Source organism: Asterias rubens, chromosome 2 (genome assembly GCF_902459465.1).
Source record: "Asterias rubens chromosome 2, eAstRub1.3, whole genome shotgun sequence".
NCBI lineage: Eukaryota > Metazoa > Echinodermata > Asteroidea > Forcipulatida > Asteriidae > Asterias > Asterias rubens.
Genome location: NC_047063.1, coordinates 8,469,170 through 8,576,156, shown reverse-complemented (window position 1 = coordinate 8,576,156; position 106,987 = coordinate 8,469,170). Strand labels below are relative to the sequence as shown.

Sequence of the window (106,987 nt, the reverse complement as noted above, 5' to 3'; positions counted from 1 at the left end):
ACTTACAGTGCTACTTTTGAGGACCCTCTACAACCTAGTACCAACTTTGTTAAAAAAAATCTAAACTGATTTTATATAAAACAAGGCCTAGGACGCCCCCCCCCCCTTGATACGGGACCACAGTTTATACCCTATACCCGCTCAGCCTATGTTTTGAAACAGGGATAGTAACTAGCATGCTTTGCATGTAATGCATTCCTCCGCAATACAGGAAACAGGATACCTGGCAAGAGTTATTATCCACATCTTCAATATCTCTACCTTCCATGTAATTATTTTAGATAAAGAATGACGTTGTTTCCTTTATCCATCTGACTGACACCATCTGACACCAATCTCGCTGACACAGCGATGATAACAATAGTCCACTGGCTTTCGTTTCTTGGTATCGTCAACCAGTGTGGTAAAGTGCCGGTTTTGTGGCACGCTGACTCCGCTTACAAACTAACCAGGCCCAATTTCATCACAGAAGCAGCTAAGCGCAGCAAAATAATTATGATGACCAGAATAAGGAAGGAGACAGCCAAGCGAACAACATGTCCCTTGATACGATTTGTGACTAGGTCTCGCTCATTTTGGGGGATGAACTATGACGCTTCTTTTCAAATATGGAGGTATACTTATTTTTTACATAACCACATTACTTAAAGATGCTATGTCAGATGTTTGGCCGATTTGACCCCAAAATTTTGATTTAAAATTCAATAGGTATTTTGATGGGGGTCGAGAAAGTTACAAGCTTTCATTATACCTTATTATCAAGCTTGTGCTTAGCTACTCTGTGTGCTTAAAGGGAAGGTACACGTTTGGTAATTACCCAAAACATGAATGTTTAACTTAACAACTGACTTGGTAACGAGCATTGGAGAGCTGTTGATAATATAAAACATTGTGGGAAATGACTCCCTCTGAAGTATTGTAGTTTTTGAGAAAGAGGTAATTTCTCACTAAGATAATAAAAGACTTCTAGCTAGAAAATCTTTTATTCCTATCTGAAAGCACACAAATTCGTCCAACAAGGGTGTTTTTTTCTTTCATCTTTTTCTCACAACTTCGATGATCAATTGAGCCCAAATTTTCACAGGCTTGTTATTTAATGCTTATGATGGGATACACTAAGTGAGAACAGTTGTCTTTGACAATTTACCAAACGTGTACAGTGGGTACCAGAGCTCCCGCCTTTTTCTTCTTTTTTTTCTCGATCGTAAGGCTAAGTTATTAGTCCCTGTGGCGAAAAACAAAATACAAGAAAGGTCCATTGTTTTGGCTGTACCAGAACGGTCTTAGACTTAGACCAAAAAATGGAATATTATTTAAAAACTTAATCAAGCAGTATTCTTTTATCTGTTCATGGGACACAGTTATTTTTTAATGAACAGTAGGATTTGAAGATGCAAGTAAGTTCTATGTCACAATAAACAAACTAATAATTGTTAAAATTTCCCCACTAAGTTACTCCGGTCCTTTTGCACACAACAAAAACTATTCTTCATTATTGGTTTTTCATTTAAAAGAATAGAAGGGCGCTAAATCAAATTAACGGTACCGATTTTTCCCATGATTTTATGGCATCCGATTTTGTTAAAGTAACAAATATTATTTAAAGATGGTAATTAAGTTAAAGTAAAAGTTCTATGTCCCAATAAACAAATCAATTCTTGAACTTTTTGTTTTCCCAAAGTAATAATTAAAGGGCGCAAATTAACGGTACCGATTTTTCTAATTATTTCATAGCATTCGATTATTTTAAGTGAGCAATATTATTTGAAGATGAAAGTTCAAGTTCTATGTCCCGATTCACAAATTAACTATTGTCGATTTGCTATCAATCTGTCAATTACCAATGTTATTCCGTTTCTTTTGTACAAAACCATTTTTCATAATAATTATTGGTTTATCATTTTAGTAAGTAGAGGGCGCTATACCAAATTAACGGTGTCGATTTTTGATGCGAAAAATGTACATGCAGTCTGGTGTCTGTAATCAATAATGCACTGAGCTAAGGAATGTAAAGTACAGTTAGCAACGAACCATATCATTTCTCTCCACAATTTACATTTTACCCACAAGTCATTGCGCGCCATATTACTTCGTCTTGTTTTGGTTATGGAAGAGAGGAGTGTCCTGACCGGAGAAGTGGATTAAAAACCCGAATTCCTCCTCTTTTCCCCTCAAAGGAAGCAAGAACGGTAAAGAAAAGGCCTTCATAATGACAATTCTACCCAAGAAGAAGGCGCCGCAGGAGAAAAGGGGCCCCGAATCGGGTGAAAATCACCAACATCACGGACACGGTCATCACTCATCATCGCATACTCATCCGCACGGCGCCCACGGGCACAGCGGCAATGTTGAGGGTAGGGGAGGCGCCCGGCCTAAGACCCGCAATTCCCCTCCTCGTTGGTCGTCATCTAACCCCTTAGACGACAGACTTTCGGGTGCTTCCCATGACTGTAGGAACCCCTTTGATGGGCATGAACTTGGAGGCCATGGAAGCAACAAACGAGCGAGGCATAGATCGTCGCCACACCGGCTTGATCATCAGGCTTCCGTATCGTGGCTTCAACACCGGGGAGATGTGGAGAACGATAGAAGGGAGGGGGAGGAGCGAGTGGAGGAAAATGAAGAGGGGGGTTGTAACAGTGGGGATGAATATGATACGCAGCCGTTTTACAATGAAGAGGTGATTTAAACGAGTGCTTACAAATAAATATCGGGTCTGGAATTTCATCATTGATACAATTGAACATGTTGAAAGGGCAAGGCCATTTTCATTTTGCAAACAAAAGGGGTTCCAACTTCCATAACATAATTGGAAAATCTTATTTAAAGTCAGTGTGAAATTTTTGGTGGGCACCAAGGCCAAGAACAGGGGCAATGGAGTATTTGGCCTGCGTGCAATTCATGGCCTGAAATATAAAGTTCATGTTCAAAGTGATTATAAAATCTACACAAACAAAGGGATAAGTGAAAAGGTTGTAGGGAAAGTTTCAATCGCCGACTAATTTATAATTTTGGATTCTAATGAAGTTAGATTTGGGTGGTCAGGTTGGCATAGTGATATCTTTCCTTGCCTTCTACCTCTAAGCTCTAGGACCCCGGTTCGAATCACACTAGGGGCACTACTCCTAGAACTGCTGCGACTGAAGTTTGTTCCGCTTTCTTCTCCATCCAGGAATGCTGATAGCGAAAAGAACCTCTTTCCTAGTTCTACGTGTAGGCCCTACGTCCCTACCTGACTGTGTGGGTTTTTCCCTGGAAACATTTTTCTGGGGTTTTCCGCTTGCATCTAAAACTAAAACTTATTTCCTTGTCTTCGCTACTTGGTGTTTTTGGCTAGCACAGTGATTAAGTTCACTTTGTCCATTGAGGTAGAATTTGTCTGAGAGATCTTATCTTCCCAATCATGACTGAAAACTTGAAACTTCAATGCTTCTACGACTTGAGTAGATTCAAGGAATATTTCTTCTTCAATGGCCAAACAATAAGGATTTGTTTCTTTTTAATGATCGCAGTGACAAGAAATTTCCAATGTGCTGTAGTTTTTGAGAAATGAGTAAAACAATGTCCCAAAAATCCATTGTACATGACTAACACCTCAGCAAGTAAGGGCAGCTTTCTACCAGCATTATTTTCAAACTGTTTGGGTTTAACGTAAATCTGTTGACATTGTGTTTTGTGTTCTACAAAAAGTACCCGGACCCTTTATTAACTAGCCCACCTTGTCTTATCTGGATGTTTATGATTCTCTTTTATGATTCTTACAGGGTTACCAAAAGGTATAATTGAATACATTTCAATCTTCTATACTAACTTTGGATCATGCGATTTAGGTTTTCTGACATTTTTGTGAGCAATGACTCTCACCCAATATTTTGGTAAAAAGATTTCAAACAACTTGCAAATACACCGAACACTATTGGTAATTGTCAAAGACCAGTGTTCTCACTTGCTGCATCTCAACATATGCATAAAATAACAAACCTGTGAAAATTTGAGCTCAATTGGTCATCAAAGTTGCGAGATAATAATGAAAGAAAAAACGCCCTTGTCACACGGAGTTGTGTGCTTTCAGATGCTTGATTTCGAAACCTCGAATTCTAAATCTGTGGTCTTGAAATCAAATTCATGGAAAGTGACTTCTTTCTCGAAAACTACTCCACTTCAGAGGGAGCCGTTTCTCACAATGTTTTGTACTACCAACCTCTCCCCATTACTTGTTACAAAGTAAGGTTTTGTGCTAATAATTATTTTGAGTAATTACCAATAGTGTCCACTGCCTTTAACAGTTTCTATAGGACATAGCTCAGTCACGATGTCAATATGTTATCAAAGTTGTTCATTCTTGTTTATGATGTATGTTGTAACTGATAACCATTTTTATGTTTCTTCGTTCAGAATGAAAGAATGTTTGAAAAGGCGCTTAAGGAGAAACGACACTTTATCATCAAACACATGTCACCAGATGGAGCGTGCCTCTTTAGGGCTGTCGGTATGTTGAACAATTTTCACTATAATAATTGTGTCAAGGTGGGGCCTAGCGGTTAAGACTCAGAGCATCAGACCCAAACTCTGGTGTTTGTGATCAGCAGAGTGTGGGTTCAAGTCCCTTTTGTGACGCCTGTGTCCTTTAGCAAGACAATTAACCATGATTTGCTTCATCCTTTGGATGGGACGTAAAACCTTTGGTCCTGTGTGTTGTGTAACGCAATAAAAGTACCCAGTGCACTGAGAAAGGTGAAGGGGTTCACCTGGTGTTCCTGGTTTAATTGGCAGCATATTGCGCTGCATCACCTTGTAAACCTTTAGATTGTGCTTTGCAAAAGGAGTAGGTCTCATACAGAGACGGACAACATTCAACCACTGAAAACTCAGAGTGCCTCCATAAAACTTGTCCACGCATTTTTTCTCTTCACAGCCGACCAAGTGTACGGTGACCAAGAATGGCATAACATTGTGCGAGGTCATTGCATGGATTACATGGTGAGTTAAGATAACTTATAAAGTTGTGTAGTTTTTTTTGGTAAGGGGCTGGAAAATATTTTTACCTGTTTACTTGTGCACAAAATTGCACAAACATGTAGACCTACCCAGATCTAACCTCTGATTAAGTGCAGCGAACTGTTCTTTGTAGCAGGCTTTTGCAGGCCTCCATTTAACCCAAGGCACCCACAACCAGGCAGTTGCCACGGTGTCCTGTGCTTTTGCTCTGGTGCCCTTAACAAAGTTCCAATAGAAATGTACATTTTCCTCATAGAAGTGCCCCTTACTAGAGGGAAATTGCTGTGCGCCTTCAAGAACAAAGTTCAACGGCTGCTTCAGGATGTCTCCAAAACTCCTCCCACTCCTGCCACGTTTGGCTTGCAGGGGAACACCTATTTTAATAGTGGAATCTTTCTCCGCGCGCAAAGGACAGCCATTGTCTAATCATCTGCCTCCTTTTGACCCCAGTGAGGGCGCTTTTTGGAACCCAGTGAGGGCACTTTTGGAGCGTGTGACAGCATGCATTTAAAAGATGCCATCTTACTTGAAAAGTGTCTTCATGTAACAAGCTCTTTGCTCGCTTGCGTTTCAGATGAAGAACGCAGATTACTACTCCCAGTATGTGACGGAGGATTTTGCCACCTACGTCACCCGGAAACGCATGGATGATTGCCATGGCAACCACGTAGAGATGCAAGCACTGTCGGAGATGTACAACCGCAATATTGAGGTCTTTGTGTACAGTACTGGTGAGGATGTTCACAATTCCAGAAAACTTTTTTTTACAGAAAGTTGGTTAAATCGCTAGTTCGTTACTAATTAAACAAAGCCAGTCAAAGACAACGTATAGCATGCCTTGCCAGGCATGGAATTACACAGAGGCCATGGTCTCAGTTGCCCTGTCTTGGCCTTGGTGCCCTTTCAAAAGTTTCCCATAGAAGTTTTTGAGTACAGTACTGGTGAGGATGTATACTATACTTTAAGAAAGTAGGTTTAGTCACTAGTTTGGTACTTCTTAATTGAACAAAGCCAGTCAAAGATAAAGTACTGCATGCCTTGCCAAGCCTGTAGTTACACAGAGGCCATGGTCTTCTTGGCCTTGTTGCCCCTTCAAAAGTTTTCCATTTCAAAGATTTCCAATGGAAGTGCCCTGTGCAGAAGAAAAAATGGCCTTGCCCTCTCAAACATCGAGGAGTGTTGTGGCCAAGCGGTCTTGTTCGGGGGCTGACTCAAGTTCTGTATTTTACAGAATGTGGATTTGAATCCTGTCCTGGTGAGTTGCAACATTTGTGTGCTTAGGTAAGGCACTTTATCATAATAGCTTCTCTCCACCTAGGAGTTCAAATGGGTACCGGCGAGAAGTGGGGAGTAACCTGCGATGGACTGGCATCTTGTCCGGGGGAAATATTCTCTGTTGTTTAATGCCAACAAAACTGCATATAAACACAGGCCTGATGAGCCATATTTTTTGGCTTGGGACAGACTTTTTTGGTCTGGTTTGGTGGCTCGAATGCCACCTGTGTGATTTGCCTGTGGAATATTTTTCACAGAACTCTGGGAAGTACTGAGTATACAGTGCTTAATACACTTTCAAGTGTATGGGTAAAAACAAATTAATTTCTTTATCCCCCAGCAATTTTGCATAGCAAGAAATTTAGACTGAACTTATTTTGTGCACACTGAATGCTGATATTGAATAGCAAGTCGTGATTTTTGAGTAGCAATTGAAACTTTTTGGGTAGCATTTTGCTCTGCTATACAAGGGAAATCAATCACAGTCCCCCTGTGCAAAATTACCATCTATTAATATACATCCTTTCTTTATCCAATCAGAACCAATTAACACCTTTCATACGATAAACAAGACGGATAATGAGCCAATCAGAGTGAGTTATCATCGCAGCGTTCATTATAACTCTGTCGTCAACCCTCATAAAGCCACCATCGGTGTGGGTCTCGGGATGCCATCGTTTGTACCAGGGGTGAGTACCAACCAAGATTCCCCCAGTCCGTCGTCAATTTTAAGAACTATTTTATGTGTGTATTCAATTTGCGGTGACATAAAGGTTGTCATTGACAACATTATTAGAGCTCTTAGTACACATGTTTCTAAGTGCTATAACCAAACTAATCAGATTGACAAAACAAATGGGTTTTAGTAATGATTTAAAAGTTTCCAATGAAGGTGCCGCTTGAATGTGGGTGGGTAGCTTGTTCCAAAGCTATGACCGCAAAAAAAAGCATGAACTATAGCAAGTCATGGTGCAGGGTCCCGGGAAAGCTGGAAATAAGCCGTGGAGGAAGAGTGAAGGCTAGTAAAGACAAAAGAAGGGCTTGGAGATCTTGGAGTACTCGGCCAAATTATGAACAGCTTTATACACAAGAAAAAGAATGAAGTTGATACGTTGGTGAATTGGAAGCCAATGAAACGAGCGAATGATGGGTGTTGTGTGCTCTGATGTCGTTGTATGGGTAACCAACTGTGTGGGCTGCCCACTCACATGGCTGAATCTGCATGCCAGTTCGAGGTTTCGCACCTTGATGTATTTTGTTGTTTGTGCAAAAAAGGTAAACTAAAAAAACCCTTTTCCTCATTCTGCTGACAGCTTGCTGATAAGACTCTGGTCCGAGAGGCTCTGAGACATTCAGAGAACACTGAGCTTGAGACGACCATGCTGGAGGACAAACTACGAGCCACCGACTGGGAAGCAACGAACGATGCAATAGAGGAACAGATCGCTAGAGAGTCTTACATGCAATGGCTACGTGATAACGAAGAACGAGCTAGGAAAAAGATTGTGAGTTGAAGTCAGGAACTCCACAGATTTACATTAAACTAACACGATAATGATGGTAGAAAGTTTATTACTTGCTGAGGTGCTGTAGTTTTTGAGCAATGAGTAAAACATTTTCACAAAAAACATTGCTCTGATTGCTCTGATTTTCAATTTTTTTCTCTCAAAAACTTGACTAATAATGAAGCTGGATCTTCTACAGATAAACTATATTACATTATCTTTATTCACAGTGAGTAGTGATTCATGTCATGGCCAAAAACTTAATGTGCAAAAAGGTATCGAAACCCTATTAAACTATGGAAACTTTTCTATGAGTGAGGGATATGCGCTATATAAGAAGCCACTGTTTTTATGATATTTCTACGTCCACCAGATTCAACCAGCCTCGGCCACCTGTAGCTCCGCCCCTCCCGATTCCCCCAACTGGTGGGAGGTTCCCAAAGTAGTTCCGACCAGCAGTAGTTCCTCCATGGGTAGCCACCGATCACACCACGGTGCCCCTCACCACGGTGCACCTCACCATCACCATAACCTCCCGAGCTCCGGGCCCAACAGCCCGGATCGATCCGAAGCTGGGTCGAGTCATAAGAGCGTTCTTCTACCTACGAGTCCCCAGCCGGTTGGACAGGGGGCGTCTCTGATAGGTAAGTCGTGTTTTTCATCATCATCATTAAGTGGTAGCAAGCCAGCCGTCGATTTCACCAAACTCTTCCTAGCTTAGGATTAATCTTAGGACGAGATAAGTGTCAGAACCATAGAACGCCAAACCAATTCTTAGTTAGGCATAAATCCTAGTGTTTGGTGAAATCGGCTGCAGAGGTGTACATCCCTCATCATGTTTGGAAGTCACACAATTTCAGACTCTGTATCTCTACTGATCACGTCAATGTAGCTGAAAGGTCTGCGACCTCTATTAGGGCACGACAGTCTCCAATATAACACGTCAGCTATGACCGGGTCTTTAGCATGATGGCAGTGACCTGCTAAGCAGACTCTGCGTTGAGCAACAGTAGCAGAGATTGGTGGAATGTCTCCATTAATCTGAAGACAAAGAAAAATCTCTTGTGGTATAGTGGATAACCAACACATAACACTACTCACACTTGGCCTTGGCAATGAATCAAATCAGGGCCAAGGTTTTAGGCAGGATTTTGTAAAAAGGTGTCTTAAAAAATTGTTGGTGTTTTTTATTCATTGTTTTCTTGAAACTTTGATGACCAATACGCCCAAATTTTTACGGGTTTGTTATTTTATACATAATGTTGGGATACACCAAGTGAGAAAACTGGTCTTTGACGTCTACCAAACGTGTCCAGAATTTGTTTACAGGCGTAAACAAATTCCTTAAAGCAAACACAAATCACGGTTATCTTTGTGAGCATTCAACTTCAAATAAGCTGTTCTGAAATTTTCGTTTTAGATTTCCAAGATTCAGGAAAGCTGGGATCGTCCAACCAGAGATCTGTTTCTCCATTATCAGCTTCAGCTCGCAACACCCCAAGTCCCCAAGCTGGACCATCAGGTATCTCCGCCACCTCCAACAACGTACCCATCTTGCAGGATATTCCTCCGACCGAATATGGTAAGTCGAGAAGTTTAAAGACACTGGACACTACTGGTAATTGTCAAAGACTAGTCTTCACAGTTGATGTATCTCAGTTTATGCATAAAATAACAAACCTGTGAAAAGTTGAGCTCAATCGGTCGTCGAAGTTGCGAGATAATAATGAAAGAAAAAACACCCTTGTCACACGAAGTTGTGTTCTTTCAGATGCTTGATTTCGAGACCTCAAATTCTAAACCCGAGGTCTCGAAATCAAATTCGTGGAAAATTACTTCTTTCTCGAAAACTCTGTCACTTCAGAGGGAACCGTTTCTCACAATGTTTTATACTATCAACCTCTCCCCATTACCTGTTAGCAAGTAAGGTTCTATGCGAAGTATTATTTTGAGTAATTACCATTAGTGTCCACTGCCTTTAACCCAAGGGTTGCTACTCCTCAACAATCACAAAACCATCAACAACCACATCAACAATCGCCATCCTCACAGGTACCCATTTACTCCTGAGTGATAAGAAGCAGTTAGTTGTCATGATCGGAAATCGAACCCACACTCTGAACACATTGCCATGAGATATTGTCGCTGAAGACCACTTAGCCATGCGAAACATTAAAAAACTTCACTAGTGAAATTACGCCAGTGAACTTGCACCAGTCCATTCCTCTATACCAGATGATATCATAAAGTTGCACTAGTCCTTTTCAGTGACTAGATGATCTGTAGTAAAGTTACACCAGTCCTTTGAAGTCAACAAGATGAGCTAGTAAATTTGCACATGCCACTCGCTGGAAATGGAACTCTCTCAAAATCTCTCAATTTGCCCATTTTTTTAATATTTCGATTTTTTTTCTTTTTTCTTCTCTTTCAGCTTTATCCGAATGGGGTACGGAAGAGGAGATCTTAGCGTCAGTTCTTGCTCAATCACAGCAGGAATACCTGGACAATTTAAAACACCATCATTCAGCGCACAACGCCGACAGCTAATGGTCAACGGCCATGTATATAAAACAACAAATTTACTTAATTAGTAGGAGCACTGCATTGTAACTACGGTCTTTTTTCGCTGTAAATTTGCAACAACAAAAAATGTATGGATTGGGGGATCAGACGTGAAAAGTACGTCATGTATGGATGGTGTCTTGTTCAGGTGAATATTTAGGGTGGTCAGGGTTTTGGGTTTTGTTAAGGAATTATTTTGGGATAAAATAGAGATGAGAAAGATATTACATGTGTAGGATTTGCTTGGTGACTTGTACTGATGACTAGAGCAGGCTAGTCGAAGCATTGAGACCAATTAAGATACTGAAGTGAAATAACAAGAAGTCGCCTTGATCAACTAATACTAATGTGGTAGTCCCGGCTGATTTTTTATCTTCCGCCCAGGTAGTAGTTAAAAAAGCATGACATTTACTGTTGGTGCGAGCTCAGAACACCGTCCGGATGATCGCCTGCATTTCTTACTTTTCCGCCAATATTCCACTTCCCACAAACGCTGCGTGTTGAAGATCTCACTTGAGAAGTTATACATCATCAATGTTAATCTTCAACTCTTGTTCTCAAATGTTCCCAAAACAAGTGGAAATTACTTGAAAAAAACCAGGATCCAAATGATTTGGCAAAAAAATTCTGCGAAACGAAAATAAGCAGGGAACCAACCATAAGCAATGTACCCAATGTGCTATAAATACAGGACTGATACTTCACGGAGGCACCAAAGGCGATTGCCTCCATGGCCTTTAGTCCTTGCCTTGGTGCCCTTGAAATGCTCCAGTAGAAATTTACAATTTCCTCATAGGGTGCCCTTTACCAAGGAGAAAATGCCTTGGTGCCCTTGCTCTTTCTTAAACGAAGCATACTGGCCTGCTGCTATTTTGGCCGGAAACCAGCAAGACCTTTCTTAGCTTGGGATGAAATTATCTCTGGATTGTTCTTTAACTATTTTCTTTCCCTTGGACCTATAACCTTCTGGAAGCGTTGCGAAGGAAAAGCAAACCAAAACAACTAAACAAATTTTTTCCGGGGTTAAAAAAGAACAAATAATCATTTCTGTGGAAAGGCTAAAATCGTGAACCAAGCTGCATAAACTAGATTTATGGAAAATTGTACTCTGTAGAAATTTAACGACACGTTATGGCTATATTCATGTAGCTTTTTTTATATTCTGTTGTGTTTTGGTCGGGAAGTGAGCAGATTGTTTTTTTCCTTTATACTCTAGAACCATTTAATTAATTTCCACGTAGATCAGCGCTAATTATTTCAACGTTCCATAAAGGAATGTATCTCTATTTTTTCCATATGAGCATGAAAAATGGAACTTATGTACTACCTGTACAACTCATTTTCAGATTTTTTTAATGGAAATTTCCCTTTTGAAGATGACATCTTAAATTTGTACTTGATTTGGAAAAATGAACTTGCAGTTCTAGAACCAGGAACACCACGGCCAGTGCACTGGGTTCTTTTACGTGCGTTCACAACACACAAGACCAATGGCTTTACGCCCCATCCGAAGGATGAAACATCATGGTTGAGCATATTGCTCAAGGACACAAGTGTCACGACTGGGATTCAAACCCACACTCTGCTGATCAGAAACACCAGAGCTTAAGTCCGTTGCTCTTAACCACTAAAAATTCTTATCCAACAAAATCGTCACTTTGAAAACACTACAGGGTTACTATTTCTTAACTGCATTTTCAAACACTAGTAAAATGAACTCTAATCTCAAAGTATCCTTTCATTTGAATTTATCTCATTTTCTTCAAACAAGTATTGGATTATTAACTTTTTTCCCTCACCATTTAGGTGTATATAAACGCGTATTTTGTTACTCTTTAAAAATGGAAGGAATTCGTAGTAATTTATTGAGATCCTACAATTCAGTTATCAATTGTATCTTTTTATGTACATTTCTAACAAATTTTATTAGTCATTTTAAAGCATTGTTGGTTTATTAAGTTATTTATGTTGTTTTTTTCCCTCACTGTCAATTATTTTATTTTATTTTGTTTAATTTTAAGCAAAATGCAAATGCTATCATACGCTGTTATTGCTCAATGTACAAGGGGTAAAGCAAGCTTTTTTCCTTTTTTTCACTCAATATTGGTATAAAGTCGATAATATTTACTTGAAACAAAATAAATTCCTTATCTAACCAGAGAAGAGAAGATTTTGTGTCGATATTTGAACTTGGTTTCTTTAGGATGTGTAGTCTTGAAATCAAGTCAGTAATTGTTAGAGGCAGTGGATACTATTGGTAATTACTCAAAATAATTATTAGCATAAAACCTTACTTGGTAACGAGTAATGGAGAGAGGCTGATAGTTTAAAACATTGTGAGAAACGGCTCCCTCTGAAATGACGTAGTTTTCGAGAAAGAAGTAATTTTCCATGAATTTGAGTTCGAGACCTCAAGTTAAGAATTTGTGATCTCGAAATCAAGCATCTGAAAGCACACAACTGCGTGTGACAAGGATATTTTTTCTTTCCTTTTTATCTCGCAACTTCGATGACCGATTGAGTTCAAATTTTCACTGGTTTGTTATTATATGTATATGTTGAGATACACCAAGTGAGAAGACTGGTCTTTGACAATTACAAATAGTGTCCAGTGTCTTTAAGCGCAGTGTAGCTATGGGGACGGTAAACACATCCTTGGTCCCAGTATGTGTGTTGAGTCTGTGGCAATTAAAGCTGCTGATGACGGACCTTGCCACGCGCTACCTACGACCGTTGCATGAACGATAATTGCACTGTGACTGTTGCATGAACGAGGCAGTATGTGTGTGGGGCAGCGCCAATGACTTGTCATCAAGTCTATAGGATGTGTTACATTACGCACGGACGATCGTTGTGTCCTTTTCACAACTTTGTGTTTTGTTGGTCGCTGGTCTTGACCATAGTCGGAAAAAGACCAGGGCTTATGCAAAGCAGAGGTACATTTCACATGATGTGGACTTAACAAGGTTGCCTTCTTAGGACCATGGACTCCCTGCTTATTTTCCTTGTGTAGAAAGGGCTTTATAATAGTCAATCAACTAGTTGGTGTAACAGAATCTTTCCTCGCCTAGAACCCTGGTTCGAATCCCACCGGGGGCACTACATGGATTGGGTTTTCAGTTCCTACAAGACTGCGTGGGTTTTCCCCTGAAACAATTCTTTTGGGTTATTAATTTTGTTTTTTTACCCATACACCGATGTGTATTAGCACTGTATACTCAGTGCTTTCCCGAGTCCTGTGAAAAAATATCACAGGCATGATACTCGGGTGGGATTCGAACCCACGACCCTTGCAATTCTAGAGCAGTGTCTTACAAACTAGACTACCGAGGTTGCCCGGTAGCAATTCTTTTGGGGTTTTCCTCCCACATCTTGAAGACACTGAACACTACTGGTAATTGTCAAAGACCAGTCTTCTCACTTGATGTATCTCAACATATGCATTTAAAATAGACAACCTGTGAAAATATGAGCTCAATTGGTCGTCGAAGTTGCGAGATAATAATGAAAGAAAAAACACCCTTGTCACACGAAGTTGTATGTTTTCAGATGCTTGATTTCGAGACCTCAATTTCTAAATCTGAGGTCTCGAAATCAAATTCGTGTAAAATTAATTCTTTCTCGAAAACTTCAGAGGGAGCCATTTCTCACAATGTTTTATACTACCAACCTCTCCCCATTACTCGTTACCAAGCAAGGTTTTATGCTCATAAATATTTTGAGTAACCAAGAGTGTCCACTACTTTTAAACTGAAACTTCCTTCCCAGTCTTTTCTCCATTAGCCTTTTTGAGATATGGTGGACACGGGAGGAGTGCACCGTTTGGTTTGGGTTTATAAAGACAAATTTTCTCTAAATGTTTTTTTATTGCGAGAACAGTGATTATAGTTCACTGTTCTGAGAATCCTTGGCTTTAAAACCAGAAGTAATTAAATGAAACTGCAGTTTGTCGAAAAAAGAAAATGGATAAATTGAAGAAATTAAAAATAAAAAAACCTTAGGGAAACTGAGTGGGTAAATTAGCTTCCAACTGTCACCCCTAAAGAAAGGTAATGAAAAAATAGGGAGACCCGCAACATTAGGGCTACATAGAGCCAGCACGTTAAGGGGGAGGTCAAAGGTTCAAGTCCTGCTCTAGTCCTTTTTGCTTTGCATAACCCCAAAGTTTTGGGTTTTTCTCAATTTTTGCATGTCTGATTATTGTATAGAATCAAACTCTTGAACCTTGCAAAAGGCAGTGATACAAAAAGGACAAGAAATAGGTTGCCCACGACACAGTCAAATGGAGAGAGATTGTTACTTTTTATTTTATGTATTTATTTACACACCCAACAGCATAACCAATGTCCAATAACAGAATGGATAGGAAACAAGAAATGTTCAGTTTTAGATATGGGAGGAAAACCCATAATGGGGAAAACCCACGCAGTCAGTACCACGCAGGTACTGAAAACCCAATCCACATGTGCAAGGCTCGGGTCTGAGGTGGGATTCGAACCGGGGTCCACAGAGGTGAAAGGTAGGGAAAGAAACCACTGAGCCAACCTGAACGCTCCCGTCTGAGGTGGGATTCGACCCGTGGTCCACAGAGGTGAAAGGTAGGGAAAGAAACCACTGAGCCAACCTGAACGCTCCCGTCTGAGGTGGGATTCGACCCGGGGTTAACAGAGGTGAAAGGCAGGGAAAGAAACCACAGAGCCAACCTGAACGCTCCGGTCTGAGGTGGGATTCGAACCGGGGTTCACAGAGGTGAAAGGTAGGGAAAGAAACCACAGAGCCAACCTGAACGCTCCCGTCTGAGGTGGGATTCGACCCGGGTTCACAGAGGTGAAAGGTAGGGAAAGAAACACCAGAGCCAACCTGACGGCTCCGGTCTGAGGTGGGATTCGAACCGGGGTCCACAGAGGTGAAAGGCAGGGAAAGAAACCACTGAGACTCCCCGAGTTACAGCCTCATGTCCCTCAAGCAAAGAGGTAGGTATTGGTTACACTAAAATAAAATAAAATTAGATTTTGATACCTCACAAAAACTAGGTGTTCAAAAACAAAATAATAATAACAACCGCATTTCTATAGCACCTAACACCTCCAAAAGAAAGTCACTAAGCGCTCAGAGGAAAAAAAAAAAAGAGGTCTTGTATACGAAAACAGAAGTATGAAAAGTTTGTTGACATCACAGAACAAAAATCTCCATCAAATCAATTGATTTGATCTCGCAACCCTTTTTGTATTGACCATTTAAAACACTTTTAAAATAGGGCACTTTTATTAATTTGATTAACAACACTTTGATTTAACGTATTTTGACACCTGATGACATCATCATGATGTCACAACTTCTCCTGAGTTAGTCTAAAGTGTCAAGTTGATACAGGCTTCGCAGCTACGCAATAATTTTCGGACAAAGCTCACCTTTAAGAAAAAAAACTTTGTAAAAAAAAACACCCCAAAATATTTACATTTTTAAAATATTTTAAACTCCTTCTGGGATCCTATCAATTGTAGCTACTGTACAAAGTGTATGCTTTCTAACCCCATTCATGTATTTCCACTTCACTGCTTATGTTTCACTTAGTTACCTGTTCATGTTTGTCGAGAAAGACTCTGCTAGGGTCAAAACGTCAGGCCATTAACTTTTTTTGCATTTAAAAAAACCAAACTACACTCTTATTAATTTTGGTTTTTACCAATATACATTACACCGATGTCGGCACTGCATACTCAGTACTTACCCGAGTTCTGTGAAAAAAAGTCACAGGCATACAACTCGGTGGGATGTGAATTCTCAACCATTGCAATTCTAGAGCAGTGTCAAACCAACTAGACCACTGTGATTGCCTGGTGGCTAGAGGCAGCTTGAATCATATGTTTTTAGCAGCAGGTACTGCATACGCTTGTTCGTAAATTCATACAGTACATGTATTTTTAAAAAAAATGTAGATCATCAAGATACAACTTTGTTTGTTTAAACAGCCAATAAAGGATGATCTCGGATATATAGATCATACAGTTTTCCAATAGCTGCAGTCCATAGGGAACATACAACAAATATAACGAGTCTTTTACCTCACATCAAAAAATGGTAAAAATGGGTTTCTCTCCAAAACTCTCCAGGCCAAATTTCTTAAAAACGCGGGGTCAAACAAACCTGCGCGACAAAGGAATTGTGATGTCAGTGGCGGCTATTTGATGTGGAAAATAGCGCCCTCAGTTTGCCAAAGCTGGAGAACTGTATACAAACTGTATTTAATGAACAAAACCAATGGCTCTGACCGAACCACCTAAAAAATAAAGGACAGGTTCATAAGCATAGTCTAATGCTGAAGCATAACAAGATTTTATTCATTTGAAGTTCCACATTAATGGAGACACTAAACATTAAAGTAAAAATGCAGACATAAAAACTGATCCCCAAACAAAAAGTAGGTTCAAGGTGCATTTACCAAACATTCAAGATTATTAAATCATCGTCGTGACACTTAATTGTGTCCCTGAGCAAGACACTTTATTATAATTGCTTCTCTCCACCCAGGGGTATAAATGGGTACCTGTGAGGGCAGAGATGGTTCTTGTGATTGATATAGCCAAGTAGCATATTTGTTGCACAAGCCTGGGTACTCCCCAGGGAGCTGAGAAGGCCTAGTGACCAAGGTTAGTCATGTTGGAGCGTCATGAGCGTCACTGCATGACGGACCTGAGCGCTATATAAGAAGCCATTATTATCGTGACATGTTCCCTGTATACAATAGCAAATCACAAATAATGATCGCCGAAAGGTGCCAGACTATTTGGTTTGGATTCAATGATGTAAATCATAAGACCAGACAGCTGCATTTCTAATGACTATGAACCAGCCTCGCTACCATGGGTAGTGCGCTGTATCAATGAGTGCGTTCGATTAGCTTTCCTGTGGCGACCCCGCGGTGCTCATTCGGGTGAGCCCCTGACAAGAGCTAACCGAACGATCACTCACCCTCTCTTGGTGACGTCATGCACCTCGGCCAGCCCTAAAGTGTTCCACTTCACAAGCAGGGCACTTGGGGCTTACACGGGTGAGCCCCTGGAATGACGTCAAAGCTATTCGAATGTACCAGGGGCAGACCAAGGGCAGACCCGGGGAAGCTAATCTAACGCATCCAATACCTCTCGCCACTATACCCCGGAAGGCATTATGGAAAAGTTCCGTTAAACCCTTTAGAGACCACAGCGACCACAAATGGCTTTTCTAAAATGCCCAGAGCGACCACGAATGGCTGCAAGTTCCTATCTAGTCCACTGAACTGAAAAGGTCAAGGCAAAGGTCATGACCTGAATTCATACTTTCCGATGTTTCTCATGTAAATGAGAAATTATTTAAATTTTATGTTGGTTTAATGTTTTGTATATTTCCCTTCAATGTATGTAATCTTGATGTTTTTTACCTTGTAAATTCAATTGTAATTTAGCCTTTGGCTACAAATATTTGAATAAAATACCTTGAATTGTTTTAGAATTGTTTATGTAAAACATAGTATCTATGTTTCTAGGTCAGGTTCATGTCGGTTGCACTGATTAAGGGTCAGCAAGATAAGAATCAAATCAGCAAGACCAAGTGTCAAGAAAGCAAGACTAGGGTCTAGTAAGCAAGACAAGGGTCAAGTTAGTAAGACAAGGGTCAAGTTAGTAAGACCAGGTTGAAGTTAGTAAGACCAGGGTCAAGTAAGTACGACCAAGGTCAAGTAAGAAAGACCAGAGTAAAATCAGTGAGACCAGGGTCGAGTCAGCAAACCCTGGGTCAATTTAGCAAGACCAGGCTAACTCAGGTTGGCTGCACCAGCCCATGGTCAGCATGACCAGGTTAGGATCAGCATGACTTGGTTAGGGTCAGCATGACTTGGTTAGGGTCAGCAAGATCGAGTATAGACCAGCATGAATCAGGTACAGATCAGCAGGACTCAGGTCGGGTCAGTGGTCAGATGACTGTACTACAGGTACAAACCACCATTTCCGAAGTGCAATGAGGGAACTTTTATATGTGTATCAAGACCACGATAAGGGCTTGTTCAGTCTGATTGCAATGATACTTTCTCCGCTTCATCAGCTCATAATATCTTTTAGTTTTAAACTACAATGGGTTTTCTCCATTACCGTAGAAAATATGTAAAACAAGCTTTTCAGTTTTAACAATAAACAACAAAGTAGTGATTTCCGTTTTGTTTACCCTTACTTTAAAATCTATGAGCACTATACATGCGAGAGAGACGAGAACTTCCAACTGCCGTTGTCTAAACTGTTTTGGTAATAAAATAAATTGTAATAAACTGTGAGAGACTGCAGGGTCACTTCTAAACGCTGCAGTGGGTCATTGCCCAATGCACGGCTTAAGTTGATTCACCGTAACATCAGCGCTATAACTTCCTATGTATAAACCGAATCCACCCTCTGAAAAGCCACAACGATTTTTTTCTTCAAAATGGCTGTAGGCAAACTCTACGACACCATATAACACTGTTGCTTGACAATTATCAAGAGGCCATTCTGAGGTTCTGCTTTGTTCCTCTTGTTGTTGTTGTTGTTGTTGTTGTTGTTGTTGACATTGAACATCCGTATTTCTTCGGGTTCACCATTTTCGGTTGCCATAGGAGTTGAATATTTGGTCTGCGTCCGGGGCACCCTTTGGGTGATGGAACTTGGATTTGCGTTCCTTGGTGACCACCGGAACCGGAATCGGAGGCTTCTGGATCTGTGACATCATTTCTGTAATGAAAGGATTAAACGGTTGATATTTTTACTTTGCTAGTTGGTTAAGCTGTTACTTATGCTCATTTATGCCCAGTAGAAAATTGTTAAGCAATATTTTTTTTACTAAAGCAGCTGTATGAAATTGGGCCCAGGTGTTTTGAAACATTAACAGAGTTCCAAGAGTCTGGATAAAATATCATTATTATATTATATATTTCTGATAATGAAATGTAAGGATGCCTCATAAGTGAACTTAACCACTGTAACTCGCACGCTTGAGGAAACTTGTAATTTCCCTAATTGCTAGGTGAACCAGAAACACTGGAGTTTACATGTACATGTACATGTACATCTAGTCTTCTACGTGTTCGTCCTTAACTGTTCGGGTTCTCTTAAGTGAACTCCCAATCCCTACGGCTTAATGTCCCATCCGAAGGAAAAAACAATTATGGTAGAGGATACCAACGACTGGGACTTGAACCTTCACCGAGGTCCTTAAAAGGACATGTTGCCTTGGATCAGGCGAGTTGGTTATATATAAAGTCTTGATCTATATTATGGGTAGAAAGATGTTTTAAAAGTTGGATATAACGATCCACACAAATATGCCTCGAAATTGAATGGTTTTCCTTTTACTTTGCTAACTAACACGGTCGGCCATTTTATGTAGGACAAAATTTGACCCCACAAATTGGCGTGCAGTGTTAGGTTTTTTTTTTTTTTTTTGGGGGGGGGCGTGGCCTGACCTTGATAATCTTCCTCCTCCTGTCTGTCATTGATGTTCAGAGTCAGTTCCTTCAGTCTCTTCTTCTCAGCGAGTGCCAACTTAAGACAATAGGACAAGTTACACAAGAAGACATCTCATTAGAATTGTATTGAGTTCATTGACGATATATTTTAAATTGTCCACTTAGAGTCATACTTTGGTAATGACCTCGTAAAGTACTTTGGAGTAATTTCTATCTAAAACCCTCTATATAAACATAGTTATGAAAATAAGCAAGTTTTAATTACTTTATTTATTTGGTTAATAAAAACAATAATAATAATAATAATAATAATAATAATAATAATAATAATAATAATATTAATAATAATAATAATAATAATAATAATAAAACACTTTATACTGGGCCTGGTACATACAAATGATCAAAAGCGCATAGCATATTTTAAAATGGACATAATGGAAGAAAAGATACAAGAAACAAGACTGGTCACCAGGCTAGTGCCCAAACCACAGTACGAGGATAAGTTTGTACTCCAACTGGGAACTAACTTATTACATAGGCCTATCCCTGCTTAGCATCTGCTTAGCATCTGCAATTTTTTGATAAAAAATCTAAACTAACTAGCAAGAAAACCATAAAAGTATACTTTTGAAAATAGTTATTTGCACTGGCAAAAAAACAGTTATTCAATAAAAGTTACAATACGCAAAATATGACTCTGAAAGAGAAAAACAGAAATACAGATAAATTACAAAATCACAAAACAAACTGTTAATGGCCTCTAGTTCGACCCTAGCAGAGTCTTTATCAAAGGTTTAATGACAGGAGCAGTCAAGTGGAAATAGAGAAAAATAGAAGAGATTTGGAAGCTCATAGAAGGAGACATGTGGGGGGGGGGCGAGGAGCTAGTTTTAAAAAGGGGATAGGTTTAGATTAGCTATTAAGATAACATTTATTGTCCACATTTTAATAAAATATGGAAATTTAGATTTCATAAAATGCATCAGCTGAGTTGTAAGTAAATTTACAACAAATGTGTTTAAAAAGGAGGGAAAAGCACAATGAAATAACAACAAAGATTTTACTATGGTTTGAAACAAAAAGATATACAACAAGAAATTCTTAAATTGCACAAGGAAGTAAGATTCAGCCTCCTTAAAAGTTAGCATGGTAATATTACAACAAATATAACAACTGAAAGCAAAAGACAAAATCTTGATATTTATAATAATAACAACATAAATAGACTAACATAGATATACATGTTGAGCACATATTTACCAAATGTACTCAAGGCACTTGAACAAACATAAACATTTAAAGACAGGATTTTCAATTTGTTAAACTATGAGAACAAATTATGCAGCACCTTATAAGAGCTTACAAGGTGATGTGGTGCACTTAGCAGACACTGCCAGAAACACCGGGGCAAACCCCTTCTCTCAGCGACAAGTGTAACTGGGTTCTTTTACATGCATGACATGAAACACAGGACCAACGACTACGTCACATCCGAAGGACAAAGCAGTATTGGTAAAGTGTCTTGCTAAAGACAAAAGTATCAAGATCGGGACTCCAACCCACACTCTGCTGATCAGAAAGACCAGGGTCAAATTTCATAGAGCTGTTTAAGCACAACAAAGTTGTGTTAACTGAATAAGGTTACCAGCCAAACTACCATGAAACATGTAGAATGTTTGACTGGTACCCTGTTCATTTCTGCTTAACACACAACTGTTAAGCTAATTTCAGCTTACGCAGTTCTATTAGATGGGGTCCAGAGCTTTAGTCCAGTGCTCTTAACCGCTCGGCAAAGACACATGAAAAAGGAGCAGCCTTACCTGTTCTCTGTTTCTAAGATTAGCGGCAAGTTCTGAGGATTTGGGAACCTCAAACTCGTGGTAGTGTTGCTTGTTGCCGCGACGCATCATCAGCACAAAGTTAACGGACGTCGCCTGTTCTTCTTCCTCCTCTTCCTCTTGGGAGTCTGGGTGGAAGATGTCAAAGGTCGCCTTCTTAGGGCGTGGCCGGGCGTGGGCGGGAATAGCGATGTCTTGCTGGGGCACCTTGACGGCTTCCACTGTCCGTTGCTGGAATTAGAGAAGGGGGGAAATTAAACAAATTGGTGATTACAATAAAACTTAAATTATTAATTTATGTTCCTTCGTTTCATTTATGTAATTTCTTTTATTAGTTCTGGTTGAGAAGCCAAGGACTCTCAGACAAGTATCACTATAAAGAACCCATTAATATTTAATTATAATAATTCTACCTGAACACTGTCCGATAGCATCTTGTCAAACTCCGTGGTGAAATCTTCATCTTCATCGCACTTGATGAACTTAGGACCTCCGGTTAACATGGTCACCTGTAAGAAGAGACAAGTTATCCAATGGGCCGATTTCATAAATCTGTTAAGCAGAAAATACTGCTTCGCAATCTTTTGTTGACCAAAAAATGAGTGGGGCACCAATTACACCAGCTAACTTTGAACTCTGACCTAGGTCACAGAGATAATTCAGATCAATTACGCTTTTGGGGTAAAATTTCAGTTCTTGTATGATCTCATGCTCTGTGTCTCGAAGCATCAGAATGCATAATGTACAATAATGGGGAGTTTTATACTATTGACCACGAAGGGTTATCGTCGCACATTTTCAAAATCCGCCATTAACGGCTTGGGTTAAATGCAAAAAGTATGTAATAAATTGTACTATTTTGAGACATTTTGTCTAAGATTTCAAAGCATTTTTGTAAGTACATGTATATTATTTTCTACAGTTCAAAATGTTACATATAGAGGTAATTTTAAAGCAATATTTTATTCTCAAACAAAATTTAATATGCCTTTGCAGATACATTTAAAAATATTAAGATGTGTGATTTTTACTTTACAAACTTATATCATGTTATATTACGAACTACAATTCCTTAAAAAAATGGGTAAATTTTTTTTTTTTTAAATTGGACCCGTTGTCTAGGTCTTAAACCACTGTGTACTGGTGTTTTTATTGCATTACTCGTAAATTAGCGCCAAATGAAAAGCTTACGCGCCGTGCCTATGTTTAAACACTTTTACCCATGTATATATATATATCAACCATGTAAACACCCCCATGTGACATGCTCTCCACCAGTAGGAGTAGCGAAACTGTCTTGGGGATTTATGAATAATGATTATGACGAGAGTGATTCTGATCTATTCTATCTACTCACCGTATCATCATCCTCAGTCTCACCAGCAGAATCTAAAGCCATGTGATCATCAATGTCCAATCCCTGCAAGTAGAGACACATCAAACACAACAACCCATTACAACAACATTTAACAATAATGAGAATAAACAAGTTACGTTAAGAAAAATACCAAACAATTTAAGATAAACAGATAATAAGAAGCATAGGAAAATTACAAACGTCCGATAATACTGACATAAAGTGTGATAGTCATAATATAGAATAAGTTGTTTAGGTAAGAACAAAGACAAATTGACTGACGACCTCCAGATTAACGTGCCAGTGCTCTACAAACTGAGCTATCTAGCCCTATGCTGGCGGTCTACCTATTTTGTCAATATCTTTCTTTGGGGGGGGGGGGTTGCCAGTCAGAAGCCATATAACCATTAGTAATTCCTGGCACTTCTGTGCCACAACTTCGTTCGTAGAACGTCTGGTTCGCTATTGCGCTCGTTACTGGTTTTGCGCATGCGCGATCATATCCCATGGAATTCCGTATCCGCCAGAGGGCAGTATAGAACCATTAGCTGCCGTGTGGCAAGGGATCACACCCAAGTTTACCAGGATTCGAACCCTCACCCTGATGATTCAGCCACCAGAACTCGAGTTCTATGCACTTGACGACTTGAAGCAAGTTGGAGTGTGCACAATGGTGCACTTGAACCCAGGCTGGTCGACCATTGGTGGACTACTGTGGTTGACCATTTGGAACCAGCCATGGTTTTTTTCACTGGTCCCAACAGCATGTTCCATTCTAACATGTGTAAAGTGCAGAGGGGAACCAGTGGCACTATAGCGAAAAGGCGGAAGGTTGACTAGACTTCCAAATGAGTCGATCAAGTAAGTGCGACACTGTGCATGTTCGCATGTTCGTTGCTGGTCAGTAGTCAACCACAGGTTGACTGAATGTGCCCACTCGAACTTGCTTCTGGCCACGACACGCCACAAGTATACAAATAAATTATACAAATTCAGTTTATAAATATTTCATTTGTGTGATTTGCAAGCTTACCTCTTCGTCTCCGGTGTTCTGACTCTGCCCTTGACTCTGACTGTTGTTGGTGTGTCCCTCTCCGGTATGTTGCATTCCCCTGCGACTCACGCCGTCTGCTTCTGAGTCAGAATCTGAGATCTCTTCATCTTCATTGATGCTGGTGAAATCCACGGCCGGCTCTGAAATCAGAAAACAATTCTTCATTTTTAAAAAAATGTGACCTCTTGGCACTGACCTATGACCAGACCTGTGAGTGGGTCACGAAAAAAAAAGCAGAAAACCATTGTCCTGATTTTGGGCTATCGGGAAACTTGTCTGGTTTTGGGCCAGCACTACGAACATTAAAAGGCTTTTAAAGTGCATCGTAGACAAAATGTAAATGGAACGTAAGGCTTAATGTCCCATCCGAAGGACAAAGCAATCATGGTAAAGTATCTTGCTCAAGGACACAAGTGACTTGTCCAGGACAAAAACCCACACTCTGCTGATCAGAAACACCAGAACTCGAGTCCGATGCTTTTAACTGACCGGCCACAAACAAAAAGATGAAGTACAATACATGGGGAGACTTTTGAGACACTGGCGGCGGCAGACATAACGTTTTTTTTTTCAGCTATGAGAGTGTGCGCACATGCTCAGTATTCTGGACACGCGCAGAACTGTGAAAAAGGACCATCTCCATTGCCCTCGCAGGTACCCATTTATACCCCACGGTGAAGATAAGCAAGTATAGTAAAGTATCTTGCTCAAGGACACAAGTGTCATGACCGGGGTTTGAAACCACGCTCCGCTCTTAACATCTCGACTACGACACCCTGAGTGCTTGGCCATGCTCGGCCGTGCTTGGACAGTCTTCTTCAACAAACTCTAGATATACACATCTTGATAGAGCAACCTGAGTGCTTGGCCATGCTCGGCCGTGCTTGGACAGTCTTCTTCAACAAACTCTAGATATACACATCTTGATAGAGCCACCTACCTGTTGGATTGGTGGTTTTATTCTCATCACCTTCAGTTATCATCCCAAGAGAATGTGATCCCTGCTGCTGGCCGTTAACTGAAGCTAGTGCCATCGGCAACACAGCTCCTGTTTTTGGGGTCAACAATAGCCTCAAATTAATTCAAATGTCCATAATTTGGGGTTGAGCAAAGACAAATTTACTACAGCGGGACATTAATCTGTGACTAATGTAGGATTGAAACTTTGCATGGTAGGAGTACATAACTAATATGTATAATAATATTGAAGCCTTACAATGTATATAGCACTCGTATTTACCAAAAAAGGTACTCAAGGCACTGAGTATATACAAACTTTCAGAAAAAATATATTATTGCAGTGATGGATTCTGAGACCCAATTATGTAGCACCTTATAAGGGTTTACAAGGTCCTACATTCAGCAGCCACAGCCAGGAACACCGGGGCAAACTCCTTCTCTTTTCGGTAAGTGCACTGGGTTCTTTTACATGTGTAACACAACACATGGGACCGACGGCTTTACGTCCCATCCGAAGGACAAAGCAATGGCTAAGTGTCTTGCTTAAGGACACAAATGTCACAGCTGGGGATTTGAACCCACACTCTGCTGATCAGAAACACCAGAGTTTGAATTCGGTGCTCTTAACCACTCGGCCACATTTCCGCATCATCATGCATTAAAGTATAGGACGTCCTTAGCAACACCCTTAACAACAGCAGCCATAGCCAAAACCGCCAATTTTGGTTTAGCCTAAGTCTCTATAAGCCTGTCGCAAGATCTTAAGTATGGTATCCTGACTTGACTATGGACAGTTTACCTAGTTTTTGGACTTGTTCTTTCTCCAGCTCAGTCACAGCCTCACTGGCCTCGTCCAGTGTGGAGTAGATGAGCAGTTTAGGTCTCAACGTCTCCAGGGTGTCTGCCAAGGCGTTGTCTACATCCAGAGGGAACGGGAGCTGTGGGTTCCAGATTGGGAGGCTGCGCTTGTACATGATGTATTGCTAGAAACAGAGGAAAATAATCAAATAGAATAATCTACAGTTGAGTGTAGGTTCTTTACAAACTTAAGTAAATAGTTCAACTTGAAAATTACTGTCTTTCCAAACTGAAAGATAGCATGAAGTGCAACAAAACATAGCGGAAAATATGTTATCTGTCAGTTTATAATAACATTTTCCAGCTAAGAAAAATTACTTTAGTACCACAATTTATTATTAGCTGAGCAAACTGACGCTATACTCGATAATGTTGCCTATCTATTTTGTACAACAATCATACAATGTGACCAACCGTCGTATACGAAATAAGATAGACTAACTAGTTTTGTTACAATTGAGAAATCCAACTCATTGAAACTGTGTTACATAACCAATGGGGGAAATAGTTTAAGTCAGAGAAAAGACTCTAAAGTGTAGATTCGTGAATACAATGTACTCGCCCACGAATCTACACTGTCGCGTCCATTCTCCTTAACATAATAGTGGCTTGTTAGTGCAGCCCCCCAAAAATGTGGAAAACTACAACAAGCTTATTTTAACATTTTCCTATTGATCTCGTGAAACAAACAGAAGCTAGCCATCTATTGGGCCCTTACAGCGTCTATTGTAACCCACCTGAAAGTACACCAGAAAGCAGTCCAGTTTCTTCTTGCTTGTACCCCTATCGAAGAACTGTCCGCAAGTATCCAGGAGGGTACAGACCAGCCGGAGGCGGAACAGATGCTCAGGAGGATCCAGGGGATTGTAAGCTCCTGAGATGGATAACAGAAATTCTAAATCTGAGGTCTCAAAATCAAAATTTGTGGAAAATGACTTCTTTCTCGAAAACTACTCCACTTCAGAGGGAGCCGTTTCTCACAATGTTTTATACTACCAACCTCTCCCCATTGCTCATTACCAAGTAAGGTTTTATGCTAATAATTAATTTGAGTAATTACCAATAGTGACCACTGCCTTTTAAAGCCATTGGACACTTTCGGTAAACAATGTTGTCCAAAGGTGCACACTTCGTGTATCACAACTTATATATATAAACAATTAAAAAACTGTGAAAATCTAGGCTCAATCGGTCATCGGAGTCGGGAGAAAATAACGGGAAAACTTGCCCTCTCATGACACATAAATAAATCCATAATTCTCGATATTGAGAATTGATAATTGTATTAGTGTTTTCTCAAAAAGTAAAGCATTTCATGGAATAATATTTCAAGGGGAGTCTTTGACCATTACCTTTTGTAAACCCTGTAAGTTATTTGTAAATCTGTTAACTTTTTTTCTCTTTCTGTTCTGGAAGTGTCCAATGGCTTTAAAAGAGAGTTTCTGGTGTAAATTCTATGAGCAATAATTCCTTACCATCTAAAGAGATTCCAAAGCGAATCACTGAGTACAAGGTCTTGAAGATAACCGCCGACTCTACCATACGATAGTTGTACAGCTCACCGAGGAACTTCACCATGGAAACACGACGCTGGTTGTACTTAGCATGGTTAATCTGTAACAGGAAATTTTGTTCAGAGAGTTTTTACCATTTTCGCATAATCTACAAATATTTGCTACAAGCTTGTCAAAGAAAGTTTGCTGAGGGCGTTTGAAAAAACATAAATTACATGTAAGTCATAAAATATATGAAGGCAAAAGAACATGCCTTCCTGAAAGTTAAAGGCACAGGTTGCCTTGGATCGGGCGAGTTTATCTATAAAAAGCGTTTAAAATCATTTGTTAGAAGGTAATATGGCCTGCTATTTTGTGGAGTCAAATTTTCGACTCTAGAAAATGGCCGACCGTGTTTGCAAAGTATAAGGAAAACTGTGCAATTTCGAGGCTATTTGAGTGGATCATAACATTCTACTTTTAAAACACCTTTCTAACAATGTGCATTTTATAAAAAACAGTTACAAACGCTTTCCATAGAAAACTCGCCCGATCCAAGGCAATGTGTGTCTCTAACTTGGTGTATTCAATTTGTGCCATTGCTGAGCTACACGTAATTGGTACGATATATAATTCCATAAGAAAATCTTATAAGCTCCTGACAGCAGTCTTTTAAGTCCTAAAAATATAAACTTAGAAAAGTCACCCTGCGAGGCAAATACTGTAAGTACTATATGACAATTTAAAATAACAGATGTTACATTTGCATCGTTAAAAATTTTGTTTGAAAATCCACAGTACAGTGATATCTATGAGAGCTTATAAAGATTAAAAGTCAGTACCCACCTCCATGCCGATTCTGACATCTTCCAAGACAGCATCTACAACCTGTATACCCACATCGTCATGATAGGGTACCAGACCGGCCAGTAAGCTAGCAACACAGTGGACATTATTGAACTTTACGTTCCAGACACTGCTTAGACACTTAGTGATGTACATCTTAATCTGAACGGAAAAACAAAATAATAATATTAGAATAAAAACCTAGGCACATGGGGCTATATAATGATGAAATATAATGAAATATTATACGAAAATAATATTCAGCACAGAAAATCAGCAAGTCATCAGACACACAATTTTACGTAGCAAGTGTCACGACCGGGATTCGAACCCACACTCTGCTGATCAAACACCAGAGTCTGAATCCGGTGCTCCCAACCGCTCGGCCATGACATGCCATTGGAAATAGGGGCTTTGTTTATAATGACAAAAGCAGGCTAGCAATGGACTCAATGTAAGCAGATTCGAAGAGATGAGTCTTGAGCTTGCTTATGAAGAACTGAAAGGAGTAAATAGATCTGAAAATAGATGAATAGCAGAAGCATAACTGGTTTATTACAATTTGATACACAAAGGTGAAATAGTCAAATAGCAGAAATATCAGCGATTCATTTCAATTTGTTATTCATAAATTTTCTTGCACATAGTACAAACAAGTCAAGTAGATAAATAGTGGAATTATCAAGGATAATACACACAAGTTAAGTTGGTAAATAGCAGAATGATCAGTGATTCATTGCCGTTTGTAATGCACACAATACACACAAGTTAAATTACAGAAATATCAATGATTTGCAATTTGTTATGCACAGAATACACACGTGTTAAACAAAATTGTAGACATATTAACGAATCATTGCAACTTAAAAAACAGTAGTTAAATAGCAGAAATATCAATGATATACAATTTGTTATGCACATTATACGAACAAGTTAAATAGTTAAATAGCAAAAATTTCATTGATATACAATTTGTTATGCAGATACACTGTAGAACACACAAGTCAAATAGATGAATAGCAGAAATATCAACAATATACAATTTGAAATGCACACAATAAACACAAGTAAAATAGATCAATAGCAGAAATGATGAAATACAATGCACATGTTACATGCAAGTAAAATGGATAAATAGCAAGGTATCATATACAGTAGAACTCTTCTATATCTTATTTCCACCATGCAAAGTTTTAAATCCTACTTAGCAAGGTATCAACAATTCATTATAATTTGTAATGCACATACATGTAATACACACAAAGTGAAATAAAATCTAGAGGTAGTTCTGAGATCAGAATTTGATTTGCTTTTTTATTTACCTCCACGTTGTTCCAGTCCATCTTGCGCAGTTGTTTCAGGACCTTCTCCGTGGTTGTCTTAGACAGATCACGATAGATGAGCTTACGAACGTACTCATGTAGGATCGGTCGCTCTTTCATCACTGCCTGATCATTGTGTCATTCAAAAACGAAAAAAGAAAAGTTAAAAAGGACAGAAAAGTGGAGTAATACTCTTTTCTGTTACGTTATATTTCTAATTCATAAATACCTCAGACAGTTTCGCTATTCCTATTGGTGAAGAGCGCGTCACGTGGGTGTGACACGCGAGCTTGCACCTGTGCTTATAAGACAGTTTCTTCATACCTATTGGTCAAGAGCAACGGCTGAAACAGTTGTGCCACATCACGCGATACGCGCGACGCGCACAGCATTCCCTTATGAGGAGTTGTTTACCCGAGGGCGGCGGAGGGCTTTACCATTTCATAGCTGGAGGGGTGTTGTGTTGAAAGAAATCATTGAACAATTATAGTTTTTGCATTTATATTACTTTTTGACCAAAAAGTGTTGATGTTTATGACCGAAAAGATATTTATGAATGGGAATCAAAATGTGTTTAATCGGTTTTCAACTAGTGGTTTAAACCCGCCGAGGCCTGGTTCTTATAATTTACCTCGACTTCGTCTCGGTAAAATTATCAAGAACCAGGCCTCGTTGGGATTAAACCACTAGTTGAAAACCTCTTCACCACACATTGATTCCCTTATTGATCCACTGTGCTACATGTATGAAAAACGATTATTGATCACCAGCGATGCAATCAAGGAATAATCATGGTTATCTGTGTAAATGCAGTAATTTCACATGCCTGTACTTTCATGAATTTGATCTGTTTCATCTGGTCAAATGATGAGCTATAAATATAAGTAACAACTTAAACTTAAAGGCAGTGGACACTATTGGTAATTACTCAAAATAATTATTAGCAAGAAAACCTTACTTGGTAACGAGCAATGGAGAGCTGTTGATAGTTTCAAACATTGTGGGAAACGGCTCCCTCTATAGTAACATAGCTTTTGAGAAAGAGGTCTCGAAATCAAGCATCTGAAAGCACACAACTTCGTGTGACAAGGGTGTTTTTTTCTTCCATTATTATCTTGCAACTTTGACGACCAAATTTGACGAGTTCAAATTTTCACAGGTTGTTTTTTTATGCATATGTTGAGATACACCAAGTGAGAAGACTGATCTTTGACAGTTACCAAAAGTGTCCAGTGTCTTTAAGTATGTTAAACAACTGGTTTTTGTTCTCAATCTTAAAGGCACTAGACACTATTGGTAATTGTCAAAGACAAGCCTTCACAGTTGGTGTATCTCAACGTATGCATCAAATAACAAACCTGTGAAAATTTGAGCTCAATCGGGCTTTGAACTTGCGAGATAATATTGAAAGAAAAAACACCCTTGTCACACAAAGTTGTGTGCGTTTAGATGGTTGATTTCGAGACCTCAAGTTCTGAATCTGAGGTCTCGAAATCAACTTCGTGGAAAATTACTTCTTTCTCGAAAACTATGGCACTTCAGAGGGTGCCGTTTCTCACAATGTTTTATACCACCAACCTCTCCCCATTATTCGTCACAAAGAAAGGTTTTATGCTAATAATTATTTTGAGTAATTACCAATAGTGTCCACTGCCTTTAATAGGTTAGACGTGGAACTGTGGGGGGGGGTGGGGGATTACACTTACTTGTTTTACTTCAGGAGGGTTACAATAGAAGAATGTATTCTCAACCATTGTGCTGTGTCGCTCAATCAGATGTAGCTTGTTCCTCTTCCGCATCATCAATTCCTGAAAGAGAAACCAAAATATCTTGAATTCCACGTTCTCCATCCATAAAGAGCTTAGTATACAAATATTAAGTGGCTCAGAGTGGAATGGGAGAAATATTATCGCAAGGTAAAATTTTGACTGTTCCATTTCACGAGGCGAAGCTGAGTGACATGGAACAGTCAAAATTTTACCAAGCGATAATATTCCTTCCATTCCACAAATTAAAGCCACTCACTTAAAATCAATTAAAGCCACTCATTTGTTTTATATAACTGCCATATAAATCCTTGGCATTTGATGTATTTTAAAAGTATAACATTATGAAAAATCACACAAACTACTGTTTCGGAACAAATTGTATTTGATTTCAACCAAAAACCATATAGCGCCGCGTAGCGGCAACAATGCACAAATTTAATAGCAATCGGATCACAACCTTTTGCACAGGTGCTCCTTTGTTTTAGCAGCGGCGCTGTACTGCTCAAAAACATTGGGAACAAGGATGATCCTAATCGTTGAATGGGAAATGCTATTCCCCATGGGCGAATAGGTCTTTTTGATCGCCGGTGCGGATGGAAAGTAAGTTCCACCAATCAAATGACAAGGATCTGTATGTCAGTTATATAAAACAAACTATTTCAGTACCACAACAGTATAGAGGGATACTTTATTAACAGTAGGCTTTGCTCTAATCAGCTTTTCCGATAAGGAGTTAGAGGTGCAACTATTGGAACTAGACTGTTAATTTAGAGACAGAGGCTTGAAGATACACACGAGAAATAGATAAATACGACAAACTCCACCACAGATGACACAATAAAGCCCAGTTCATACTTCCTGCGAATGTGCTGCGAATTTTGAAGTCACAACTTCGCAACGAACAATTCGGAAGAGTTGCCCTGTGTTCAACTCTTCCGAAACAATCGCAGCAAAAACAGAGCTGTGACGTCAAACTGGCTTAGCACAAAGCAATGTACCTAGCTTAATGGTGAAGGATCAAGAGAATACAAATACCTAGGCAAAACAGTAAAAAAAAATGGATAAAAACACACAGGAGAAAGTTTCAAAAAGGATAGAGACTGAATGGAGTTGCTTTGGACGCTAAGAACATACTAATACAAAAGAGTACGCGATCAGTGTGTGCTGCCATCAATGAGTGGATCAAACACAGGACTAGTTAAAAAATATCTCAAAACATGCCCTAATGGAGCAAAGCTTTTTCGGAAAAAATTTCCCGCCAAGATTGTAATGAGGTCGAGTTTGATACATACCAATAGAGCCTTGGTGAGAAGGTGCGAGTCTTGTGATCTGTAGAGGAAACGACCGCAGCTGTCTAGCAGGTTACACACCATGTCAATGTTATGGTGACGGAAATCCTGAAGAAGTATCTACAACAATAAACAACAACACCATCCATCAATATCAATTTCTGTCAAATCGATCAATTTAAAACTTCAAAAATGAACCACAAGGGAAACTGGATGGAGAAATTTTAAATAATTTTCTGTTTAACATAGTCTTTTAAAACATCCATCAAGTTATATCTTGAAACTTCTCCATATTCTTGTTTCCATTTGCCCAAATAAAGAAGTATCAAGTAATCAACCACATTTTGGACTAGTCGGCACTCAGGAATTCCAGCGCCATAGTTTCTCGCTCTTCTTGGCTGATTTATGTCTTATCGATCAACTTCAACTTTCAGTAATGAACAACAAGGGAAACTGACAGGAGAAATTTTAAAGAATTTTCGTTTGAACAAAGACAAAATTACTAGAGTGGGATTTTAAACTGCTACCTCCGGACTAATGTGTTGGCGCTTTACCAACTTAGCTGGCTGGCTCAAATAGTCTCCCTACTTCTCCAGTATCTTTGTTTTAGGGTGCCAGTCAGAAGCCATGCAACCTGTAACTGCCGTTTAGCTATTGTACCTTCTGTAGTTTTATAAAGTTTTTGCCTTGTTTTATAAATTTCTTCTGTTTTAGCTTTGTTTTGCTTTTTTTTTTTTTTAATGTTTAGTGTTTTTTGCCTTTTTAATGTACAGCGCCATTGAGCAATTTTTGGGATATATGGCGCTTTATAAATGCTGTTATTATATATAATATAGGGATCACACCCAAGTTTACGATACAACCTGGGAAGCAACAGCAAAAGGATCACCTTAAGGGGATGTGACTTTCTATTTTAAATATCAAGTAATAAAACCACAAGGGAAACTAACTAGGTCAAATTCAACTAATTTTGGGTTGAACACAGACAAAAATTACCAAAGCGGGCTCTGAACCAACGACCTCCAGATTCACACACCAGTGCTCTACCAACTGAGCTATCTAGCCCTATTTTGGCAGTCCCTATATTTTGTTAATATCTTTGTTGGAGAGGGGGGAGGGCAATCATAAGCCATTCAGAAGGTGGTTATAGGTTGAATGGCTTCTGAATGGTAACCAGAATAAAGACATTGACAAGAAAAATGCTCAGCATATTTCAAAAAAATGAGTGCGGCAACAGTTGCAAAAGTGTTAACTGATTGCTGGTAGGCTGTTTCTGCTAAGCAAAGTTTTTGTTGGTGCTTCACGAGTGTTTGTGCTTACAGGCTTTATGAAATTTGCCCTTGTTGACTTTTAGTCATACGAGAGGTGGATTCCAGGTACCAGACTTACCTTAACACACTGCAATGTATCAGACTTAGAACACATCTTGAATTTAGTCAGCTCCCCTGTTCAAAATATTAAACACACATCATTGTTACACACAGAGGTTCATAGAATGGTAAATATTCCCCCCAAATTACGACCATAACAATTTACTTGGTGAGAAGCACTGCAGATATTGATAGGATAAACTATTTTGAGAAAGTTTTTTTCTAAAATGTAATATGGTTTAGATATTTGTTCATCCACAAACATTTCAATCTGAAAAATCACGCATGAAGTGTCGTGACCGAGCGGTTAATTAAGAGTACCCAATTCAAACTCTGGTGTTTCTGATCAGCAGAGTGTGGGTTCGAATCCCCATCCGTGACACTTGTGTCCTTAAGCAAGACACTTAACCATTGCTTCGTCCTTCGCATGGGACGTGAAGCCGTTGGTCCCATGTGTTGTGTAGCGCATGTAAAAGAACCCAGTGCAGGCACTTATCGAAAAGAGAAGGGGTTCTCCCTGGTTTTCCTGGCTGTGGCTGCTGTTTGCGCCGTAGCACCTAGTAAACCATTACATGGGGTCGATTTCACAAAGAGTTAGGACTAGTCCTAAACTAGTCCCAACTTAGGACTAGTCCTAGGAGATATACAAATTGCATGGATAGACCTAAGTTAGGAAGAGTAACTGGTCCTAACTCGAGATAAGACTAGTCCTAACTCTTTGTAAAATCCACCCATGGTGTGCTAAGGATTAGGTCTAATAATTTCAAAATCTTCGTCCCACTCACCTTGAATTAAAAATAATTGGCGCTTTGTATCCTTTGGAAAAGGCGTGTTACAAGTACGTTTATTATTATTTTTATAAATCATTTCACTGACTTCTGAGGGCTGGTGTCCAGTCAAGAATGCTGTGACCAGAGATCTGCTCTCAGCTAAAACGTGGACGAGTTAAAATTTTTTTGGGGTTGAACAAAGAATTGACTAGAGTGGGATTCGAACCAACGACCTCCAGATTAACGTGCCGGCGCTCTACCAACTGAGCTATCTAGCCCTATATTGGCGGTGTCCCTATTTTGTCAATATCTTTGTTCGGGGGTGCCAGTCAGAAGCCATACAACCGTTAACTGCCGTGTAGCCAGGGATCACACCCAAATTACGATACAACCTGGGAAGCGACAGCCAGGGGATCACCTTAAGGGGATGCGACTTTTTGTTTCAGATATCAATATAAACCACAAGGGAAACTGACTGGGTAAATTTTTGAAATGATTTTGGGGTTGAACAAAGAATTGACTAGAGTCGTTGGTTCGAATCCCACTCTAGTCAATTCTTTGTTCAACCCCAAAATCATTTCAAAAATTTACCCAGTCAGTTTCCCTTGTGGTTTATATTGAATTAAAATCTTCACGTAAAAATACCGTGACAGTCTTTTGCTGGTCCTCTATGAGGAGTATTTTTACACATAAAACAACAAAAATCTAAACAAATTAATAATATGGAGTATTTCTTACCGATAAATCGGACCGTTTTGATTTTGGTCTCGATCATCATCTGGTCTTTCTTTCTCACCTTGTGGGGGAAACAAAAAATAAAAGCACATAATTCAAATATTTAATTTCTGTTAAAGGTGTTATACACAATTTGTAATGGAAAAAAAACCCACTCTGCTTAAAGGCACTGGACGCTATTGGTCATTACTCAAAATAATCGTAGCATAAAAACTTACTCAGAAACGAGCAATGGAGAGCTGTTGATAGTAAAAAATATAAGAAGTAATTTATCACTAAAATATTTTAATTGAATTACAGTCTTGAGTTCAAGCATCTGATAGCAAACAGCTTGTGCGGCAAGGGTGTTTTTTCTTCCATTATTCTCTAGCAACTTCGACAACCAGCCAATATTTTCACAGATTTGTTATTTGATGCATATGTTGAGATACACCAAGTGAGAAGACTGGTGTCCAGTTACCAAAGGTGTCCAGTGCCTTTAAAACAATCAAACGGTTAATAAAACAAAGGCATACTTAGCCTACAAACACAAATACCTTAGGTATTTATTTGTAGTTCTAGTTTTAGTTGTTATTTATTTGTTCACTGTATAAAAGACATTGCTACAAATACATTGCGGAAAAAAAAGGGAAAAAAAGAAGGACAAAAAAACGGGAAAAAAACCCAACAAGCTTTCTGACGATGAATGAGTGAGACTTACGTGCCACCTGAAGTCAGCTTTGAGTTTTTCGACAAGTTCCGTGCCGATGTCTGGCATACATGGATACAGTGTGGCAACCAGACGAGAGTAGAAGGACAGAAGATCCAATCTAAATCATTATTAAAGACAATCAAATCAAAATTATCAATGTCAGCTAGAAAGAAAATAGAATTAGCCAAAAGGGTGTCTGGTATAAATAACCAAAAAAAGTCTAAATGACCACACAACAAACATAAATAGGTGAATCAGTCTCCTGACAATGACTAGAGCAAGCTTGTCGAAACGTTGAGACCAATCTAAAGAACTGAATCTACGGTAGTGCAGTTAATTACGATCCTATAAGCTAAAGAAGTTGTCCCAGCCAATTTTCTATGCCTTCCACTCGGGTAGTAGATGAAAAGCAGGACAGTTCTTTTCAGAACTGAAAAGTCGTCGGAACATCCAATAAATCTACTCCGCGGTAGTAGCATAAAGCAAGACAGTTCTCTAAGAACAAACTCTACCTGGGAAGTAGATACACACATGGTGCCACCGCAAACCAAATATATTTGAGGTAACTAGAAAATTTACTGTAGCATACAAACAAAATAAGAAATCTAAATATTTGGTAAATTTACCTGGTTCTTGGGACATTGAATAATGCCTTGATCAGTTTACGTCTGTTGATCTTGGTGTTCAAATCCATACAGAACTCAACTGCTGCCTGTTGTTAACATCAATATATCAGGTATTAGACACACATGTATGTAATTTGATGATGTACTTCAAAAATACATGTCCAAATATTTATAGAAACCAAAGTCTATAAAGGCAGTTGACACTATTGGTAACTACTCAAATTAATTATTAGCATAAAACCTTACTTGGTAACGAGTAATGGGGAGAGGTTGATAGTATAAAACATTGTGAGAAACAGCTCCCTCTAAAGTGACGTAGTTTTCGAGAAAGAAGTAATTTTCCACGAATTTGATTTTGATAACTCAGATTTAGAATTTGAGGTCTCGAAATCAAGCATCTGAAAGCACAAAACTTCGTGTGACCATGGTGCGGTAAGGGTGTTTTTTTCTTTCATGAATATCTTACAACTTTGCCGAACGATTTTTATTTTACGCATAATGTTAAGATAGACCAACTGTGAAGACCAGTCTTTGACAATTACCAATAGTATCCAGTGTCTTTAAGGTAGGGTCATAGACTGGGACTTATCATCATCATTATCATACATTTATTTCATTGCTGTCCTTACATTTCACTTTTCAAAGCAACGTTTGTTAACGTATTAGGTTCAAGTTTTATGTAATACAAAGTAATTCGTAGTAAATGAAGATAAGTGCGTTTTGATAATTCACAATCATTTTAATTTGATCAGTAATACACATAGTTATAAATAAGCAGCACGTCAATTAGGTTTAGGTGAAGCCGAGGCTTTTGTGCCTTAACCTATTGATAGACAAACAACAGTAGATACTACAGAAGACAAAAAAACGTGTACAATACGACAGACTAGACAAACAAAACACAAACAAAACACAAACAAAACACATGAGAAAGGCTAATGCAGGAAGGTGAGTTTGTTGAACACTATACGCATCAAGAAGTTTTTTTTTGACTCACCTTGTCAATGAAGTCTCTATTAACACACTGCGGCAGCCGCTGTAGGAAGGTATCCAGGAGAATCTTTTTGCTCATGTTGGTCGTTTTATCATGCTCCTCCTCCTCTTCCTCCGTATCTATGGCAACGAGATGTAATCATCAGATGTAACTTTTCATCTTAAAAGGCAAGTCTTAAGTACATTTTAGTGGCCGAGCAGGCTTGAATCCTTAATTCTGATTGGTCGATACTTTTCATCTTAAAAGGCAAGTCTTAAGTACATTTTAGTGGCCGAGCAGGCTTGAATCCTTAATTCTGATTGGTCGATACACAGCAAACAAGGAGTGTGACATAAATTTATACTGCATGTCCCATATCACACCCTGCGCATTGTGTGTTCTAACTCTCCGTACTGCGCCTCTATAAGCCTTTGCGCAAAACGTAGGCCTACAGCTTATATAAGAAGTAAATGTAAACTCAAAAGTGGCGCGTTTGCGTGAAATGCTGATTGTCAAGTAAGTTGCTTGAGGTTTGAAGATAAATATGCTATCATATAGCACTCTTGGAAATACGAAAAAAATATAACGCGTCTGCGTGCCATATCCAACTCAGCCTCATTGGATATTGTACTAATGTGATCGTAGTACTGCTTTTTCAGAATTTTTTAAATTTCGTAGTGTGTGGTTTTAACTATTGGCTGGTCCATTTTGTGGTTTATATTTTTAGAAATCTTTTATGCTCTTTGTTTTTTTCCACCATTTTTGTTTAGCTATTTTAGTTTGTACAGCGCCTTGGGATCCAGTCATAAAAGGCGCTTTATAAGCTTTATTTATAATTATTATTAGTAGTACGCAGAAGCGTTTGGCCTCGTTGGATATGGTACGTAGAAGCGCTATAATTTTCTGTATTCCACTCGCGCTTGTGGGATAACTTATATTATTATTGCCATAACAATGTAACTAACCATCTAGATCAGGTTCTGAAGTTGACTCAACCTCTTCTACGATTATTTCATCTTCTGTGGTGACTTCTTGCTCCTCGTTGGGCGCCATCTCAGCTGCTTCCGCTTCTTCCGTTGTTACGACCTCAGTATCATCCGTTTGCTCAAGAGCTACGATATCTGTAAACAAGTTTATTATGTAGATGTTAAATTTGCATCGGGGATAAAGCATATTAATTTTGTTTTTAACCGATATGTGTAAGCACTGTATACTCAGTACTTACCCACGAACGTTGCAATTCTAGAGCAGTGTTTTACCAACTAGACTACCGAGATTGCCCGATGGCTAGAGGCAGTTCGAATCCTATATTTAGCAGCAGGCACCCAACAATATATTAGATGTTTAATTTACATCAGGATAAAGAATATTAATTTTGGTTTACCCATATACACCCATGTGTAATAGCACTGGTTACTCAGTACTTTCCCGAGTTCTGAGAACAAAAATCAAAGGCATATTACTCGGGTGGGATTCGAACCCACAACCCTTGCAATTCTAGAGCAGTGTCTTACCAGCTAGACAGCCAATATTGCCCGGTAGTTAGAGGCAGTTCAAATCCTATATTTATTAGATGTTAAATTTGCAGGGGGAATAAATCAATTTTTGTCTAGTTAACTGAATCCCAACCCGAGTAATATGCCTGTGATTTTTTTTTCTTCACAGAACTTGGGGTAAGTACTGAGTATACAGTGCTAACACACATTGGTTAAAATGTGTATAAAAACCAAAATTAATATTCTACAGAGAAGCCGTGGTACTTTACCAACAAAAAATGGCAATAAGCCTTTTTGAGATATGGCGGACACAATACTACAACGCTTTAAGGTTTGGGTAAATTTGTGTAGTATGGAGGAGAAGGGGATAGGGATTACCTTCTCCTAGTTGGGCTAACTCTTCTTGTTTCTCATCGGGGGATCCTTTCTTCTCGCTGTCCTTGAATAAAATCTACGAGAAGACAGAGAATCAACAAGTAAAACAAACAGCCATTATACAGTTGTTGCATGCTGCGATGTTTTGTACACCCGACGGGGCAGATGGCATCCGACGCAAAGCCAAGGGTGCTATATTTCTCCGAGGTTGTACAAAACCCATAGACTCCTATCATATAGTGTGCAGGCATGTATGCTTCATTTTCGAAAGGGCAAGGGCACCAAGAAATTGTTCTCTTTTATACAGGGCACACTATAAGGAAACTGTAAAATTTTACTGTAGCATTTCAAGAGCACCAAGGCAATGACCAGGGGGCATCGTGAAATATCAGGCTCGAGTGTGTAGCAACTGTTTGGTTTAATCTGTTTTCATCTTCCAAAATTTGAAGATGAGCGTTTAAGAGCACCGAATACAAAGTCTGGTGAAAAAATGCTAGTGAAAGAACACTTGAAAATACACCAGAAAGATACTGGTTCAAATCCCATGAAAAATTCTTATGGAAAAACACTTGGAACTACACCAGAATGATAATGGTACGACCCCGTGAATAAAATGCTTATGGAAAAAACACTTTGATCTACACCCACTGACATCCCTAAGTTGACATACCCCAGGCACCATCGTTCTCAGATCAATCAGATTCTCGTGGAATGTTCTTGTGTCTTCGTCCTCCCATAGAGACGTCTCGAAATCAAACTCCGCCTTGGAGTGGTCAGCAGTCATGAAATCTAGCGCCATCATTTCTCGCTCTTCTGGGCTGATTTCTGTCAAATCAATCAAATTCAAACTTCAGGTCAATTAACCACAAGGGAAACTGACTGCGGAAAATGACTAGAGCGAGATTTAAACCTGTTACCTCTGGATTAATGTGTCAGCGTTCTACCAACTGAGCTATCTAGCCATAATGGTGGTTGGTTCCCTATTTTGTCAACAATAAATTTCATTTATTTAAAAAAATGTTTTGTATACAAGTCGCCAGACACACAAGGCCTGAAGGCCACTTCAAGGTGTGGGCTAAAATCAACTAATTTTCGAGGGGCTGTTGTGACGGACTCCAGGGGCTGAAACAGCGTTACTCCCTTTACAGTCCATAGGTATGTAGGCATGGGTATCATCCACTAGGAGCCTGGGTGGCAGAGCAGAATGCACTACCTTCCCAACTTTACAAAAAAATCATGGTTAAATGTCTTGCTTGAGGACACAAGTGTCATGACCGGGACTCGAACCCACACTCTGCTGATCAGAAACACCAAAGCTTGAATCCAGTGCTCTTAACCGCTAGGCCATGACGCGCCACAATATTCATCTTTGTTTAGGGGTGCCAGTGGCCGGTCAGAAGTCATTCAACCTGTAACTGCTGAAGTAAGATTGATATATTGACAAAGTAGACTGACCGCTCACATTAGGGCTCGATAGCTCAGTTGGTAGAGCGCCAGCTGGTTAATCCGGAGGTTACAGGTTCAAATCCCTGTCTAGTCAAATTGGTTTGTTAAACCAAAAATAAAAACTTGATCACTAGCCCTCTATGTAGGTAATAAGTTGCAGGGTTGAAGACCTGATGACAACACACAAAAAGCCTGTGAGATGTGCTCAATCCTGGCCTAAAGTTTGAAGAGTAGATGATGGACTCAGATTAAGAAGCAGAGTTTTGGCCACGAGACAAAGGACCTCGCCTTCATCTCTCTTTTCTCACACAAACATGACCCTGTCGACTTTTATTTGGCTGGTTAAGACCCGACACCTCTCTTATATTCCCCTATTCAAAACAAAAGTGGATTGTATTAAATTGTCAGATGGTAGCAGGGTTAAATATCTTTGTTTTTGCAACATCTCAAACTGAATAAAACAATTTCTTACCTGCTTCAGGAAGATCTGGCATGACTTCATCAATTAAGTCCTGAAAAAGAGAAAATGACAAATGGTAACTTACAAAGTTAAATTAAAGCGCTCAGTATTTTGTCCTGCAAGGAATGTGGAGCTACGTATCGAAGTATGAGACCTATTCCTTTATAGCACCAAGTAATGGTTAACAAGGTGTTGTGTCGCAATATGCTGGCAATCAAACCAGGAACACCAGGGCGAACCCCATCTCTTTTCAATTAGTGCACCTGTAGAGTTCTTTAACGTGCGTTACACAACACACGGGACTAACTGCTTTACGTCCCATCCGAAGGATGAAGCATCATGGTTAAATGAATACATTGCCTTGGATCAGGCGAGTTGGTCTCAGAAATGGGTTTGAAACCGTTCGTTTTGAAATGCATATGGTTAGATTGATAATTTAAAAGTAGAATATTATGATCCACACAAACTTGCCTCAAAATTGCACAGTTTTCGTTTTCATCTCGAACGAACACGGTCGGCCATTTTGTGAAGTCAAAATTTTGACCAACAAAGACCAACTAGCCTGATCCAAGGCAATGTTTCCCTTTAAAAGCAGTGGACACTATTGGTAATTACTCATAATAATTATTATCATAAAACCTTTCTTGATTTAGGAGTAACGGGGAGAGGTTGATAGTATAAAACATTGTGAGAAACAGCTCCCTCTGAAGTGACGTAGGTTTTGAGAAAGAAGCAATTTTCCACGAATTTGATTTAGAGACCTCAGATTTAGAATTTGAGGTCTCAAAATCAAGCATCTGAAAGCACACAACTTCGTGTGACCATGTGTGACAAGGATGTTTTTTTCTTTCATTACTATCTCGCAACTACGACGACCGATTGAGGTAAAATTTTCACAGGTTTGTTATTTTATGCATATGTTGAGATACACCAACTGTGAAGACTAGTCTTTGCCAATTACCAATAGTGGCCAGTGTCTTTAAGTGTCTTGGTTGAGGACACAGGTGTCATGCCTGGGACTCAAACCCACACTCTGCTGATCAGAAACACCAGAGTTTGAATCCAGTGCTCTTTAACCTCCAGGCCATGACACACCACTTATAATTCCAACCAATCCTGTTTCTTACGGCATAGTGAGACGTGTTGACCAGGAGCTTCTGATACGAAGCTTGAATCTCATTGTAACGCTTCCTTCTCTCCTCGCTCAACTCTCCCTTAGTCTGAGAAAAACAAACAACGGAAATAAAGAAGTTATAATAATAATCAGTTTTTATATAACGCTTTATACACCATGTCTCAAAGCGCTTCCAACATTATTACCCCTGATCACTGGGCCTTTTCATTCCTTAAACCATCTCAGTTCCCTGGGGAGTATACAGCCTGTGCCGCCAAATATGTAGCGCGCTAAGCTAAACCAACCACAAGAACCATCTCTGCCCTCACAGGTACCCATTTACCCCTGGGTGGAGAGAAGCAATTATAGTTAAGTGTCTTGCTCAGGGACACAAGTGTCACGACCGGGATTCGAACCCACACTCTGCTGAACAGAAACACCGGAGCTTGAATTCGGTGCTCTTATCCGCTTGGCCACGACACCCCATATCAACATAACCAGCAAGCTTTTCCAAGTTTTTCTAAGTATACATCCTTTTCAGTGAGGGGGAGTGTTTGCATTGAATTACTTATGTCAATAAACTAAATGGAAAAGCAGTTAAATTGCATGGGGCACTCAGCAGCAATATCGATTTGTGCATGATTCAATTAAAACTACTGTTTTTGAAAACATGGAGATAACAGGTGTAAGTTGTCCGATGAAAAGGATGTGTCTTTTTAGCCTGTTTCTTTAAAGACAGTGGACACTATTGGTAATTACTCAAAATTATTGCTAGCATAAAAACTTACTTGGTAACAAGCAATGGAGAGCTCTTGATTGTATAAAACATTGTGAAAAATGGCTCCCTCTGAAGTAACGTAGTTTTTGAGTAAGAAGTAACTTTCCACTTAAATATTTGACTCTGATTTCGAGACCTCAAAATTTGATTTTTAGGTCCTGAAATCAAGCATCTGAAAGCACACAACTTTGTGTGACAAGGTTGTTTTTTCTTCCATCGTCAACCAAAAGACCAATCCACTAAGCTCCGCCCCATTCCGTATTGACCAATCACAACGCAACGAAGGTCCAACAAATAAGGTCCGACATGCGTGCAAGTATCTTGGCGCGCGCGGCAGAGTTGTGCAGAAAGGCATTGGAGAGCCCCACGTGTTCTTGCTCACACGTGCGTCGTGGGCGGAGCCTAATGGATCGGTCTATTGAGTTAAAATTTTCACAGGTTTGTTATTATAACCATATGTTGAGATAAACCAAGTGGGAAGACTGGTCTTTGCCAATTACCAAAGGTGTCCAGTGTCTTTAACATGATCCCATGATTAACATCCCATACGAAGGACAAAGCAATAATTGGTTCTGCCTTAACGACACAAGTGTCAAGACCAGGACTCGAGCCCACACTCTGCTGATCAGAAACATCAGAGGTTGAGTCCAGTTAGCTTTTCCCACTCCGCCACGCAACAAATGGAGTAAGGCTAAGGGGCAAGGATAAGGGGAAACGTAAATAAATGCCAGCTCTCTCTGTTTGGTAAAAATCTTACTTGTAATATTCTTCGATTCTGCTTCTCTACACTCTGAAGATCCCGATGCTCCTTCAGTAGGTGCTTGGTCAGAGACAGGTAATGCTCCTTCAGGAGTCCCTTGTAGGCGTTCTTCCGCTGGGCGGAGAAGATCTCACTCACTGGGAGAGTCAAGTTGAACTTATCAGCAAGGATTCTGAAGAACAGAACATCCACACTCCAAAAATGAATGACCGAGTAACAAACCACAAGGGAAATGGACTGGGTAAGTTTTAAGTAGCTTGGGTCTGAGCTGTGTGTAGCCCTACATGTATGTTGGCCGTTTCTGTCTCTTTCTCTCTCTAGTAGACATAATGCAGGGGCAATTCCATGGTCAGTCGCATTACACTTTTCTGTCTCATTTCTTGATCTTGGTGCTAGTAGTTCTATGTGAGATTACTTTCCACTAAGTTCCTAGGCTGATTTGTACTTGACACCCAAGGCTTTGAAGTAATGATTTTAGAAATGTTGTGGTCTTTGTGCTCTTAATGTTATAACGTTGTAAAAAGCGGTCAGTCACACTACACAAAAAGGGCATGGTAAAAAATACACTGGTCACAATTCAAAAGTTTCCTCTAACTAAAAAACTTGCAAAAGTTTTACTACATGTATCAAACAACTTTTATACATGAGTATCCAACATGATACTTATAAATGGTCAGCAACTTGAACTTTTAGGCATACATGGCAAAACGATAGTCAGTCGCATTACGGTCAGTTGCATTACAGTTTGTCCAGTCAAATTAGCAAAGCTTACATGGAGCCCCAGCTGAGTTCTCATTTGGCAAAATTGGGTTCATTTCTTGTCAACAACTAAAAATAAAATGATTTCATATGTTAGCTATAACTTCTAAGTGGAAAAAAAGTTGTGAACCCCTCTTGAACCATTGAGTGTCGCTCCCACCACAGCCTGTCTCACCAGTGCTGCTGAGTTCGGTGATATCACAACCCAACCCGACGTCGGCCCACGAATCGATGGCACGATGGTCTACCTATCAAGCCTGGTCCATACTTCCTGCGAATGCGATATGAATGTTGACGTCACAAATTCGCAACAAATAATTCCCAGGGGTTGAGTTGAGCTCAAATCTCTTGAGAGTTGTAACGTCAAATTCACGTCAAATTTGAATCGCATTTACATTCGCAGGAAGTATGAACAGGGCTTTAGTCAATGTCTTTGAAAGGGAAACTGCCAACCAAAAGCTGGAAGGTTCATTTTGTAGAGCGCTGGTACGTTAACCCGGAGAACATTGGTTCGAATCCCGCTCCAGTCAATTTATCTTTGTTCAAACCCAACCCACTTTACAAAAAATGAGTGATCATACAAATTTTGCTTGATGAGAAATTTTCACCGATGTCCTAGAGGTGGATGGCAAGAACAGATACCACTACGACAACCCGACTTACCGGTTTCTACGAGGCACTATCCCGGCGTAGTCTTCTCCGCAGTGTTTTAAGAAGCTGCTGATGATGGAGATGTGAGTGTGGTTCTCTTTATCTGCCTTCAGGACCGATGAGAGCAGCGTGTTTAGAGAAGGTAGACCTTCTTTCTCCGTGAACACTCCTCCGACAATCAACTAAAAAAAAATCAAAAAATCATTGAGGACAAAGAACTATTTTTAACAGTATTATACAGGGGTCAAGTTTGAGTAAGGACTATCCTTGACTATATAGCTCGACTGACTTGGCTCAAACTCTGACCTACATGCATAGCTGTATCCATGGCTACGCACAAAAATATTTGCAAGAACTAATTCACAACTATAAGCCTTCAAGGAACCTCCCCTCCCAATCACAATTTACCTGTTCATCGGCATCAACAAAGTCATCAGCCAACAAGCCTTTTCAACGTCTTCTTCCACTATTTGGAACAAACTCCCCCAAAACATCAAAGACGCACAAACTCTTGATCAATTAAAAATGCCTTTACAAAACTCATTTGTTAAGCTCTGATTAATTCTGTTCTCAATGGATTTTGTACAGCGCATTGGGACTTTATAAGAACGGTTTATTTTTATAATTTTTTAACTCTGTCTAGTCGACAATAATTGGACTATAATAAGGTGAGTTTTGCGGTAACACCATGTTAGTCCAGCGTTCTCTTGAAGACGACCAGAGCATACGGTTCTTTTCAAAATCAACACTACTCAAAAAGAGAGATTTTCACATGATGCTACAGCAAACCGCACTTTATCATCAAAATCATGTTACCTGGGCCCAATTTCATGGCTCTACTTACCATTAGCAAAGAGTAGCGCTTGGGGAAGCAGGGAATTCTGCACTTACATCAAGCGTATTTTGCAGCTCAGTAGGGAATTTTTGCTTGTGCGCGTGTGTACTCCATGTTACAATGTTTTTTCATTACACAGCTAGCGCAGAAGTTTTGGGCCCAATTTCATAGCGCTGCTTAACGGTAAGCAAATTTTCGTGCTTACTGTAGAAAAATTTGCTAAGGTTCAAGCGTATTTCACAGGTTAGCAGAAAAATTGGGCGGCGATATTGCAGGTTTACCATGGATTTGCAATGTGACGTCATATGTATATTCCAGTGCGGTAAGCCCGGAAGGTTAGCTTGCCTTTTCGTGTGCTTATACGGTTAGCAGCGCTTTGAAATGGAAATCAAATCAACGCTATCAAATTGGGCCAGGGCTTGCCCTGCTGCAAGAGAAGAATGGTGATCGTAAGCGCATAATTTGGCAGTTAGCAGAACCATGAAATTGGGCCCAATTTGTTTTCCCACCACACGTTACTCACCTCTGCTAAGAAACGGAGCTCTACTCGAATCCTGCTGTCAAAAAGGACCTAGAGAACAAGAAAAAAAGAAAACAAAAATGAATTCAAACAAGATTTGTTGAACTGCCAGCTTCATATGGACTATCCTTATTATATAGGCTTATAGAACTTCAGATTTTCAGAAAATTTGAATCTCCTTTCACCAAGAACAGGACGTGCTACATGTATGTTTTAGTGTTTGGAAAACCATAATAGTAGGTGTGTGCCATTGATCTCAAGAGATCAATGGTGTCTGCAAACAAGTCCCTTGCGCATGCGTGTTTTTCCTTGTAAGCCCTCTAAAGCTTGTCGCGCCGTTGATCATCAAACGTGTACAACGCGCCCGACCTTATAATAATAGTGGCTTCTTTAATAGTGCGCATATCCGCTACTCAGTGATGCTCAAGGCACTTTAACATACAGTATTTCCTGCAAGTTTGAATTATGTGATCTACTCCTTTTTTAATGGTTTACAAGGAGCTGTGGCGCAATATGCTGCCAAACAAACCAGGAACACCCGGGCAAACCCATTCTCTTTTCAATAAGTGCACTGGGTACTATTACTTAACACACGAGACCAATGGCTTTATGTCCACCTGAAGGACGAAGCATCATGGTCAAGTGTCTTGCTTAAGGACACAAGTGTCACGACTGGGACTTGAACCCACACTCTGCTAATCAGAAACACCAGAGTTTGAATTTGGTGCTCTTAACTGCTCGGCCATGACACTTCTTGTCTTGACCACGGCAATGCTCTTTTCCACAGTCTTCCTAACAACCAGATTTCCCGACTTTAACGCCTCCAAAATACCGCTGCTTGCATTGTGACTATGTCTAAGAAATCCTGTTCTATCACCCCCATTCTTAAATAACTACAATGGCTCCCTATCTCTCACTGAAACATCTTCAAGCTGATGCTCATTGTCCACAAAGCTCTTAATGGCAAGGCTCCCCACTATATTTCTAAACTGCTTCAAGTTTACACTCCATTAAGGAATCTTCGATCAAGTTCCATGCTTCTCCTCATTGAACCCATGTCTCAACAGTCATGGGGTGACAGGTCTTTTTCTTCAGCTGTCTGGCTGTGCCACGTATTTGGAACTCTCTACCACTTAATCTTAGATCTTGTCGATGTACCACAAAATTCAAATCTCTTCTCAAAACTTATCTTTTGTCACAGTTTTTCAAGGACTCATTTTGTTGTCTCTGTTTTTCTTTGTTTTTGTTTTTGATTTGTTTTTGATTTTACTGTGCCTTGCCGCCTATTTATGTTTCCCAAATGTCCTATCCAGTCAATATAATAGAGATAAAAGCTTGTATCCTTACCGGTTCTTTCTTTGTTTCCTTTGAATCTTCTTTCTTTGCCTGTGCCGGGTGACACTTCTGTATCGCCTGTTGAAGGTGGGCTGAAAACTCAGCGTACCGCTGGTGCACCAGGGAACAGATGTGCACTGCGCAGCTGATGTCGGCCATCTTGAATTTAGACTCCACGATGGCCGTGGCCACTTCGCCGACGTACTTGGTCAAGTTGAGGCTGTTAAACTCTGCGGTTAAGGAATCCCGCTGTTGCTCGGTCAAGGTTTTCTGCGGAGAAAATGATGGTTTCATTAGTGGCCATTCAGAAAAGTCAATGTTAAAAGACACTGGACACTATTGGTTATTGTCAAAGACCAGTCTTCTCATTTTTTCACTTAGTGTATCTCAACATATGCACAAAATATAACAAACTTGTGAACATTTGAACTCAATTGGTTGGTGAATTTGCAAGATAATAGTGGAATATAGTACAACCTTGTCACTTGAAGTTATGTGCTTTCAGATGCTTGATTTCGAGACCTCAAAATCTAATTCTGAAGTCTCAAAATAAAATTCTTGGAAAATTACTTCTTTCTCAAAAGCTACGTTACTTCAGAGGGAGCCGTTTCGCACAATGTTTTATACTATCAACAGCTCCCCATTGCTTGTTACCAAGTAAGTTTTTATGCTAACAATTATTTTGAGTAAAAACCAGTAGTTTTCACTGCCTTTAACAATTTTTGGCCAGCTTGTTTTCTCAGTTTATGCTCTCTTATCTCTTTGTTTTTCTACTTTCACCACTTTTGAATGAAAGGTGGTATCAACATTGGGTTTTAAGAATAATATTACAGCATAGATTATGGTCTTTTCAAATGTTTAACAGAAAATGAAAAACGACAGACAACTCATTTTGCCTGATTGCATCGCAATTTGTTAGTCTTATCAGTGCCACAACAGCCTTTCTTCTTTTACAACATTTTAGGAAATTCTACATTATATATTTGGTTTGCGGTAACACCATGTGTGTATCTACTTGCCAGGTAGAGTTTGTTCTTTAGAGAACTGTCTTTCTTTATTCTACTAACAGGGAGTAGATTTACAGGATGTTCGGGAGACTTCTCAGTTCTGAAAAGAACTGTCCTGCTTTTTAACTACTACCCTGGCGGAAGGTATAGAAAATTGCCTGGGACTACCCCTCCCGCAGAGTCAGTTCTTGGATTGGTCTCAATGTACCGACTAGCTGAAATTTTAAATGATTGATAAACAAATGTTCACCGTATATCCAGACAAAGGAAAACATTTGTGATGGAATCGTTTATTACTCGTAAAAAACTCACCAGCTTTCTGACAAATGTAGAGTTCTTTTTCATACTTGAATCAAGTTTCATGAAGAAGGATTCGTCTGGTCTCTCAGCTAATCAAAAAGACAAAGATATATTGTAGCATTTAAAGACAGTGGACACTATTGGTAATCGTCAAAGAGCTGTCTCCGCACTTGGTTTATCTCAACATATGCATAAAATAACAAACATGTGAAAATTTGAGCTCAATCGGTCATCAAAGTTGCGAGATAATAATGAAAGGAAAAAAAACCTTGTCACACGAAGTTGTGTGCTTTCAGATGCTTGATTTCGAGACCTCAAATTCTAAATCTGAGGTCTTGAAATCAAATTCGTGGAAATTTACTTCTTTCTCAAAAAAATATGTGAGTTCAGAGGGAGCCGCTTCTCACAATATTTTATACTATCAACAGCCATTACTTGTTACCAAGTTTTACGCTAACAATTATTCTGAGTAATTACCAATAGTGTCCACTGCCTTTAATTATCATATTATAAGTTATCACACAAGCGCAAGTGGAATACAGAAAAATACAGCACTTCTGCATCCCATATGGGTATGGGACGCAGACCACTAAACTTGTTTGTATTCCACGAGGGCGCGTGTTATAACGAACTTATCTTCCAGTTTCACGTAAGTCAAGGCACAAAGTTTCAAATTTCAAAACGTTATTTTGCGACGAAACCACAAAGTTTAGAATGTAATTTTTGCACTGTCTGTATACGTAGCGTGACCCATTGACATTCACATTATGCACTGTATAATAAAAACAGAGGAAGTAGTATATAAAACAGAGGAATTAGTACATGTTTTTATCCCCCTAGTAGTTTGAGCATCTGATTGGTGGATTAGCGTGTACTGGAAGATAAATCAATATAAACCACAAGGGAAACTGGCTGGGTAAATTATTGAATGATTTTCGGAGTTGAACAAAGAATTGACTAGAGTGGGATTCGAACCAACGACCTCCGGTCAGGTAAATTTTAAATGATTTGGGTTGTAACAAAGCCAAATTGTCTCAGAGTTTGAACCTTTTGCCAAATAACTTCAGTCAAGTACAAGTCCCCAAAATTGAGACTCAAGACCGAAGTCCGAGTCCTGGACTGGAGTCCTACATGTAAGGCAGGCCAGATACTTCACGGAGGCAATGTAGGAGATTGCCTCCATGCCCCCTGATCACTGCCTTGGTGCCCTTGAAATGCTCCAGTAGAAATTTACAATTTCCTCATACACTGTAGGGTGCCCTCCACGGATAAAATGCCTTGGTGCCCTTGCACTTTTAAAAACAAAGCATAAAGGCCTGACAGTGCTTATGCAAACTTGGCTCCTGTTTAATACTGTTAAAGGCAGTGGATACTATTGGTAATTGTCAAAGAATAGCCTTCACAGTTTGTGTATCTCAACATACGCATAAAATAACAAACCTGTGAAAATTTGAGCTCAATCGGTCATCAAAGTTGCAAGATAATAATGAAAGAAAAATAACCCTTGTCACAAGAAGTTGTGTGCATTTAAATGGTTGATTTCGAGACCTCAAGTTCTAAATCTGAGGTCTCGAAATCAAATTCATGGAAAATTACTTCTTTCTCGAAAACTATGGCACTTCAGAGGGAGCCGTTTCTCACACTGTTTTATACCATCAACCTCTCCCCATTACTCGTCACCAAGAAAGGTTTTATGCTAATAATTATTTTGAGTAATGACCAATAGTGTCCACTGCCTTTAAAATGAGTTCTACGTCTTCCAGAATTTCAGGTGTTTTTAATTTTTTTTTATACATTTGGATCATAGGAGTGCTCTTTACCAAGCAGAATTTGGCGTCCTTGCCCTTTAAAAAAACGAAGCATACGCAGGCCTGCGTACAGTCTTGTGGATTTTCCCTCCAATTAGGAGACCCTGTCTCGCATAAAGAATCTAATCAGTAACTTCACCTTCAGAGTTCCCATCCATCAATTTCATTACAACTAATTGGTGACCAACCAAAACATCAATTAATCTTTACCGTTCTTGTTCAACCTTCTGAAGTCATGTTTTATAAATAGCCTCCTTAAAGACACTGGACACTATTGGTAATTGTCAAAGACCAGTCATCTCACTTGGTGTATCTCAACATAGATGCATAAAATAACAAACCTGTGAAAATTTGAACTCCATTGGTCGTTGAAGGTGCACAAGATAATAATGAAAGGAAAAAACAGCCTTGCCACACCAAATTGTGTGCTTTCAGATTCTTGATTTCGAGACCACAAAATCAAATTCTGAGGTCTCAAAATCAAATTCGTGAAAAATTACTTCTTTCTCAAAAACTACGTTACTTCAGAGGGAGGCGTTTCTCACAATGTTTTATACTATCAACCTCTCCCCATTACTCGTTACTAAGTAAAGGTTTTATGCTAATAATTATTTTGAGTAATAACCAATAGTGTCCACTGCCTTTAAACCTACAGTTTTAAAGATAATGATGGGAAAAAGTCCCCTTTCAAAATTTTACTTGCTGAGTTGCTTTAGTTTTTAAGACTGCAAGGGGTTGGGTGGTACCGCTGTTATTTATAGGGAGAAGTTGCCATGAAGAAATAGCCTCTGTTTTTGATTGAGAATCCAAACAAATAAATTACATTGTTCGCTTGCTTTTGTTCCATGATTATTCACCGATGCAGGTTTTTTAAAATTATCCCTTTGATACAAGTGAGTCGGAGCATGAAAGAAGAACCCCAACACAAAGGTAAACAAAGGAAATCAAATTCAGGCATCAAATTTAATTTCAAACAAATTTTAAAAGCAGTGCATGTTCACTTTCATACTAACCTAATTAAAGGAGACAGGAATACAGAGAAACATATTGTGCTTCTTGCTTTCTGCGAGATTGGATTGGATCTACCTGTATCTAAGATACCCTTTTCTTTGCCGTGATTAAACGTATCAAATAATAAACAACAAGGGATTCAACTTCAACAACTCAAGGAAATGGATGACAACCGCAACTTGACAACTAATGGCATTTGAAGGCTAAAAAAATACAGCAGAGTGACAAAACATCTCAAGAGAAATGTAACAGCCTTTCTTCATCCGAACATTCTGGTGTCGTTTCTCTGTTGTCTTTTCTTCGTCGTCATCATCTCTCCATCATTGTCTGAGGAAATAATTCTAGAATAAGAAACGACTCGACACAATGGAGTCCGGTGGCAATGTTCTCACCGTGATCAAAACCGTCATTGCTTTTTCAGCCATTTTAGGAAACGGCGTGGTGATCGCTGTTATGACGATTAGACGTAAACAGTTCAGCTCTCTCACAAATCAACTTATCCGCCATCAATCAATAATCGACTTAGTTTCTGGTGTGGTGTTCTTCGTTTTTGAAGTGGTAGTTTTACGACTCACTCCAATGAGGATGAAAAATGATCAGACTTTCCTCTGGGAGGTGCTCTGCCGATTCGTTCTCTACGGGAATTTTCTCTTCGGTCTGACAGTCTCATCCACATACAACTTGGTGATCATTTCACTGGAGCGTTTTATGGCTACTTGCTACCCAGTCAAACATCGTAACTCCTTCACGTATTTCAGGATCAAAGTTGCTATGGGTGTGGCCTGGGTAATCGGTTTAACATACTCGGTACCCGCCGCTTTAGCGAAGTATATAAACGGTGAAGGAGAGTGTGCCGTGTACTCTCATTTAACAAATATGATATTCGTTTTGGGTATAATGCTTGAATATCTGATCCCTGTGACACTCATGACATTTGCGTATGTTCGTATATTCATCGTTCTTCGACGCAAACTGGCTGGCGCGCAACAACAACGAGACGGTATCATCGGAAAGGCGAAACGAAACGTCCAGGAGACGATGCTGATCGCTGGGATCATATTTATAATATGCTGGACACCGCTTCAGATATTCAGGTTTCTCGTCTCCACGGATATATTACACACAAAATATTATTCGTCGGACGCTCTGAAAGTTGTTACGGCCATTGTCATGTGCAACATGAGCGTCAATCCCATCATTTACTGCTTCAAGTATGAACATTTCCGCAAACAACTTCTTCAACTTCTGCGCAGTCGGTTCCGTAGGAACCGAGTTCAGACTGAAGTGGAGACTAATGCAATGTCGATATCTATTGACCCAATACAGCAAACTACACAGGCTGACTAAATGTCACAAGGGACTTGTAGCGGAGACTAAGCACAAATATAGCAACTTTGTGGAAATTTGCATTGGGATACTGAATATTCATTTTGGTTTTACCCATATAACCAATGTGTGTTAGCACTGTATTCTCAGTACTTTTCCGAGCTCTGTGAAAAAAAATCACAGGCATATTACTCGGGTGGGATTCGAACCCACAACCTCTGCAATTCTAGTCCAGTGTCTTACCAACTAGACTGCCGAGATTGCCCGATAGCTAGAGGCAGTTCAAATCCTATATTTTAGCAGCAGGTAACATAACGATATAATAATATTATATAGCGCCTTATCTACCCCGGGATGCCGTCTCAAAACGCTCAGTGTGTTTCCTCCAAGGACTGTGGAGCTTTGTGTTGAAGTAAGAGAATTATTGCCTTTTTTAGCACCAAGCAGTAATGGTTTACAAGGTGCTGTTGCTCAATATGCAGTCAATCAAACCAGGAACACAGAAGCTGACCTCTTCTCTTGTGCATTACACAACACACGGGTCCAACTGCTTTATGTCCCATATGAAGGAAGCAGCAATAACGATTAAGTGTCTTGCTTAAGGACACAAGTGTCACGACTGGGACTCGAACCCACACTCTGCTGATCAGAAACACCAGAGGTTGCTTCCAGTGCGCTTGACTGCTCAGCCATGTGACCGGCCGCAGTACTAAATATAACTAGACATGAAGTCAGCTGCAAGCTAAAGTGTAAATTGCATACAGCTTTTTTTTTTCAAAGAATCAACATACAAAACAACCCAAAAAACTTACTGAACTTGTATTTAAATCTTTTTTTAAACTGACACAATTGCACAGATGGTGTTTTTGCAGGTTTGGTTTTTGCCGACTTTTGCAAGAGCACCGATTTCCGATCGGATTTGAATTCTCGATTGATTCCCCACCCACCTCTTATGCAATTTTCCACAATCACGATCACCGAGCAAGAACACAATCCATTTTTTTTTTTCAAACATAGTGCGTTCCTGTCCAATGAAGAGTGTAAAATTTAATCAGAGTGAGTATATCAGAATGTTTCGCCCTTGCTTTGAAACAGAAAACTCACTAAATAAAAAAAGGCCTCAATTGAAATGAATAATTTGCAAATTATTCTAAACTCGTTTATCAATTATCAACACGCTGCTGACATTGTTTGAAAAGACAAGGCTAGTGACAAAGAAAACTATAGCTTAACAAATCTGCTTAGCAGAGACCGTTGTTTAAAAGGAAATGTATACCTTTGGTTTTTTGGAACCCTTCAATTGTTTAAATCCCATATGAATGTGGGCCTGATGGTTGAGTGGATAAGAGCACCGAACTCAATGCTTGAGCTCTGGTGTTTCTGTTCGGCAGAGTGTGGGTTCGAATCCCGGTCGTGACACTTGTGTCCCTGATCAAGACACTTAACCATAACCTTCTCTCTACCCAAATTCTACCCTAACACAGCTGGCGCAGAAATTCTCTCTTGGTGCGGTCTTCTCTCTTGGTGTATTTCAACATATAAAATAACAAACCTGTGAAAATTTGAACTCATTTGGTCGTCGAACTTGCGAGATAATAATGGAAGAAAGGACACCCTTGTCACACGAAGTTTTATGCTTTCAAATTCTAAATCTGAGGTCTCGAAATCAAATCCATGGAAAATTACTTCTTTCTCGGAAACTCTGCACTTCAGAGGGAGCCGTTTCTCACAATGTTTTATTCCATCAACCTGTCCCCATTACTCGTTACTAAGTAAGGTTTTATGCTAATAATTATTTTGAGTAATTACCAATAGTGTCCACTGCCTTTAACATACAGTATTTTATCAAGGCGCTTTAACATACAGTATTTTCCTTCAAGGGACTTTGTATGAATTATGAGATCTACTCCATTTGTAAATGTATGTAAACATAGAACAATGGTTTACAAGGTGCTGTGGCACAATATGCAGCCAATCAAACCAGGAACACCGGGGCATATCCATTCTCTTTTCAATAAAGTACACTAGGTTCTTTTACGTTCGTTACACATTACACAGGACCAACGGCTTTACGTCACATCTGAAAGACGCAGCAACAATGGTTTTAAAAGTGTCTTGATAAAGGACATCAGTGTCACGACTCTCAAAACCCACACTCCTGCTGATCAGAAACACCTGTGCTCTTATCCGCTCAGCCACGACATGGCACATCTTTGAACTTTCACAAGTCAGCCATCAGTTTATCATTGGAATGTCACAAAGTTTTCATCAACCACTTCAATAAATCAATTAGTATGTTGCATACTCTACCATCTCTCAAAACGGCGGTGTTGAAAATCAACAATGGTAGCAATCAATTTAACAACTGTCTCCGCTATAATTTCTACTTTAAAAACATTTAAAGTGGTTCTGGCGAACCTTCAAGGGCTCAAGGAAAACTCCACAACCATTGATTATAAAAAACAGATTGCAAATAATGAACATCTTTTAGAACGGAATGAACTTAATTCCAAACCTTGACATGAACATCTCCGCTGTAATTTCTACTTAAAAAACACTTATAGTGGTTCTGTCGAACCTTCAAGGGCTCAAGGAAAACTCCACAACCATTGATTATAAAAAACAGATTGCAAATAATGAACATCTTTTAGAACGGAATGAACTTAATTCAAAACCTTGACATGAACCTCTCCGCTGTAATTTCTACTAAAAAACACTTATAGTGGTTCTGTCGAACCTTCAAGGGCTCAAGGAAAACTCCACAACCATTGATTATAAAAAACAGATTGCAAATAATGAACATCTTTTAGAATGGAATGAACTTAATTCAAAACCTTGACATGAACATCTCCGGTGTAATTTCTACTTAAAAAACACTTATAGTGGTTCTGTAGAACCTTTCAAGGGTTCAAGAAAAACTCCACAACCATTGATTATAAAAACCAGATTGCAATAAATAAAATATGGAATGAAATAAGTTCAAAACCTTGACTGCATTTTTTATTTTTAATTTTTTTTTCAATTTATTTCAAGACTGTTATGTCCCGACTTTTTAAACAATTCTTTGCTGGGGACAATCATTTCAAGTTGAGGATTCACAGAGGACAGACGGAAGAAATCAAGTCTTCGAAGACGAAAACAATTTATTGCTTCGTTTTGTCTAAATCATCAAATCGTTTGGAACGAAATTGTTTATACTTGAAGAAATAAACAACAGGGTTGACACTCATGTTACATGTAACTATAGCTGTAAAAACCTGGAACAGCTCAATTGTCACAGCAAAGTCAATAGCTCTGGTAGCTATGAGAAGTCCTAGCACTTGCATCATTGAAACAATGGATCTCAATAACATTATTCTTGTGGCCAACATCATCATCGTAGTTTCAGCTCTCGATCGTTGTTATGACGATAAGACACAAACAGTTCAGCTCTCTCACCAATAAACTTATCCTTCATCAATCCATAATCGACTTCATTTCTGTTGCGGTGTTTTTTTCTACTGGAAGTTATATTCCTTCCAATCATATTGTCAGGGATTCAAGTCAGAAAAGATTTTCTCGGTGAGATACTTTGCTGGTTTTTAAACTCTGGTTATTTTACCTTGGGTCTGACTGTCTCGTCCACCTACAACTTGGTGATCATTTCACTGGAGCGTTTTATGGCTACTTGCTACTCAATCAAACATCGTAACAGCTTCACCTATTTCAGGATCAAAGTTGCTATGGGTGTGGCCTGGGCTATTGGCTTTACTAGCGCAATTGTTTCACCTTGGGTGATGTTTGTTAACACCAAAGGAGAGTGTGAAATGAACTACAACTATGTGAATATCTCATTTGCATATAGTTTCACACTTAATTATCTAATTCCAGTAACACTTATGACATTTGCTTATGTCCGTATATTTATTGTTCTTAGACGCAAACTGGCCGATGGTCAACAGCAAAGGAACGGAGTTCTGAGTAAGGCTAAACGAAACGTCTTAGAGACAATGGTTATTGCTGGCATCTTATTTTTTATCTGCTGGACACCGATGCAAGTGCTAGGCTTTCTCATAACAACAAGAGCTATTGACTTTGCTGTGACAGTTGACATGTTCCAGGTTTTTACAGCTATAGTTACATGTAACATGAGTGTCAACCCTGTTGTTTATTGCTTCAAGTATAAACAATTTCGTGACCAACTTCTTCAGCTTGTACGAGGCCGCTTCAATCGAAACAGAGTCCACATTGTGGAGTCCATATCCGTTGAACAAACACAGGAAACTGCAGCCACACAGGCTACACAAAACTAACAGTATTCTCTGCATCAAGTGAGTTGTGTACTGATTTGCACATATTTAGTTTGGCATATATCTACATGTATCACTTATTTATGTCCAGACTCAAAACACCTACTGCTTTACGTCCCATCCAAATGATGCAGCAATAATGGTTATCTTACTTAAGGACACAAGTGTCACGACTCAAACCCACACTCTGCTGATCAGAAACATCAGAGCTCGAGATTGGGGATTTTATCTGCTCAACCACGACAGGGAACATCTCTAAACTTTCAAGAATCAACCTTCAGTTCATTACTGGAAAGTCACAAAGTTTTCAACAACCACCTTAATAATTCAATTAGTATGCTGCATACTCTGCCATCTCTCAAAAGAAAATCAACACTGGTGGTTACCAACTTAAAAACTGTCTCCGCTATAATTTCTACTTTAAAAACATTTAAAGTGGTTCTGTTGATTGATTATAAAACACAGATTGTAATTAATTTAATTCTTGTAGTAGGGAATGAAATTAATTCAAAACCTTGATCGAATTTTTCGACTTTAGATTTTTTTTATTTTTCAATTTAAAAAAGAGAAGAAACTACTAAAGTCTTGACTATTTATTTCCAGACTGTTAAATTTATTCTGATGGCCTGACTTCTAAAATAATTCTTCTCTGGAGATGTTCATTTCAAGTTGAGGATTCAGGGAGGACAGACGGAAGAGATCAAGTCTTCAAAGACAAAAACAAAATATTGCTTCGTTTTGTTTCAACATCAAATCGTTTCAAACGTGTCTCCAGACTTGAAACAATGGATCTCAATAATATTATTCTTGTGGTCAACATCATCATCGTAGTTTCAGCTCTTGTAGTAAACGGCATGGTGATCGCTGTTATGACGATAAGACACAAAGAGTTCAGCTCTCTCACCAGTAAACTTATCCTTCATCAATCCATAATAGACTTCATTTCTGTTGCGGTGTTTTTTCTACTGGATGTTGTGTTCCTTCTTTTCATTTTGCCAGGGATTCAAATCAGACAAGATTTTCTTGGTGAGATGCTGTGTCCGTTTTTAAACTCTGGTTATTTTATGTTGGGTCTGACAGTCTCATCCACATACAACTTGGTGGTCATTTCACTGGAGCGTTTTATGGCTACTTGCTAACCAGTCAAACATCGTAACTCCTTCACGTATTTCAGGATCAAAGTTGCTATGGGTTTGGCCTGGGCAGTTGGCTTTACTAGCGCAACTTATGCCCCTTTGGTTATGTTGGTCAACACAAAAGGAGAGTGTCAATTGAACTACATGTACAACTTTGTGAATATCGCATTTGTATATAGTTTTACGCTGAACTATCTCATTCCAGTAACACTTATGACATTTGCTTAATGTCCGTATATTTATAGTTCTTCGACGCAAACTGGCTGACGGTCAACAGCAAAGGAACTGAGTAAGGCTAAATGAACTGCTTAGAGACAATGTTTATCGCTGGCATCTTATTTTTCATCTGCTGGACACCGATGCAAGTGCTAGGACTTCTCATAACTACCAGAGCTATTGACTTTGCTGTGACAATTGAGCTGTCCCAGGTTTTTACAGCTATAGTTACATGTAACATGAGTGTCAACCCTGTTGTTTATTGCTTCAAGTATAAACAATTTCGTAACCAACTTTTCAGCTTGTACGAGGCCGCTTCAATCGAAACAGAGTCCACATTGTGGAGTCCATATCCGTTGAACAAACGCAAGAAACTGCAGCCACACAGGCTACACAAAACTAACACCCGTTTCAGACAGCCGAACCAAATAGATTAGGAGCAACTCTAGGTCGACCAAAATAACCTTTTGTTTCAGACAGGCGAACTTAACATAACATTTACATTGTCAAGGCTCATGACAAGTTCCATTTCTGAAACCAAGGCGCTCCAGAGTCGTTCAGAACGACGGCAACAGTTAATCTTTTGACTTCTGGCGCGTCCAGTCACTCCTAACTGTTCCAGACTTTTCATGTACAAGCTTTTCATATGTACAATAATTCAAAATTTGGTTTGGTGCAACTCTTGAGCGCCTGTCTGAAACGGCTGTAACGGTATTCTCTACATCAAGCGAGTTGTGTACTGATTTGCATATTTAGTTTTGCATCTTTCACCTATTCTTGTCCAGACTTATAACAAAAGTGATTCAACAACACTCTCTGAGAGTGAAACACTACTGTTAAATGACCTGTAACACCCAGGCCTGATACTTCAAAGAGGCAACAAAGGCAATTGCCTCTATGCCCCCTGGTCATTGCCTTGGTGCCCTTGAAATGCTCCAGTAGAAATTTACAACTTGCTCATAGCGTGCCCTTTACCAAGGAGAAACTGCCTTGGTGCCCTTGCCTTTTCAAAAACGAAGCATACAGGCCTGATTACCCCATCACCGGACTAGTCCTCACTATTTTCTGGAAAATGTAGCCGAAAGGACTTTTTACGATCTGTTTACGAACCTCATGGATGGGCACGGATGGGTTTGATCAGGATGGTGCTCCGGGACTTTGAGCCTGATCAAAATATTTGGCTGACCATCTCGTTCTGCATTTAGACAGATTGGCAAAAAACTTAAAGCGAGGGGGCGTACAACGAACGGAATGGAACGGGAAGGCGTACAATGAACGGAACGGCCGTACTATGGACGTGCTAAACGTGGTGCCGTCAGGGCGTCATGTAGATGTGGACACAGACAGACTTACTATGTCCGCGCACACAGACCGGGTCCGTTTGCAGCACAGTCATCCCTTTTACAGACCTAACTCATCACCAGAATTTAAAAAAACTAGGGTCGCATAATTCAAAAATGTACATAGTCCCACATACCTTGCAGAAAGTACTGTACCGTGTGTCTCAAAAAAACCTATACACTTTTGAAATGGCTGCCGAATAAAAAGTATATGATGACGGAGGAAATTGTTTAGGTGTATGGATAGCTAATGGTCTCAACTTTCACATGGCACCAAAAAGTCTGAAAGTAATTGATGGTTGGGTGAACACTGCTCATTTTTGTGAAGGATTGAAAAATAGGCTGCGCAGGAATTAGCCTTCCCTTCGTGAGAGGTAGTCCTTTGTAGCTTAAAGTCACCTGGAAATAGATTTTTTTTTCTTTCAAACATAAGAGTATATGCTTACGAACAATAAAACAATTTTTTTAGTAATTGTTTGTCACGATTTATATGTTTAAAAAATACATGAAGTTGTTTGGGGGGCTGACTCCGCCTACCCCTTTTGTGACGTCAATCGAGGCAGACTTTGCCTGCAATGCGTATAGTAAACACACGTGCAAAGTACATGTACGTCCAAGTCGTGAGTTGGTACATTTCAAAAAGTGTTTTTCTGCATTCAGCAGCAATACACCTGGTCGGCATTAGAGGAAACAAACATTTTTTTTTTTTTTTAAACGTACAAACTCACGACATGGTCCGTACATGTACTTTGCAATTGTGTTTACTCTACGCATTACAGGCAAAGTCTGCCTCGATTGACGTCACGAACAGCGCCCTCTCGAGTCGGGGTCTACTCTTAAATTTGTAAATAACATAAGAACTGATTTTTTAAAACCTTAGTTAATTGTTTATTCACATTCCACTCATCAAAACACATATATTAGTGACAAAAGCTTTATTTTGAAAAAATACCACTTCCAGGTGACTTTAATACAATTCCATCCAAGATGTCTGCTACTTCAGGTCAATGGGTAACCTGAAGAATAAGTAGCCAACATCTGTGACATTCCTGTTTTCAACAAGCCGTATTTGAATAATCAATTTACTTAATCCCCATCTGGTCATTAAGAAAAAACAATGAAATGTTCAACTCCTCTTACAACAACTGAAATGTTGGGTGAAAGTTTTTATTCAAAGTTACAGATGTGTAAAAAAAACACAGTTTGTAACATGGAAGTTGCAACATGTAGCCTACCATCACCCCATCCTGACTCCCGTGATCACACCACTGAGTCTACTAGGGAAAGTTACAATGCTACAAGAACAAAAATACAATTCCTGTTCACTCATGAATTTAAAAATGATTTAATAAACCATACAATTCACTCAGCAAACCCAAACTGATCGCATTTGATCATGAATTTATCAAGGAAGGCTAACTAAATTGAGCAGTGCTCACCCAGGCATGAATTATTTTCCTGATTTTTTGGTGTCATATCAAAGTTGAGACTATAAGCTATCCATACACATAAACATTTTGCCCTAGAGTCGTATCATTTTTATTCGGCAGCCATTTCAAAAGTGTATAGGTTTTTTTGAGACACACGGTATGTTAAAGCGCCTTGAGTGTCACTTAGTGACGGATATGCACGCTTTTTAAGAAGCCACTATTATTATTATTATTATTTCTAGCTCAGCTACTATGTATATCGATGTATGATACCAGTTGAGTAACAAATATCATGTTGCTCAGAACTTTGTATGAACCTCAAATTAGAGACTTGATGTTTTAAAAAGGAAAACCCAGTACAATGCGATAACAAAGTAAGCACTGATGCTTCAAATGGTCTCAAATCAAAAGACAAAATTTGAATAACCTGCGTACCTCCTTCAGACAGATGGGGAAAAAAATTACAAGGGTTCAAGGATGTGAAACTGTTAATTAAGGTTGCATTCAAAATAGCCATTATTAAAATAAAACAATTATTTGAAATTGTTTCGACCCAGCCATCCACCACAAATTTAGATTTTTAAATATTTGGTGTCTTAAAAACATTATCTATACACTGAAGAACAAAGTACTGCCTCAAATGAACCAGACATTTCAGATCAAAAGTCCCCAGCATCAGTAGTTTTCAATGGTTTTTCCTGGCTTAAACAAAAAACTTTATAGTTTAATCAGGAATGAAATTGACGATCTTGGCAAGCTGCGTATATTTACTTCCTCTTTTTGTTGACATAAATAACAATTGAATTTTGATAATCAGTTATTTCTTACGACCCAACACCCACAATTTGGGAAAAAATAAGAAAAATTTATTAACATTGACTATTCTGAATGGCCCTTATGGACCCATTGCATGACGTCACACTCTCAAAAAGGAGGCAGACCATTGGACAATAGCTGTTCTCTGTGCGTAAAAACGTGCGCGTTACCTCAGCATACCTGTAGCGTTTCACGTTATAAAAGCTATTGATTTCTTACACAATACAGAAAGCGCCTCCAAAAAGTGCGCGTTATTTTGGGTGTCAACTCTCTTTTGTATGTATACGACATTGACACCCAAAATGACACCCAGGCAAGGCACATACGCTGAGCGTAGCACAAGGGGTCTACAAGCTAATTGATTGGTTCTTACCTGCAGCGGCCAGGTTCTTGGCTCGTAGCCGTAGCTTAGCTTCTTTCCTCTGCACTGCTTCAGCTGCAATCTCAAACGCTTGTTTCTAGATTAAACGATCCAAAATGGTGAGTTTTATTACGATCATCAATCACAATCGTTAATGAAGTTTCAAAAACTCAGAAATATTGACTGTTTCGAGTGCTATGGGTAAAACCAGTACTCCTTTGATGATGCTGGATTGGTCTATATTCCCTCGGCGACGTCTCAGAAACCAAGAAGAAGCTGCTGCTATTGGTTTCACAATGGTTGCTATGGGATAGTACAACGATATACGCCTCTCTTAATATTTATGCATGAGGTACGCCACAATGCCGACTCAAAACAAGGCGATGGGCACAGCCACTGGAAGTGATGGGGGACGTGCGCCCATAGCCTCATTTTGGGTAAGAATTATGACGTCATGCATAAATATTAAGAGAGGCGCATTGGTTCCTATAGAGTCTATAAGCGACCTTAACTAAATTGAAGAGACAATCCTTCCCGTTCAACTTGACTTCCGAAGTGACCCCCAGAGCATTCCATTTTTCTTCGGCTTCGCCTTTGAAAAAACAAAAAATCCGAGCTCACCCAGGGAGTCCATAACCATAATTTGATAAAACCCCATACATTACACTCAGACAGACTCCCAGGTACAGAGTAGTTGCTGTTGCTACGAATATAGTTTCACTGGTTGCTATGGGTACAGTATATTGGTTGCTACGGGTATAGTGTTTCAAGCTTGCTGATCGCTATGGGTATAGTTAAGAATTTTTAGTTTGAGAAATTCCATTCTGTTTAAAAAAACTGGTCTCTGAAAAAAAAACCTTTTCTACACAACACACTGCGAACAAACAATCTTGTTAGGCCTATACCTTGGTAACAAATTGTGAAGTTTATTGGTCGAGAACCAATCGGTGATATAACACAAAGACGCATGTTACATGGCTCGGGGGTCAGGTAACATGAAAAGTGATATATACAACAGTGTATATCAGCTTGATCGTTCCCAATGTTGGTTGATTTCCAGCAATGTGTACGAAACACCGGGTTCGAGGGAACAGTTAATAATGAGTTTCTTACTTGAACTGTTCGTCTGCTTATTAAACTATGCATACGCCGCCTCCAATGTTTGAGTATGACCACAGAACTTCGAGAAGAGGGATAAAAATGTTACCAAGGTATAACAAAGCAACTGTTGCACGCTGAGACTGGGGACCATGGGTTTTGTACACCCTCGGTGGCAGATAGCACCCTCGGGTGTACAAAACGCCATGGATCGCGTCACAGTGTGCAACAATTGTATATTGTTACTCAGTTTAATGAAATGCAAAATAAACCAGTTATTGGAGATTTCACTCACCTGTTCTTCCTCCGCAAGCTTGGCGTTGGATTCTTCCAAAAGACGCTGAAAGGAAACAAAGAGAGAGAATAAATTAATATTGAATTTTCCTCGTTCATAATTTATTTAAAATTACCAAATTATTATTATTATTGGTGCCCCCCTCAAAAGTTCTCATAGACTTAAAGATTTTTAAATGGAAGTGCACTGTGAAAAAAACTAAAATGGCCTTCTACGCATGCTACAAGTAACAACATAAATCCCTTCTGACTCCCCCAGCTATTAAAACCAATACGTATGGCTCCTGCTCTTTCCAATATGCAGTAGTTCAGTTATGGAACAGTCTTCCAGAGGTTGTTAAACAGGCTGAAACATCAGATCAAATCAAAACCCGGGTGAAAACACATCTGTTTACTTTGTACAAAACCGCTGATTTTCCCTTCACAGCGCCTTGGGACCTCACGATGATGTGCTATAGACCTTTTCGCAAATACCGGGGCGCGCGCGTAAAGCTTGGAATTAGGTGCATTGTGGTCTTGCTGGTATCCAAATTTGATCCATATCTATCCCACAATGCACCTCATTCAACAGTCTGCGCTTGCACATTGGTATTTGCGATAAGGTCTATGTAAAAACTGTTTAATATTATTATTAGTGTGGGATTCAAGTGTGGGTTCGAATCCCGGTCGTGACACTTGTGTCCCTGAGCAAGACACTTAACCATTATTGCTTCTCTCGACCCAGGGGTAAATGGGGACCTGTGAGGGCAGAGATGGTTCTTGTGATTGATTTAGCCGAGTAGCGCATTTGTTGCACGAGGCTGTATACTCCCCAGGGAGCTGAGATGGTTTAAGGAGTGAATTAAGGCCCAGTGACCAGGGGTAATAATTTGAAGCGCTTTGAGACACCCATTCGGGAGTGAAAAAGCGCTATATAAACTCAAATATTATTATTATACTCCCCAGGGTGCTGAGACGGTTTAAGGAATGATTTGAGGCCCAGTGACCAGTGATGACAATGTTGAAGCGTCATGAGCGTCACTGCGGGACGTACCTGATCGCTATATAAGAAGCCATTATTATTATTATTGTTAAATATTACCTGTTCTTCCTCCTCTTGTCTCTTGATCTCAGCTTCTTTCTTCTCCATCTCAATCTTCTTCTGCTCCTCATCCCGCCTCTTCCGCTCTGCCTCCTCCTTCTCAAGCTCCTCTTTGGTCTTGACTGGCTTCTTAATCACCGGCGCTGGATCCGACGGCCTCCTGTCCTTGTCCCTCCTCCTGTCCGTGATTCTCCTCTCGGCTTCCCTGTCCCCGTCTCTCGACCTACCAGATGTCTTCTCTCGACCATGCTCCGAGGCATGCTTCCCCTTGTCCTTCGCTTTTACAGCATCCTCTGGTAAGATAGCCTTCTCCTTAGTAGTTAAGACAACCTTCTCTTTAGCAGAGTCCGATCTAGCACGCCCATCGATTGGTTTTGGTGCTTCTTGTTTAGTTGGTGTTTTCGGGTCAGGAGATGCTGCTCCTTTGCCGCGAGTACCTCTGTTTGCCACTCTCTGTGCCGAGTAAGACTTACCCGCCCTGTCTCTGGCAGAGTCTTGGCTTGGTGCATCTTGTTTCGCTGAGCTGGTCTTGCTAGACTCTTGCCTGCTTGTTGATGAGGTGGACTTTGCTTCCGTCTTACTCTCCGAAGTTGAACTCTGACCCTTAGCGTTATTATTCAAATTCGCTGTGTCCTGCACACTCTTCGCTCGCACGTCTCCTTTCTCTGTCGTCGAAACTTTCTCAGTTTCTTCCGGAGCAGGGTTTGGGAGGATCACTAAGGACTTCACTGATTCAGTGATGACCTTAACATCATCCGCTGAGTCCACATTTGCTCCTCCATCACCACACTGACCTTTGACATGTCCAGTCTCATTTGTATCTCTCTCAGAAACTAGAGTAGGTACCATCTGGTCAGCTCCATCTCCTGAGGATAATTTTGAACTACCGGAATTTTGAGGCGAGTCTTGAGTGTCACCTTGCATAGATGCTTTTGATGTCTCCACAGTCTTCTTTGTGTCTTCTTGTTCAATCAAAGTGGATTCCGTTTCATTTTTATCGTCTGTAAGTTCTGCTTCTGCGTTTGAAATGCTCTCATTGGGATTCATAGTATCTAATTGTGGTGACTCACTGACATTTTCAATCGAGACATTGTAAGATAGTTCTTTAGACGTGTCCGACTGAAGGATGGGTGTCGCGAGGTCATCGGAGGAAACAGCTTCTTCAAGAGGCTCCTTCTGTGCATCCATGAGATGGTTACTTTCTCCATCCTCAGCCTTCAACGGTGCATTCTCACTGACAGGTTCTTTCGACACTGCGACAACGTCATCTATGATTGCATCTTTGAGGGTCTCATCAATCTTTGCTTCAGCGCCGTGGCTGCTGTCTCCTTGGCAATGCTCATCTGATGTTCCTGGGTTGTTTACATCTGGGCAAAAAAATTATAAAGAATATTATTACATTTTTTAACACACTGAAAGGTGCATCAAGTAGTCAAGTTAAAGGCACTGGTCACCTTTGGTAATTGTCAAAAACTACAATCCTCACTTGGTGTATCCCAACACATGCATAACATAACAAATCTGTGAAAGTTTTGACTCAATTGGTCATTGAAGTGCCAAGAGAAACCCTGCCCATTTACACCGCTAGGTGAAGAGAAGCACTTACAGTCAAGTGTCTTGCTCAGGGACAAAAGTGTCATGACCGGGATTCGAACCAACACCCTGATGACTTAGCCACCACAATTTTGACATGAATCTTTTAAAATGGGTTTAAAAATGTGAGGTTAGAGACTTGTATTTCTCCCCCCCCCCCTCCCCCACAATCACAAGAACTCTATCTATTGAAAAATGAGTGCATAGCCAGTGTTGTAGCCACGGTGGGCAGTGCAGGGTGGGCCTGTCCAGAACAAACAAATTTCAACCAGCACTCTGAGCAAAATACACTGTGCTGCCCAGCAAAATTTTCCCCTCGATTGCACTTCAGCAATGATGGCCCCATTTATGTGTAAACATGAGCAATTTTGTTGAACAGCTCACCCTTGGTGAACTGTTTTGGGTTAAGAGCCCACCACTAAAATTGGTCTATCTACAGCCCCGCTTCGAACTCGTCTACATAATCACCTTGTACAACATCTTGGGAGCAATTCTCGCTGGTCCCTTGTTCCTCCGTCAAAGCTTGAGACGAGGAAATAGAATCATCTTTGACTCCATCAATCTTATCTCCAACAGAAAACTCACCGTTGTTGTCATCCTCCTTCAAACCCTCTTTGCTGTCTAAATTTGCGGCCATTTTCATTCAAGCCATTTTTCGGTTTGAAAATATAATAGTCTGTGATAATTTGATGTTATTGAAAGACAAGCAGTAAATCCATCTTTAGATGCATGTCTCCACTGATGAAACTGTAGAAAATGAAAAGAGCAAACCACTGAAATGTTAATACATAACACATGAACATTGTGTTTTGGGTAATCTTTTCATGGTATTTAAGGGAACAAAGCGAGAGGAGGGTTACGTTATCGCAACTGGTCCAAGCTCTATGCTTACACTAAAGTCCACAAACATATAGGGCTCGAAACTGACATCGGACCGCAGGCCCGAGGTCAGTGGTGAGTGGCAGTAATTATATAGCATCGGGCCAGTAAACTCTAGTTTCGATGACATAACCCTCCTCTCCGCCGCCGGGAGGAGGGTTACCTTCGCCACCGTCGGGAGGAGGGTTAAGTTAATGCAACTAACCTAAACTAAGTAAACTCATGACTACAAAAGTGTGTAGGTCTTCTAGAGTAGAGTATCTCATTTGAGTGAATTAGATACTAATTTATTTTGTAGGGGCCTAACAAAACAATAAGTGATGGGTAGCAGGACACATAGATTTTTTTTTAGTGACATAATTTTTCAAATTTTGTTTTTTAATTTTACTTAGTGACATGTGGAAGAAAACAATATTTCAACAACAAAAATAATAGGCACTTTACACAGGTTGGTTGACATGATACATTCTATTCGAGAAACATGCTTATATACCTCGATAATGGGGTATTTACAAACCACGTTTTACCTCCAAGATCCCGCACAGTTACAATTACAATACACAAATTTACATACACATTCCCGCACAATGCACAATTAGTACAATCCCCCCTCCAAAACAAGTACAAGTTAGGCAGAAGTGCTTTGGCAAATTAAGTTGGTTCCCAAGTTTTATTTCCAAACAAAAAATTGGCCCATAATCGAACTGAGCTCTAACAAGAAGCAAATCGTCGTTTTGGCAGAGATATTTATTGAGAAGAGGGTGGTAAATACCAGAATAAAAGCAAAGAAAATGCACCCAACCTACCTGGAAATTCGCCGTGGCGAGTTGTCAGGTTAACTGTCGATTGGTGGCGCTCTTCAACATTACTGTTTATATTTTTCAGATTTGGTTCAGATTTGGCGCGCCGTGAACCCGGGAGATTTAAGCATCTTTTCTTGTCTTGTCTTTTGCCTTTTTGGTAGATCTGCGTGGGGAAAAAAAAAGTTTGGACTCACTCCCTTCAAAGGTAAGTGTATATAAAAGAAATATGTTTACGATCGCCACTTTACCCTCTTAAAAGTCTTACACATGTCGGTCAAACTCAATCAAACAAAACACTAACGAACACACAGCAGATTAGTACACTATTGAATTGACAGGACACAGCCCCACAGCTCATCAGTCCGTACACTTGATTTTGAATGATCCAGACAACATGATCAAGACAAATTATCATGTATTTGTATGTTTATCACTGCAAACAGACAGGGCAGTGCAACAAAACAGCAGCAATATCACTACCCCCCCCCCAAATACTTGTTTTCTGTGAGTGTGAGGTTCATCCTTTTCAAACTTTTGAGTTGGCTGATCTGATGACTTGTCTTTGAGTATTGACTGGTGCGTTAACACGTTTCTATCATCATCTATGTGATTGTGATGTCTATTGTTGTGCCCTTTTTGTGTTTATTGTAAAGTTTCAAATGACAAGGATCTATGTCAGTGCGAGGATGATGTAGGCCTATAAAACAACTTCTGCTTGCAGAAGAACTCTGAAATCTGGCTTTTTCTTCGCTGAGTAAAATAAAAATTCCAGAACTCACCTGGTGTGATGATCATATTATCCTGTGGAAGTGCTTGTCATATGCATCAAATACAAAGCTGAATACTAATTTAGTATACATTTGATTTTATTAATTACAGAGCATAGGCAAGTTTCTATCAACACAATGTCAGATGACGAGTATGCCTACGGAGACATCGACGAGTTAACAGCTTTACTTGACGACGAAGATGAAAAGGACCCGTATCAAGATGACGTCCCAACATGCGCCACGAAAAAATACACCTACAACCCATCACTAGAGGACTTATCATCAAAAAGTCAACGATCAAGCCAGAAACCAGCAGAAAGTACCTCTGATCATCAGAGGTCAACTCAGGTCGCATCTTCAGGTCAAGTGTCATCTCAAGGTCAAGGGTCTATGCCAGGTCAAACGCAATCTTCGTGTGAGGATGATGTTTCTGATGAAGCAAAGAGCAAAGAGGAACTCATGGGTAATCTTTATTTTTATTTCAGAGTTTTACACTTAAAGGCAGGGTCCAATTTCATAAAGCTGCTTAAGCAAAAAAAGTGGCTAAGCACAATAACATTTTGCTACCAGAATAAGGTTCCCAGCCAAACTACCATTTCATATGCACAATTTGTAAATGGTATCCTGCTCATTTCTGCTTCTGCTTAGCAGAAAATTGGTAAGCAATATTTCCTGCTTAAAGCAAAAAGCAGTGCATTGAAATTGAGCACAGGGTATGATTTTGGTATTTGTCAAAGACCCGAAATCCTTGGTCCGTTTATCCCAAACATACGCGTTACCAAACCTGTGAAAAATGTTGTCATATAAGTTGTATGTGTACTCAATTGGTGCCAAAATATATACAAAAATAGAAATGTGTGCAAGTAAAAACATGACGCTGAGTGACAACTCGCATCTGATGGCCTCCTTAAACTGCTCCAAGGTGGGCAGCTAGATGATGTCTTGAGGAAGCTCATCCCAGTCTTTGAAGTACCCCTTAAACCAAACCTAGGACTTTGTTCTCGAAAGGGAAACATAACTTTCTATTTTTTTCAACCAAATTTTTAGATGAGTTGAAAAGAATGAGAGATCAGATGAAACTCATGCAGTCGGGAGGCAGCAGCCAGACAGGAAGTGACAACCAGACTAGCGGACCCAGAGAGACTTTTTCCGATGCCATCTCGGTGACTGTGGAAGTCAAGCATGTCCGCAAACAGAAGATATCGCTAACGGACAAGAAGACATCACCAAAGGACAAGAAGCCATCACCAGCGGAGAAGAAGACCTCGCCTGGAGATTCAAAAAGATACACGGCTCAGGAAATTGGGTCTATAGCAGGTACTAGCAACATGGAGGGCTAATAAAATTACCTCATCTTAAATTCATAGACTTGAAATTCCAAAAAGAAGCTAATCAAAGCCGAAAAATAGTTAGTGGCTTGACGTTTCCACCCTAGCAGAGTCTCACACGAAGCCTATCTTATTATTATATTATATTATTATTATAATAGGTTTGTCAAAATCTGTTTATAGCTGCTAAACAGTCTGAACTAAAATACAGATAAACAAACAGTAAAAAGGTTCATCAATAAAAACATACAAAAGCTATTGAAAGAGAGTTTAAAAAGGCCTAAGAACAGAGCATTAACACACACAAAATCGCAGAGCAGTTTTACACATTAAAAATGCCGGTCAAGTAAGTTAGGAACGTGCACTGTATTTGTATCAGTTTGTTCTACACCTGATAGTGGTCAGAGTCAGAATTTCTCAGGTTATTGTTCCAAGCTGGAGGCAGCTAGCCTCTGTGTCTGGTAGAAGATAGGAGCGATCCACCAAAATTGATAGGAAAGCTGTTCAAGTCTCTCCATGGGGGCGGAATACTTATAGAGATATCTGTGTACGATTTGAACTGACAAAAATCACCAGTAAGAATTAAACAGAATGTTTTTCCGCTGCATTTTCTCAAGGCACTCTCTCTTGTGAATTTCTTTTAGGTTTAACGGCTATACCATCCTTGAGTAACCCGGAGGATTGGGATGACGACTGGGACAATGACGATTGGGATGAAGTCGAAGAGAAGAAAGAGGCAAGCCCAGCTGCAGAACCGAAGAGCGCCCTCTTTGGCAAGAGTGCCAAACGAGTCGCTCATACTCCAAATAACAACGTGAAGAAACCTGACAAAGGTTTGAATCATAGGCCAGATTCGAATTGGTTGCTACAGCTACGACTACGGCTTTTGCTATAGGGTGTTGCTAAGGACGTCCTATACCTCAACGCATGATAATGCAGAAATCTAGCCGTAGTCGTAGCTGTAGCTGGCAATTTGGACATGGCCATAAATACAAATATTCTAATGGTGTTGATTTATATAAAGCTGTATGCTTGTTTTATCTTACTGGGTATTATTTGTTTAACCAAAACACAACCCTTCAGAGCCACCAAAACTCCTGAGAAATATTTCCACAAACTTCTTTAGATTGCGAGTTGTTACACCAACAGCTCATAAGAGATATTTCCACGGTGCTACCACAAACCTCTGTAGATTGTGAGTTATTACACCACCAGCTCTTGTCAGAGCTACCACAACTCATAAGAGATATTTCCATGGTGCTACAACAAACCTCTGTAGATTGTGAGTTGTTAACACCAATAGCTCTTGTTAGAGCCAACACAACTCATAAGAGATATTTCCATGGTGCTACAACAAACCTCTGTAGATTGTGATTTGTAACACCACCAGCTCTTTTCAGACACAACACAACTTTTTAGAAATATTTCCGTGGTTGCTACCACAAACCTTTCTAGATTGTGAGTTGTTTCACCAATGTTGATCTTGTACTCTTTCCCATTCTAGTGAGCCCGTATAAATGTGAACTATGCCACGAGGTACTGGACACACTGGACGCTTTAACCTTGCATACGTTCCAACATCGTAAAGAATCACCCCAAGATTGTGCAATCTGCGGGAAGTCCTTCGCAAACAAACACAAACTCCAAGCTCACGCTCGGATTCATGGGACGTCTGCGCAATCAACGAGCTCATCTGCCAGGAAGGCATCTGCCGGATCAGCCCACTTGAGACGAGAGAGTGGAAACAACAGTAGAGGGCAGGTTTCAAAAACAGGAAAACCCGAAAAGAAGGAACACATTGAAACCAATAAGCATTCTCAATTGCGAGTTCTGTAAGTTCAAACTTTGTAATGTTCGGTTTCATCACCAGAAATATACAACTATAATAGTATGAGTGTAACTTGGTAGGGTTCTGCCCACAGGGTTCTGCCCACAGGGTTCTGCCCACAGGGTTTTGCCCACAGGGTTCTGCCCACAGGGTTCTGCCCACAGGGTTCTGCCCATAGGGTTCTGCCCACAGGGTTCTGCCCACAGGGTTCTGCCCACAGGGTTCTGCCCACAGGGTTCTGCCCACAGGGTTCTGCCCACAGGGTTCTGCCCACAGGGTTCTGCCCACAGGGTTCTGCCCACAGGGTTCTGCCCACAGGGTTCTGCCCACAGTGGTCGGTGCTGGATTCCCCAACCACCACTGGAAGAATTTCCTCTGTTTCCAACCACCACACATTTCAAAAATTTTGAAAATAACACTTGCAGTTTCCTTTTAAAAGTTTTCAATGAAATGTAAAACTTGGTGTTTTTCAGTAAAAATGGTATCCAAAGCCATTAATTTTGAGCCGTTCTTTGTTTTGAGTCTATTTATGTGATTATACCATGTAACCTATCCATCTTGCAATGGTTTCCAGGGAAACATTTTTCCACCAGAAATCCTGAGCAGGACCCTGGTGGATAAGGAGGGAATCTTGTACTAGTGAGACGTAGAGACTGTAAACTTATCAACAGTAATTAACTGTTGTTGGTAGTAAGTAAGGTCAACTCTCTAACCTTTGAACTATGACCTTTCCAAGGAATCCCTTGGTTTCCTCAACGAGGTTGGACTCCATGATGGACGGAAGGAAGATGCTACGACTGTCCATCCTCAAGAATTACCTCGGAGCTGGTGGTATAGAAGGGGACTGGGTCACCATGGGAGTCCTTGTTGCTAAACTGCCCCCCAAGACAAGTTCAAAGGTCAGTATCTTACTCCAAAATGAATGCGAATTAAATCACACCTTGCGCAAGCTTTTTGTAAAGTAGCCCACTGGGCTAGTAAACTGGGTATTTTGCTGCCCACAGAAAGTTTAAGTGGCCTAGATTAGAAACCTGTATTGTAATAAATGTCTCATGGCCTGGCATGTCCTAGTAGTTAGGAGCACTGGATTTAAACTCCAGTGTTTTCTATCAGCAGAGTGTGGGTTCGAGTCCCAGTCGTGACACCAGTGTCCTTAAGCAGGACACTTAACCATGATTGCTTCGCCCTTCTGATGGGACGTAAAGCCATTGGTCCCATGTGTTGTGTATTAAACGCATGTAAAAGAGCCCAGTCCACTTATCGTAAAGAGAAGGGGTTCGTCCCTTTGTTCCTGGTTTGAATGGCATCATATTGCACCGTACCCTGTAAACCATTACATGGTGCTATGTAGGTGCTAAATAGGAGTAGGTCTCGTAATTCAAGCGTGCAGGCAGTGATTTACATGTAGCTTTAGAAAGCAACAGACTAGCCAGCCGGATATCTTTGGACAGGATTTTGGCTAGCCCTTAGGAGTTATAACAGGCCTGTGAACTATATTGAAACTATACATCTGTTTTAATCTGACAGGGCAAGGCTTTTAGTATCTGGAAGCTGTCTGATCTGAGCAACTGTGAGCAAGTCACCACGCTGTTCCTCTTTGGTAAATCTCATGATGAACATTGGAAGACAGCTCAGGGGTCTGTCTTAGGCATCCTCAACGCATCCATCATGCCGCCTAAAGAGAATACACAGGTGAACAAGGAACTAGACTTACTTTCTTCAAAACAGTGTCATTGAGTAGTAATTGAGGTGAACAAGGAGCTAGACTTACTTTCATCTGTAAGTGTCTTTGAGTTGTCATTTAGGTGAACAAGGAACTAGACTTACTTCTATAAGTGTCATTGTGATATTCTTAGCGACATCTTTATAAGTCAAGACATTTTTCTTGTCTTCTCCCGTAGGATGACGGGGGGGTATCTCTGAGCATAGACCACCCACAGAAACTTCTCCTGATTGGTACCTCAAAAGACTTTGGTCACTGCCGCTCACGACGGAAAGATGGAAAACCCTGTTCAATGATCGTCAACACGTAGGTTTAAATTCTTCAAGCAAGACCCTTGCTCTTGAACACCCAGGTCAAACTTCCAGTTGAACCTAGTTAACTGGGGTCAACTGGTTCAACTGGATAGTGACAAACTCGTCCATTTTCCATATAAACCAACTGGTTTGGACTAGGTTTAACTGTGTTCAACTAGGTTGAAATTATAAACCAGTTGGTTTCTGTCCATTTTCCATATTAAACCAACTGGTTTTAACTGTGTTTAACTAGTTTATCAACTGGTTTCAACTAGTTCCAGTTAAACCCAGTTTAACTAGGTTCAACTGGAATTTTGACTTGGGCACTAACAGGCTAGAATTACTTTGAGAAAACACACAAGTCCGCAGGGCGTGTAGCTCAAAATATTTACTAGACAGGAACTTAATAGATGTTAAATTTGCATCGGGGATAAAGAATATTATTTTAATATTGATGTGTGTAAGCACTGTATACTCAGTAAATGCCTTAAATTTCAGTCTCTTAAAGGGCCACAGCAATTCTCCTCTGGTAAGGGGGCACTTCCTATTGGGAAAATGTAAATATGTATTGGAACTTTGCAACGGGCACCACAGCAAAAGCACAGGACACCACGGCAATTACTGTGGGTGCCGTGGGTTATTTCGAGGCCTGCAGTACTTTCACCGAGTTCTTTGAAGGAAAATCACAGGCATATTACTAGGGTGGGATTCGAACCCACGACCTTTGCCAATCTAGAGCAGATGTCTGTAATACCAACTAGACCACCGGTACGCAGAGGCAGTTCCAATCCTATATATTTTAGTAGCGGGTACTGCAACAATTTAATAGCTTTTAAATTTACATCGAGGATAAATTGGACAGGAATTGTTGTGTACAAAACCAGTATCGAAGCGAGAAGAAGAAAATGCCAGCATAGGTTGATTATTGAACTATTTGATTTTGAAAAACCACTATTGAGAAGATTTATCTCATTTGTTTATTGTGGGTATAAATTGTCTTCGATAATAACAAACTATGTTCATCAGACTAAAAGTCAACATTTGAATACAGTCAAAAGACTGCCAGCCTTGTCAAGTCATGAATTTACTAGCTTGATGCTAAAATCACTGGCCTCTGGCCTGGGCCTAGAGCTGCTCAGCACAAAAATTTGCTCAGCATGAAATTTCTTCCTTGATAAAAACATGATTACCAACAAAATTTCCATTTGATGCATATTGCTTGTTACTGGTATTCAGCTGCTGTTGTTTGCTTATCCTGAAAATCACGTGGAAATTTGGTTGGAAATCCTGTTTTTATGAAGACCAAAATTTTATGCTAAGCAAATTACTGTGCTTAGCAGCTCTATGAAATTGGGCCCTGCTGTCCAGTGTAAAATTCTAGCCATAACTAGCTGTTATAAATGCAGTAGAATTTGTTTTCGTTTTTATGACAATTTTACGTTACCTTCTTTTTTTCAGGGCTGTTAGTGAAACATGTCAGTATCATGTACAGAATGAATACAAGAAGAGCAGTGGTAAAAGACCGGACCTACAGTCATCGTAAGTACACAGCCAAACAATTTCATCCACATTAAGACAATATGTAAACATTGAGTCTTGACTTTCTTACAAAAGCTTACAAAGTGTTACCTGGTTGCAGAATGTATTCTCATGTTTATGTCCAGTTTGCGCTCTACTTTTTTTAAGTGCCCTGGTCATTGGGCTAATAACATTCCTTTAATCCTTCTCTGCTCCCTGGAGAGTATACAGCCATGAGTTGCCTTGGCACTCCAAAGGCTTTTTCACACACAATATCGACCCCTACCCTCACAGGTACCCATTTATACTCCTAGGTAAAGAGAAGAAACATAGTAAAGCATCTTGTTCGCAATGCAATGAACGCAAATGCAATGACCAGGTCCGGCTTTTAATCACTCGGCCATGCCCCCCCCCCCCAACCCCCCCATCCTCCAGATACTCAGTACTTTTCCTGACAAAACTTCATAGCCATATCACTCGGGTGGGATTCAAACCCACAAATCGTTGCCATTCTAGAGCAAATGTCTTACCACAATGTAGTTTGTATTAACAAGGATTCCAACTTTCAGAATTATAACATTTTTTTAATTTGGGCAATAATTCCTTCATCTTCACAGGTATTCGGGTGTTCAGCCAAAAGTGTTCAAAAAGAAGCTTGGGACAAACATCATATACGGCGGGCAGAGTTACAATCCAATGAGGTACACAATACGGTTTGCTTGGATATTTTTATCTCGTCAATCCTTACATTTTTGTAAAGATTTTGTCCCATTATTATAGGTTTCTTTCGCCATATCAGTTACAGTGCTTATAATTAATAATAACTGGTTCTTATATAGCATACATATCTTAGTAGCTAGATCGAGCGCTTTACAACCTTATTGTCCCGATTGTTCCCCTGAAGACGAGCAGTTATACTGTTCAAAACGTCCAGACCAAACTGGCTTACTTTCAGAGCCAACGCTACCACAAAAGAGATTTATCACATGGTTGTACCCACAAGTTTACTATTATTTATAGTTTAATCCTACTCATCGCACCTAATAGAAGACAAAAAAGAACTTATTGATAGCACTTAAAGAGTAACTAATAGTAGAGAAACTGATGAGCTTTCATAGCAACAACTACTTCATCACATGCAACGGAAGGGACAAACTTAGTACAGTATACTATGTTGGTCCTGTGCGTTGTGTAATGCATGTAAAAGAACCCAGTGCACTTATCGAAAGGAGAAGGGGTTCGCCCCGGTGTTCCTGGCTGTGGCTGCTGAATGTAGGACCTTGTAAACCCTTATAAGTGCTACATAATTGGGTCTCAGAATCCATCACTGCAATAACCCATCTTTCTGAAAGTTTGTATACACTCAGCGCCTTGAGTACCTTGTTTGGTAGATACGTGCGCTATATAAGACTTCGATATTATTATTAATATTATACAGGGAAAGATTTCGTTTAGCAATTTCGCATAGCAACAAAGTTAGACAGAATTTATTGTGGGCACACTCAATACTAATGTTGAATTGCAAATCCTATTTTTTGAGTAGCAATTGACACATTTTGTGTAGCATTTTGCTCTGCTATACAAGGGAAATTGCTCACTGGTATACAAGTCCACCATGCAAAGCTTTGAACATCACTTACAAAGAACCTATATTCTGAAATCGTTTGTAACATTCTTTCCCTCCATTTTTATTTTCACATAAAAAAGTGCATCAGTCATTGGGGCTGGCACTAAGTCTAGTGGTAAACCCAAGAAGAAAGTACAGAAGCTGGCATTACAGAGTCTTGGCGTCAAAGGAAGTAAGGAGATTGAGCAAGAAGCGAGAGACAGCGTTCTGACGCTCCACGGACGAAAGAATAAAGAAGACACGCTGGTCAAGGTGGCCGGGGCGAGTGAACCCTTGTAAGTCTTGAAGGACCTTGTAACCTATCTTTCTGAAAGTTTGTATATACGTATAAGCTCCTTGAGTACAGGTTGTTTGATAGATATGTGCGCTGTATAAGGCTTTGATATTATTATTATTATTATTATTAGTAGTAGTAGTAGTAGTAGTAGTAGTAGTAGTAGTAGTACTACTGCTACTGCTACTGCTACTGCTACTGCTACTGCTATTATTATTATTATTATTATTATTATTATTACTATTATTATTATGTAATGTTTGCAGCAAAGAGTTGTTGAGTGCACCAAGTTTTGGATCACAGAATCTGATTCGGCACATGGTCAAAGTGGAAGAAGGTATGTTTCATTCTGAGTATCAATTTCGAATAAATTAAATTAACACATTATGTGTAACTTTATCCTTCAAATTACATTAATCCGTTGAATGAACTGCAGAACCAGCATGCTTTTTTACTGAAGTGGTACATTTTGTGGCTAATTTGTAAGCAGAAAACAATTACAAGGAATCCCTTTGCAGTAACTTGCACTGCAATTCAGCCTTTTGGAAATTGTGCTCAACTGTAACAGTACAGTTACCAATGACTTGAATTGTCTGTCCTGTATAGGTACACAGTTCTACATCTGTGTCCTTAGAGAGGGGTGGTTTCTTTTCCATGAAGACTTTGAAACTGATGCCCCAGTGTTGATTTCCATTGTCCCTGGTGTGTTATTCAGGGATGAGATTGTCCAGACTTTTGGCGGAATTCAGACTTTTTATGTCTGCCTGGTGAAGAAAATCAGACAATATTTGTTTCCACAAATAAAGAAATCCTGCTCATTGGTCAACTTCTCTATTGCTTTGGATACTGTTTCCAAAAGCTCCTTAGAATCTATAACCCCAGGGGTTACCAAAAGGTAGAAATGGCATCATTTCAACACACCTTTGAATTTGTATCCAATTTTCAGACTTTTCCGTTAGTAATGACTCTCACCCCTGGTTATTGATTGACAAAGTTACTATAAGCGGTGTTTCCTTGGAATGTGAAGTGGTCTTGTACAAGGTGTAATTATGTGCTGGTACTCCTCCCCCTTTAGTCAAATGCAGAAATTCCCAGCTGATGTAACACCCTTGTAGTTCATTAACTCAACAGTCCACGATGTTGATATATAATTGATAATTTGTCCAACAGTTAGCAAAAACGTCAGCACAATCACTGCCAAAGATCTCCTGCAACAGCACCGACAGGAAATGAAAGTCAAACAGGCCACACGAAAGACGTCCCTCGATTATCCATCAACGACGACAACGACATCTACAAGGACCCTCAAAGACAAGAACGGAACTCAAGCCGTACGCAAAGACTCGAAAGAGAAGTTGGGATCAACGGGACCGTCCTTCCAGAAAAATGTGGAAAACCTGATTCCTGTTCTTGGACGAGATTGCCATGACGACGACGGCGATGATGAGTACATCATCTTCGACGAAGAAAGTCCCGAGCCTAAAGTTCCTTGGAAGTGCGTTCCATCTTTCAAGTCGTCAAAAACTTCAAGCTCTGTTGACGCAAAGAGAAAAGCAATCGCTCTCATTAGATCCAAGGGTCAAATCATTAAGGCTGACCCCAACAAAGTTGTCGGCAAAAGCACAAGTCCTATGTCGCCACGGAAACGGGAAGCAGTGAAGAGGAGAGTAGAAGATGATCTCAATTGGTCGCAGGAAGGTGGGATATTTCTTTGTGTTTATTTTCCCAACTCACTTATGTTCATTCATTATTAAGATACACTATGTTTGAATTTAAAAATCTACTCATTTCTTACCAAAGTGATAATCATGTTTATCACTTAAGAGACCAAAGCAGCCTGTACAAACTTTCCAATAGGGGTCACAAACAGCCGTAAGTTTGACCTACTTCCAATCTACAAAGAGGTCAAAGTAAAGGTCATCCAGAAATGAAGTTTTCAATCAATCCCAATTTCTAAACACAAAATTAAATACATTTGACATTTTTACTGACAAAATGTGATGAGACAAATGAACAATAATATTAGCATTGTCTGGTTATTTTGTGAGATTATACAGAAATGAATGTCTATATTAAGGGTTAAAACAATTGAGTTGGTTTCCGAACAGTGCAGCTACGCAAGGGATTTTAGATTGATATTCATGAGATGTTTAAGCTTTGACCTTTGTTGACAGCCTTTCATGGTGGCAGCGGTGGGATGCACCAGCTATGTGAACTATTCACTCATTTCAGTGATCTTTGGGGATAGTCTTTCAAGCTTGTTTATTTTCTCACTCTTGACAGAAGAGAGCAGTGGAGACTCAGGCCAGCCAGCCAAGAAACTCAAGAAGTCGTTCTTAGGCCAGGAGGTAGACTTGAGCCAAGATGAACTAAAATCAATCATGGATGCCAAGTCCAGCAACTCTGGTGTTTTAGCGGAGGTAACAAAGTTTCCTTTCAAACACTTTTGAAAATCTAGGAAAATGTCCTTAAAATTACAACTCGAAAAAACTCCTGGCATTCTTGTTTTCATTACCAGAAATATGTTGGTATAAATTAATAATGCCTCTGAAGAAGGTCCGGTTTGGATCGAAAGCTAAGGCCATCTACCCTACTCATTACAATTAATAACAATATAATAATAAATAGTAGTAATTGTCTGGATAGACAGTATTCTTATCGTGAAGTACATCTTTATTTCTATTTTGGACAGGTTCAAGCTGAGATGGAAGAGATATACTTCCAGGCTCTTGAGAAAAAGGAACGTCTTGAGAACCAGATGGCATCAATCAGAGAGAAGAAATGTAAAGTAGTGTCTTGTAAAAAGGTAAGAAGAGAGTGAAAGCTTTTTAGAAAACGAAACAATGCACGAGGATTAAGCAAAGAAGTCCATCAAATGTAAATAGTACATAATTTTGACCAAAACAAACGAAGAAGAAACATCTAAAGAACGCAAACATTCTAAAAACTGATCCAAGCTAACGTCCCAATCCCACATGAGCAGCACCAGAAACACGTCCAAACACTTTAACGTCCCCAATCATTTTTCTTCCATATATCTTCCGTATATCTCCAATGATGACCACCTCTAGTAATGATAAAACATTACCATGGTATGTTGTTTCATTATTAAATTTTTAATTTCACTGTTAGTAACATTTTCCTACCCACAGTGCGACTATACATGGTTTGGGCCCTCGTCGCTCTGCAAGGCGGAGAATCATCAGTTAGCGCGACACGAAGCGACGATGCGATACTTCAATTGTAAAACTTGCAAGAGTAGAAGTATTACATTCAACAGGATCCCTAACAAATCATGCAGGTAAGATAAATAGTGACTGTGCCCCTCATGGAGATTCGCAGTCAAATCCTACGTACATGGTTGTATACATACATAACAATATTACGTGCATGATGTACAAACATTGTGCATGCTGACGACCGAAAGTGCAGCTGACAAACATCACCTCGGACCAATCAAAACACAGAAAGCTTTTGTCACTGCACTTTTAGAAATCATTGTACCCAATGAAATCACTGGGTTACAATCATGTTAGTTCTGTTGTATTAATCTACACTTATAAAGGATTGAAAAAAATCAAACAATTCCAAAAACCAAAGGAAAAATATGATACCTGAACAAATTAGCCTGATGGGTTTTCAGTGAAGTGACGTTACTTGATATAAACCACCCCTTTAATTTCAACCCATCCTCCTTGGTTCCGCTAAATTTCCTTCCGGGGCAGGTGGAATTACAAATTCACCGTCTCTGAACCGCAAGTTTGTGTCGTTGGCATCTGTCCAAATAATTACATGCAACTGTTGAACCACATTTTGTGATTCTAAAACATCTGGCGGGAAATTGGTTTTCCGTAAAAGGATGCCTCTATCCAAAGAATCAAAGAATTGCACTGCATTAAGACTGACCTCATTTTAAAGAAGAAAAAAAAAAGCAATTGAGCTCAAATCAGTGGACATTTTATTCAGTAGGAACTGAGCTTCGATTTAGGTTTAAAGGCACCAGACACTATTGGAATAATTGTACGCATAAAAACGTACTTGATAACTAGCAATGGAGAGCTGTTGATAATACATTGTGAGAAGTTTTTGAGATTGAGGTAATTTCTCACTCAAATATTAAAAGACTTCAGGCAAGAGGCCTTTTTGAGGCATCTGAAAGCACACAAACTTGTGTAACAAGGGTATTTTTTTATTTCATTATTCTCTTGGAACTTCGATGACTAATTATGTATGCTTAATTTGGGGTTTTTGGGAAACAATTTAAAAGTTAGAATACTGGACCCAATTTTGGTTAACAACTCTGCTTAGCAGAAATGAGCAGGATACCAGTTTAAAATGAAACATAGGTTTGGCTTGTAACCTTATTCTGGTATGCATAATGGTGTTGTGCTTAGCATCTTTTTGTGCTTAAGCAGCTTGGCCCTGGTTTTTGTATTTGACATTGACCAAACATGTTCAGTGCCTTTCAAGTCAAGAATTCACATGCATTCTTTGATATTCATGGAATTGACAGCGGGTTGCTTGAATGTCAACAAGTCTGACATAGTCAGCCATGAGACGGTTTATAAAAAACTTCAGGACCTCAAGCTATCTCTCGGCACTGTCGGCCATCTGTAGTCTGACGATGTTTTCTTATCACATTCTATTTATCTATGTTATCGTTGGCAATCATTTATGCTAGTTATGGTGTTTATACGACCTATTGGGTTGGATGGTTGGAAGTCGTGGGGAGGAGTATTCAGGTGGATTTGTTTTTTGAGAATTTAGTTTTTGAGGATTTTGGGGGGTTTGGGTATTAGGGTTGAGTGGGGGTTGGATGTGGGTTTGGCTGGAGGTTGGGATGTGGGTTTGATGGGGTTTGGGTTGGGGGATTGGGTGAGGTTGGATGGGGGATTGGGTGAGGGTTGGATGGGGGTTTATGTGGGGTTGGATAGGGGTTTATTTGGTGAGGGTTGGATGGGGGTTGGGATAAGGGATTGGGTGAGGGTTGGATGGGGGTTTAGGTGGGAGCTGGATGGGGGATTGTGTGAGGGTTGGATGGGTGAGGTTGGATGGGGGATTGAGTGTGGGAGGGGGGATTGGGTGAGGGTTGGATGGGGGTTTATGTGGGGGTTGGATGGGAGTTTATTTGGTGAGGGTTGGATGGGTGGGGTTGGGATTAAGGGATTGGGTGAGGGTTGGATGTGGGTTTGGCTGGGGTTTGGATGTGGGTTTGGCTGGGGTTTGAATGGGGGTTTGGCTGGGAGTAGATGTTGGTTTGTGTGGGTGTTGTATGGTGGTTTGGGTGAGGGTGAATAGGAGTTTTGGGTAGGGGTTGGGTGTGGGTTAATTTGGCTGGGGTTGGGTTGTGGCTGGATGTGGGTTTTAATGGGGGTTAGGTAGGGGGTTGGCTGGGTTTGGGTATGTTTGGGAAAGGGGTATGCCTGGGTTTTGTTATGTGTTTTTGGCTTCTCAATTTATATGAAAGCATTTACTGACTGATAAATAACTGAACGTCTTGTCTTTGATTCCTAATATCCCAGGTCTTGTGGCGGGACAAGCTACGAGAGAACGTCCATGTTAAAGGTAAGAGCCAATATTGAGACTGATCTCATATCTCGTCTCCATTGGTTGCTAATCTAAAGCCAAGTTGTAACCAATATTACACAAACCCTATTCGTTTTATTAACTCATGACATCTCTATTTACGACTGTAATTCTATTATAATAGATTTACCCTTGGTACATGTAAAAAACTAAACACATTACTCAATATTCTAGGCATTCAAATCTTGGTCTAGTGACGATGTCTCGTTATTATCCTGTTAAGAAAATCAAATCGATATCAAATTGTGTTTGGGCGGTAGATGATTAAATTAAGATTCATGTCCTTGGGAGGGTGGGATGAAAAACACGAATAGTTCAATGGGCAGAGGTTGGAACTGTTTTTGTCCAAGAGAAGTCACGTTTCAGAGATAATAATTTTGCTGTGATTACAGAAGTTAGGGGAAACATAGAAGAAAGGATAGTTGGATTGGGGCGAGGGGGGGGGGGGGCTGTGAGCAGGGCTCAATTTCATAAAGCCTGTTTGCACACAAAACTTACTAGCCACATAAAAGTATTGCTTTACAAAAATAGTTTACCAGCCAAAATTACATTAAGGTTTCATTGCTGTGACTGATTCCCCAACCAATTTTTGCTTAGCAGAGAAAATTGCTGAGCGGTATGAAATTCGCCCAAGAGATGCCTCATTCTGTAGAAAGTTCCTTTGAAATAAACCAATATTTCCATGTTCGATGAACAAATTAGACAATCTCCCTGAATATGGAAACTTTTCCCCTATTCTGTTAAATGTAATTAAAAATGTCTCCTGGATTCTTGTGCATAGTCTCCCTGAATATATTGTACAACATCTCTCTGATTGTTGTAATAAAATCTCAATGATTGTTGTACAAAATCTCCCTGAATATGGAAACTTTCCCCCTATTATATTGAATGTAATTCTAAATGGCACTGATTTTTGTACAAAGTCTCCATGATTGCAAGACATGCGCCCCAAGTTTGGAAACTTTTCCCCCTTTTATATTTGTACATGTACATGTATGTTAGTTGTTCACAAATCTCTCCGATTGTTGTACCAAAATCTCCCTGATTGCAATATGTAATTGTTGCCAGCTCTGGCTTCGATTCCCACAGGGTTTATCCTTCACTTCCGCAGTGACTAGCCACTGTGACAATTAGCTTGTCCATTAACTGCTCAGTCAGCTTTAGGATTTAAGATTAAACCTCTCAACAATGTCATTGACTTGTAAATTGAAGTCATATGAAATATCAGTGGGTAACAATCAAAGCACTAACAAGCCAGACTGATTGACAGGAATGAGATTTGACTAAAATCACAACAATGCTAAAAAAAAGAAAAATCAAGCCTTGTGAAAGCTATCATTTAAAAAAAAATAACTAAGGACCCTTTTTATTTTTAACAGAGATCCAGACCTCCAAAAAATATTAACATGCAAAAAAACATGTTTAAATCACCACGTATTCAGTTTGAACATATGATGTGCCATATAACCAAGCACCCTTGCTATGGTAACATTATTTTCATGCCCAGAACATTTCCATTTCACTAGAAGAAAGTGTAAAGTGAAAAAATAATCACAACCTTTATCCCCCCCCCCCAGAAAAAACAAGGAATGTTAGTAAATTTGTCTTTTAAGAAGTCTTGTGAAAGGTTGTTAAATAAATGCAACCAAAGGAAGTGACAGACAACCAGCGCCGAGGACCCTTGTTAAAAGTGCTCGTGTGAAAGGGTTCTCAGTTTATAGAACTAGGGCCAAGATATAATAGAGTGTTAATGTTTAAAACAAGTGTGCTGTGTGCCTCCTTGGTTTTTGAATAAATTTAGCTTTTTTGTTTCTGCTTTTCAGGAGAGAAAAGGACCTCTACTTGACAGCGAGAAACTTCTACTGAGAGGTGAAGAACGAAAGTGGGTCATGTGATGTGGTCATGTGATAGTGTGTAGAAACTTCAAGTCATTAAAGGCCAAGTTCTACGATGGTTGGACTACGCTAGTCAACTTTTTGGAACCAGCTTACCGAGCATGGTCACATCGCTGTTTATCAATAGCCGTCTATGGATAGCTGTCTAAGAGCAAGTTCGAGTGCGCACATTTACTCAACTACTGACGAGCAACAAACATGCGCAGTGATACACTCACTGGAACAACTTGTTTGGAAACCTACCACTGTATTCAACACTCCATTGCCTTCCGCCTTTTCGCTATAGTGTCACTGGTTCCCCTCTGCGCTTTGTTAGCATGGAACAGGCTATCGGGACCATGGAAGGAACCGTGCATGGTCCTGATGAGGCTGGTTCCAAATGGTCGACCACAGTAGTCAAACAATTGTCGACCAGTCTGGGTTTGAGTTAAAAAGTCATTCTTTAGTTAATCATGGTGCTCACTCCAACTTGCTTCTAATAGCACAATGCAAAGTGGACAAGTTATAAGAAAATGATAATGTAAGTTAAGTCGCCGATCACAAGACTAGAGTCGTTCTTACTACATACTACATGTACAACTTCTGTGCGTCTGCCCTTGATACGTCAAGAGACAGCCACTAGTCAACCATTGGTCTGTGTGCAAACTTAGCCCTTGTTTATATATAATTTTAAAAATCACAGTTAATTCTTTAACATTCAGAGTCGGGGATCTTTACCCCCCAAAAAAATCATTGTAAGCAATAATTTGTACATGTAATTATGAATGGAAGAATCATAAACTTGTTACTGTTTGCGATAACGCATTGACTTCACTTTAAATATATTGTTAGCTACAAAAGTTTGAGCCCGATAGCTCAGTTGGTAGAGCACCAGCATGTTAACGCAGAGGTCACAGGTTCATGTCCTGCTCTTGTTAATTTGTCTCTGTTCAACAAAAAAACTACAAAAGTTGTCTTAAAGTTAAAGAAATGTTGGTGAATGTTTATAAAATGTTCATGTTGTGAAAAATATACTATGATAGCACTAAAACAATTTTATAATGTGATTTTTAATCAGTTGTGAGGTCTTGCAAAGAGTATTTTTTGGTTGTTTAAAGGCAGTGGACACTATTGGTAATTACTCAAAATAATTGTTAGCATAAAACCTTCCTTGGTAACGAGTAATGGGGAGAGGTCGATAGTATAAAACAGCTCCCTCCGAAGTAACGTAGTTTCCGAGAAAGAAGCAATTTTCCACGAATTTGATTTTGAGACCTCAGATTTAGAATTTGAGGCATCTGAAAGCACACAATTTCGTGTGACAAGGGTGTTTTTACTTTCATTATTATCTTGCAACTTCGATGACCGATTGAGCTCAAATTTTCACAGGTTTGTTATTGTATGCATTATGTTGAGATACAGCAAGTGAGTAGACTAGTCTTTGACAATTACCAATAGTGTTCATTATCTTTAAAAGTTTTATGGATAAGGTATGAGATGTTTACCATGTTGCAGTAATTTTGTTCCACATCCTTACAGTTCCAAATGTTCTCATTTTGAGTTGATCAAAATGGCTGCCGTTTGGGCCCGTTTTCATGGAGCTTCGTAAGCAGAAAATATTGCTTAACATTTTACTGGTAAGATAAATGAGCAGGATACCAGTCACAGATGACACATGTGATATGGTATTTCAGCTGATAACCATACTCTGGTAAGCATAATGATGTGCTTAGCTACTGTTAGTGCTTCAAACATAATTCTTTAAAAGATATGCCATTAAAAAAAAAAAATTGTATTATTTATTTATTCCCAAAAAATTTATTCAGTGAAGAAACCACTGAAAACTCGAGGTCTCAAAATCATGGAATTGAAATCATTTCCGAAAAACAATGTTGACATTTTGTTTACTTTGATTTCTACAAGTACAATGTTAAAGAAGGTAGCTGATTGTACACTCTCAAAAACAAATTTAACACAAATTTGAGTAAAATCCAAGATTAACTCCACATAAAAACGAAGCAATCCCCACTTTCATGCGCAGCCATTTTTTGAAACAAAATTTCCACTAGCAGATTACCCATACCATCCCAAGCCGAACAGTGTTGTTGTTTTTCTAATAACTGAGAAGGATCCCTACAGTCCACTAGAGTTTATGATGCTGTTTATCTAATAAAGAAGAATTTAATTGCAAGAGCGGTGTGCTTTCTATTCATGTTTAGTGGTTCGGCCGCATGGCCCCCGGGAATAATGTCTAGATTTAATATGAAAGCCCAAACCCCTTGAAAACACGATCTTTTAAAGGGATACGTTGCCTTGGATGGGGTGAGTTGGTCTATGAAAACCGTTTGTTGTGGAATGCATGATTAGAAAGATGTTTTAAAGGGATGGTACACTATTGGTAGTTGTCAAAGACAAGTCTCCTCACTTGGTTCATGCCATCATAACCATAAAATAACAAGCCTGTGAAAATTTGGGCTCAATCGGTCATTGAAGTTGCGAGAAAATTATGAAAGGAAAAACACCCTTGTTGGACGAATTTGTGTGCTTTCAGATAAGAATAAAAGACTTCTAGCTAGAAGTCTTTTATTATTTTAGTGAGAAATTACCTCTTTCTCAAAAACTACATACTGCAGAGGGAGTCGTTTCCCACAATGTTTTATACTATCAACAGCTCTCCAATGCTCGATACCAAGTCGGTTTTTAAGTTAATAATTGTTTTGAGTAAATACCAAATGTGTACCTTCCATTTAAAACTAGATATCAATTATCCACACAAATGTGTCTCAAAACTGCAGTTTTCCTTTTATACGTCGTGAACTAACACTGCATGCCAATTTGTAGATTTGACTTTGTGTAGGTTTGCAAAGTAAAAGGAAAACCACACAATTTTGAGTCATACTTGTATGCATCGTTATAATCTACTATCAACACATCTTTTTAACCATATATGCATTTTATAATAAACAGTTTAAAACGCTTTTCATTGACCAACTCGCCCAAGGCAATGTGTCCCTTTAATACGGAAGCCAAATCCCCTTGACGACACTATCTTTATAACTGTCTGGTTGAGTATGATTGAATAGCTGTAGCAACCTGGGGCGAGTGAGATGAACTAGACTGGGAAATGAGGTCAAAGAGACATTCTTGGGTTTTTTAAGTCAGTGGATTATTGCATTTCTTCTGATTTTGCACAAGTAACGACGCTAAAAAAGAAGTAACGACGCTAAAAAAGAAGTAATTTTGAAGACGTCAAAGGAAGATTCGTTACCAACATTACCACTTAACAATGTTGTTATCCACTCGGGGCTTCTGTGATAACTTATATTATGTAACTATGATTACTATGTGATACTTAACAAATTGTATTGTCAATGCAGAGACATGTTAATTAAAGCCATTATACACTTTCGGTATATAACCAAAAACAAATCACACATTTACAAATAATTTACAGGGTTTACAGACGGTAATGGTGAAAGACTTCTCTTGAAATATTATTCCATGAAATGCTTTACTTTTTGAGAAAATATTAAAACAATATAAATTCTCGATAGCAAGATTTACGGATTTATTTTAAACACATGTCATGACACAGCGAAACGTGCGGAAACAAGAGTGGGTTTTCCCGTTATTTTCTCCTGACTCCGATGACCGATTGAGCATAAATGTTCACAGGTTTGTTATTTTTTATATAAGTCATGATACACCAAGTGTGGGACTTGGACAATACTGTGTATCGAAAGTGTATAATGGCTTTAAATAAAAGTATATAAAACCGAAATCATGCTTTATCTTGATTTTTTTGACAGAGGAATAGATGTCAGTTACCCAAACTCTTTGGATTATTTCATTTTAATTTTTTTGAGCCAACCTGAAGGCTCCCGTCTGAGGTGGGATTCGACCCGGGTTCACAGAGGTGAAAGGTAGGGAAAGAAACCACAGAGCCAACCTGAAGGCTCCGGTCTGAGGTGGGATGCGAACCGGGGTCCACAGAGGTGAAAGGTAGGGAAAGAAACCACAGAGCCAACCTGAAGGCTCCCGTCTGAGGTGGGATTCGACCTGGGGTCCACAGAGGTGAAAGGTAGGGAAAGAAACCACAGAGCCAACCTGAAGGCTCCCGTCTAAGGTGGGATTCGAACCGAGGTCCACAGAGGTGAAAGGCAGGGAAAGAAACCACAGAGCCAACCTGAAGGCTCCCGTCTGAGGTGGGATTCGACCTGGGGTCCACAGAGGTACATGTAGAAGGCAGGGAGAGAAACCACAGAGCCGACCTGATCTCCAGATTAAAAACCCATCCCCAATCTTTTACAATCATTATTTTTCGCCAAAACATGATATTAAAAATATAAAATAAAAACTATAAATCATTCCAACAACATTGTAAAAACATTTTGACAATTGAACATTACCACAACAAAAAGAGAAATGTCCTCTCCTCCACTGGGAGTTTGAGTACATTCGTAAAGCAAGGACATAAACCACGGACCCATGTAGCTTCTACAATCATACAAGTTCAATCCACTAAAAATATAACCGAGCAACAACTCATTTAAAAAATAAACACAGAATCTCCTTCAATCTATCCTTTTCAAGTTTTCAATTTATTGAAACCTCTGCAACATGCATGACAATTTCTCCTCAAATAAATAATATCGTATAATAAATACATTTTATGACAACAACATTTATATTAATCTCTCTCAACGCAAAATCATATTAGAATTTATCAGGCAAAATGTTTAATATACTCTATTGAGTTGTATTTTGTTCAGCCAAATAAAACATTTGTCATAACTTAATAATAAAAAGTATAATTTAAGTTTTTACCTTACACCGATATGCGGTAAGCATTATACGCTCGGTATATTCTCAGTTTGGAAACAAATCCACAGGCATATCATTCAAGTGAGGTTCGAACCCGTAACCCTCACAAATGATACGGTTTGTCAAAAATTAGTAAAGCAACTAGTTTTTGTCTTGCGATTCCAAAACTCAATATTTGAAGAACAGTGAAAACATTTAAGGTATTTTCTCCACTTTTTTTCTTGTAACTCCAATGAAAAATTAAGCTTAAAGGCAGTGGACACTATGGTAATTACTCAAAATAATTATTAGCATAAAACCTTTCTTGCTACTGAGTAATGGGGAGAGGTTGATAATATAAAACATTGTGAGAAACAATGGTGTTTTTTCTTCAGTAATATCTCGCAACTTCGACGATCGCATGAGCTCAAAATTTTATGCATATTTTGAGATACACCAAGTGAGCAGACTGGTCTTTGACAATTACTAATAGTGTCCAGTGCTTTAAATCAATTTCATGATATTGCTTTTCCCAACAGAGCTCGTAATTGTGGGATAAAGGCAAAGGACTGTTTCACTATTGCTGGGTTCGTGAGGGAATTCCAAATTATATTAACTGTTATAATAATTTAATAACAATCTCTTTCAAGGGCACTACTTTCTTTAAATATTTAATAACACAATGGTAGAGATTATTCAATGAAATTTTCAATTGAATAATTCCAATAGAATAATTTCCATTGGGCAAATTTTTCTATTTTATGAGGAAATTAAAGACTCGTCTCTGACAAGATTTTGTTTCAGGTAAACGCTCGTTGATAACATCAGACATTCAAAACAGAATTCCTTAACAAAATGAAAAATAAAATCTTCTTTCAGCGAATGATTGATTTGATTAAGCCATTTGCGAGTTAGATTTGAATAATGTCCGGTACAATGACTTGCTTAGTCACAATGTACCGCTTACATTTGAATTCCTCTCGACTGTAGAGACAGTTGGTATGTCAAATGGTTCGGGGCAAGCTTTTGTATAGCAACTTCCAGGTGAGCAAACCCTGCTACCATTGTGCCAAACAAATTCATTCAGAATTGTGTATGTGGTAACTTATGATCAAGCACGTCATTGTACAAGACATAAGAGAGGTTTCGCAAGCATGCAGATACAGATACGGATAGTATAACCGTATCCGTTCACGTCAGTCGCGTGTTGGATTTTGTTTCGCAAACTATAGGTATGTTTCACTTGAGTGCGCTCCCATTCATCATGAGTGTTTTCCTGACAAACATGACCCATAGAGACCCCGTGTTTGATGCACTACATTTTCTCATCGTTTTGCTTGCAAATGACTAACAATTTTCCATCTATATCAAGCACGATACTAGTAAAAGCAATTCCGTGGGAAATGTTTTTGATCTGGGACAAAAATACAACTAAAAGTGTGTATAACAGTATCCGTTTTTTTACGACGTGTATGAGCTCCCATACCTATTGCTAACGTGTGTGTAAAAAATGATAGTCGCGGGTAGACGTCACGTGAACACACTAAGTGTACGTATCGGTATCTGTATCCATACACTTGCGAAACCTCTCTAATATTAAAATCTAACGCACAATTTACTCATTGAAGAGGGGATCCAAGATCAATTCAGATTTTAAGTTCCACTCATTTTCCAATAGATAGACTCCTTATGAAAATGGGTAGGTTGAAGTTACAATATTACATATTTGGTTTGCGGTTACACCATTTATGTGTATCCACGTGCTTGGTAGATTATGTTCTTTTGAGAACTTGTCTTGCTTTATATTCTACTACCACGAAGTAGATTTTCGGAATGAGTGAGACATCTCTGTTCTCAAAAGCACTGTCCTGCTTAGTAACTACTACCTGGGCAAAAGGCAGAAAATTGGTCGCGACTATTACATGTACTTCAAAAATCTCTAACCTCACATTAAAACGGTGTAAAAGCTCTATTTTTGATATTCTTCAATGCCTTAAAAAATAAAAAATGTCATAATCCCAATAATGTTTGCACATTTTTTTAAAGAGAATTTTCCATTCATTCCTGAATCTTCTGATATTGAATCAAAAACGACATTGAATTTGAGCTTAAAATTGGTGCATACATGAATATTCCTCCCTGGAATGGACAGACCCTTTTTGTTTTTGAAAATAGATCTAGCTGTTGCCAAACAAAAGGACCTGTGGTTAAAAGTCACAAAATAGTTCATGACCTGGGCCCAGTTTCATAGCATTGCTTAACGGTAAGCAAATTTGCGTGCTTACTGTAGAAGAAAAATTTGCTTAAGCCTTAGCGTATTTCACAGGTTAGCAGAAAAATTGGTCGGCCATATTGCGTGTTTACCGTGGATTTGCATTGTGACGTCATTTATTTTCGTGCGAGAAGCACTGGAAGGTTAGCGTGCCTTTTCGTGTACGTGTCGGTTAGCAGTGCTAAAATTACACAGTAAGCACAAAATGGGCAGCTAAGCAGCGCTATGAAATTGGGCCCAGGTGACTTGACTCTAGTAGAGTCTTTCTCAAAGGCATGAATAAAATAAAAATCTTAAAACTTCCAAGTTTTTCTCCAACTTCATGAGGACTCTATCTATTGGAAAATGAGTGCATCCCAAAATGTTATTTGCCCTTTGAGCGTACAAATTTAACACGACAAACAAAATAAACAGTTTTCTTGATGAAAATATTGCAACACTAAAGTAAGTTGCACGCAACTCCTACATACCACAGGAAACCGCATGCAACGAAATAATCTTTATGGAAGAGGGGTGCATCTGACAAAAGCTGCTTTAGGGAGCGCTTTGAGTTTCAGTTTTCTCAAGCCTCTGTCGAGTTTAAACCACCCAAAGAATTTTAATAAAATATATAATTCCGCTATGCAAAGCCTCAAAGAATTTTTTTTACATGTCCAAAAAATGTCTGAATGTTAAGAAACTAGGCGAGCATAGGCAATTCATGGCTCTTCTTTTTATGATTGCTTCAGTTTGACGGACATTTTGTGTACATTGAGACCACATCAACGCTATAGTACATGTATGTTTGTTTGTTTGTTTGTTTTTTTGAATGATCTTTCCATCAGGGGAACTCAGCAAACTCCCACAGAGGGATATAAACACCAAGCTGGCAACAACCAATCTCTCTCATACAAACATTGGGTTAACGTCTATGATTATGAAGTTTGCAAATCAAGAAATTGTGATTCAGTAACTAGACGACAATAATTATTCTAGTCATTGTGAAAATCAGCAGTTAGCTGGGTGATTCGAACCCACAATCTTGTGATTGCAAGTCCTGCAGTCTAACCACTTAAGCAAGCTTGGTAATTAAGTACATCCCAGGGAAATGATTTCTCTTCTAGCTTTCGCAAAATATCTGCAGCATTGCAGACATACAATGTAAGTGGGTCGCAAGGTATAAGTAACTATTGAATGGAGGAAATAAGTGTTTACAACGAGCAAAGGATTGGCGCTTACGGAAGCAGGCTTTTTTCGCGCTCATGTCAAGTGTATTTCACGTATTAGCAGGGAACTATTGCTTGTGCTTACTCTACATTACTAAGCACTCTTTGCTTACTAATAGCACAGAATTTTTACCCTGTTAAAGAGGAATTCACAGAATCCAGTTGTAAGCAGAGCCAGAAAATTGCCCCCCCCCCCCCCAGTTTCCAGCCAATAATATATCATAAATATGTTCACAACTAAAATCTGAGTTGGAAGTACTGATAGTGGTCTTAACCCAACTCACGTTAAACTACAGTGGTGGGGCTACGGCTGAATGGAGCAGCTTTGTAGCAAGTTCGAGTGGGCACATTTAGTCCACCTGCGATTGACTACTGACCAGCAACGCACATGTGCAGTGATGTACTCACTAAAAGGAAATCACCTTAATATAGTGGAAAATTACTTCTTTCTCAAAAACTCTGTTACTTCAGAGGGAGCCGTTTCTCACAATGATTTATACTATCAAAAGCTCTCCATTGCTTGTTCCCATAAAAGTTTTTATGCTAACAATTATGTTGAGTAATTATTAATAGTGTCCATTGCCTTTAAACAACTTATGGGTTCAAAGGAGGAAATACTTCGTCAGACAAAATGTCAAATTCAAGGCCGTTTTGATTAAACATCATACTCTACCAATTTGAAAATGAGTACATCACAAAATTAAATTTGACAGTTCCCTTCATCTTTAAATACAATTGACACTATTGGTAATTGTCAAAGACCAATCTCAAATTCTAAATCCGAGGTCACAAAATCAAATTCATCAAAAATTACTTCACTTCAGAGGAAGCTGTTTCTCACAATGTTTTTATACCGTCAACCTCTCCCCATTACTTGTTACCAAGTAAGGTTTTATGCTAATAATTATTTTGAGTAACTACCAATAGTGTCCACTGCCTTTAAACAGCAGTAATGGAGATTTCTGTAGCGCCAGTGTCGGCCAATTTCATGCTCATGAGGCATGAACATTATCACCCATGTCATAGGGACATCTACTTCATTCTTTAGAGCATCTCAGCTCCCTGGGGGAGTATACAGCCCAAGCTGCCAAGCATGTAGTGCATCAAGCTAAATCAATCACAAAAACCATCTCTGCCCTCACGGGGCACCCATTTTACCCCTTGGTAAAGAGAAGCAATTATAGTTAAGTGTCTTGCTCAAGGACACAAGTGTCACGACCATGATCGAACCCATACAGTGATGACTTATTAACCAGAACTTGACGTGCACTAGACCTGCCACAAGGTGCCATGTTATAATAATAATAATAATATCCGTTTTTTATATAGCGCTTTATACACCACATCTCAAAGCGCTTCCAATATTATTACCCTGATCACTGGGCCATTTCATACCTTCAATCATCTCAGCTCCCTGGGGAGTATACAGCCTGTGCCGCCATACGTTAGGCCTGTCCAACTATAATTCAGACAACCCAAATATAACAGGGGCATGTCCCCTGCAAGACGCCCTGTCTAAGAAGTCATGCATGACTGAATATAAAGGCAGGGATGTCATGGGCTGTTGAAAAGGAAAACAACTAAACTATGAGCGTGAATGCTTCTGGGTGCGACGCCTGCTTACATACATTTATCTTTGGTTTCGACAAACCTACTCTAAAATCTGGGGTGATCCATATGGTTTTATCTTCATTTTCTTATGAATTTGGTCTTATTTAATAAGATGTTTAATTTGCACCGAGATAAAATATTAATATTACACCTATGTGTGTAAGCACTGTATACTCAGTACTTTCCCCAGAGTTCTGTGAAAAAAATCACAGGCATATTACTTAGGTGGGATTCGAACCCACGACCTTTGCAATTCTAGAGCAGTGTCATACAAACTAGACCACGAAGATTGCCTTGTACATGTAGCTAGAGGCAATTCAAATCCTATATTTTAACAGCGGGTACTGCAACTAATTTAGTCTTGTCTCTGAAGAAGGTCTGGTTTGGATCGAAAACTAAGGCCATCTACCCCACTCATTATAAAAAACAAATATACTATATTTTTGGGGTGAAAAAACAGATTTTTGGTTGAAAACAGAGAAATCTCATCCCTGATAAGACAAGACATTGTCCCCATCCACGTAACTATGTAAACGTGTAGATGCATTTCATTTGTACCTTCCAACTGCCAGATCAACATTGACTAGACCCCCAGGAGTAACTTCATCAAACACAACGTTCATCGGATATTTGCCATCCGACACCGTCAATATTTACAGGCCCGCGCCGGGAAAAGAATTAAGGAACAAACTCTTGACTCTTCAACCAAGGGTTTTGGGGCTGAAGTAGGAAACAGCATTTCTTTAGGGTCGAGAACTGCTCAGCCAGCGTTTTTGTTAGAATACACGAATGTATCTACATTCATGTTTAAAAACACAAGACACGTTTGGTAATTGTCATAGACCAAAATTCTCACTTGGTGTATCCAAACATATGCATAAGATAACAAAATCTGTAAAATTGTACAGGCCCGGTAGAAAAAAAAGAGTCAAGGAACAAACTCCTGAGTCTTCAACCGAGGGTTTTTGGGGCTGAAGTAGGAAAGAGCATTTCTTCAGGGGTGAGAACTGATCCAGCCAGCATTTTTGTTGGAATACATGAATGTATCTACATTCATGTTTAAAAACACAAGACACGTTTGGTAATTTTAATAGACCAGAATTCTCACTTGGTGTATACAGGCTCGGTAGAAAAACAGAATCAAGGAACAAACTCTCAAGTCTTCAACCGAGGGTTTTGGGGGCTGAAGGAGGAAAGAGCATTTCTTCGGGGTCAAGAATTTTTTAAGTCAGCTCTTTTGTTGGAATACATGAATGTACCGACATCTTTACGATGGAATACATGAATGTATCTACATTCATGTTTAACGACAGAGTGGCTTGTGAGTGGCTTGTGAGTGGCTTCTAGCCAGAGGTGGATATGGACGCTCAGTAACCCGAGGAAATGTCATGAGCTCTGCCTCACTTTACAAACATGCAGAAAAGCCATTACAGCAAACTAATATATAAAGTTGCCCGACATAACACTTCCGGGCCAGTTGTACATTTATGACGGTACATCAATACTTTTCGCTGGGAATTGACTTTTGGGTACTTTCACTCAAATCGACCGGTCATCCAGAAACCTACATCGAGTTCACCAATGAATATTTATCCATCCAAACGTGACATATTTTAAGTATTTGAGTTTCTTTTTTTCAGATATCTCTGACAGCTCAAGCTTTTTTCGTTTAAATCAGTCGCCACTTTGTCAAGAGAGAGTATTGTAAACATGAATATATTTGTGGGTGATTGACACTTTCTATTTATTCTCACCCTTAAGGAACAATGGCGGCAGCCGGCGACTTGTACCAAAATGCCCAAAGGGGACGTAAGGTTTGACCAACTAAAGCAGCCTCAAGATTTATGCTCAAAGAAGAGCAACAGGCCATCAAAAAAAAAAACATTGAATTGACATTTTCCAATGGTTCCCATGTTAACAAAGAATCTTCACATCTAAAACAAAATCTAAAGGTCACAGATAACTGGGGCTTTGAGGCTGAGCGGTCTCGGGTGGCGGATTCAAGTACCATAATACAGAGTGTGGGTTCGAATCCTGGCCCAGTCAGACGCCACACTTGTTGTCCTTGAGCAAGGCACTTTATCATAATTGCTTCTCTCAACCCAGGAATAGTTTTTGAGAAAGAGGTAATTTCTCACTGAAATACTTGAGTATAATAAAAGACTTCAGGCCTAAAGCACAAACTTGTGCAACAAGGGTGTTTTTTTTTTTCATTCATTATTCTCTTGCAACTTCGATTAACCAATCAAGACCAAATTTTCACAGGTTTATTATTTTATGCATATGTTGGGATACACCAAGTGAAAATACTGCTCTTTGACAATTACCAAAGGTGTCCAGTGCCTTTAAAGCAAATCTGTATTTTTCCTGTCGAGGGAATTCTCACCCACAATGACTCAACACAATTAAACCAAGGTGGCCTGATCACTCAACAACCGAAGCCTTAATTTTATAATTGGATAACGTTTCTTGGTACAGAATGCCTCGTCTTATTAAAAGGAATGCATTTAACCTTCGCATCTCATTTATAAGACACTACTTCCATCAATGAAGATTCTTGGGATACCTGCATTAAAGGCAGTGGACACTATTGGTAATTATTCAAAATAATTATCATCATAAAACCTTACTTGATTACGAGTAATGGGGAGAAGTTGATAGTAAAAAACATTGTAAGAAACAGCCTTCTCTGAAGTGATGTAGTTTTCGAGAAAGAAGTCATTTTCCACGAATTTGATTTTGAGACCTCAGATTTAGAATTTGAGGTCTCGAAATCAAGCATCTGAAAGCACACTTTCTTCCATATCTCGCAACTTTGACGACCGATTGAGCTCAAATTTTAACAGGTTTGTTATATTATGCAGTCTTTGACAATTACCAATAGTGTCCAGTGTCTTTAAAGGCACTGGACACCTTTGGTAATTGTCAAAGACCAGTTGAATACAGAGTCTGCTTACTGAGAAAACAGCAACAAACAGTCATGGTATTTTCACATGAGCTACGAAACCACCCCAGGTTTGACGCAACTGCAGTTGCCAACAACACCTCTGGCTGCAGCATTCGCAAACAGACACCAACCCTTAAAAATCTGAAAAATTATTTCTGAGCTCCAAATGTTTTGGGGCCCTTTCTTAAAAGAGTTGAAGCTGCAGTGCTTCTCACCAAGTTTTTATGGCAATAAAGTTGTGGAGAATTTATCAATCTATGACCAAACCTTCACTCTTTCTACCTAGGGGGCACCAAAGCAAACTACTGGGGGTATGGGAAACTCATACAGCTAACAAGAAATTGCATGTGATACGCTCGATTTTGACTTCATTGAGGCAAGAATAGCTTACTCCCGTCTTTGTTGAAGTTGTCTTGTGAGCCCTTCACCAAGACGATCGTTATCTGTTCCTCTCGAAGAAACGAAGACCACGCCCGGAAAACATGTTCACTAACCTCAAACTTAAAAAAGTACAAGAAATTGTAAAGCATCCAGAAGGGGCGAGTCAAAATAGGGAGATCGCCAAAATAGGGCTAGATCGCTCAGTTGGCCGAGCGCCGGCACGTTAATCTGGAGGTCAATAGTTCGAGTCCCACTATGAGCCAATTTTTGTGTGTTCAACACCAAAATCAGCCTCGGTCAGAGTCACATTCCTGACCGTAGACCAGAAATATATCTGACCGTCTTTAAAAAGTACAAGAAATGGTGAAACATCCAAAAGAGGCATGTGAACCACCCTGTGCCTTCAAGCGAGTTGATTTATTTTTCTGGAGAGATTAAAAATAGAAAAACTGGCACTATTGGCCATTCATGCCGGACAAGGTGATTGTTAAACTGGAAGGTCGTCTATGTGTGTACAAAACTCCGCAAGGCTCCGCGGCTGCACCGTCCGCCGGGCGCTGAACTCCGGCATGCTCAGTGATCGTTTAGTGGCTTTATTATTAACATCGTCATCATCCAGATTCAACGGAGACACGCGGACGTGATTACGCATCCGTGTCAGACTAGTAGTTCTTTTGACAACCCACTCGCTAAGTGTTTCCTCCTGAGGGCGCTCTTGTATCACCTGATCCATAACCGCTTTCATGAGTAACGGCAACTCCTCGACCCTGGGTTCTCTCACTAACAACTCTCGATATCTGTTGATTATCCGACCAGTTTCCGTCGACTTAATCGCGCTGCATAGTTCCTCGAGTTGCAGCATCTGGAGCTGGGGTACGGAGTAATATTTGGGCGGGGCGCTTGCCAGCCAGCTGTAGTCGGCCACGCCCTGCTTCTTCTTCTGCTCGTCCTCCCGTTGCCGGTTGGCATTCTCGCACTCTTTGATCTGGAATTCGAGTTCCGTCAAGAGACACTCGCGTACCACACTCGTCTCATTCCGCTCAGTGAGTTTCAGCTCGTTGCGGAAGAGCGACGTCAGTGGCATACTCTCCGGTTAGGATAGAGTCTGTCCTGTTTGGAAAAAAAAACAAACACACAGTTGGTGATTTGGTGATTGTATACACGCATCAATAAGTACTGCATACAGTTAGGCCTATGCCCTAAATAACAAGAGAGGTTTGCGGTGACACCATGTGAATATCTCTTTTTGAGTAGTGTTGGTTCTGAAAAGAGCCGGTGGTTGACGATTCAACAGTTAATTGCAGCGTGCTCTGCAGTGTTTCTACAGTGTGCTCTGATCGTCCTCAGGAGAATGCTAAGATATATTATTATGGTGTTACCACAAACAAACTTCTCTTAGGCTATTACCATTAAGGAACAAAATCATACTGTTATGATTTGCACACAATTTGTAATAATAGGCAAACACTTTGGGTCAAGTAATATTTTCCGTTTAATTAGACCCTACATTTAAGAAGAAATAATATTATCAAGCAGTCAATTTAATTTAAATGGGTAGGCCTATTGGCTAAAATCAGAAAATCATCTGTAATCATCTACTCAAACTTTACAAGAAAATTCTGATTAACCAGGAAATGGAAAAACCCCAACAATTTCCTTGATGAGTTTTAAAGCTGTGTAAAGTTCAAACTTCCAATCCAATCATCTACACTAACTTCAACAGAATCATTCAATATTTAGGGTAGGCCTTTCTAAGTATGACAGTTTCTTTATGATAACCTTTTTTGTACAGCATTTATTTCAGTGATAAATTGATCATGTGGGCACCCCTCCCCCAAAACGGCCACAAGTAGTAAAACCCACAAGAACACCTGACAGAAGAATATTTGATATTAAAATAGGATTGCAATAGATGAAAGTGTACATACAGCAAGTAGAGCTAAACATTGACAATCTTAAAGAAAACAAATTTTAAGAAATATCTGGAAAGGAAAAAATATATGAACACATTTATATATAAATAAAGAAAATTAAAAACAAATTAAACAAAATCATTATTCACATCTGATGAAAGAATGGTGAAGTGAAGTTTCATTCACAGATGCAAAAATAAATCAACACATTTATGAAAGGCAATAACACATTTGAAAATGAAATATGATGAAGTTAAACAAGCAGATTTTAGTAGCCCACATGGCAAGTTGAGAGGTGGTGTTAACTAGCCCAGAGCAGTTTTTACTAGACAATGTACACACCGGGCTAGTGTAAAGGGTTACTATCACACAATCAAAAATGTATGAACAAATTTTTTCAAAAATCATTATTCGCATCTGAAATGAAATGTTCAAAAGAAGTCACACTCATGAATTCAAAAATAATGTAACACATTGTAAAAAGTTAATAATATGCACATCTGAAAAGGAAACATTACATTATGTGACCCACTCTGTGAAAATGAGTCACATGTCGCCCAATGCAATATTAAGTTATGGGCAGTTTAATGTGGAAAATGTAAAATAAATAAAAACAGATATTTAGTTGCATGGTTAACCATAAAGCTTTGAATACAACTATTTCATGTCTTTTGCACACAATGGTAGTTTAAAATATCATTTTACTTGTAATTCGTTTTTCACAAAAAAAATGGTGTAGTGGCTAATTACAAACGGGAGTAACTCAGCAACGCGACACACCCTAAAGCTTAGACACATACCAAATTACTGCTGCTGATGTGTTCTTTCTTGCCATGCATATAACTCAATTCCTGAAATTACCTACATCTGACTCATTTTCACAGAGCGGGTCACATATGCACATTACATAAATTAAAGTAGGTTGCACAGTTTTTCAGTAGCCCACACGGCAATTGGAGAGGTGGTGTTTACTAGCCCGTAGAAGTTTTTACTAGACAATGGGCTAGATGTTAAGGGTTATATTCCCACACTCAAAAATATTTGAAAACTATTTTTAAAAGTCATTGTTCACATCTGATAAAGGAACGTCCAAAAGAAGTTACATTTCAAACACTCAAAAACAAATAAACAAGTTGAGATGTTTACTAGCCCGTAGCAGATTTTACTAGACACTCAAAAAAATTATGAGTACATTTTAAAAAGGTAAAATTCACAGAAATATGAGAATTTTAACCAAGTAGGTTGCACAGTTTGTGGAAGCCCACAGGGCAAGTTTGAAAGAAGTGGTGAAGAGGAATGGTCAAATAAAGTTTCATTCCAGACACTCAAAAATGTGTGAACATATTCTAAAAAGATAGACTCACAACTGGTAAGGAAGAAATATTATGAGCATTATAAAAAAAGTAGGTTGCAGTGGTTTTTTTTTAGTTGAGAAGTGGTGTTTTATTGTCCTAGCATGTAGCAGTATTCACTAGACAATGTACTACGGGCTAGTGTTAAAGGTAAGTCCTTTATACATAGCAATATTATATTATTATTATTATAACACAGGAATTTTGATATTTAATTGGACTGCCTTTGACGATAATGCACATCAAGACAATCAAGCAAAAACATTTCATATAATCTGTATAGAAAACACCTTTAAAGGAACACGTTGCCTTGGATCAGTCGAGTTGGTCTTTGAAAAGCGTTTGTAACCGTTTGTTATAAAATGCACATGGTTAGAAAGATAATTTAAAAGTAGAATACAATGATCCACACAAATTTGCCTCGAAATTGCGTTTATGGGAGTCAAAAATTTGACTACCATAAATGGCCGACCGTGTTGGTCGACGAGGTAAAAGGAAAACCACGCAATTTCGAGTGATACTTGTGTGGGTCATTATATTCTACTTTTAAAATATCTTTCCAACCATATGCATTTTATAACAAACGGTTACTAACGCTTTTCAAAGACCAACTCGACCTATCCAAGGCAACGTGTTCCTTTAAGATTCTGTAGAGGCTTCCAGTGCAGGTCTCACCTTGACATTTCACGATCTGCTTCATTATATAAATTTTAAAAAAGCCTTCATTCCATCTAAGCACTTAAAATACCAGATCGATTGACAAAAGAAAAAACAAATGCAATCTGAAAATGACAACGGTAGTTATATGCACACAGTGTCTCCACAAACGTCGCTCGATTATATGAGGCAAGAGGATAATATTGACCACAAGAATAATTTTGAGAAACCACTTCATAATGCATCTCTAATGCCACAAGGCCTCTCTAATGCCGCAAGGACTCTTAGCACTCTACATAAAAAGTACTGTTTTTGTAACCAGGTAATATTTTTTCTCAAGTCGAGTCAGAGTCGCAAATCATCTTTGCTCAAGTCAAGTCAAATCATGAATCATTTTTGTGAGTTAAGTCACAAGTCTTTTTGCTCAAAACAAGTAGAGTCAGAAGTAAAATTTTCGCAAGATTTTGCCACAGTTATTTTAAAAAACACCCGATAATTACATTGTTGTAAAAGCCAAAAAATATTGAAGTTTCAATTAATTTTGGCACCAGTCATGTTAAATCTTAAGTAATTTTTCCTCAAGTCAAGTAAATGAAATTGGTAAATCGAGTCTAACTTGAGTCCAAGTCGGTGACTCCAGTCAACAATGCTGAAGAGAAGAAGAAGAAATCAAAATTATTCCACAATTATTCCAAAGCACAAAAACATACATGAAATCTAAAATCAGGGAAAACATTCATCAAAACAACAACAATCACAAAGATCAACAGCATCCACAGGTTTTGATTAAAAATAATATAAAAAAATCTTCAAATTATTACCCAATTGGATAAGGATAAGTTTATAATTAGTTTACAATGTTTTGTTGTAAACACACTACTGTACATTGAGCCTTCGAGAAAGACTCTGCTGAGGCCAAATTCTTATCTTGCCCAAAACTATTTATTTTTGCATTTGTACAATAAGCCCTTTGGTTGGTAAGCAGTTTGCAAAAGCTACATTCCACATCATTACAAATAATCAGATTATGAGATTGTTGTGTCTTTTAGTCCCACCCGTGTAATGTCCCTGTGAATTAATTTCACAGAACTCGGGTGAGTACCGAGTATACAGTGCTTACACACATCGGTGTGCAGGTAAAACCAATATTAATATTCTTTAAATCCTCAATGCAAATTTTAACATCTATTAAATTGTCTTGTTTCTTGCAAGATTTTCCCTCCAAGCAATTTGCTTCATCTGGAAAGGAAACTTGCCCACTCTAGCTCTTAAAATAACGTTCCAAGGTCCACCTTCGGAAATCCATTATCGTGTTTAGAACAATTGCCTCGATCTTGACAAGCAGCCAACAAACATGACTGTAATATATTTCTATATACCTTGGTTCTGATGGCATGTCTTTATCACGGCAAATTTAAAGAGAGTTTAGGCCCTTCCGCTTAAAGGCAGTGGACACTATTGGTAATTATTCAAAATAATTATTAGCACAAAACCTTACTTGGTGACGAGTAATGGGGAGAGGTTGATGATATAAAACATTGTGAGAAACGACTCCCTCTGAAGTGCCATAGTTTTCGAGAAAGAATTAATTTTCCACGAATTTGATTTCGAGACCTCAGATTTAGAATTTGAGGTTTTGAAATCAACCATCTCAATGCACACAACTTCGTGTGACAAGGGTGTTTTTTTTCTTTCATTGTTATCTCGCAACTTAGACGACCAATTGAGCTCAAATTTTCACAGGTTTGTTATTTCATGCATATGTCGAGTTACACCACATGAGAAGACTGGTCTTTGACAATTACCAAAAGTGTCCAGTGTCTTTAAAGGGAAAGTGTATGTTTGGTAATCACTCCTAAGACGGTAGGTTGATTGAGACTGGGAGAGGGATTTCATGGTTATGAGTTCTTGAATGTATGTAATAGAAATAAACTCTTTGGTAAAGAAGTTATTCATAACCCCAGACCTTGAAATAAAATACCCCTTGGCACCAACAGCAATGGGAGACTTTTGGATGGTCCTTTGTCACAGTTCTCGCAAGCAGTGCGCGTGCTCAGACCTACGCGCGCAATACTGAGCGTGTGGCACGCACAGGCTCAAAGCCGGAAAAAAAGGAATGTTATTTCTGCTGCCGCCAGCATCTCACAAGTCTTTCATTCCCATGGTGCCCTGTGCTTTTGCTGTGAATCCTGTGATCCCCTTTGCAAAGTTCCAATACAAATTTACGTTTGCCTCATAGAAGTGCCCCATAAAATAGAAACATTGCTGTGCCCCTTCAAAAGCAAAATTCATCATGGCCTGATTATCTCCAACTCCAAAGACATGTGAAATTGTTTTACTCATTTCTCAAAAAACTACAGCACCTCAGCAAGTAATATTTCAAAGGAAGCTTTCTACAAAATTTGCTGTGCCCCTTCAAGACCAAAATTCACGACCTGATACTGATAATCTTTTTGTTTGCTAGGATAACTCAGAAAATAGAATTAGATGTTGTAAAATGCTTACCAACCAAAAGGACCTATGTTATTTAATGCAAAAAAAAAGGAGTCAATAGCCTGACGTTTCGACCCTAGCAGAGTCTTTCTCAAAGGCTAGAATAATTCCAAAGACACGTTTTTACATTACCATGAGAAATTCACGAAGACTTAGTAATGGCAGATAAAGAAGTGTTCACACTTATTCATAGAAAATGTAAGTAGCTGTTGACTTGTCTAATACTTGTCACGTTAAGAGCGAGGCAATTGTTCTGAATTGAATGATGGAATTTCCCAAGGTAGACATTGGAACGTTATTAAGAGAGCTAGAATGGGCAGGTTTCCTCCCGGAAGTGGCAAATTGCTCGGAGGAGTTTTGCAAGAAATAAGAGGGGGGAAAATAATCCTATAGAAGGCTAATTTGAAACAATGTATTGTGAACAAAAGTAGAATTAGCTGTAGCAAACTGCATACCAACCAAAAGGACCTACAATATACAGTATTAATGCATACAAACAATAGTTAATCAGGCCTGTATGCTTCATTTTTGAAAGGGCAAGGGGCACCCCGGCATTTTCTCCTTGGTAAAGGGCGCCCTATGAGAAAAATATAAATATCTACTTGAGCATTTTAAGGGCACCAAGGCAATGACCAGGGGGCATGAACGCAATTGCCTTCCTCCATGAAGTATCAGGCCTGGTTAATGGCCAGAGGTTTTGAATCTAGCAGAGTCTTTCTCGAAGGTTTAATGACAATTCATTACACATACTGGCCCCTGGTGTAACAAAAACAGCGATGAGGAAAGAAATGAAAAGATAGTGAGGCAGTTGTTTTCTTTTCTTTTGCCACATTGTTTGTGACACTTTGCCGGGCACACAACGGTAAGTCACTGTCTCTTGCAATTTTCAAACGAAAAACCAACTTCGACAAAAAAACAAAAGTGAAAATGAGAGAGCAATGTTTTCAGGAGTCGCATAAATCCATTGTTCATGCTTAAAATAACTTTTACCTCCCTGAGACGAAAATTATTTACGTGAAATTATTTTACTCATTTAAAAAAAAAAAACAGCACCTCAGCAAGTAATATTTCAATTGAAGCTTTCTACCATTGTTATCTTTCAACCGTTTAAGTTTAATGTAATCTGTTGACGTTTTTGTCGTACAAAAAGAACCCAAACCCTTTTAAAAAAGTCTCTTACCTGGTATAATAGCTGCGACTGCAAGTACACTGCACGCTGTCATCGGCACTCTCTGTAAATGAAGCAAAATGAATTCAAGCAACTCAATTTATATGGACACAGTGCGGGGAGAATAAAAAACCTAGACTTGTAGCTAGTCCTTGGGTGGAAACTCAACCATCCCGCCCTCCACCCCCATTGCTGTACGTATGTGGCTTGTTTGATACATTCCGTTTATCTTCGTCACCCAGGTATTCGATTTGAATATTTCATCAGGACTTTAACAAAACATG

At 39.4% G+C, this 106,987-nt stretch overlaps 4 protein-coding genes across 6 annotated transcripts; 2 read left to right on the top strand and 2 right to left on the bottom strand.

The window, feature by feature from the left end:
- Nucleotides 1-2,085: 2,085 nt before the first annotated feature.
- On the top strand, nucleotides 2,086-11,109 carry LOC117302133 (OTU domain-containing protein 5-A-like). The gene is made up of 9 exons (XM_033785940.1): nucleotides 2,086-2,680; nucleotides 4,396-4,489; nucleotides 4,916-4,980; nucleotides 5,573-5,729; nucleotides 6,814-6,962; nucleotides 7,587-7,778; nucleotides 8,152-8,422; nucleotides 9,199-9,360; nucleotides 10,210-11,109. The coding sequence occupies exons 1-9, from the start codon at nucleotides 2,210-2,212 to the stop codon at nucleotides 10,323-10,325; spliced, it is 1,677 nt and encodes a 558-aa protein (XP_033641831.1). The 5' UTR covers nucleotides 2,086-2,209; the 3' UTR covers nucleotides 10,326-11,109.
- Nucleotides 11,110-17,264: 6,155 nt separating this feature from the next.
- LOC117302118 (regulator of nonsense transcripts 2-like) lies at nucleotides 17,265-69,110 on the bottom strand. 2 transcript variants are annotated; one of them, XM_033785929.1, is made up of 34 exons: nucleotides 69,084-69,110; nucleotides 67,867-68,145; nucleotides 65,806-67,172; nucleotides 64,726-64,770; nucleotides 63,345-63,429; nucleotides 49,612-49,688; nucleotides 48,305-48,562; nucleotides 46,961-47,008; nucleotides 45,615-45,784; nucleotides 44,190-44,364; nucleotides 42,668-42,760; nucleotides 41,553-41,592; nucleotides 40,305-40,459; nucleotides 39,638-39,710; nucleotides 38,729-38,884; nucleotides 37,788-37,903; nucleotides 36,791-36,876; nucleotides 36,174-36,282; nucleotides 35,477-35,534; nucleotides 33,988-34,043; nucleotides 32,602-32,718; nucleotides 31,247-31,348; nucleotides 29,541-29,666; nucleotides 28,219-28,380; nucleotides 27,355-27,493; nucleotides 26,617-26,753; nucleotides 25,821-26,004; nucleotides 25,002-25,109; nucleotides 24,041-24,201; nucleotides 23,008-23,070; nucleotides 22,064-22,159; nucleotides 21,633-21,881; nucleotides 19,807-19,885; nucleotides 17,265-19,075 (listed from the first exon to the last, which is right to left on the bottom strand). In XM_033785929.1, exons 2-34 carry the CDS (start codon nucleotides 68,039-68,041, stop codon nucleotides 18,939-18,941), a joined length of 5,202 nt encoding a protein of 1,733 aa, XP_033641820.1. In that variant the 5' UTR covers nucleotides 68,042-68,145; nucleotides 69,084-69,110; the 3' UTR covers nucleotides 17,265-18,938. The 2 variants fall into 2 exon arrangements, with proteins under 2 accessions (XP_033641820.1, XP_033641812.1); XM_033785921.1 differs by lacking the exon at nucleotides 69,084-69,110 and having other exon boundaries at nucleotides 67,867-68,148.
- A 66-nt stretch (nucleotides 69,111-69,176) lies between these two features.
- Nucleotides 69,177-87,082, top strand: LOC117302168 (protein MCM10 homolog). Its single transcript, XM_033785983.1, has 18 exons — nucleotides 69,177-69,285; nucleotides 69,960-70,313; nucleotides 70,898-71,167; nucleotides 71,823-72,011; nucleotides 72,683-73,010; nucleotides 73,743-73,905; nucleotides 74,534-74,698; nucleotides 74,908-75,035; nucleotides 76,481-76,561; nucleotides 77,158-77,241; nucleotides 78,248-78,442; nucleotides 78,708-78,778; nucleotides 79,612-80,139; nucleotides 80,725-80,861; nucleotides 81,134-81,247; nucleotides 81,594-81,742; nucleotides 83,964-84,006; nucleotides 85,851-87,082. Exons 2-18 carry the CDS (start codon nucleotides 69,986-69,988, stop codon nucleotides 85,920-85,922), a joined length of 3,045 nt encoding a protein of 1,014 aa, XP_033641874.1. The 5' UTR covers nucleotides 69,177-69,285; nucleotides 69,960-69,985; the 3' UTR covers nucleotides 85,923-87,082.
- An 11,837-nt stretch (nucleotides 87,083-98,919) lies between these two features.
- Nucleotides 98,920-106,768, bottom strand: LOC117306965 (protein RD3-like). 2 transcript variants are annotated; one of them, XM_033791567.1, is made up of 2 exons: nucleotides 106,716-106,768; nucleotides 98,920-100,230 (listed from the first exon to the last, which is right to left on the bottom strand). In XM_033791567.1, exon 2 carries the CDS (start codon nucleotides 100,202-100,204, stop codon nucleotides 99,608-99,610), a length of 597 nt encoding a protein of 198 aa, XP_033647458.1. In that variant the 5' UTR covers nucleotides 100,205-100,230; nucleotides 106,716-106,768; the 3' UTR covers nucleotides 98,920-99,607. The 2 variants fall into 2 exon arrangements, with proteins under 2 accessions (XP_033647458.1, XP_033647459.1); XM_033791568.1 differs by having other exon boundaries at nucleotides 98,920-100,225; nucleotides 106,716-106,753.
- Nucleotides 106,769-106,987: the final 219 nt, after the last annotated feature.

Bases quoted from the DNA above. Each gene is read 5' to 3' on its own strand.
- LOC117302133 (XM_033785940.1), top strand. From the start codon at position 2,210: ATGACAATTCTACCCAAGAAGAAGGCGCCGCAGGAGAAAAGGGGCCCC. The intron at 4,981-5,572 runs GTGAGTTAAGAT...CTTGCGTTTCAG, and splicing joins GTCATTGCATGGATTACATG to ATGAAGAACGCAGATTACTA. The intron at 6,963-7,586 runs GTGAGTACCAAC...TTCTGCTGACAG, and splicing joins TGCCATCGTTTGTACCAGGG to CTTGCTGATAAGACTCTGGT.
- LOC117302118 (XM_033785929.1), bottom strand. From the start codon at position 68,041: ATGAAAATGGCCGCAAATTTAGACAGCAAAGAGGGTTTGAAGGAGGAT. The intron at 40,460-41,552 runs GTAAGAAATTGT...TTGATTTGACAG, and splicing joins GCCAGATCTTCCTGAAGCAG to AAATCAGCCCAGAAGAGCGA. The intron at 36,283-36,790 runs GTAAATTTACCA...ATAATGATTTAG, and splicing joins TTCAATGTCCCAAGAACCAG to ATTGGATCTTCTGTCCTTCT.
- LOC117302168 (XM_033785983.1), top strand. From the start codon at position 69,986: ATGTCAGATGACGAGTATGCCTACGGAGACATCGACGAGTTAACAGCT. The intron at 78,443-78,707 runs GTAAGTCTTGAA...TAATGTTTGCAG, and splicing joins GCCGGGGCGAGTGAACCCTT to CAAAGAGTTGTTGAGTGCAC. The intron at 84,007-85,850 runs GTAAGAGCCAAT...TCTGCTTTTCAG, and splicing joins AGAGAACGTCCATGTTAAAG to GAGAGAAAAGGACCTCTACT.
- LOC117306965 (XM_033791567.1), bottom strand. From the start codon at position 100,204: ATGCCACTGACGTCGCTCTTCCGCAACGAGCTGAAACTCACTGAGCGG.